Source organism: Pezoporus wallicus, unplaced genomic scaffold (genome assembly GCF_028554395.1).
Source record: "Pezoporus wallicus isolate ANWC-B61680 ecotype Strahan unplaced genomic scaffold, APGP_CSIRO_Pwel_v1 contig_6382, whole genome shotgun sequence".
Taxonomy (NCBI): domain Eukaryota; kingdom Metazoa; phylum Chordata; class Aves; order Psittaciformes; family Psittacidae; genus Pezoporus; species Pezoporus wallicus.
Genome location: NW_026638015.1, coordinates 1,509,371 through 1,651,048, shown reverse-complemented (window position 1 = coordinate 1,651,048; position 141,678 = coordinate 1,509,371). Strand labels below are relative to the sequence as shown.

General features: G+C 42.1%; 2 protein-coding genes and 1 long non-coding RNA gene across 4 annotated transcripts; 2 read left to right on the top strand and 1 right to left on the bottom strand.

Annotated features, from left to right (window-relative positions):
- Window positions 1-13,133: 13,133 nt before the first annotated feature.
- SYT13 (synaptotagmin 13) lies at window positions 13,134-27,868 on the bottom strand. 2 transcript variants are annotated; one of them, XM_057408709.1, is made up of 6 exons: window positions 27,310-27,868; window positions 22,261-22,483; window positions 20,252-20,392; window positions 18,308-18,621; window positions 13,931-14,060; window positions 13,134-13,660 (listed from the first exon to the last, which is right to left on the bottom strand). In XM_057408709.1, exons 1-6 carry the CDS (start codon window positions 27,490-27,492, stop codon window positions 13,356-13,358), a joined length of 1,296 nt encoding a protein of 431 aa, XP_057264692.1. In that variant the 5' UTR covers window positions 27,493-27,868; the 3' UTR covers window positions 13,134-13,355. The 2 variants fall into 2 exon arrangements, with proteins under 2 accessions (XP_057264692.1, XP_057264693.1); XM_057408710.1 differs by having other exon boundaries at window positions 20,252-20,386; window positions 27,310-27,866.
- Window positions 27,869-50,427: 22,559 nt separating this feature from the next.
- LOC130598886 (astacin-like metalloendopeptidase) lies at window positions 50,428-57,013 on the top strand. Its single transcript, XM_057408779.1, has 9 exons — window positions 50,428-50,524; window positions 51,525-51,659; window positions 52,284-52,401; window positions 53,113-53,291; window positions 53,417-53,501; window positions 53,903-54,030; window positions 55,031-55,146; window positions 55,577-55,802; window positions 56,795-57,013. The coding sequence occupies exons 1-9, from the start codon at window positions 50,428-50,430 to the stop codon at window positions 56,827-56,829; spliced, it is 1,119 nt and encodes a 372-aa protein (XP_057264762.1). The 3' UTR covers window positions 56,830-57,013.
- Window positions 57,014-71,889: 14,876 nt separating this feature from the next.
- On the top strand, window positions 71,890-114,883 carry LOC130598855 (uncharacterized). Its single transcript, XR_008972101.1, has 3 exons — window positions 71,890-71,940; window positions 97,784-97,862; window positions 114,671-114,883. It is a non-coding gene; the product is annotated as an uncharacterized LOC130598855 (long non-coding RNA).
- The last annotated feature ends 26,795 nt before the right edge of the window (window positions 114,884-141,678 follow it).

Here is a 141,678-nt window from a genome sequence, read left to right as displayed (position 1 = left end):
AAGTGCCTGGCCTGCATGGAGGGAAGGGACACTTGAGTTTCCAGACACCTTGCAGACAGGAGTGCTCCCCAGGGCTTGTGCTGAGCCACCTGAGAGGCCCGTTTACAACTGCTCTGAGCCTTTCTGCTGTTGCCACTGGGGAGTAAATGGTGCCTTGCCTTGTTGGCAAGTAAGAGCTGCCACAGGCTTGTTCAAGAATGATTCCTCTAATTTGTCACTCCTTTGCTTCATTTGCGAATCCTATCCTCAGTGACAGCTCTCACCGGCTGCTCTCATTCCTCATGGCAGAGCGGAACGTGCACCAGTGCTGGTTTTTCCTCCAGGCAGTCAGCTGGCAAAGGGAAAGTGCTTGTTTCTTTTGCAAATGACTTTGTGTGCATCAGTGAGTGGCATGGGTAGGAAGCGTGATTCCCTGCCATGGGATGTTATGGATACCTACAGTGGGAAAGGTCAGGGATGGGGGAAAAAGCCAGCCCAGCTCCCCCAACACAAACAATTCCCAGCTTTTGTCCTAGACAAATGCAGGTGCTTTGCCTATCTCCCATCTGTAGCTGTTACTCCCATGGATAGGCTGTGGATGGAAACGTGACTGCAGGCACGAGCAAGACGGGGAGGAATACCAATGCAAAGTGCCTCTGGCTTCCCTGCCTGGCCTTTCCTAGGAGCAGATTCAATTCTGTGCCCTGTTTACAATCCCCAGGGCCCGGCTGGGCAGCAGCAGGCATGGGGAAGGCTCTTTGGATCCGAGATCACCATGGTTTTGGTTAAATCAATGCCTTTCCTGCTGTGCTGAGTGAGTGAGAGGAGGTTGTTTTGAACGTGTTGCTTACAGCATCTTGAACTGCTTTGGCTGCACAGAGAGAAGGGTTTAATTTGTCTCAGATGAGCTCTTTATGTTCTCCCCCCCCCTCCCTGTATCTTTGCTATGGCATTGGACTGTGAATGATGCACACTTCTCCAGACCCTCGGGTTTCTGTTGCCAATCTCCCCTCCCCTCTCTTTGCTCAGGCTCTTGCCTCTTTCACCCTGCTGTGAAGCAGGAATCCGTGAAGCACATCCAGACATGTCCTTCTGCAGGGCTCGCCTGTGGCCGCAGGGGTCCCTCTGGCCACGAGGCCGAACTCAGCAGGGATAATCCTCACAAGAGACCAAAGCTCTTCCCATACCAGCAAAAGCACGTGGGAGCCACAGGGGGTTGAGAGGGGACGTGATGGGCAAGGTCCTGATGTGTTGCCTGCCTTGAGTCTCGTCTGACCGCGGCGATGTCCCCCCTGTGCTGTTGTGCTTTTGCTGATACAGCTCCTCAGACGTGATTCAGGCTCAGTCCCATCTCTTTCTCACAGCACAAACTCAACCAGGTCACCCTCGGGGTCCTTTGGGGTCCCTTTTCTTTCTTATCTCATGAGGATTGCTGTTTGTTTGACCAGTGGGTAAGACAACCTAGACAGCCGGCTTGCAAATAAGCATCAACAGCCTCTGCTTTTGCAGATTGCCCTCTGAGCCCTGTCGAAAGAGGTCTTAAAAGCAGAGAAAATGGTACGTTGCTCCCCCAGCCATGGTATTCAATGCAGTAATGCCTATGCAATTCCTGTCTCCCTTGGAGACACGTATGATGTGTGTGCATGTAAGCTAGTGTATGTATACAGTACATATGCATATGGTCTATATATTGTATATACGCACATCCCAGTACATATACACACAGTACAAAAAAAAGATTAAAATCACATGCTTATATATCTATAAATAAAATCCTATATATTTATATATTTCTATGTTTTCAATAGATATAAAGATATAATATAGAGATAGTCTCAACCACCCTTGTGTAAGGCTGGCCCTGTGTTCTGGCACAAGGCACGTAACACTGAAGACTTTGGACTTTGGGATAGTTTTAGCCATACACTGAGGCCTGCTTTTAGGTGTATAGCACTCTATGGAGAGGGGCTTTGCTGTGGTTAGGGCAAGGGGTGTCCTTGCTGGCATGTTAACCAAGTGCTAAATAAGGTTTGTGTCATAGGGGAATGTCTTGGTGGGGGGAAATTGCTTGAGTGTCCCTGTCTTCTCCCAAGTGAGCCTGTGTGTTCGCACTTGCACAGATGCATATCCCGCCTTCATATGCACTTTGCTCTCTCTGCACGGATGCAGCTGGCAACTGGTGCCATGAGAATGGGGCTTTCTGCTGTTGTTCCCAGTGCTCCTTGGTGCTGGCAGGCCCAGCGAGAGCATGGCTTTGCTCATGGGCATCAGTCAGTGACACAGCCACGCGCTGGGATAAAGGCAGCAGGAAAGCCAAGGCATTCCTAAGTAGAGGGAGGGTTGCTGCTGCGCGGTCGGAGGTTGACAGGGATGGTGTTTGGAGCTGGACTAGCATGGATGAGAAAGGACCGCGAGCTCAGAGCAGTAAGGATGGGAGTGTGTAAGCCCAATGGTGCAGCTCTGTTGGGCCAGGCTGGCTGCTGCTGTGCTGCAGGAGCCACTCCGCTCCCTCAGGCTTCATGGATGCTCCTCATTGGTGAGCATCCTGCCTGGGTGGGGGACCTGGTGGCTTTTCTGGAGGAAAGGGAATGATGTTATTGAGCAGAAGATGTGGTCAGTGGCACATGTGGCCTTTGGGCCCCAGCACACTGTGTGCTGACCTTACCAGGCTGAAGCACCAGAGGGTGCACCCGTCTTGCCCAAGCTGGTTTTGCATGACAGGCGTTTCTGTGCCGAGACTGGGGATGGATCCAGGCATTGGATCAGCCTCCCCTGTGTGGCCATGTCTGCGGGATGGACAGCAACCTCATCCCTCCATCCCTCCCTTCACACAGCCACTGTTAGGACACTGACCCTGCTGCGGGGTGCAGTCCCTGGCTGGTGCTTGAGGCAACCCAAGAGGTTCCTCTGGCCGGGCTGGCATCACCATGCTGCTTCCCCCTAAGCATTGAAGGGGAGGCATGGAGGTTTGGCTTTGCAGGTCCACCCCACCATGCGCTCCTCTCCATTGGTTCTAACTGCTGGGAAGAGGATGGGTTGTAATTCCGCCTTGCCGAACGGAACGACTCATTACACTGGTATCGCATTGAGCTCTGCAAGCTCCCCCCAAGCCCTACCACACACCTCAGTGCCCTCTCCCTGGCCTCTCTCCTCCACACAACTGGTAATCCACCTCACCACAACCCGCCTGCCGGCAGCTCCCCATCCCGGCCATGCAGCGCCGATGGGGAGCCCTCCCCGGCTCCTCATGAACCTCAGCGATGGTTTTCCTCGCTCCCAGCCCTCTCCTTCGGATGCCACTGACACTCACGGAGGCTCAGCCCGGCGAGGGGCTCCCCCTGCACTGCACCTCATGTCGAATAAGCTCGCTGGGCCTCGTGAGGGAACCATGTCTCATATGCTGTAATGTCCCGAATGCTATGGGAGGGCCACGGAGTTTTTCTGCCAGTCAATGGCATCCTCATAAACTCACCCGACTGTTGGCAAAAAAGGCATTTTCTACTTGCAGAAAACAGGAGGTTTCGCCTCGAACCTCTCCATATCCACAAGCACAGCCCTGCTGAACTGTTTCAAACGATCTCTCACCCACCCACCGCACACACACAAACACATGAAATGAGAGGAAAATATCTAGACGTCTATTATTACATATGTATTAATATGTTAATATCACTCTTTTGGAGAACATTAAAAATGTTATTACTTTACAGACTATGCTTTATAGTACCTGTGTGAAAGGACCTAGGACACTGGATACGAATAGAGCTATGTTGATATATCATAGTATGTACACGAGAACCTTCCTTTTGTCATATTATCCTTGTAATGTAAAATGTTTGTTAATAAAAAAACATTTAAATTTATCACATTGGGTTGCTCATTCTTTACATTGTGTGTGGGGGTTAATGTTGTTTTCCCAGAGCAAGGGTTATGGATGAGGATGAGGATAAGGGTTACGGTTAAGGATATGGATGCCCTTGCAGTTCCCTTTCTAGCTGGGTGCAGTGGTGGTATTGTTTGTTGTAGTGGGCTGTGCTTGTAACACACATTGACAGTTGAAGGATGGAGACTCTTCTGCTGAGCTCTACGTGCTCCAAAGCCTGGGGAAGTTGGACTTTTTCTAGCCTTAAAATAAAGGGCAAGTTTAACTTGGTATTCTTGTTCTTTGACATTCGGGTTATGGTTGAGGCTGAGTCCACGAGGGGTGAACTAAAGGTGGGATATTTAACACAGTTCAATGAAATAAGAGCCATTTTGGACATGGAGGTTCTTGTACCTCCTAAATCTGCATGGGTGTGAGAGGCAGCATCTTCAGTTGGAGTATCCATGGGTTAGCGCTGGGCTGTGAGTTGTGTTTCCTGACCAAACACTGTCAAAGCTGAGAACGTTGGCTCCTTTTGGGTTCACTTTGGGTTTGCAGGGCAGTGCAGGCAGGGAGGACATTGCAGAGGTTTAGGCCAACCCCTCTATAGGGTGTCAGCCACAGCTAGAGAGGAACATAGGCAGGAAAAACACCTTCCAGCTCATTCAGTTGCTCACTCAGCTGTAAATGTGTCTGTGGGGGAAATCAGGACGTACAGGAGCAAAGCAGTGCAGCCGACTGCACGGATCCTATATATGCACTGTAAGTATTGATGCTGATGGTACTGATGAGCTTCAGTACATACAGGTGAAAGCTCTCATAAACAGGACTGGCTCTTTAGTTTAACTGGTTCAGGAGGGATCCCAGTTTTCCAATTGATCTTGGGCATGGATGCCTGGGAATAGATGGGTGCCAGCGGGTAAGTCAGTGTTACATGAAGTGGGCAAGCAGCTTAGCCCTGTAGCAAATGTTTAATGCCAAAAAAGGGTTTTGCTCCCCCTTTGAGGTTCTGCTGCCATATGGATGCTCACAGTGTTGGACTTGAGCATCCATAGATTAGGTGCCCAGCTGTATCCCACTGTTGCAAGGTGAAATGCTTTGCACCTTGCTGGTGCTCCCAAACGAAAGGAAATTTGGGTGGAAATTCTGGCTTTCATGGAGATTTGGATTTAGAGGTTTCTGGTCCAAGGGAAAGCATGTGTATGGATGCATCAGACCCCATGGGTGATGGACTGTGCAGAAGCTTTGATTTCAGACTGAATGCCCCCCAGTTTTAACTAAGGGACTTGAAGCGAGAGGTTATTTCCAGACTCAGAAGTGGAAATAACCTGAAATCAGTGATCCAATAGAAAAACTTGCTTTTAGTGACTTCCTCGAAGTCATTGAGCAGGCCAAGTATTACAAACAACTTGCCATTACCTGGCAGCTTTCACTGTAGTGGTTTAAAATCACTTCTTTCTGAGCAGTAAGCAAAGTCCTGGTGCTTGTCAGGGCTCCAGCTTAGGCTCCAGGCTGGTGGAAACCTCATCTCTGGGGTTTTGCTTTGCTAGTCAATTGGCAGCACACAAAGCAGGGCAATGCTTCACTTTCAGCAGCTCAACCATGTGTAAGTCAGGGCAGTGTGTGAAGTGCATTGATAAAGTGGTTTTGTGCTGTGGACACTTGACCAACTGGGTTGGCAGTGATCAGCTTCCTGATGATAACTTCAAACCAAGGTCTTAAAGCAAGATGCCTTCAAGCAAAGTGCATGAGCCGGTGTCAGGAAGGGAAGCTTGCACAAGTAAATCTGATGTAGGGCTAAAGGTGCCCTTGGTGTTTAGGGCCACTGATTGTCACGTTAACAGGAGTGAAAAGGAAATTGAAACACTCCTTTGTGATGGTTGTCATAGCACTAAAGCCTGGTGTGCTCCTCCTCAGCCCCGCTGGTGTCCTGGACATGGTCCATGGAGATGGCTGTTGATCAGCAGCTGGCATTTACAACTTGATTTAGCAAAATAACCCCAACGTGTTGTTTCTTCCTGGAAACGGGAGTTGTGATGCGATGCTTGCAGGCACTACAGAGAGGTTTGCGGTGCTTCCTGGGTCTGTCTTCCCTATCTACATCTCCTGAGGAAGGAGGGGAGCATGGGCAGCCAAGCACATCAGTGACACGAGTGGGTTTAAGTGGATACCCCCAAGGTGTTTGAATCAGAGGGATGGGGCTGGCTCTGTGGTGACACAGAGCAGTGGGCACAGGGGACCAGAGGCTGCTTCTTGCAGAGCTGTTCCAACGGATGGAGCCACAGCTCATTTACAAGGGGCTCTAAAAATATCTGCAGGATAATCAAAGCCTCCTGCAGAACAGCATATGTGCCAGCTAGGCTTCTGAGCTCTCTGAAGTGCCCTGTTTGATGTTGTTTTGATCCAAGGGGGAAAACAAGTGTGCTGTCTGTGCTGCTGCAGCTGCCCCACTTATGGGGACACTGATGGTCCCTCCAGAGGCACAGAGGGGTGGGAAAGCAGCATGGAGGTGCTGGGGATGGGATGGAGATAGGGAGCCTTGTATGGCACTGGGATGGGATTTGCAGAGCTGCCTCACATTGTGATGCTCGGGAGAGCTGTCCTGGAGAACTGGGTAGGCTTCAGGTCTGAGCTGTCTTCTCAGGGGCATCTTGGAGCCCCTTCCTCACTGGGTTTATTCTCAGTACATCTGAAGGGGGCCTACAGGGATGCTGGAGAGGGACTCATCATCAGGCACTGTAATGATAGGACAAGGGGTGATGGGTTCAGAATTGAACAGGGGAAGTTCAGGTTGGATATAAGGAAGAAGTTCTTTACTGTGAGGGTGCTGAGGCGCTGGCACAGGGTGCCCAGAGAAGCTGTGGCTGCCCCATCCCTGGCAGTGTTCAAGGCCAGGTTGGACACAGGGGCTTGGAGCAAGCTGCTCTAGTGGAAGGTGTCCCTGCCGTGGCAGGGGATTGGAGCTGGATGAGCTTTAAGGTCCCTTCCAGCCCAACCCAACCTGTGATTCTATGATCCCACATTCAGCAGGCACTAAGTTCAGGGAAGCAGAGGAACAGGCTGCAAACCTCTATGGCCATCACTGTCAATGGCTGCACAGTGGTGGATTAAGTGCCACTCTCCTGGCACACAGAGGATTAGGGGCCAGTCCCATTTTAACGTTTAAATACCGTGGGAGGAGGAAAAGCTTCTGATAACTCCAAAGTGACAACGAGCAGCAGCGTTAAGAGAAGAATGGTTCTGCAGCAGCTATTGCTGCTTCTCAGTGCGGTGGGCTGGAAATTACTGAGTAACCCCGTGCTAATCCCGTGGGAAGGATTGTCCCTGGCAAATGCACTCCCTGTGCAGCAAAAACACAGCTCCTTTGCCCCCACTTCTATGGGTAATGCTTCAGTAGCATCAGCCTCACTGTGCAGCAGACAGGCTGGTGACATCCATTTGAGAGGGCTCTGGCAGGTTTGCTTTGTTATTCCTCCTTGCGCTTTAATGCAGACTGTGATGGGTAAGAGGGTGCCCCCAAACTGTCAGTGAGGTAAATGCTTCCCACTCCTGCCCCCAAAATCTGCTTTCTCTTTTATGTACTGTTTTTGATCTCTATGTCTTGTTAGGAATCAGCTCGTTGCAGTGATGGTATTAGGTCAGCTAAGTAGGTGTTCCTCCTTACTGCAGCAGTTACTTGGAAGTATTGAGTGGCAAAAAGACTGAATCCAAATTCACTTCTTAGTTTTGTTTCAGAGATGGAGCCAGTATCTGGGAGGAACCTGATTCCCAGATTCTATTCCCTAACCTCCTTACAGTGGCAGGAAAGCCTTTCCAACACTGTTTAATTGCCACCTTGCTGGAAAAGCCAATAGATTCCCTGTGCTTGGCCATGGTAGGACTCCATAACTGACTGCTCCCCTTCCCTTCATACACCCATCCTTGGTGACACCATTCTGAGGACTTTCTGTTGGCTCATCCCTGTCCTTTGTACCCCTGACGTGAGCTGCAAGCAAGGGGGGAAACAACACATACACACTGTTGGAACGGTTTGGAATCATTTACTTGCAGTGATTTACATGTTGTGCTCTAACACTGAACGCAAAGGCTGAGCCTCATGCTCTGGTTTGTGCTTTGGACTGTGTGAACAATATAGAGTATTGACAAACGATATGTGGCTCTGTACAATAAACACTGGGACACCAAAGGACCAAGTAAGCAGAAAAGCCTTCTCATGCTGGAAGGCTACAAAACACTATTTCACTTTGCTACTGTTCTTGTGCAGTTTGATTATTACCGATAGAACAAACAATATAAGGTGTCAAGTACTGGTACTTACGCATCATGCTTCTCTTTCAACAAAAGAATCAAATACACTTGAGACTTAGTGAAAACCAGAAACACATAAAAAATGCTGTGAAAGCTCTGCCCTTCAATTCAATCCAACTTCAAACTGACCTTCAAAAGAGTGCAGGGAGCATGGTCCAAGCCACATTAGCTCCCAACTCTTCCTAAACATCACCATGCCCAATGCATCTTAGACATGAGGAAAATCTGGGAAAACCTCGGGCTGTATTTCTAGAACCCAAATTGCAACCTCCTGCATTCTGGAAGAAAACCAATCTGGGTGTCTTTGGGCACCACTGCCAGATAATACCGACAGCAGATGCTAGCAAAATGCAAAGTACTTTTGCTCAAGGTGTTGAAAGCACAGTGGTGCCTGGGAGAACAGTTAAGCCTGAATCTTTTTCCAGCCCAGTTGAAGGGAATTTTCCATTGATTTTGATGTATTCCCTCTTTGCAAAGCAAACATGGTTCCTATCACTATGTGAGGATATTTGGGATGCGAAGTGAGGGGAAAACTGCATTGAAATAGTGTTATCCTTACAGGAGACCAGCTGCAACTGCTCCCCCTTACAACTGGGGAAGGGGTGAGGGTAGTAGTGAGTCTAAATCATCCCAGAGATGTCTAAAGCATCCCAGAGATGTTTTAATAACTATCAATGATTGTGCTTTTAGATCTCTTCTACTGCAGCACAAATTGCCTAAAATCAGACTAAATCACTTCTCTAGGAAGATCTAGCTCTGAGGGCAAGTCAAGGCAAAGCAACATATGGTTATAATCTATATTTTAACCAAGTAACTAGCCTCAAGTTATCTCCTCTGGCCTCTCAGTCCTGTCCAGAGGCCTCAGCATGAGACCACCTCTCCCAGGGCATGCTGGATGCAATATGGGAGCTGCATTTCTCATTCTGTTTTACAGTAGTTGTGTTGTTTGGGTTTTGTCTCTGGACAAGGGACTGTGAATCCCTGTCTTTAAATTTGTTTCTCTCTGTCCCTTGGTGACAGGACTGTTCATTCTGACCAGGTAGATTTCCCCCCACCCTCTGTTTTCATTTCCTTCCTCCCTGCAGTCTCTTGGCTTACAGCTTCTTCATGTTAATGGGTTTTTGCTATAACCCATTAACATGAAGAAGAATAATGAGACGAACAACATGAAGAAGAATAATCAGTGCAACCACCAAATAGCCACTGCGGACTCTAATGCCTATTTTTGGTCACACACACAGCTAAAGAACATTAATTGCCTGTGGGGGTTTTTTTTGCTGCTTCTCTTATGATGCAGTTTATAAGCAGCACCCTTTGATTGAAGACATTCGTGACGTTCCTGGATTTAGGAGCTGAAAACCAAAGGGTTGCCTGGCTCGGTTCCCTGTCCCTCCTGCACTTGGGTGATGCTTCACCAGCTTGTGTTGCTGAAGCTGCTGGATATGATGGCAGGATGCATTTCCAAACACGTTGCATTTGTATTCAGGACGTTGTCATCCACCACAACAGCTCCCTGCAGTTTGTCTGCTTGGACCAGTTTAGCATCTCCAGCCCTTGGGGTGCTGAGGCTTAGGGGCATACAGCATTGCTAAACAGGGATGAGGGCAGGGCCATGGCAGGCAATGGAATGCGGCGACAAACGGCTCCTATTAACAGAGTTCAAAAGGGCCTGAGCTGAGGGTCCCTGCCCCTCCAGTACCACACGTACGCAGCATTCCTCCTGCCCAGGAAAACCAGCGCCCTTCCCTGCTCCCGCTTCCAGCCCCAGCACATCAAATGCTGCCTCATTAAACAAGCACCCGTCAGGCTTTGTTCAGGTTGAGCTGAATGGGAGAAACATTCCTACCAGGATAAAATGCCCGACAACAGAAATGATCCAGCTGGGAAAGATGCATGAGCTTTCCCTCTTCCTTTTTTCCTATTTAAATCCCGTTGCAGCAAAGTGAGGCAACACCACCATTTGTTAACAGTGATGGCACCACTTTGCTCCTAAAACAGATTTGTAGTTAAGCAGTGTGTAGACACGTAAAAGGGACATTATGAGATTATGTGAGGGGCTGTGCCTTTAGAATGCCATAGGATTGCTGTCTAATTACAGGGTGTGCCAAAATCTCTAGGGGCAGATAATGCTGTTTACCATCAGTCACCAAGATGTTATAAAGGGTTCATTAAAATAAGCAGGAGACAGAACTAAAGAAATCTCTTGGCAGCAAGGCAAATATTTCGCCCTTTAGGCTTTCCGGTGCCAGCCAAATAGGTTCATACCGGGGGATTATCCTTATCGTTATCCTAAATAGAAGGGAGAATCACAGTGCTGCCAGGAGCCTCTTTGTGGAGTAGGCCAACATTACAATGACTTTTGCACTTCAAGGAAATAACGATTCCAAATCTGTATCTGCAGGCACCTATGAACAGAGCAGCTATTAAGAATGCACTATCAACCTGAAACCCTGTGTCTACTTTGCTTGCAGCATCCTACAGCTTTCAGTTAATAAACAAAGCCCCACAGAGCAAAACAAGAAGTCAATTATTTCTTGTTTAATTCCCCTCTAGCCAGTGGAGCAATACCAGAGATTGAAACATTAGCTCTAAGGTCCATTGGCGTACTTAGCTTGTCTGTTTGGTTGGCTGATCGGAGCTGTTTCTATCACTCTCTAAAATGATCCTGTAACTCCTGGCTCCACCAGCTTTAAAGGGAAGAGCAGTTTTACCTACAGAGGGTAACAGACTTTTCAGTGTGCATCAACCTTGTCAGTCTCTTCACAGAACCACAGCATCGCCGAGGATGGAAAACACCTCTGGAGATCATCTTGTCCAAACCCAGAGGGGTAAACTAGATCTGGTGGTTCAGTGTTGTATCCCATCAAGTTTTGTTTCCAAGGATGGAAACTCACAACATCCTCTCTTGACAACTTGTTCCAGTGTTTGGCCATCCTCAGAATAATTTTTCTTTGTTTTTATCAAGTGTTCAAATGGAATTTCCTTTATTGCAATTTGTGCCCTTGCCTCTTGTCCTGTTACTGGACAGCACTGAAGAGTCTTCTCCTAGATCAGGTATTTATATATATTGCTAAGCTCCCCCCAGTGTTTCTTTTGACCAGGCTGAACAGACCCAGCTCTCTCAAGCTCTCCTCATGCAGAAGGTGCTCCAGTCCCTTCATCATCTTCATGGCCGTTTGCTGCACTCTCTCCAGTAAGTCCATATCTTTCTTGCACCGGGGAGCTCTGAAGTAGATGCAGCACTCCAGATGTGCCCTCACCAGAGCTGAGTAGGGAGGATCACCCCTTTGACCTGCTCACAATGCTTTTCCTGTTGCAGACCAAGACACTATTGACCTTCTTTGCTGCAAGAGCGCATTGCTGGGTCATGTTCAACAGAATGCTCAGGTCCTTTCCTAGGAAGCTGCTTTCCAGATGGTCAGCTCCAGCCCTGCACTGGTGCATGCAGTTGTTCTTCTGCAGGTGCAGGACTTAGCTCTTCTTGTTGAACTTCAGGAAGGTCCTGTCAGACCATTTCTCCAGCCTCTCCACATGCCTCTGAATGGCAGCACAACTGCCTGGTGTATGAACCACTACTCTCAGTGTTGCACCATCTGCAAACTTGTTGAGGGCATACTCAGCCCTGTTGTCCAGGTCATTTAAGAAGATGCTAAACAGTGCCATCCCCACTACTAGCTCCAGTCACCACTTAGTGACTGGCTTCCAGTTGAGCTTCCTTGCCCTGTTTGTAACTGTGCTGTCACTTCAGTCAGTTTTCAGGCACTGGTTTTGGTGTTTTCCCTTTGCCAACAGGATAGCAGCATGTGCTAGACTTGTTTGACTAAGCCATCAAAATGGGATGGGTACTAGATAAAGCTTAGCTTATATTCTGAATTGAACAGAGGATCAAGTTGACCCTGCAAATATGAAGTTCTCTGAGTTTTTCAGTGCTACAAACTACATGGTTCTGTTTTCAGACTGTTGAGTGCCTTGTCCCAGTTGAAGTCCTTTAAAGCTGTTGTCTACTCCTTTAAATGAAGTGGTAGGACAAGCAGTGTGCTTATGGGGTCATAACATCATCACTGCCAACGCCAGACTTTCAGGCCATCGAGACACAAAAGGACAGTAAACAGTAACATTTAAGCTACATCAAGTCTTGAATGTGCACACACAAAAAAACAAGCCTTGGGGAGTCTGTCTGGTCAGTGAATTCCTTCTGTCTGGAAGTGATGAAATACATGGCAGTTCTTAAGGGTTGGTTTTGAGTAAGGCTGGTATGAGGATTTGGGTGCAATAGTTAACTGTCAAACCAAAACCGTCAATCCACTGCTAAGGTATGAAATGATCTCATTTCTCTTCCCTCGTCTTAAATGTTGCCTGGAATAAAAGTATTTGAAATTTCCTAGCTCAGAAAAAAAAACAAACAGAAAACATGGCAGTAAGCAGAAAGATTTGGTCCAGGTTTTTGGAGGTGACTTCTTGTCTGTGTTTAGGGTCTTCCTGCGTGACAGTGTGGAAAGATAGAAGATATAGGTATTGTGCTGAAGGATCCTGAAACATTCACATTTTCAGTGGTTTTCATGAATCCTAAATATCAAACACTCCAGGAAACAAAAGTACATGAAGGTATTTGACTTCTTGTTTGGCAGTGTTTGCTTCAAAGGCTACATAGGATGATAGTGTTGACTGTCTCACTCTCTTCTTCCTCTGTTTTCTCTCTTAGTTCTAGATACCCATTTATTGCACATCTTCTTCACTCTCTTTCATATTGATACTTCATGTCTGCAGTGAAAGTCACTTCTGTGATCTGCATTTCTCACAGTCTTATAAAGTATTACGGAAAATAATGACTGGTAAAACATCCGCCACATGTTTGTGATTATGGAGCCAGCACTCATCAAGGACTTGAGTGACAGAGCCAGATGCCAAGGATGATCTCACATTTCCATGATACCTTTACTCCTCTACAGAAACAAGGACCTCACACAGATGACAGTGGGAATTAATTCAAATCATCCAGGCAGCCAACCCCCTTGTTTGAGAGAACCACTTGATCAGATGAGACATTGTCCTTTAAATACATTTTCCAGGCAGTCTCCCTGGCTAGGATGAGGCAGGAAAATCAGACAAGGGGGTATAAGAAGGATGCTGTGCTGGTAAGCTTTGTGGAGGGGAAGGTGAAATGCAGCTTATTCGCCCAGGCTCAGAGGCAGGAATCACCAGGAGCCTACATGTGGAGCTGGTGCCACATGGCGATCTGTCTCCTGGGGTTCCTCAGCATTTCTTCCCAATGGCTCCTCTCCGTGCCCGTGGCATGTAAGCCCAGGCTGCACTTGCCAAGCACGTGGCTCTGCCCAGCACCAACCTGGCTCAGCATTTCCAGCTCCACACTGGAGGCACGCAGGAGCTCTTGAGGCACCTCGAACATGATCATCTCGTTCCACACAGGGTTGATCTTGTGCTTTGCACGTTTGGTCTGCTTCTTCTTCAGCTTCAAGGACTGATGCCTCAGTGTCACCTTGACAGAAACATCTGTATAGGGAGTGGAAAGAGGCACCATGTTAATGAGCATGAGACAAAATGAATGCAAGAGAATTCTAACTAACTGGTGACTGAGAGAGAGAACAGGAGAAACATTGATCTTGGTTTTGGTTTTCACTTTTTAGCGATTATTCAAATCTCTTTGGCTTTCTAAGACAAACATTTACTTTTTTTCTGCCAAACAACCACACTTCCCACTTTCCTTCTAGATTTACATAACAGCAGAAACAACAGTCTCTGTTTTCTTGCTGTTCTACTCACCATTGCCAAGTAGATCTTTCAGCTGCTTGGAATGGAGGTTTTTAGCCTTGATGATCACCACCAGCAGGCGGTTCGCTGCTGGCAGGTAGCTGATGGAGAGCAGGACCTCCCCATGGCCCGTAGATGGCTCCTGGAAACAGAGATGAAGGAAGGGTTCCTTTTATATACAATCATGGCCATAACGTGGAATACTAGGGTACTATTTAGGAGAGCTAAATAGTATGAGGTGATGAACCGACCAAGTTGTCTCCGTGTCTTTGTACAGGGGATATCTTTCCAGTTACATTGGATGAGAATAAACTTGACAAAGATGTCTGTCCTCCACATTTAAGTTACTGCTTTCTTTTGTGAGTTATGCTTTCTTTTGTCATTGGAAAGTAACTGCTTCCTTACATCTACTTTTAGTGGAATATTTAATCAGAAGAAGAGGATTTGGGGCTGAACTACATGCAAGTAGTCAGATACTAATTTTTTGAGATTATCTAGCTGCTCTTTATTTACATCCCCTACTTCCATTATTCACTCTTCATTTCAGCTGCTACTGTGGATTTATATTAGATTCTAGGAAAATACCTTTACTATGGGGGTGGTGAGACATGAGAAGCTTGCTGTCCAGAGGAGCTGTGGCTGCCCCATCCCTGGCAGTGTTCAAGGCCAGGTTGGACACAGGGGCTTGGAGCAAGCTGCTCTAGTGGAAGGGGTCCCTGCCCATGGCAGGGATTTGGAACTGGATGAATTTTAAGGTCCCTTCCAACCCAAACCATTCTATGATTCTATGATTCATTTTCTCAGAAGGCCCTGACCTCACATGGACCGTGGTCCACACTGCCTAGCAGGAGTGTAGGTCTCCCTAGGAAAGAGTAGGAGATACCTACTGCCACAGCCAGACCCTGGAGCTGGAGCTGGAGCTGAATCTTCTCTGACACCCTCACTTGATATAGTAAAAAGCCCACCCATCCTGAAATCCTCCATGAGCTCCACAGTGCTTTATCTCCTCTTCCTTTCCAGCAGTCTTCCCTCCAGCTTGTGGGCATCTCTCCCTGCTGCCCTGCGGGATTTCCTCCAGGACAAAGGCTTGGAACCATCGGTCCTCATTCAGCAGGGCACACTTTTGTTTTTCTTTCCTTTTCTTCTCTTTTATTCTTTTCTTCCCATTAGTGATTGGCCTCTTAGCCTCCTGACCTATCCTTCCCCCTTGCCTTGGGCAAGCACCCCCGGAGGGGGAAGCAGAGGGACCGCATCACCCATCACTCTTCCCTGGGAGAACAGTGCCATTTCCTCCTCGGGAGCTGGCTGGGAAGCAAGGGAAGCCAGGAAAGCCCATGCTGGTACATGCAGAGCTGCCAGCCTGTGGCAAGGAGCAAAAAGGGAGCAGTAATTCTCTCAGTGAGTAGGAGCTTGTGACAGAAATCTGCTTTAGTGTGAGGTTAATGACCCAGAAGAGCCCCAGAAAGCCAATGTCAATTCAATAGACTCCCTTTGGACTCCTTAGCATGATCTACACGCTTCAGGACAAGCAGCCCTTCTCCAGGCCATTTCTGTACTCTGCGCTATGCTTCTAAGTGAGCCATAAATATTTCAGATTGAGTTCTCACCCGGTTACTCACAACAGGCAGGGGCAGGCCCCTGTGTGCTCCCCAGGAGCCGACTGACTCTGCAGCAAACACGGTTGTCATCGCTGTCTGGTTTGTCATGCACAAATCAGGGGGGAGGCCATTAGCAAGGAAGCCTGAAATCCAATCCCAATTCAGCCCCAGTAAATCTCCTTCTCAAGAGCTCAGGTAGAAACAAAGGGCTCGTGTGCATTTCACTCGCATAAATCCTGCCCTACGTCTAAGTAGATGCTAAAAAGCCCCACAACACAGAACCAAACAGAGGCAGATTCAAATAGATGCATATTCACTATGAAAGAATGGGTGTTTGTACAGGAATGGACAAATACAAATACCACCTCAGTACACAACCACAGTTAAGCCAGGTCATAAGCTGCTTTTGTTTATTTACTCCCTCTACATCTCACCAGGTCTCACACTATAGCTCTTGGCTAGAATTTGGTTCCTGTAGCTCCAGGCACACACAGATAACGTGGAGATTGGAGATAGGGGTCGGCAGGGCTCTGTAAACGTGCACACACACTCATGCACGTACACAGACACACACACCACATCTGGTGCTTATGGCTCGCAAGCTCCTACTATTCTCACCAAGTTTTTGACCAGTCTGTATCCACATGAACACAAAACCTACAGTGGTTTGGTGCCTGCTGGAGTTTTGTGTGAGGAGACCAAGACAAAGGTAGTTTTCCTTCCCACTCCTTCTGGGATCTGTTTTCTGTATTTTCCTTTTTCCTATTAAATCCATAACCTGCCTTTTGTGCTACAATTCACACAACCACCAGAGCCTTTCAGTCTTCCCTTCTGTACAACAGGACAGAAAGCATCAGGGAGTTATCAATGAATTACGTGTGCATCACAAAGGGGAAGGTGCTATTCGAGGAGCCACTATCATCACTGTCATTAGCAAGGCAGTGGGAGGGAAGGAAGACAAGATAAGGATATCAGCCCGCAGGATCTGTGTTTGCATTGCTCACAGAACTCACTGAATTCCTGAATACGAATTGCGCTACCTGCTTAGCTCTGAGCTCCTTCCCTTGTGTGTGGGAGAATCACTGGGAAGGCAGGGATGAGATTTCTGCCTCTCATGGCATCTCAAGGAAATGTCAGACTTTGTTTAAAGCCCAGAAACTTTGTTCCTGGATGGATGCTGTCAAAAATAGCTCCTCTTTTTTATCAGCTCCTCCTCACTCCCTCCCGCTCTGGTTCTCAATGACTGATTCAGGATCTGTATATAAGCTCTCTGTGCAATGGTTGGCTCTCTCAGGTCCCAGATGACGCAAATTCAGCTTTCACTGCACATCCTCAGCTCAAACTGGGGCACTGCTCAGCAATGCTGTGAGTGTTAACCTTGTGCTGTCAGCCTGGAGAAGAAATGAATGCTGCCCTGTTCCTTTGCAGAGTTGTGGAGCTGGACCAAGGCAGAATTCCCAGCGTGTCAGGACTCCATCGGGTGCCCTTGAGTGACAACTGACCATTGCTGTGCACAGGCTGTTCCTTGGGTATTGCTTACAAAGCAGAGATTGCAGTAGATGAGGGGGAGGCTCCATCTATCTCAGTTTAGGAATTTAAATCATTGGAATAATTACTTTCGGACACCTCTTTTTGCAGCAGTGGATTGGGAACTGAGTTCAATTTACAGCTGTTAGGCTGCTCATTATTAATATGCAGCTATTTAGCCTGGTTCTTGAAGCTTATTAAACCTCTCATTTGTTTCTGCTGCCTCTCTCTCTGCCAGAGGATTTTTAAAGGCCAGCACTGTTAACATTCAAGTGGTGATCAGGTAAATGAGCATTGTAGGAAATCAGACATTCTAACTCTGTACTCGGTGCCTGTGGCCATCCCAGTGGAGAGCCCTCACCCCTGATGGTGATAGGCAATCATTTATTTCAGCATGAGTAGCGACAGCGATGCTGTTGTTTTGCATTGCTCACCCCATATACCAGAGTACAATAGGTACCCACTTGTAGCAATGTACTAGTAGCAACAATAGCAGCATGTTGTTAAGTGTATTGCTGCTGCTAAAAGAAGAATCTAGATCATGGCAAGGAAAAGGCTCCTGAGGAGATGTGCAAGAAGTTAGTGCATGTGAAGCATCCCCTGTACCTACTTCAAGTACTGGTGTAATCTTCTCTCCATTTTCCCTGCCTGTGCAGCTGGATAAGGAAGGAAAAGGAGGGTTTAATGTTTTAGACCAACACAATGCAATGAGTGATGTTTTGACATCTACCAGAACATACAGCACTGGATTGATCCCAGAAGGATAAGTTGTCTTCAGGCCAGCATTTCGGTCCCAACAATGTACTTCATTCCTAGCTTAAGGCTCCCTGAGGTGTCCCTATATGCCTCACCCACATCCAGCTCTGCAGAGTCCCTCCATCCTGCTCTGTAAGCACTCATTCTGGTGTTCCAGATCTTGCTACTATGGTCCTGCATCACTAAATCACAGAAGCCCATATAACTTCTAGACATAGGCTTTAAATTAGAGATACCGATGTCAAGGGTCGTGTAATTGAAGGAGGAGGCGAGGGAGTTCTGACACATCTTAACTGCCAGAAGCTGTAGATGGAAGGGCTGGTTGATGGGCCTTTGGTTGTTTTCTGGAATGGTTTTAGCTAGAGACCAGCACAGAGCAGTGCAGAGTGATATCTGCAGTCACACATCACCCCTCTAAACCTTGCTCCAAACAAATACAGCCACCCACTGACATGGAAGAGGCCTTCTCTTGCCCAAACCAAAATCATTAGAGTCCCCGGGTCCTTACCTTCTCTGGGATCTTTAGCCTTTCCCATTGGGCTGTCCCAAAGGACTCCTCCATGTTAGCAAGGCTCAGTTTGAGTTCCCCCACAATGCTGTGTCTGGAGAACTTGTCGCAGTTTCTCAGGGTGAGAGTCAATGTCCCCTCCGGCATCTCCTCCTCTGTTAATGGGAATCGCAGGACCTCCTCCCAGAGGGTGTGAAGCACCTTCTTCTTCAGCTCTGTTTGGGCTTCAGCAGTGCCAGATTTGCTCACCAGCGTACCCAGTACGTAGCAATGGCAGCCAGCATCTTGGTCCCCACTCATTCTGCCATGCATAGCTGGAAGAGAATGATTGATTTTAAGGACCTCTCACAAAAGGCAGCCCTAAAATATCTGTGACTAAACTGCTCATTTATGAGAGCCATAAAATAGAGCAGCTTCACAGACATTGACCCCTGTTCCTGCTTGTACGGGGCAGACTAAGCTGTGAGCCCATGCTGTGGTGTTTTGCTCACGCTGCACAATGTCCTTGTCCTTCTGCTGCTGCAAAAGGATGCTGTTAGTGCTTGGGAGAGTAACAGCTAAGTTCAAGGAAACATGCTCTGTTGAAAGATGCAGAGCAGCAATGAGCTGAGCCTCAGCATGGCACAGGGACTGGCAGCTCCCATTTGCTTTTACACAAAGAAAGCCTATTACAAAGGCTTCAAAAAGCATTATGGTCAGTCACAGACATCAGAGATGGGAGACACCTCGCTCTTGGCACACATCCACCCCTGCAGGCCAGTGGGGGATATATCTAAGGGTTATTACAGTTTGCTTGTACAACCTCTGGTAAATGAGTCCTTCAGAAACCATCCCACAGCCCCAGAGATCTTTGTCAAGAGACGTTTATCCCTAGTTTTATATCCCTTTTATGTTGAAAAGCCTGGAGTGAGAACAGACAGCTCCTCATGAGCTCCCGTGTCCCATAGTCTGTGGGGTCTACTGGTTTCTTGGGGAGCAGAGCTGGATCCTGCTGGGTGACAAAGGGGCTCTAAGGGATGAGGAGGAAGAGAAGGTGCAGGTTCTCCTGCACCGCACATGCAGGAGATCCGTGGTGGCAGCCAATAGTCATGGTGTCCTCCCTGGAAGGGAGCTGAGGGCTTGCTGCTGGCAGGCAACTCACAGCAGTGGCTGCCGTTTAGCACCCTTCCGATTCTCGGCTCAGAGGGTGTGATTTGATGAGGTTTCCACAGAGATCTGCACAGTGCATGAATTATTCACTCAGCTTATTTTGCTTTCCCAGAGGAACTGATGATGCTCCAGCCCTGAGCAGAGAAGCTGTTACAGTTGTCAGTTCCCACTTCAGAGAGTGACACAGAGCCTGGCTGCGTGGCCAGGCGCAGCAGAGGAGCCTTCCTCAGTGGACTACAAGATAAGTTTGGTGTCTCCAGCTCAGACCTTGACTGAAGGAAGAGGCAGTAAGGAGTGGGTCAATCGAAGAATGCAAGTTATAGAGAGGAAGGAGACAGCAACCCTGTTCCCATTGCCCCAAAAGAAAAAATAGAAAGAAGAGGTTGCTTTGTACCCCGAGGAAGGAGAGGCCCATCTTGGTGCCTGACTTCTGCTTTTGAGCTCTGCAAACAATTGTTCTCCATCCCTGGGGACATTCCAGACCAGGCTGGATGTGGTTCTGGGCAACCTGATCTAGTTGAAGATGTCCCTGCTCATTGTGACAGGGTTGGACCAGATGAGCTTTGAAGGTCTCCTCTGACCCAAACTATTCCATGTTTCCATGCTCACTTCAATCACTGCCATCCCCAGGTATTCCTATTCTGCAAGAACAGAACCAGTGAAATAGCCAGTGGTCCTGGGGGCATTTATTGGTTTTAAGGTAGGAGGGGAACTCTCTATAAAATCAATGGTACAAGGTGTCTTGTACTCTCCAGATGGAGAATGACTGACCGGTGGAAGACCTCTGCCCCTTACCTTCCAGAAGGGCCACACGCAGCTCAGCTCTTTCTTGATCATACAGCAGGGAGTAGCGCAGCTCAGGGGCCTGGTTACAGCTGGCTGCCCTCTCGGGGTTCAAGTGCTCCGTGACACACACATCCTTTACTACACCTGCAACTGAAATAACGCCTTTAGCAAGCAGGTCTTTACCTTCCAAGGAGCACAAAACCACCCTGTCTTGACTTGGCTTTTCTAAGCGTCTTACTATTCTTGCTCCTTGTGTGCAGGAATGTCATTTCTATTCCTTCTTCCTCCATCATATCTGCTTTTTGCACCATTTTCTCACCCTTTCAGCTCTTTCTATAGCACTTGGACAAGCCTTCTGCTCTCCACCACTTTGTGCTCTAAGATGGTTCACACACTTGCTCTTTTACCTTGTGCCTAAGCCAAGGTGTCAAAACTACACTCATTACTTGTTATATTGGTTTATATTGGTTTTAACTTGCATTGAGGAATTGAATATTGTGTTCCCTGGAATGAGAACATGAACCTGCTTTTGAGCTGCTGTGCTTTAGTTCAGATCTCTCTAAATCTTTTTATTTTTCATTTTAACAATATAGTCTTTGCCATGTAGAAGGCATCTATTCCCATAACTCTTGACCAGGTGGAAGTTAATGAGCTTGGGAAGCTGAGGCCATTGCTCCATGTATGATTTTGAATTCGAGTACGTATTTTATATTGAAACGAATCAAACTGCAAGACTAAAAGGGAAGCCACAGCTTTTTTTGTCATCAAAAGCTGTTATCTGCAAGGTCAGTTCTGATTCACACAGAAAATAATAGTGGGACTAGCACATTTCCTCCTAAAAATCTCAGCCAGCCACAGTCCAGATCAGTTCAATGTGACACCAAAATAAGAACGCAACAATTCTTGCTTTATTTCAGCAACACTTGAGCTATGAAATCAGGCGCAGCAGGAAGCAAACTTGCTTATGTCATTAGCAGTGCAGGGAGGCTCTTACACCAACACACTTACATAAAGCTTTAGCCCACATGCAGCCATCCTCCTTCAGCCTCTCCACCCTATAATCTTCTCCCTGACACCCAAGGATGTGGCTCAGACAGCTTCTTCCTCCAATGCAGCTGCTTCCAATGGTTCGTACTTTTCCATACTCACAAGTGTCAGGGTGGAGGGGATAATGTAGGAATCATCCTCCCAGAAGGACAGAAATATGACCTCAAACAATTCCAAAAACCTAAACTCTTTTATAAAGCCATGGCAGATGGCACCGTGTCCCTGGCAAATCATCAGGAAGATTGTATTAATTCAGTAACCATAAGAGTCAATTATTCTGTTAAAAGACAGTTGTGGATGTAAAGATCAGTATGGAAGCAATCCAGACATGCTGCCAGAAGTACATAATTAACACTGCATTTTCTCTAAGACCCCAGGAATCTTATGTTCCAGGCTTTGGCATGTTACCCTTTGGGCTGGCTGGAAACAAGAATTCTGTTTGGCAAAAGAACCTGAGGTGTCAGCCTTTGGTTTCAGTGATCATTAAAGCCAAGGGTATCTCACCAAACCAGTGGGGAAAATAAGAGCAGAGAAAATAAAGTAGAAGCTTAAACCTCTGCTGCCAATATCCTTGGTAGGGACAGTTGGCATTTGTCCTGGAGGAGCTACTCTGCCTAGTTTTGGTCAGATACCTCACCTATATTCTAGCAAATGGTCTCAGTAAAACTACACCAAAACGTGCTTTTGTGCAAAATGTCTGCTTCCAGTGAACAAAAGATGTTTAAGTGAAACCAATTCAGAACCAGACACAACTACAGCTTAGTCAACAGGCTGTCATGATCTACATGACTACTAACTACTAAACACATGCATTGGAGACAGAACTCAGTATGTTCATTACAAGAAAGCAAAAAGCACCCATGTCTTTGTTTTCCCATTTACTTCCCTAACTACAATCACATTATGCTCAGAAGCGTTACAGATCTACACTAAGAAAAGCAATTGTTAGCATGAAGACCAAATGCTCCTACCGTTTTGTGGGAGAACAAACAGCTCTTCATTGACTTGGATCTTCATCCTGTTCTCATCCAAACCAGCCTGTTTTCCAGTAGCTGGTTCTTCTGTTGTCTTCAGGGAGTACTGCGTGTAGTTAACAATTTCAGGTGAAGTTACTATGGGTTTGGGGCCATAAATGTTGGGAAACTTCAGGAGTGCTCGAGGCTGGACTGGCTCTGCCGTTTTCTTAACGTTGAACTGCAAATTAAAACCTTGTTTATTACTTTTGTGCTGATTACACTAATTCTTCTGATTCCCTCAGTGCTAACCAAGCTAAGAACAAGGAAGAAAAGATGATGCCTCTAGTCATTCTTACCATCATTGTTTCTTGGGGTGTAAGAACCATTGTCTGTATGCCCAGGGATATTCTTGCCAAAGCCAATACCCTTGTACCTGGTGTATGTCTTTCCAGATTTACCCCTCTGTAGATGTTTGGTTGCAACAAGAAAAAGGTATGTTCTTAATGTTTGATTATTCCTCTGTTCCTGTACCAGTAAATCCTTCTCTCATAAGTCTGTGTTTTCTCTTAGAAGCAAAACCAGCCATGAAGTTAATTTTGCTGTAGAGATGTATGGTATTTGTTTCCAATTCAGCCTCTCGGACTATTTCTTGGCTCTGTGGACCAGAGCTCTGCCTGACCCAGAGGCACACATTTCCCCTTTATTACACCAGGATTGAAATTTGGATTCCAGTTTGTTCCTAACGTTTCAATTCCCTGCTGAATTGTGGACATGGAATGAGAGGAAGGATCTGACAGGCAGTGTCATGCCCAGGCAGCCCAAGCAAAGTCTGTCACAAAGGCATGGCTGTTCCCCCAAAACAATGAAAAATACGTTAGTGGAATATAGCAGTTCCTCTTTCCTTATGTCCCAAGAAAGGATCCTGTCTGCTGACTACTGAAATCATTCCTTATTCATTTATATTTGGATTCATCTACATGAAGGAACAAAAGCAAATGACCCTTGCACCAGATTTTATTAATGTTTCCAAAACACAAAAGACAAAAAGCAGAAGTAAACCTGCCATTTTGCTGGATTATTGTGCAGTGGGATCGCCTCCAACCCTGCCGCCTGCCAACCCATTCTGTGTTAAATATAGATTGAGGGTGAGCCAGAAAATGTTTGCAATTGTAATTAAAGTTTTTCATTAATGTCACTGTTTCCTATTAATAATGAATATAAATGATGCCCTCAAGCACTTGCCTGTGTTGGGATGGTGTGCTCCCAGTTCACATGTCCTGAGGGAGCATACCTATCCCTCAAGAAACAGAGCTGAAGAAAGGGAGCTGTCTTGGATTTTAGCTCTTTAGTCATACTCTGCTTATGGAGCTCATAGCACCATGGTTACATGCACTTGGCAGTGGTAAAGAGCTATTTAGGTCACTGACTCCATGTTCTCAAGGTGCATCAGTGTTTAAGAAGTCCGCTGTGTAGCACAGCGTTTTGTCTTGTTTAATTTGAAGGGCTCTGACAGAGAAGTGGGCTGAGAAAGAAAGACGTCACTGTGTGCAGTCCCCACCTAGCATTCAGCTGAGTTTAGATGTTGTGTAAATCACATGGTGCGGGTCTGTGAGTGAGATCCCTCTTTTAGACATGTGAGCCACATCAGTCATAAAATATTTAGGCAACTTGAAGTTACTCATCCAAACCTTAAATGCAGTTCTCCATTCTTCTGCAATTAAAGCAGACCAACCAAGCAAAATAGGTTAGGAACCACTAGACAACAGCATGAAAAAACAGGCACTTTTGTTCTGCAAAGGCATTACTTCTAACACACACATAGTGCCTGCCATGGTGCTCAGCATCCGCTGTTCTTTCTCTCCTGAAGCTGCTGTATAGGGCTGCTGTCCTGCCAATCACTGACGAATCACTGACCATCACACCTGAGCATTATGCCTGGCACTTTGGGATCCTTTGGGATGAAGAAACACCGTACAAATGTGAGGTATTTTCAGTACAATCTTTTCTTCCACTTGCTAAAAGGCAGACATTTAGTCAGGAAATCCATCAGCATACATCCATACAGCAAGTAAGAGCTCCACTGGGTCTCAGTATTCCTCTTGTCTGTCTGCTCTGCAGAATTAGAGATGAGAGACATATGCAAGCACAGTGGGACTAACCCACCCCCTCTTCCAATTGCATCTGCCTCTGTTTATTATTTTTGCTGCCAGCTCTGTTCCCAAGTGCTGTCTGCTAATCCAGTTACGTAGCAATGCCCTATGAAAGCTCCAAATCAGCAGCAGTATCTTAAAAGAAAGAGATGAACAGAAGAGTTCAGATAGTTCTGCATAAAATGCATGAAAGCAAAGGAACCAAAAGTAGCAAGAAGGCTGCAAATGACCCTTCAGGGTCCCTGCCCAATGTCCCTCAAGCAATGCACCAAATTATTGCCATTGCTGGATGTGTTTAGGAATCCTCATCTGCACATTTTGCTGAGACTTTGCATATTTCCAGCAGTTTTAATGGTTCTGTAGATATATCTTTGCGTTTGAGCTTTTCCTCCTCACATATGCAGGGCATGTCCCTGGGGAGCCTCTGTCTATAGCAAATACAAGCATTGCTGTCATGGGAGACATGACAAGTGAATAAAATGCAGTCTTGCTTCGTCTCTCTTTTGTCAACCCTGTTTATCAGAATCAGTGGCCCTGACAGGCTTCAATAATTATGTCAAGCACTGGCTAGGACATACAGGATATTAATGCAGAAGGGAAATAGTCCCAACAGAACAATTTATAAACGTAGACACAGATGATAAAACTTCACAAGCTCGGAACTCAATCTGAGATTAACGCCATCAAGGTATAGACTGATTCTGAATCACTGACAACACAGGGGAATGCATGTTCCTGGCAAGAAAACTATTTTAACTGGCACAAAAAAAAAACATGTTTAAACATACTGAATATTCAAACTAAGAACATTTTGCACTTTCTGTGACAGAATGTTCATTCGGCTGCTAGAGTTTGTCCAGATTTCTTTAAAAGGAAAAAGGCTAAAATCAAACCCAGTAACATCATTAGAAATAATACTTGTAATTAGAAAGTCTACAGTGCTAAAGGAGTACAATCACTCAGGTAACAGTCATACATGGAGGCCAGGTTGAATAATTCAACCCCTGTTGGTCAAGTACTGGATTAAGTTATGGAGAAACATGATGAGTGCAGAAACGTTGCGAGGACCATAAGCTGATAGCTGCTGGGTATGAAAGCTTGGTTGGACTTCACAGTGACTTAGTGCTTATTTCAGTCGTGCAAGCAGGATGACACCCTGCAGGACAAACTCCAGGATGGATTAATGTTTTCACAAGATACAGTCCAAAAGGTTGTATAAAAGGAAAATGACCAGTCCAAGGGTCGTGGAGTTAAGGTAATGATTTGAGTGGTTTCTGAGCCAGAAGATTACAACGACAAAAGTTCTCTTGTAGAAAGAGACTGATGGTAAAGTTATCTGTGGTTAGCGTTGTTCCAGACAACAGCTAGATAAAATGCTATGCTAAGTGATATGGCTGTCCAAGTTACACAGTTCTCATTCATTTTAACAGTAAACTAGGAAAATCTCAACATTACTATACATCCGTATATACGAGACTTGGCAAATCCCCTGTATGGGTCAGAAAAGACAAGAAAAGGACATGACAAAACTATCAGACACGATAGCAGGTGAAATTCATCCTAGGAAAATAGAAACAGATCCTTGGACATATTCACTGTGCTCATAGGTGAATGCTCTGAATTAGCAGCAACCCCTTGAGAAGTCCTAAACTCAGTGCAGATGTTCATCCATGGTCACTGGAGCAATCCTCCCTCCCCTAAGCAACCAAAAGCTCTGGGAACATGATTCTGTGTATCTGCACCAGATCTTGCAGTACAATTAGTAGATCTGGTCATCTTTTCTCTGAGCAAACTGCAACAGAAACAGGAGGATGCCAGGGCTCTTTTCTAGTAAGAGCCTGAGAGCAGTAGCCAAAGAGAGCTGAATATGTAATTACAAACATCACAGAGTTCAATTAGGACTCCTGCTACCCTCTTTAAGAATACGAAAATAACAGGCAGCTTAGTTAATTAGAAGGCAAACAAAGACTGTTATACAACGGGTCACTGGTCTTTGGAAGTGGCTAACATTTGCTTGAATGGCTAGATGAAAGCGAAAAGGATGTAGGCACATACAAACATCGAGCAACAGGTAGTACTTTCAGAGACTGATCAGCGCGATAGCTCGTGCTAAAGACCATAATTAATGAAGGAAATCAGTCAAATATTTCCTTTTGAAGGAGAGCTTCCCATTAATAAATGTATTAGCAGGGTCATATAATTCCCCTTGCTCTCTGTTGTACTGAGGTCAGGGGTAAATCAGGGGTTTTGGATTCTAACAAGCAACAAAGACCACACAGGCATGCTGGATGTCATCCATACTCCACATTGCTGTTAGAGTAAATGAAAAAGCAATTCACACTGTGATGAGGTTGTCCAGTCACCGCACTACAGATTGTCACATTTTATTATCATTACAGTGCCTCATTTTAACTTCACACATAATTAATCCCCTCAGTCAGAGGGGCAGAGGGAGGAGGAGGGATGGTTTTCACAAGAAACCAGCTATTGACAGGGAGCTATCCTGCAGGACCCATAAGATACTGTGGATAGAGTTAGAGAAATAGCTGCTATAGGAGATCCCAGCAGGAGTCATCTCCTCTTTACAACGCTGCATGCACATGGTAAAGTCCAGTCTTTCCTTAGAAAATCATTTCCTTTGTGATCTAAGCAGCATTTCCAGTCCTCCTCCCCTATTTTTCCCGTTAGCAGCTCTCTCTTTGGCAATGTGGCAGCTGTCTCCTGCTCCAGTAATTCCATGGGTCACTGAGCCCATCTCGGCTATCCCCTCACTCCTCCTCCCATTAACATGCTGCCACATCCTGAACACAGTAAGCAGATAAATAGGCAGCAGAAATCACATGCTGAGAAGCCGAACAGAAAAGTTGCATCCCCACCCTCTGCATTTAAAGGTAAATCAGAGACTGTGTCTTACTTGCTGGACTGGCTGAAGCACACTGGGCTTAGTATTTTCCGTGTCCTCCTCTTGGTCCTTTTCTGAGAGTCCTTTCCCAGGTTGCTTGCATTTGCAGAGGCAGGTGAGACCGCAGAGGGCAAGGATGCTAGTTGCAGTCCCTAAGGTAGCCCCCAGGGCTATCACTGGGGCAGATAAAACCATTGTCCTGGGCTGCACAGGAACAGAAAGCACAGAAACCCTGTGACTCCTTCTCCTCCCTGGGATAGCAGCTCTCTCACATCCACTTTGATTTCTATCCTGGCTTCATTCTCCTTGAAAGTCTGAAAACAATTCTCTTGTGCAGCAGTGAAAAAGGGACCAATCTAGAGACAGAGATAAATCATCCCACCTTTGCTAGGCAACAAGGCTACCTTTCTATCCTAATGATGGAGTTTCTGCTCCAGGTCAGGTAGAGGAAATAGTGATTGTGGTGCCTGCAATCTCCATATAGCTGCAAACAGGCAGTTTTCATTGAAGCCTGTTCTCCAGCTCCACTGGGAAAAGTCTGATGTGTGATAGAGAGGAAAGACGTCAGCAGAAGGGGCTGGGCCTTGCTAGCTAACTCACAGAAAGTGCATCCAGCTCCCTAGCAATATTTCTGAGGGCTAGCTTGCTAATTTGCTCAAAGAGGTTGAATTTTCCTGTCCCATAGCAAAGACAGTGATTGCCAAAAAGTGCTGGCTGGAGAAACCCTGTTAGGGTGACACTGCATGGTAGCACTACAGTCAGAGTAAAGCCTGTGTGTAACCCAGGCAGAACTTTCTCATTCTTCAGAAGCTGGGCAATAAACACATGCAATAATGAAGCACTGTCCCGATTCCACCACCTTCCCCTTGAAGCTCAGGGTCTGAATCTTTTGCAGCTGCTTTCTGTTGCATCAATGCAAAGCAGAGCTTCCATTTAAAAAGACAGCAGAAAAGCCAATCGAACAAGACACACTGGTGCATATGCTGCTTCCTCTGGAGAGGATGAGAGAGCAAACAACATATGCTCAGTATTACTCACACTGCTTACTACACTGTATGAGGCTGACACCGGAAGAACCTACATGAATAGACCTGAAAGGCTAAAAGTCCATCTCAGCTTTCTGTTGAGGTGGTGGAGTGATTAACTTTCTCTGACTCATCTATTTTTGCCTTGTTTCTCAACTGCCCACCTTGGGGAAGTGGGGAATAAATGCCATCTTTTGCTGTGTTTCCTGTGACACATACAGCCATTTTCCAGGTACTTCACAAGTGGTACCTAGTGGCCAGAAGATGATTATAATTCTGGGTCATTATATATCTGGGCCAGAGTGGAACTAGTATGGCAAAAGCAAAATATTCCTTATAAGACTCTGGAAAAAATACTCAGTTCTACTGGGAGTTTCTTTGTCTTTCTATTTTGGAGTACAATTTGTGCCTGTAGATCAGGGGAAATGAAAGGACTATGTACAGAGAAATTCAGGGGTTTTATCTTTATGCAGCTCAGGTTGTGCCATAAACTTTTCTTGCCATTTTTTTGATGCTTCACGTCTCACTGATGATGACTCTCTCAACCTTTGTTCCATTGTAGATGACACGTTCACCTCTCTGGCACAAAGCTTCCCTCACGCATCCAATTCTCACTTTAATTGCTAAAGATTCCTCTTCAACACTGTAGCATCCTTATGGATGCAGTGCACATCCTGTCATCTTGCCTTCTCCTCACTCTACCAGGCTTGTCAAACATGCAACTTGCCCCATGCTGACCTCCATCAGGAAGAGAATCACAATAGACTCCTTAAGCAGAGACAATCCCTCAACATGCTCCTGAGCACATGTGAACTGGCATTTCAGCCAGACATTGAGCTTTGTCTTCTCTCTATACAAGAACATCAAAGTGGCCACAGCAGGCTGGACCACTGGCACATCTCTCGCTGTGCTCTGTACTGGGAAGAACATCACAGAGAGGGGATTGAGAAATCTGACTAAACGCTCCTTTGCTTCTTGCTCTGTGTGGCTCAAGAGCTTCCCAAGCCTTGAGCAGTATCCTTGTGCTTACCTCTGCTGATCTGAACTTTCTCTGCCACAGGACTGTTGAAACCATTTGCTGACTTAGCTAACAACTACTTCAGTCAGGCCATCGTTGAACAGTTACTATTGTAATCGTAGGGCCTTGAGGTGCTATCTTGAATTCGAAGGATGTGCCATATTGTTATGGACTTCTACCACCACTTGAGAAGTAGAAGAGAGGAGAGTCTGACGGATGACAAAAGGAATGGACACACTTTTTGGATGCCTCTGGTTTCCTCCACAGGATGGGTTCTTCCTCAAGATGCTAATGAAGTCAAACACAGATAGATCAGAGGTCCCTTAGATTTGGAAATCATATGAAAAGGAAGAAGTTGCTGTAATCACACTGACAGAGATTTGGAGTGGAGAAGGCATTCAGCCCATCCATGAGAACCAATCTTCATGTGTTTTCTACAAGCTGTGCTGTGAATTTTGCAATGGACTGCTTACAACAGGCTGTGGAAGGAATCTCTTTGCAAGACAATAATTTAATAGTACACCTCCAAGATGTTTTCTAGCTGCTTTTATATGAAGATGAAGTTTTCCTTGCCAGAAATTGTATTGCAGAGAAATGTAAGGTGTACAAAATCATCATCAGATGGCATATTTTAATAGTAATAACCAGGCAGCAGTCTTTTGCTTGGAAAATGAAACAGCTCTTGCTAAGCATGGAATATTAGCACTATGTGAGCTTCTGCAAGTGACAGGCCAAAGATTGTGGAATTTTGTGTGTGCACTGATGCATGCAACTGGTACAGATACATAATTTAACTGTAGCTTTGGCACATACCATCACGCCATGATGGGTGCTTGTTTTTAACACATGCAGTTCTAAAATAACCTGGACCATGAATATATTTGAACCATAAATATATTTCAAAGTCAGCTTTACACTTGCTTATTTTAACACCCCGTGATAAAATCGCTTCTTTAAAGCAGTAGTAGGCTAAAATGGGACCAGGCTGATGACCTTTCTCACTGGCCATTCACACTGATATTGTCCAGAATCACATAGCTTTTTTTATCTGTCACATCTCCCATTGAAAAGAGCCTTGCCAAGGCAGAAAGATGAAAGGCTGTTTTTGCAAGCTAAATTTTATGGGCAGGTTCAGGCCTGACAACGTATTTTACAGCGTCTCTTTTCACATATTTCCTCCAAATTCTCATACAAGTCATGTATAAGAATGACAAAAGCATATAAATAGTTTTCAGCTCCTAATACTTTAGACATCAGTATTCTGTGATGACAAAATACAAGGCACTGGGTAATCTTTGGTGCTTACAGATATCATGTTCCTCCTGTGAGCTTTTCCACTGGCCACTGGATGAAAGAGACTCTCTGAATGAAGAACTAGGAGTACGGATCACACAGAGAATTACAAGAGATTTTGTATTGCCTGGCTGTCATTCATGCCTTACCAGAAAAAAAGCCCTTTAATGCAATTGCCAACCACTTGAATAAGCAGGTCAGGGATTTGCAACCTCTTTTTTCTAGCATTAGAAGACACAAATTAAAGATCTGGAATCCCTCGGTACCACAAGGAAAAGCTGACATACATGTGAAGGAATGATGGTTGGAGACTACTTTCCCTGGCTCAGCCCACTTCATCAGAGCTGCTCTGGTTCTTACTGAGGCATTTCACCAGGCACTAGTGCGAGTTAACAGGCGGAAATGGGAAAGAGGGATTTTGCAGGGAAATCCTTCTAACAGTCAGATTTAGCCTGAAGGTGTAAGCTCATGTTTTCACTTGCATTGACTTGCTATGAGACTCTGAGATTCTTTACTACGGAAACGGGACGGTTTGAACAGGATGATAGTCTAAAATAGCTTGCTAAATCATAGAAAGGTGTTTACACCACCCAACTTTGTGCACTGCAATAGCCAGTTAATGACAGAAGACCACATATGGCTGTCATGCATTTCTAACAAATACATAAAGGTAAAGGGCTTGTGCTTACAATGACTACATCTACCATGTTTTTGTATGCTGTTGCCTCAGGTTGTAAACACTTGAAGAAGGGGATTTTGTCTTCCTCCATGTGAAGTATTCTTCCATCAGATGATGAAGTATTACAGGCCACTGAAATAATCTTTTGCAGTGCTATTAAGACAAAGTAGTTGTCTCTATATACCAAAATAGAAGAAAAAAAAGAAGGAAGATTTATGAGAGAATGTGGGCTTGCCCCCTCCATCACTGTCACTGAAACAGGCCTGTAGATATAGATCAAGTAAATGAAGTAATTAAGAGAATAACAAAATAATTTTCTAAAAGGTATTTATACAATGACTTACAATACAGTGATCAACCTCAAGAAAATGAGCTTCAAAGTGTGATGCTTCAGCTGGTGTTAATGGATGTAGAGCTCCTGAAACCTCTGGACATACAGGAATATCTTCCAGCTACATGTGTAGTCTTTTGCCATCCTCCTCAGGATGATGATGATAAGGATTTAGCATGCAAAAGGGTACGGCTTGTTGCATGCTTAGTAAATTATTCTTTACTAGGACATTACACTGTCCTGAGACCAAGATCTGTGGGATTAAGGAGATCTATGGATAAAAACTGGCTGTGTACCAATCTCAGGAGGCTGCCATGTACCCCCTATCACCAGCAACCACCAACAATCTGGCTGTGGTACAGCTCTTGCATCCCTTGAGGCAACATCAAATGAATACTCTGCAGTACTGAGTGGGAAGCTCAACACTAGGAAGCAGGGAGAAGGAGCCAAAACCCAAAAGTGCTTAGGAAAGGTAAGAAGAAAAACACTGGGCAGGAACAGGGAGGATCTGTGACATTTGAATTGGGCACTGGTGTGGCTGCTATAGAACAAATCTGCACCCCGCTCTGCTGGGCAGAGGACCAGCTCGCTGGGCACATTAGAAGCTCACGAAAGAGCCACGTGAATGAATAAAGAGCTGGAAGGCATGAACTGGAGTGTGACTCAAGGAGATCACTGTTCATTGATGAAAAGGTTAAGGGATGACTGGGTCAAAATCCTGAAGTACCCAGCTGGGAAATAAATCTCTGATAATAGAGGTTCTTTTCTGTTGAGCAAACAGCACATTACCAGGAGCTAATGGACAGAAGCTGATGCCAGGCAAACTCAGAGGAGAAACATGTTGCAGGTTTCCAGCACTGGGCATAGTTTCAGTGGGAACAATTTCCAAGGGACTGCAGAGGGTTCTCCATCATGGGTAGTTTTGAAATCAAGACTACTGTTGTGCAGCTTGTTTTTACAGAGCTATTTTCATTCAGCTACAAGTTAAACTGCTCATAGAATCATAGAATAGACTTGGGTTGGAAGGGACCTTCAAAGGTCATCTATTTCCACCCCCCCTTCTACTAGATCAGCTTGCCCAGAACCACATCCAGCCTGGCCTTGAATGTCTCCGGGGATGGTGCATCCACCACCTCTCTGGGCAACCTGTGCTAATACTAACTCCCAATGTACCCACCAATGTGGTGTTTTATGTTTGCATAGGACCCCCTTGGGATGTTAAAAGAGAGTATTACTGTGTGAGGGAGCTTTTCAGAAAGTCACAGTTCATCTAAAAGCACCAAAGGGCCACCTGCAATGGGAAAGGCATTCTGTGCTTTAGCAAATCACATCATACCACAGAGCCCAGCAGAAAAACAATGTCCGTGTCAGGTGAATTGCTTCAGTGTGAGCTCTGAGCACCTCAGTAATGGAGATTCAGAAGGCAAATGTCTTCTCAGGACAGACCTGGGTTTGTTTTCACCCGGGACAAAGCTGGCTGGGAGAAAGAAAGAAAAATAAATCACTGCAAATGCAACTGAAAGGGAAGTGTTGTGCAGGGAAGTGGCAGGCGCAAGGTTAAGTAAGTTCCCAATTAGCAGGTGGACCTAAGCAAATGAGCAAATGTTTTCCTAAATGGGGGAGGGCGCTTTACTCAGAGCAGATCAACAACCCAGATATTTTGCTTTTCCATCGAACTCATGCGAAGCTGCTAATGCAACGCCAGGAAAACAGGGCTTGTTTTGTGCCTGCCTATCTCCATTTCATCTGAGGATTGCCTCTTGCTGGCTGGAGAAGCAGAGCTTGGTTTTGCACAGGTGGATCCACTGCGAGTGTGCTTTTATTTCTTTTCTAACATATATTTCTTTTATATAATCGTAAGAGATTTGAGAAGCCTCAAAAACTTCTGAAGTGTCAGACGCCGAATTATACATTGTGTATTTGCAATAAAATGCTGCCTCCTAGAGGCAACGGTGGTTTTCTTATAGTTTCAAGAGTTGGTTAATATGCTTGAGTTTCATTTTTTTACACCACCAATGCTGAAAAGAATCAGAGCAAAGCATTAGGATCCTATACTTCAAGCTAAAATGATATCTCTAGCTATGTTAAGGCTGCAAAGCCAGGAAATTCAAGAATTCTAGTTGCCTATAAAGCCTTAGTTCTATGGGCTTCCATGCCAGCCTGGTCTTTAAATCTTTAAGGACAGGATGATGCAGTATTTCACTTCCAAATGAACTCTGAATAGTTTGCGGATAAATTGTACTCATTTTGGGAATTAAATAGGGCTATATATTGAGGGCAGATGGTTTTGATTTGTGTCCCCCTCTATGAAGGTGTAGATAAAGAAAAATAAGATTCCAGATTGCTGGCTGACCTTATAGTTTTAGAAGCTGGAAGTGTGCACAATTATATCTTTCTCTCTCAGTTTCTGTATACCAAACCTTGTACCTCATGGTCTGATTTACACAAGAGCTGAGTGAGTGAATGTGTCTGCAGCAAAATTCCATGAGAGCCATGCTGGAGCATGCACAACAGGTCTTTAGGAGGGAGAAAGCCTAAGGGAGCAAGCAGTCCTTCTGGACATGCAGCAGGGCTTGGGGTTATATATTCTACCCTGCTGTGTTCCTCATCCCACTGCCTCTCAGGCCACGTACACCACTGCCACTGCAGAAGAAACTTCCAGAGAAAGAAAGGGAAGACTCATAAAATGCCTGTCATGTTTTTCACCTCAGTGCAAGAAGCAAACTGGTAACATAATGGCCAAAAAGCAGCATCTGCTTCTGTGTGAATTACTTCTGTTTTGGGAGCAGATTGCCTTTCCCTTAAATCTTGTGTGCAGTTCTTGCCTCTCCGATCTAAAATAAGATGTCACCAAACTGACAAATGTTCATAGATGGATCAGGAGGAATGATCGAAGATGTGGAACAGCTTCTCTATAAGGAATGAATGAGCAAGATGTAACTCCTTGGCCCAGAAAGGAGATGCTGCAAAGGGAGAAGAACGGGGTCTCCGAAATCCTGAGCATACTGGAAACACTAGGGGTCAACTTCCCAATCCCAGTATAAGAACTACAAGGAAGGTTCAAGCAGAATCCAAACAAACAAGAGTGGAGATATCATATACGCTTGCCTTGTTCTCATGTGCTTTCTAGGCAGCCACTTTTGGCCCCTGTCAGAGAGAGGACACAGAGAGGCCAGAACCTGAGGGGTTCTCCTAGCAGACATCATGTGCTGCAGACATCAATGTGCAGGAAACACATTTTGTTTCCTACACCTCTTAGGTAAAAGTCTCAGAATCAGTTTGGGGTTTGGCAATGCTATTCTGAGTCACTGATTCATGTAAAGCAGCAGTTTGGCAGCAGCTCTTGGCTTCTTATTCTTTCCTTCCATGTTTCCTTTGAGTCTTGGTGACAATTTTCACATATTCCCTCCCTCTGTCAAAGAGGTACAGGTAGGAAATCATAGCGAACAGATTAGGAGCCAATCTGCTCCATCTAGTCACTTGCTGTTTGTTGGGGCCTTTTGCTAGGTACCTCCATCAGCAGAAGCTGCAAGTACCTCAGCAGTGTTCGTTCTTACTGCCAAACGGTGAAGGACTTTTTGCAGTGATTTTTGTACTGTTATTACTATAAAGAACACCACAAGAACAGTTTTCCCTAAGATTGATCCTTGACATAGAAAGGAGCATTTCTTGTTCCTTGATGCCAAGAGAGAAAAGAGCAGAGGAAATCATTACAGATAAGAGAGACTCATAGTTCCTAGTTCTGGAGTTGAGAAATTACATTTCAGTTGTGTTCACTTCTAGCAATTGCTTGTGACCCACAGGATTTCATCTGGGTTTGGAACATTTTCTTTGACACTGGTATCATATGAATTTCGGCCAACGTTCTGTTCAAAAAGAGTTGACACCTGTGATCGTGTACCCAGACATTCCAGGCAAGAGACAAAGAGACCTTACAAACACCGTCTACAGAAACATCCTTCTCAGAAAACAGCCTCCAGCCATCAGGGTAGATGTCTTCCATCAAGTTTATTGGCAATGAGTTAAGTGCAAAGAGTGGCATGGGTCCATGCTTACGAGATCCTTACTGCTCCACTGCTGTGGTCAGCCTGACCTCCTTGCCTTCCTGTGAAATAGTTGAGACTGGGAATAGGTTTTGCTGTTTACAGAAACACATGATATTTCTACCTTTTCAGATTCAGATCATAGTGAGACCTGACCTCATCCGGGCCAAGTCTGACACAACAATTGCTACTCAGAATCAATTGGCGGGTGTGAAATAGAACAATATCACACTTCACACTTAAGCCAGCACCGTTATTGACAGTTTTGCAGTCAGACTTAATCTAAATGATCTTGAGATAGCCACCACCTCCAGGATTTAGACACATGGCATTGCCTGTGATTGATTGCCCCAGAGGGCTGTACTTGCTCTGTACACAACTTTCAGCCTGCAAAGTAGTCATGGCAGAACCCTCCTCTATCAAGAGACTGAAAAAGTTACATCCAAACGTGAAAGGAGGCTCCTTTAAGTAGCTCTAGGAAATTGTTCCCTTCATTTTCACAATTGCCCAAATTATACACGGGAGAGGACTGTGCTGTCCCCACTGGGCTCCCTGACTTAAAGCTCTGCATCCTCAATTTTTTCCTAGCTCCTCTCACAAAACTCATGAGGAAGTTGTCTTCCAGCTGCAAAGCTGCAAAGTGGGTCAGGCAAACCTGACACAGTTATGGTGAAGAGTAAAATCCTTGCTGCAAATCCCCTTATTGACTCAGTTGTTTCCTCTCTGCTTTCCATAGTCTCAACTCCACTGCTGTGCTTACACTGGCCAGCTCACTCTGTCCTTTTTTTCCTGGACATATTTGTGACTTTTGAAACTCAGTTATATCAACCATCTCTCTACTTTCATAAACCTTTTCCTTCTCTTTCTCCTCTTCTATTCTTTTTGTAGGTCTTCTAGTCTTGCCTTAACTGTATGAGAATCTGTTATCTATTGAGAGAAGGGAGACTTTTTCCTCTATACCTTATCTCCACCCAATCTTTTCCTGATCTATTCCCACTATCATATTTCCCTATAGCTTACAGAGCCCATGCCAACATCTAACTGATCAGCCTTCTTACAGTGTGAAATCTCAGGCTGACACTGATGTCTTCTCCTGAGAGACTTCATGTGAGCTTAAGTCTAACATAGTCATATTAGAACTCATGATTTTCCTATCCAAGTTGCCTTTGCGATGCAACATCTTCTGTCACACCACTAGTTACACTTTAAACACCCTCATGACTGAGGCCCGTACATCTTGGATGTCCCCAACATGACATACACATATCGTATCAGCAGCAGTTTGCATCTTCTTGGTCAGAGCCACTCTCTGATTACTTCAGTCTTACTTCAGTCTGTGCAGCTGAAGTGCCAATTGCACTGAAGGTGTTTCATGGCATTATCTGACAAAGATATGTGATTAAGATTAAATCACCCCAAAGCTACAGTTTAGGAGAGAAAGACTTCTGTTCCAACAAAGTTCAGATTTTGCATTTCGCCTAAATGGTGACAAAATACATGAATCTTGTGTCAGAATTTCTGTTCAAAGTTGAGACACACTTGGTACCAGACAGTAGGAGGGAAAGGTCGGCTCCTGTCTCTAGAACAAGAACAGTTGTGTAATCCTCTGTGGTTGCATGGCAAGATGAGTAGAAAAGAACCTGCCTACAACTTCTTTTCCCCAGTTTGGCTAACTGCACAGATCAGGACACAGAAACAATTGGGTACAGAACCCACACCATGATTAAATTCAGAGGCTACTTCTTCATTTAAAACAACAATGTTGGTGGTCTAAACACCTTGAAAATCTCAGTAGGGTTGTTCCGGACAGAGTGGAATATACAGTGCCTGCTGGGCCTAATGGACTCTGGGAAGAAGTTCACACTTTCCTTATTCTTATGTCACAGACAGACAAAAGACAAGGCAAAGAGACACCAGTCACTGCCAAGTGTGCCATACACACACACCATATACCACTGGACTCTGCAGCAATACCCAAGTGGTCTACTGGATGGGAAGGAGCTCGGAAGGACTCTCTTCCCCCAAAGCTGTACGATCTGTAGCTTGATCATCTAAACCAGATCTCTGTTGCTACAGAATAGGATCACTTCCACACACAGCAGTGATCTTTGTTTCTGACAAAATCAGACATTCAGCTACGAGTGTGATCACGAGGTTAATGAGGCTACAGCTACCAGGCAGCAAATATTGCCAGGCCTTTCTTGTGCTTCATTGCCAGCACTTGACAGCCTGTCACTACTGCCTCTGCCCAGTGGCACTGCTGATGTGTAGGACAGGATGCACAGCCCACTCCTCAGTTAAGAGCAGGACTCCTTCCGCATGCCCTGCAACATAAAGGGAAAGGTAAGGGGCAAGGAAGGCAGATGCGAAGCAGCTGCTCCCAAGCTGAAGGTAAAGAGGTGGTGGTTTCCCATTTTCTTCCAGCTTTTACTGTGGTTCCCCTCCAGACCTGGGCAGGTGAGCACACATTGACATGAGTGGAGGGCTGCAAATGCAGACACTTATTGGGTATAAGGATCAGCCTGGTGTTTCCCCCTCCTCCCCAGTTTTACTTAACAGAAGGACACACAAACAACATAAGGGCTCTGAACATACACAGACCTTCATTCCCAGCTGTGGTTGATGCCACCAGGAAGAAGAGCTGCATGTCCTTGGCAGCTTCAACAGCATAGGGCAGGAAGATAGAGAGATGTGAGGGAGTCCCTTGACCACCAGCAGGAACCTGGCCAGGGATAGGAGAGTTGCCCGGGGGAATGACCCGTTCTGATGTCTTCCAAGGGGAAATGCACTCAAAGTGTGACAGTGCCTGTCTATCACTCTGGAGAAACACCACTGCTTCCCATTTCATAGGGTTGGTTTATGGCTGACAGCAAAGATGTATCTGTAAGCAGCAGAGTTGTGAGGAATGTAAGTGAAAATACTGTTTAATGAAAGAGTGCTCTAAACCACCCTAGGATAGCAGTCAAACCATCTGCTAAGTAACCATACAACAGAGTATGGAAATGATATCATTGTCTCATAACAGCTCATAATCTGGGCCAACTGCTTTCACTGACATCAAAGAACTTGCCCATTAGTTTGAGTCTGTGAGTGCTTTAATCAAATGTACCCATCAGCAGAGATGCACGCATTCCTGCTCCTGTGAGCACTGGTAGGTCATCAAGTCTGCTCCACAGTTAGTTTCATGCTTAGGAAAAAAATGACTAAGTTTTCCTGGTTAATTGGGTAAAAAGGTTGACTTGATTGTGTGCTACATATATTTCTATTTTTTTTAGCTATGTCATCACGTAAACCAGCACCTTAGTGCTTGTTTCTTCATCAGACCTCAAGATACCAGAACTGCAATGGTCCAGGGGTAGAGCCGTAATTCATCTAATGGCAGACCTCAGAGACTGTTTCTATGGCCCTCATAAATTCTTGAAGAGACGAACTCTCCATTCTCTCCTCCTTTTTATGGTGGTCCAAAATGAGTAACACATGGGCCTTTCTCTCTTCTAGATCAGAAAAGATTACCAGAATGAAGAAAGCAATAAATACTCCTTCTCTCCTTTGCAGTAACCAACCACTTTGAATATTCCACATCACCCACTTCTTCAATTTCCTACAAAAAGAATTTGCTTATTTAAAGGAGGAATACAAATATCCTTACAGATCCTTTTTATGACATTCCTTATCAGAGATAGAAGGCAGATACATATGTAAAGTATGGGATCAGACCTCTAAGTAGAATCTTTCTCGGAGTGCCTTGACCTTGATTTGTTGCTGAACTCACACTGTATCATTTGCAGATCCACAACAGAACCATCCCTGTAAGAAACCAGAGCTGCAGTTCAGATCTTCCAGGATAAATAAATAGTTTTCCTCCATACAAGCCTGTGAACTGAGAGCCAAAGCTGAGCCCACTGAGAATTGAAACTGCAGCAAAGATGAACCTGAAGCCAGAAGACTAAACTTGAAAGCCTTTAGATTAAAGTTGGGCCATGCACGCTTCTATCAGCTAATTACATAAATCCAAAATAAATTAAATATGAACACACAGTGAGGCTTTTCTCTCCAGCAGATCTCAAGGCAGCCATTCCAATTTATTTCAACTGCAATTTCTCTAAGGAGAGAGATATGTCCACTGGGCAACAGAGAGAACACTGGTAAGTGCTTGAGAAATGGTAATCGTAGGTAATGTGGCAATGCTCATTTAATGTGTTCAGTAACTAATGGCAGAGTCATTGCAGATGAGTGGAAAAGAGAGGTCCCCTTGAAAGCTTTTTCTTTAATGCAATCACAGCTGTAAGCCAAGGTTAATGTAGCCACAGCTCCCCTGGGAAGCATCACAGATAGACTGGTCACGGTTTGGGTAGCAGCCATCCTTTTTTCCTATTAGGTCTCCTCTTCCCCAGGGGAATATTGAAGGCATATTGAAGGGATTCTTCCAGGCCCTATGGGAGAAAATCCATCAATTCCTGGGTGACCTGAAGCAAATCAATAGTGAGAGAGAGCAACGCACACATGTATGTACACATTCAGCTCCTCTGCTCGAAACAGGGAAAAAACCATTTCCTTCCCAGATGGGAAAGATGGAATGGTTAATCCCTAATGATTTATACGTACGGATAGCAGGAGCCCTAACATGGCACAAAGAGGCAATCTTCTGCTCCTTGAGGAACAGGCAGCCCTTAGAAACTGAAAGAGGATGAAGGGGGGTTTTCTGTGACGGATGAAGTAATCACAATTTGACTTGTAGATGTAGATTTTAAATGTGAATTATTTCCTTGTAAAAGTTAAACCTCAACACAGAGAGTCAACAGGAAATAGTTTCCTCCCAGAAGAGGAAGCAAAGCCGTACACTAACCTGATAAAAGGGTATAACTCATGGTGAGGTTTTCAATGCAGGGAACTGACAGTCAGAAAAACCCAGTGAGACTGAAACCATCTTCTGGAGCCTCCCATTGGAATAATTCAATAATTCAGAACTCCTGCAGAGAGGACAATTGGTGAGCCAGTCAGTGAATGACAAGCAAGGGTATTGGGATAGGCAGTACAGCCAGCCTTTCTGATGGGGTACAGAGGGAAAGAAATCAAGTGTGATGATAACGAGTTCATATGGGAGCCCAGAACAAGAGATAGTTTGATGACCTTCAAAGGTCTTTTCCAATCTAGTTCATTCTATGATACCATGACTAGGATTACCACTAGACTCTTTACCAGGCATATCTGTGTACCATAAAGGCAGAGATGTTTTCTGCTTACAGCACAAACAGTCAGCTCCCATGCACTCATGTGAGAAGCAGCCTTGAGACCATGTTTCAATACCCTTAGTTAAATCATCCAACAAACGTCCATAAAGTTAACTTCCATGGCACAGTTAATGTGACCAAAAGCTCCCCGTTGGTAACAGGAGACCCTTTCTCACAGGAGGGGAGCTGGCTGGCATTGCACAATCTGTCACAAGGAGCCACAGACAGACATCCTCAGTGCTATACGTGTGCAGCTGGGGCAGCACCGTGTGATGGCATGTCTCCCTTCAGAGGGCAAGGGAGACCAAAGATAACCCCAGGCACCGCTCCAACAGCTCGCACCTTACCCCATCACACAGATTCCTTTGCAATCAGGGCAACATTGTTCTGCAGGCTGGAAGCATCATGTAAAACCTTTGATCCATCCATTCTTCACCTAAGGGCAGCAGACAAATCAGATGGCTTCCCCTGATAAAAGAAAGGAATTTGTTATTCTTTTCTAAGACAATCAGAAGTTCATTACTAGAGCTGTCCAAATTAAAGTTCCAATTTCATCATCTCCAGTCCCCTCCCTCAGCCCAAATAATCATCAGATCGTACATCATTACAGGTACTAGTTTAATTGCTAAATCATCCTTTTGCCAAATTTGGTGTTGAAAGCCGACTTTGGAATTAAAACCAACTTGGTTTCAACATTTATTTTAGAAGGTACAGTATTACTATGACTTCTCTGATTTGCTTCTTTATTGGTTTAGTTTGGTTTTTTTCCTTAAATCCATTTTTTGTAAAATACAATCCAGCAGAAAACAAAATCTTTTTCTTCATTGTCCCTCTTTTTCTGATGACAGACTGAAGACCAAAGTTTCTAGGTTTGGCTCTGAGTAGAAAACTGACTAATGAATAGCAAGCCAATGTTCACCATTTAGGTTTGAGTTCTCTCACAGAAACACTGCCAGGGCTAGGACTGCAGCTGGAGCTAGTCAGTAGTGTCATGTAGGATGTGTAAGTGCTCTGGTAGGGAATTTGTAGACCATGCAGATTCGTTTCTACAGATGGTTTAGAAAGGACATGGGAATCATTTGGGAGCCCCTCAGAAACTGGAAGCGCAACAGAAAGTGGAATAGGAATCATGCTGAACAACTGCAGGTCTTCTCTGAGAGGTAGGATCCAAAGAAAAAATGTAGAGAGAAACATGAAGAACAAGTAAATCTATTAATTCAACAAGTATGCTCCGGGGTGTGGGAAAGCAGCTTCTAACTGCACTTTACCTTATCTAGAGTTGTGTTTTATGACACACGTCAGTCCTCTATATACAGACTTGCAGTCTATGCTGGTTACCCAGCACCTTCAGAAGCTACCAGCACTTCAATAATAGTTTCAACCAGCAAAGTGCAGTACTGGTTGACATGAATTCATGACATGAAATTACCCACTCCTAATCCACTGCATTGCCAAAAATGTATGGGCAATTCGGAAGGAACTAAAATGTTACTGTAGAACCAGCAAGAGCTGAATTTTAAGAAGGACTGAAGGGCTGAAAGGCCTCTAAACCAAGACTGGAAAAGCTTGTGTGAGAACTGATCTATATCTGAAAAGAATCTGATTTATATCTGAAAAGGATCTGATAATGAAGACACCACAGAAAAGGAAGTAAACTCTGTGACAGTGTTATGACACCTGGAATTAGTGAGAGGCAGACTAAAATACACTGAGCTGGAAGCAGTGCACAGGACCAGAGTTCCTGGCCAAAGGATGGGTTCAGAATGAATGAGCTTAGAGCTGAGCTGAAAGCAGAATTTGTCCTCCAAATAAAAATGGGCCAAAATCCCCAGATGTCCCACAAAGCAGACATTCCTGACACATGATATTGAGCAGTTCTGTAATCCTGGGTCAGACTGCCATTAGCCCCAGCCTGTAAATGTAGTTGTATGATGCTTATTTATGTGATGCCAATCCGCAGCAATTTCAGTTATGCATTGTGGACCATACCACTGCTTCAGTGTTGGTTTTGGTAAAGCCAGATTTTAAACCCTGAAGATTTGTTAGTGTCTTATGGTATGGTAGCTTCCACATAACTGCCATAAGATGTTCAACATAAATATGTCTATTTTCTTGTTTCCATTTTTTTTTCCCCTGCATTTTACTGTGCAGCAATTAGTAGCTAGTAGTTACAGAGGTTGGTAGTTGGCTATAATAGACACTTAATTTCTCTTTTGTGACTAGCTCTTGATGGTTTACATTCTATTTTGGGAGCTGCTTACATTGAAACACTCCAAAGAGAATAAGGATTGTGTAGCACATATGACTAATGACACACAACTAAGTAAAATCTGAAAGATGCCTACAGGAGTGTTGTAACTCTTACACATCTGCTGCTTCGATTTTGGCTATGTATGCTTTACAGTGAGCTCCCATATGCAACAGAAAGTACATTTTATCATGTCTGATGTATATCTATAGCATCTTTTCTTGCTTATGCATACAGGTCTCTGCAAATCAGCATCTGTTCTCCAGCACAGCTCTAAGTTTTGCAGTGATCTTTCAGGAGCAATGCTCTTTCTGCCAACAGACTCCTTGTAGACTATGGCACTGTCCAAGTAATTCCTGATATTTTGTTGATTTGGACACTTGCCGATCACTGTTCACATCGGCAAAGTCTGTGTGGTCCCTGCTGTCCACTAGAAACTGGGCTATACAGACAGGAGAACTCAAGTACAATAGAATTTCCCACATGCTTTTCTTCTGTACATGCACAGTTGCTCTTTGCTCAGCCCTGGTTTGGCTCCTAAAGGTTCAAGACAATTTCTGTGGCACTTTTTCTTGCAGCTTTACTGTATCTGGGAAAACCATATAATGTTTTTTTGCAATACCTCAAAAAATTAGGCAATATTTTGATTAATGAGAACGGGACTGCTGACATTTCCTCTCCCATAACACCACGCTTAGGAAAACAGCCACATATTGAATCTAAGTATCAGGCACAAGCCAAAGCTGATGGGATCTTGAGAAGCACAGCAGGCGTGAGTGTCACCACTCCCCGTTACTCTACTGTGTGCACTTTGCCAGATGTAGTATTTACAGCCACATTCTTGATCCTAACAGCAATCTCCCGATCTTGTTAGCATAAGGAAAAGGTGGCATGCAGCAATCTGTCTGATGAACTGCTTAATATGGCAGCATATTACTATGTCCAGCATAAAGCATGCAGCATCCTTTTGCCAGCCCAGTTCCCTCATTCATTCCTAGACATTAGCTAATCTGTCACTCAGGAGGCAGTAGCATTTTCCCAACAACATGCTACCAAGATTCTAAGGTTACCAACCTTCCTAACTTGCTTTTAAGCTTTGTTTTATTCCCTCACTACCTCTGACCTCTGCTTTTCATCCTGGACTGTTTTTTCCTGGGAGTTGTGTGACCTTTCCTTTTCCCCCCACTTAATTCTAAAGAAAGCAGATTAAATGCAAGCCCCATTCTGCAGCGTCTATTTGGCATGGTTTTGGCATGGTTTTGACATTTTGCCCTTGTATTGAGCAAGAAACCTGGAAAACCCTTCTAGGACTGCAGACCAGAGCTACATAGCTTTGCTGCAGCACAAGGAGGATTTTGAACTCTGTAATACACAAATATGAAGAAAGGCACTTAGCAGTGCTTAGTGCAAATGTTTATGCGCACAGAGGACACACAGACTGCCTGTGTCAGCAGGATTAGCATGCTGACAATGCCTGCTTGATCTTTGTTCTTTCATGGTCAACATCTTACCCTGCTTTTTACTTTCTGGTGCCTAATAAGCACCTAGTAAGGTGCTGCATACCTTACTTCAGGGAGAGTGCAGGGACAGAAAGGGAAAAGTGGTACCCTTGTATGCTGCCTCCCTGTGGGTATAATGAAAGTTTATCCCGGGATATTGTCAGTCCAGACTTTCTTTAGTCAGCAGTGTGAGACTGTCAGCTTTCTTCCACTGAATTAATTGTAGAGTAAAAACCACCAGTGCAATTCAGATTACATTTCCATGTAATTCCTAGCTTTGACTGAGTATGATGCTGGATGTGAGGGTGCTGAGGCACTCACACAGGTTGCCCAAAGAAGTGGTAAATGCTCCATCCCTGGCAGTGTTCAAGGCCAGGCTGGACAGAGCCTTGGGTGACATGGTTTAGTGTGAGGTGTCCCTGCTCATGGCAGGGGGTTGGAACTGGATGATCTTAAGGTCCTTTCCAACCCAAACCATTCTGTGATTCTATGATTTTATGTTTTGCAGACAAATGGGTGCAAAGCCCTCAGCTGCTTCTTGATTCATTCACCAAAATGGATAATTTATAGAACATCTTATTCAATATGGAAATAGAAACAGTGTGAGTGGGTTTAAAACTTACCCGGAGGGTACCTGAGCAGTGGCATGGTCTAGAGAGAGAATCTGTATATTCTATAATTCAGTTTCCTTCTCCATGCATGGAAAACGAACTTTGACATGGAATAAGTGTGTATCAGAGACCAGACAATTCCCCAACTACACCACCTTCAGCAAATGGTTCACCAAGCAGAGCTTTGCTGGAAGAAGCGCTTGCAACAAGAGCTTTTTGTGACAAGAGTCCCGGTGCCTGCTGGTTTACCTTTTACAAGCATTTCTTCTGCTCATTTCTTCCTACATCCACTTCTGGACAAGAGCATTTCAACAAGCAACAGGTCTGTTAATCATTCTCAGAATGAGTGAAGTGCTGCTTATGTTGTTGCCAGCTTTTTTCCCTTCTCTGACTGCTGTTCACCTACAACTGTCAGACTGCCAGGAATTATGGAACACAGGAAATATTCCTGATATTATGAATTATCAGGAAACAGAGAGGAAACAAAGGTTCTACTTATAGAACCATAAGCTGAGAGGATGAAGGATGACTTCTCAAGGAAATCAGGAATGACTTCACAGAGTAATGATGTATTGCATGTTCTAAAGCAACACAACACTCTAATGGCCATCTGTGCTTTCTGTGACATGCAGAAAAAAGCCACCTACCATCTGAAATCCCAGCAATGCAGTACTCTGGAAAGTTATCTAGGAACAAGGGCTTCCTAGGTGGTATCAGTCAAACTGAGCACTTACAGAAAGATCCTCCAAGAAACAGAGGAAGTGCATGGCGGCACAAGCATGAGGCTGATCCAGCTCTAGAGAGTATGAATGACAGCATGAAGACAAGGGATGCTATAGATCACAGTGACAGCGATAGCACAACACCAGAGATGCCCAGAGGCTAAACCGGCTATTGAGGCTGCAAAAGAAGTTTGCTTCCTGCTAGGATTCCCATTGGCTGGAGCAGGTTTTTCCCCCCTGGCAGAGCAGGTATATCTAGCGGCAGCGCTGCTGAACGGGCGCTGGTGGTCTGTCAGGACTGGAGAATGGATCTGAAGATGTTCCTAGTCTTCACTGCCTTTCTGCTTCACGCTAGCTTGGGCTTCCCTATTCAGGTGAGAGCAGCTCCATGCAGCTGTGCTCCGTCTTCTGACCTGTTCTTCCTTGGAGTGGTGCTATGGAGACCCATTTTGATAAATTTCCTTCAAGAAAAATATAAGTAATATAATGATATATAAAGCAAACGTAATAATTTAGTTCCTTCCTTTGGCCTGATTTTGATGCTGTTGTTGCTGCATTTATGAGCTGTGGGAGAATAATGCCTTTTACCTATTGGTTTTGCAGGAGAACTATGAAAACAGCACAACAAGTAAGTAGGACTTTTACTGTGTTTTAAAGACAACTGTTAATTCTTGACTGTGTATCATACACTTTGTATGTGAGTGGCTTGGCTTTGGAGCATGTGAAAGCATTGACTCAGGCATTTTGAATAAGGCCATGTTTCTTAATCTGTTCTGGGGCTGATTACAGATGTGTTTTCATATGGAAGTGCTTTACACATACTTTGGGGTATGGCTTGTTCAGTTAATTCAGATGGGCTTTCACAGGCTTGAAAATAGCATTTTAGTAAGATATTTGGATATTTTTCCCTTAAGTTGAGTGTTACAAAACGACTGCTACTCATTTGCCTCCTTGCCTACCTGGTGCAGCATTAAGAGAAAGAGAAGTCAGGTGTCAGAGAAATCTTTGCATTGTGCTGGGATAGAAAACAAATAGTACGGGCTTAGCTGGGAAGCTTTTGTCAATTCACAAAATAGAATGGGGTAATTGCAGATCTCCATAGAAGGTCAATGGAAATAAATCTGTAGGTGGATTTTAACTACAGCAGGGAAGGGGGTGATGAGCTGTGAGAGGCAGAGGCCTTGGGAAAATAGAGCACTGACCAGTTTTTCTTTTGAGCTGTCATTTATGGCATGGAAGCAAAGGGGTGTTGTAAAATTACTGCTCAGCATATTTGGAGCTGGCTGAGGGACATGCTTGAGTTCAAAGTAGTCAGTTGCTGGGACTCAGAGTTGCAGTGTGACTGGGACAAATGCATACCATGAGTTTTAACTTATCATTGTTACAGCTTTTTGTGCCTTTTTGAAGCATCTCTCAGTATTTACAGTGCAGGGAAAATGCAAATATATCATTCTGAAGGCTGTACCACACCAGATGTTTATTTGATGAAGGATGCGGCAGACGCCTTCTGTGATACCTCATCTGAGTTTTAAAAAGGGGTTGCAGGCTTTATGTGCCTAGGAACCTGGAGCCTAATTTCTCTTGACTTTGACTAGTCTATTAATCTACTGCATCTTGAGTGCATGGATTCTGAATCTGGTCAACCAACTCAAAAACATACTTCCCTACTGAAAGTTTTATATGCCGTGGATCTTCCTGGTGGGAACTGAGTGAACTTCTCTATAAAAAACCCCCATCATTACAGTGGACTCCCACAGTCATGTAACAGACGTGACAATGTAGAAAGACTGAAGCTTTTTTGGCTGAATAAAAGCAATTCTGTTGCAGGTTCTACATAGATTCTGAGTAGGAGGAAGTCCACTCAGCACTTTTGGTCAATAACAACTATGAAAAGGGAAAGATGCTTCAAGGTGTGACAGAGCTTGGTACCTCTGTTGAAACTATGTGCTCAGAAAGATAAGGAACATGGGTAGGCTTAGAAATAAGAACCATTTGCCTAAGTGTTCTTTTGTCAGTGTTGGATGGGGGAAAAAACAACAAAAAAGGCTTTATATTTTGACAAAGAAAACTGCAATTATTGGCAAACTGGAGGAGATTGCCAGACAGGTTTGGGGCACATTCATCATACTTAAGAACAGGTCAAACAAACTGTGGACAGGAATAACAGTTTCTGCCTTAGGGAAAGCAGACAAAGAATGACTCCTGGAGGTCCTTGCAATTTTTAAACTTTTACGACATTCTAACAATGAAGATTCTCCTCATAAACCAGATCAGATTTTCACTTCCATGCCTGTATCTAAAAACTGACTTCTGATATAAATCAAAAGATGTTACACTAGAAAGAAATTTCAGGACTCAGAATGATTCCAAGCTGCTGCCAGGTACATACTGAAGCTGAGATTATTTGCCTCATTGCTAAATTATAGCCTTCATCCCATGTTATAACTTTCCTCTTTGACACTGTGGAACCAGACAGGATTGTTGAGCTGGTTAGCCTGCTCCTCTTGCAGTGCAGTCTAGGGGCAGAGCATATTTTGGTCCCTGGTTTCTTTTGTCACTTTTCACACTGATAAAATGCTTTGCTGATTCCTCAATGGAACATGACCAGGTTTCTGTCCCTTAGCAAGATATACTAGGAATTTTCATGGCTCTTTGTCTAAACATCAGTTTCTGTGTCCATGTACCAGTTAATGCGCCCCATTCACCTCCATGCAAGGGGAATTGCCAAAGGCATTCCCATGGCTGAGGAGGCCTGAGCTATTGAGCACTGTGAAGTTGCATTCAGAATCTAATTCACTTCTTTTGTTTGTCTCTTTTCTTCCTTGCTTTTTGCAGCAACAGAACCTACTGAGGTAAGGACAGCTAAATGAGCTCTTTTAATTACTTTGGGGTTCAGCATTGTGGAAAGTGAGCTCAAGACTCATGTACTCCACTCATATCTTCATCCGTGCAGGAAATACTTTTCCAGTCAACACTGCAACAGAGTAAGCGGTTTCCATCCCTATTCCATTTGTTGCTCCACAATGCCCAGATACTTTCCACATTCCAGGATGCTTTTGCCTTCTAGAGAAGGGTCATAGAGAAAAGCCAAACTCCCTTTTTATTTATACAAGGCAAGAGAAGTATGGCAATCTGCTTTGCTACAGACATGACCCCCACAGCTGGGTACCAGCCCCACAGTTCCCTAGAAGCAGTGTGTACCACGGCCTTTCACCACTGTATGGTGAGGTGCTACTGGGAGGATCTGAAACTTACTGCACAAGCCAACTTGTGTTTCCCAAGTCTCCTTGGGAACATCATCTAGTGGGAGATGACCCTGCCTGTGGCAGGGGGTCAGAATTAGATGATCTTCAAGGTCCCTTCCAAACCAAACCATTCTGTGATTTTATGAGTCTATGATTCCCTTTATAATATCCATATTTGCCAAGATATCAAAGAGGAATATCTACCACAACATGGTACTTCTTTACAAATGATGCAGTATATAAAAGCTCAGTACCGCACTGGTGGAAGATAGTTTCAGTGGTTGCCTACACCCTTGTGATCTTTGCATGTTCTCTTATTTAATATTTTTGTTATAATGTAAAGTGAGAAATAACACTAATGCATCATTGTTGCAGGTTACTACACAAGAGGATATATATGGTATGTATTACTCTACCTAAATATAAGTATTTGATAGGAGATACTGATTGTTATTTACCCAAATCCTGCAGACAATAACATGTGCTTAACACAAATTAATCTTAAGGAAGAAATTGTAAATGAATGCACTCACCATATTTCATGCAAAGCAGGGTCTTTTGGTTTTGGCCAATCTCTTGGCCTTACTAAAAACCTCAGCTGTAATTTCTACTGAAAATAGCTCTGCTTAGATAATGCCTTGGCTTAAGTCATTTCCAAAGGTTAGAGAAAGCACAGAGGCCATGTGCTTGTGCTTTTATTGATGTCAAGACTTACTGCATAATGCTCAGTGTTGGCTTGGCTTATACTTGTCCCTGATGCTTAGCCGTGGACATCAATCAACCCCATGGAACAACAATACATTTTAATTTCATTGGTTTCAAGGGTTTTTCAAGAGGTCAGCATGACCAGCAGCAAGCAGCAGGACTCCTTCCATCCTTTTTGCCCTTGGTGTTTTATGTTGGGGGGTTGAGTGTGAACTGTGCATGCAGAAGGAAAACTGTGCTGTTGGGGAGAGAGGGGAAGATTGAAAGAGAATGGGGTTGGGGGCTGGATTAATGCCAAAATAGCCACAGGTGAAGGTTCACAAGACTGTACCATTGGGCAAATAGCTACACGACTGAATCCCATGCCAGTCCCTTAATAGGTTTTGCATCCATCACTGTAATCAAGACCCAGTCTAAGAAAGCTCCTGGAAAATCACCATGCTAAAAATCAGGATTTGCATTTTCCATAGAAATGAGAAAATGATCCTCTTGTATTTCTGTGCAGAATCTCCATCACCTACAGAGTCTGACACTGAGGAAGAAGTAATTTTTAACAGAATTCTGAAAATTAACAAAGGTAATACCACCAAATCCCTGCTTATAATGGGTGTCTCTACTGCTTTTTTCTTGGGTGACGTGGGAGGTACAAGTCTTACCACAATCTGTGCAAGTATTTTTCCCATCTTGCACACCATCATGTAAGAGATGCCCAGAGTCAGGCCACTGTGTGGTCTGCTGAAGCCCCATGGCATCCTGAATCTATAGTGTCAATATGAAGATGATATCAGGTATGGAGCCAACAGAACTATGCAGACAGCTTCTTCAGCTTTAGCTCTCCACATCTTTGTCATTCTTTGGCCATAAAAAGAGAACTTGGATATTTGGATGATTTATTATTTAACTGCTTTTTTCTTGAATGCATGCATCACTTTCATTCAGTCATCGTATGGCTTTATAGTACAGACTCCTAGATAAGCTATAGTCAGTTCCATGCTCCCTGCTCCAGACTTCCTCTCCCTTGATTCTTCCAAACATTCCCCTTTCTATTAGCTTGTCTTTCTCACATTTTCTCCTTCAGCAGTTATTTAAGAAGCTTTACTACTGTCTAGAAACGGACACCAAACCGTCCTACAGTTTTCTCTGGACAACACTCGATTCTCTTTTCGGTTTGCTTGCTTTCTTGGGTTTCCTTATTGACATCTCTCGTTTTTCCCCAGCATCCTTCCTGGGGAGATTTTTGATGCCATTCATTCAGTGTCACATGATAGATGATGATATAGTACCAAAGTACAACATCCCTCTCACTATTGCAACTGTGTTTGGTCATTTCCTGTCTTGCCTTAACCCCATCCAAGAGAGCTGGAGCTTCCCACCTCTTCTCTTAGATGAGGACACAGCAGCAAAAGTAGGGATGCATTTGAAGGCCATCAATAGTCCATTTCTCATGCTAGCCAGGAGAAGATGCTTAGGGAAAAATACAAAAGGAGGATGAGTAGAGTAACCCTTTTCCAAGGATACTTAGTAGATGTCCAGCAATCTGTGGCTCAGGAATTTCCACCCATCCTCTCTCACAACAGACAGCTCTCAGTACTTGCAAGAAGGTGACATAGCTCCACGAAGGAGTCGCAGTGCCATCAACTGTCGCCATTGCAATTGGCCGCAGTCCAGCGATGGGATTGTTCGTGTGCCCTACGTCTTGGATCCTACTTACGGTGGGTGTAAATTTCTATTATTATTTTTACTGGATTTTATTCAATAAGCTTCAGGTAGAAACCTACTTCCAGTGGCCTCACAAATAGTTGATTAAATCAGTTCTAAGGATTCACTTGTATTGTGCAAGCACAGAAAAATTGTAAATTACAAAGACCTCAACAGGAAAAAGAAAAAGAGATCAAATATCCTCAAGAAGTTTGCCTCCATAATGTTTTGGGACTGGTCTCTTGGAGACAAGAAAGATCATTCCTTCTAATAGTACTTGCCAGAATACCTGCCTTTATAAGTCCTATGACTATTGCAGTATGGCTTCAATAGTCTATTTTTCATCAGCAAAAGAGCTTTCTATAACTGTCTCCAAGTGTCTAATCAGAAGATCATAGAATAGAATAGAATCATAGAATAGTTAGGGTTGGAAAGGACCTTAAGATACATCACAATTACTACTAAAACTTATAAAGAGTAGTTGAGAAAAAAAGGGCCCCACCTGAATCCATTTCAACATTTCTGGATAAAGAAGATAATGCAGGGCTATTAATAGCTTAAATGAAATTAATTACTGAATAAATTAATTATTGGTCCTTGTGTGTTCCCCACCCCCCAATTAACCCTTTCTTCTCCAGAGGAGAGCCACATAAACGGGATTCATGATGCCATGGCAGAATTTGAAGCACTGACTTGTATTAAATTTGTGAAGCGTAAGACAGAGCGTGACTACCTCAGCATTAAATCTGCTGATGGGTAAGTTGAATTAACAAATTATGCTACATTGTTTTTCAGTTCTTCACCACATTTATTCCATGTGACCTTAGAGAGGAAAGAGGAATGGATCTCCTCGCATACCTTGCTAGTGCAAGGACTTGGCGGTTGTATCAGGAACTCAACAAAGACACTGAAGTGATGCAGATCATGGGAAAGCACCATTAAGGTGGAAAGAATAACAAGCTCATGTTTTCTGTGTGGCACTCTTAGCACCACATGTAACACGTTACCGGAGGTCTTATTTGGACAGGCAAAAACCAATTTCAACTTATGAAATAAACAGTTCTCTGAATCACACAGTTGGCTGTCAAGGTGAGAATTAAAGCTTATGAGAGAATTGTTTAACAAACATCCATTAGCTTTAAAGCGCTATTCATCTTCTGTCCAGTTTTCATACAGTGTTCAGTGTTTTGGAAAAACAGCTGTTACTTCTAGGGTCTTAAAGACTCTGTGCACAGAAAGTCAGAATGTAGGAGCCTCCATACTAATGAATGTCTTCCAGGATGCTTCAGTAATGATCACACTGTTGTTTCCTACATCATGGTCAGGTTTGCCCCTCTGTAGACTATCACAGTGGACAGGAAGGAATCCTTCCACTCCCACAAGACATGTCTGAAGCAAGGTTCTCTGTTCTGTTCCATTTTCTGCCTGACAATAAAGTCTTCTGTTGGTGTTTCATGCTTCTCTCAGCTGCTGGTCCAACTATGGGAGAGTAGGAGGTGGACAGACCGTCTCTGTGATGAAAGGAGGCTGCATGTGGAAAGGAATAATTCAGCATGAACTGGACCATGCTCTGGGCTTTTTGCATGAACATTCTCGAAGTGACAGGGATAAACATGTAAAGATCATGTGGGAGTACATCAGTCCAGGCAAGTACTTTTGAACTCTTCGATGTAGAAAGTGGTGTAATACATCCTACCATTCCCAGCTCTTCCTTCCTCCTTGAAGGAAGTAGATAGGGAGCATAGACTAAGTATAATATTATATATTCCAGCTGACAGACCAGACTTCAAGAAGTTTGAAAACTCGAATAACCTGGGTCTTCCATATGATTATTCCTCAGTAATGCACTATGGCCCGTAAGTAGCAGCATGGCATTGCTTTTGTTGGAACTTAAATCTTACATTAGGATTAGTTTCTACAATAACTCTTTCCTAACTACCAGTTTCCCCATTTCTCCTTCTGAGACAAACACTGTGAAGCAGTTCAGACAAGCCCCTCTTTAAGATTATCTTATTCACTCCACTCTTTAGCTTTCCATTAATCAGCCATTCACAGCTGAGCTTGGGAACAAAGGAGGACATCTTGAGATTGACTCTACTTACTGCTGGTCATGTTAATCAAACCTATTTGAACGGCACTGCTAGTCACATCAACATGAGCACCATTCTTGTTCTGCCTCCCAAACATTCCATTAAATCCTGAAAGGAGTAATTGTACCTAAAGAACATTTGTTTTTATGGTTTTGTTTTTTTTTCAGATATACATTCACTAATACCACTGGGAAAGCAACTATTGTACCAATTCCTGATGAATCAGTCCATATTGGACAAAGGCAGGGACTAAGCAACTTGGACGTGGCCAAAATCAACAAACTTTACAATTGCAGTAAGTGTCTCGGAGCCATCCTTTCATTGTTTACTCAGACCTATTTGGGCACACTGCAGAGACAGCAGTTTCTCATTAAAGAATGTGAGACTACTCACCTAAATTCATAGTACCCATCAAGGTTGTGCCGGGAGAGAATGCCAAGGTGAAGCTAGAGGCACATCGTGATTAGTGGGAAGATGCTTTCTGCTTCTAAATTAAATCAGACACATTCACTATATCGGCATAAGGGGCCTAATTGCATACCACATTGTAGCTTCACTGGAGTAATTTGCTTTCTTACAGCTCAAGAGACAACTATAAATCCCATAAAGAACCAGACATCTCTGTTCCTCATTGCAGTTTGCATTTAAGACCTGAACCAAACCAGAACAGTTATAGGCTTCTCTGAAATGGAAGCTTCATGAACCCTTATCCAGTTTTCAAATGTTTAAGCTGTCATTCTATATTTGCATGTATTTTTAACTCTTTATTTTTAACCTCTGTTAGAAGATATTCTCCCATACAGAGAAATTTATTTAGTCAAAGGGAAAAAACATGATTACTAAAATATTACCCCTTGCACAGAGGAAAGCTCAAGACCTCCTCCTAAGCATAGAGTTTAAGCATTGCAAAGACATCATATTTGCACTTGACTCTTCTAACATCACTTGACTTTCCCATCTCAGTGGGAAATAACATCACCAACTGCAGTGAGTTGAAACCTCTCACATTTTTTATAGAGGTGCAGAGAGATCCCGTGCTAAATTATAGAGTAATCAATAAAAGCTGATGCTTTTTCTAAGCACTACTTTATTTTCCATTTTGATGTAGATGCTTATGTATCATGTGAAAATTAGGACAATATGATTCTTCATTTTAATCAGGACCTACCAGTACTCTGAAATAAATACTGGGAGATCAGAAAATCGAGACCAATCCATTCTGAAGAGATTTTAATTGCAAATGAATGGAAGTTTCTGCAAGCCTGGTGCTGAAGCAAATGCTGTTTCTTTCTCAGGTCGCTGCAGCACTATTCTTGATGCAGCATCTGGGTCACTGAGATCTGCCAACCACCCAAGAAATTACTCAGATAACACCAACTGTGTCTGGCTCATCCGAACCCGATCCAGAAAGGTAATCACAGGTTAACAGTGATCTTGGAATATGCATGAACTTACTTCTTTATGATAAGCATTTTGCACTTTGTCTGCATGCCAGTTGCCAGATTAAGATCTTTTCCATGAGAGAGTTTTCAGCCTAGTCTCTACTTCTTGTCCTTAAGCCAGGTATGGGCAAAGACAACTGCAGAGTTGTGATTTTGAAAAACTTCCATATGCTGGGCTTCAGGTTTGAAAAATCAAGAGAAAGCAGTCTGAGCATGGGAGCATTCAGTCACAGGCCTGTTAGATCTGAACCCTGCAACTTCAGGGAATGAGTGTTAAGGCTGGGTAAGCAATTCCCATTTGGGCTTGGCTACAGCTTAGATTCTGTCTGTTTTATAGGATATTCCATGAAAGAAGTTACAAACTTGTATAATAAAGGCTGGTTTTCTCTTCCCTTCCAGATTTCATTGCACTTTCAAGCCTTTGAGCTGCAGACAACCAGAGGATGTCAGGGTGATTATGTTAAAGTTTATGATGGATCCAGCAAATCTTCTGCACTTCTAATGGACAAGACCTGTGGATCAAAGTTACCCAATGATGTAACTGCTTCTGGTAATCTCATGCTCGTAGAGTTCGTCACCGATGGTGCTGGTACAGCTTCTGGTTTTGAAGCCACCTTTACTTCTGGTAGGTCTGAGAACAAGGAGAGTGAAAAAAGAAAAACAGTCTGTGTCAATGAGCCTTCCTCTTCACAGAGGAAAAGCATTGTGTGAGGAACTGGTCTTTACAAAAGCCATTACTTTCTACCTTGCCCTTGATATAATGGATCGGTCTTACATTGGTACCATTTAATTCATTCAGGCAGACGGGGTCCATGCTCAGGACCAGTGGGGTTAGCTAGGTGATGTACGGTTCACTTTGCTTCTCAGATACATTGCCATTCCAAAGCATGCGCCATTAAAGATAACATCAATTTAATGTTAATGCTAGTGTTACTAGCACAGTAGAAAGAGAATAAATCATGATGAATTATTTAAATATATTGTTCCTTTGAGAAAAAGATGCAGTTTTTAATCTCACAGTTCAGAGGGCAAGACAGATCTATGAAGAACCAGGTCACCCAGCCCCATGGCAAGAAAAGGGGCAGTATTTCCATGGTCAGGACCCCCCAAATATATCTGCCTGAAACACTTTTTCTTCAGTTCCATTTAATTAAGAACTAAGGCCATGACTATACAATTAAGTTACCACAGGCTTCAAGTTAGCATGTATCAGCTGGAATAAAGAAAAACCTGCGTGCATGTCTATAGCCTACAGCAACTGCACAGTAGTGCAGCTTGCATTAGTATGGAAGAAAGCTCAGCTCCATTGTATGACCTTGTATTTTGCCATGGGATAAGAAGACAGAGTTTGCATAAATCCACTGAAATGTTTAAAAAAACTTACCCACATACCCAAATCAAACAGCAATTTTGCATTGTCTCTATGTAGTATCTATTCCTGTCCATTGTAGCTATGGAAGGAAATAAGAAAACTCCCCATGCCACTTTGATGTGTCAACACCTATAAACCAATCCTAGCTGTCAAATAAAATGTGATTTAATATTCATATATTTCAGAGATACTATGGTTTGTTCAGAGAGCTCTGAAAGCTAAATATTCTTTCATTTCACTTACAGTGAGGATCCAAGGAAAACGCAGCATCCACGACTGACTTCGTGAAGAACTTATTCTGTGAATATTGAAATTATGTATTTCCTCCTTTGCTCTTATCCTGGCTTGGATCAGTATGAAATTTAATTCTATTAAGAATCGAAGTTTTCATCTTCCTGAGAAAGTTTATTCCCCAAGCCATATAGATGTATGAATTCTATACATCCGGCGTGCTCCTCCTTTTGTCTGCACTGTTAAGTTATTACCTCTTTCTATTTAACAATTAAATAAAAAGCTTCATAATAAAAAAAGTTTCCATTTCTATTTTTCAAGAGTCCCTTCCAGCCGTACACACGATCAGTGTGCTCTTACTTCTTAGCCCCCTTCATTCAGCCACAGGGATGACAACGTCACCATAGGTTTAGTTAGTGGGCTGAAGAGATAAGCTGCATGCTTTACAAATTCAGTTTATGATCTTCACAGTCTTGAGCATGAAAAGGTCTTAGATAAAGAGCCTTTCCGCAGCCTAACATGCAAGCTTCCAATAATGACATTTAACAACCAGGTTATACCCTTAAATCACAGGAAAGATGGACAAGACAAAATCATTGCCGGTAAAGGACAGGTCCTTCCCATTGCAGTTTTCCTTGTACAGTTGGGTAGGCAGGGGACAGTTGAGGGTACCTTTTATCCACAAGCACTTTTAGCCAGCAGATACATTAAGCCTACGACACGACAAGAGGTACTAGATAATGCTGCCGGAGTTCATGCACATCTTCAGTTCTTCAGGCAAGGAGCTAAAGAAGATTTGTCAGGCAAAAAAAAGCTGAACTCTCCTCTTCTGATCTCATAAGGAGAACAGAGATCTGCAAGAATGGCTGAGCTCCTGGAGAGTTCATCTCACAGCCTTTACCTGCAATCACACTTTTAAAATGACTTCCTCTGGACCAAGACAAGCCTGTAAGGGAGCTGAGAACAAAATAGGCTGCTATTTTCCTCTTGTAACATAGACAGAGAGTTAAACACGGCTAACCTGGGTATTTAAGACGTGTATGTTTAGGTCTGAAAAAAACAAATACTTTTCCTGTTCTTGCTCTGTAACACTAGGAACCTTGGAATTCCTCTCATGGAGATACATTTCTAGAAAAGAGCAGTGGGAAGTGAATTTGAATCTCAGAGTAAAAATTATACAACAAAGACAAATTATTAATTTATTTTCTTTCATTAAAGGAGGCACCAAAAAGATGTAATTTGCAAGAATTCACTCAAAGCCGTGTCTGTATTCATACTGTTTGATGAAGAATCAGTCACTTCTTGGTGGTGGAGAAACTTTAATACCACTGAAGATTGCTTCATTATCCACAGTGGCTATGCAAATACCTCTGAACACAGTGATTTTGAGTCTGTTTTAGAAGTTCTTCAGACACTGCAAGAAGGGTTCAGTGTCTGCTACGCTCCTCTAGTTACTCTCAGCAGTCAAGTGTCGCTCATCAACACATCTTAAAAGGATTAGTCTTTTTGAAATGTTGTTAAAAATGCAGTTCTAGATAAATACATTTGACAGTTGTGATTCCTGAGCCCCGCAAAGCATTGTGGAATAAGTAATAGTGCAAAGCCAGAATCTGCTGGTGGATCAGTGAGGACCTAGCCTTTTTGATGTGGTGAGGAATTTGAAGTGGAATTAAGGTGTTCCATAGGGTGATAAAAAGGCTGTTTCATGTGATTTAGGTTCTTATGCTTGAAGGAGGGTTGGTGATTTCAGTAGATGAGCTTTGTGGAAAAGAGCTCTGAAATACCGTTGGCAAAGACTGAGAATTTGATAAAGCTGTGATCATCTGCGTGTTGCTAAAAGAATTAAGAGGTTTTCTTTTTAAGGGAAATTAAATTTTTTCTTTTTAAGGGAAATTAAAGTTTTTCTTTTTAAGGGAAATTAAATTTTTTCTTTTTAAGGGAAATTAAAGTTATGTCTGTTAGGCAAAACTAAACCCAGTGGATGATAAGACCCTGCAGTTTCCCCTTCTCATCTCAATATAATAAGATCCATTTCACTGCCAAGAGGCTGCCAGCAGAGTCCATGTCTGCATGGGGGTGGTCTGATCCCTGTTGCATAGGGCAGAGGAGAAGCTGGTCAAAGACTGAGCAGAGGTTCAATCTGAGCATGTGACCATTCACTTGCCCCAGGCAACTCTCCACAGATACCATAATGCTGTGAGCAGCCCAGGGCAGTCACTGATTCCACCTAGCCTGTGTTCCTAACCATCCAGGCAGCCTGTCCATGTCTAGAAATGCTTTCTAGCTTAAGGAGTTTAGCATCTTCTTGCTCTGATAATAAACATCCCCTACCACAATTTCAACCTGAGTGTAGAAGCCAGCCTGCTCAGCAGGATCATGTCTTCACCTATTGCCCTATAGCACAAGTATAACCTCTCCCTTGTGTATGTGGGGATTTCTCTCAAGCTCTAGGGACATGCATTAGGCTACAGACAGGGCAGCAGAACTACCAGTGAGTGTCTTGGCCTAGGAACAGCTTCATTAAATACTACTGAGTGGTCAAGTTGTGGTTCCAAGCACTCACTGTCAGACACACACACAGAACCATGTCTGCATCCTCTCCCTCATCCTTGGTTATCTCCAGAAGAAGCATCAGATAATGCAGCAAAATCATCTCCAGATACTCCATCTTGGTGGAAAAAATGTTTGCTGGGCAGCGGAGTACTTCAATAGTGTTGTAAATCACATCTGGGATTGTCCCAAACCCATATCCATGTGTTTGCACAATCTCCTCTGGGACAGGAGTGGGCATCTCTCAAGAAGCCTTAGTCTGGAAGCTACTACAGCAGGACAGAACACCAAGCATATTATGAGACTACCCTGCAGGTTTTATGGGGTGCTGTCCTAGAGGGGTGAAGCTGGGACTTCTTCTGGTCCTGGAGCAAATCCACTTTGGCATATAGAAACCTTCATATATACAAAGCCTCTTTGGCATATGGAAAGCTTCACATACACAACGCCTCCCACACATGTGGCAGAACATCACTTTTAGGACACTAGCGCTTCCCCTAAACTGCATCCATAGCGATCCAGCCAGGCCAGTCCTTGTGGAGAGATTCTTAACAGAAATACGAAGATTGGCAGGAATGCTGTAGGGATGGAAACGTGCGCGTGTGAGAAAGCACTGGAAGAAGCAGCCAAACAAGGGTTACAAGAACAGCCAGTATTGATAACAAGGGACATCATTCCCACGACACTGCTCCCATGACACTGCACCCAGGAGAATCATGGAGGAATGCATTGTTTATGGCATGACCACGGGGTCTATATTCCATGCAGGCAACAGCACAGATGACTTGTCAGTGGAAAATCCTGCACTCACACACCAGCAAGTTTGCAGCTACATTTTTGGTGTCATTCCTTTTTTTTCTGCTACTGTAGCAGGAAAAGAGAACTATTCTTCCTGCAGTAACAGGCTGTTTGAACACAAGAGGCTCTTCTATGAGGAGGCACAAATAATTGCCATGCTTATTTCAGTGGTGGTTCCCCCTCATGGTCTGAACTCTTCTTCACTAGGCACTATGCAGACATGGGACAGCTATACTATCACCTTGAACCGCAGGTCCCCCATGAGGGTGTTTGTATTCAGTCATGAGGAACATGCATGGGGCACATGAGGCTCTGCCCCATCCTGCTTCACTGCCCATGCTGGCAGGGCCCCTTCAACTGTGTTCAGATCAAGCCTTGAGAACATGCAGAACTCCCCAAAGCAGAGGCATCCATCTCAACCAGAGCCCCCCTGCCCTGTCCCTAGCAAGAGGTGGGCCAAGCCATCTCTGCAACAGCATCAGGGGAACATAAGCAGAACCATTTGCAATTTTGCTTTCCATTCAGTTGCTTAAGTTAGTTAATGTCTTCACTAAATGATAAAGCTTTTTCCTTCAGGCAACTAGTTTCTGTGGAAAGTGTTACCTTATTGAAAGCCACTATTTCTTAACCAGCTGCCACTTGGGTTAAGACGTTGCTTGAAGGGAGAGACTGAAATACTGATCTGTGGAAAGGCAGTGCAGTGCTCTGTGCCTTAGCTTTGACATGCAGATTATTTCTATGAAAAAGAAGTTCTATATTGTAGATCAAATGCTAACCTGTCAATAAACTGAACTAGGGGAAAAAAGCCCCACTACTCTAAATCTATGTAACCGACCAAGGGATTAAGATGTTGTGTATGCTGCTCTGGTATGGAGCACTAAATAAAGAGAGAGCTAGAACAATCCGGATTTTATAGCAAAAATTAAAATCAGTTCAACATATATAGATTGTATTTTCATTTAAGACTGTACTCCACTTTCTCTGTAATCTTTCCCTTGAATTTTTCCCATTGATGCATATTGATGCATGCGTTGATACATCTGAAAGAATTTTAGCTTGGTGCTCAAGGGCTCTGTTCCCTGCTGACTCACAGGCTTCCTGTGTTAAGAAGGAATATTGCTTTACAAACATCTTTCACATCATTATTTTATATGAAAGATATTTGTCTTTCTTTATAGAAAAGTGATAACTTTTAGTCAGCCTTTTCCACTGCTTTGAATGCTTAAAAGGAAAACAAAGTGAAAACAAGTACAATCTCAGAATCATAGAATGGTTTGGGTTGGAAAGGACCTTAAGATCGCCCAGTTCCAACTGTCCTGCCATGGGCAGGGACACCTCACACTAAACCATCTCACCCAAGGCTCTGTCCAACCTGGACTTGAACACTGCCAGGGATGGAGCATTCACAACTTCCCTGGGCAAACCATTTCAGTGCCTCACCACCCTAATAGGAAAGAACTTCTTCCTTATATCTGTCCTGGGTTCAGCAGTAGCAATCATGTTTTTTCCTTTGTGTTAACTGGTGCAGTGCTGTGTTTTGACTTCTAGTTTTGAGAACAGCGTTGGTGAAGCCGATGTTGTCGGTTGTTGCTAAGTGATGTTTACCCTGACCAAGGACTCTGTGAGGCTCATGCTCTGCCAGGGAAGAGGGGAGGCTGTGAGGAAGCAGAGGCGGGGCGCCTGACCCGGTAGCCGGGGAGGTATTCCATACCACAGCACGTCATGCCCGGGGTGGGGGGTAACTGGGAGTTACCCGGAAGGACAGGAGCTTCCGGGTGGAACTCGTTTTCTTGGCCGGTGGTATCGTATTCTCTTCCCTTGTTATTTTCCCTTATCATTGTTTTAGCTGATAGTAGCGGTGGTGATTTGTTGCTGGACTGTTCTTGTCTCAACCCGTAGGAGTTGCACTCTCTTGATCCTCCTCCCCGTTCCTCCGGGAGCGGGGAAGGGGAGAGCCCCGGTGCAGGGAGGGGGGGGAGACGAACACGGACCTTGATTGTTGTCAGCTCGGCACCACTCACTGGGAGTGAGTGAACAAGTTACCTGACTGGGTTTAAACCACGACAGTTCTTTTTTGGCGCCCAACGTGGGGCACGAGGGGTTGAGATAAGAACAGATCTGACTGGATTGATAGTCACTCGTCACAATGCTGATTTATTGGCTCTCAAGGTTTTTCCTCTTGATCTCACAGTTTCAGTATACCATATCTTACGTCCATCCGGTATTGGCTGTATTAGTGTTTTTCAAGTGTGGGGCTTGGGCTAAGGTTTTTATCCCATTGTACTTTATGGTAATGACTTGTAATACAATAGAATCATTGATCATGAAACTGATCTGGTTTATGTTCCCAGTGTGGTCACCACCTTTATACTTTGGGAGGTATATGATGGAGGTGCTTAGCAATTACACATCTTTTTTCTCCTTCTCAGGTGCTCAACCTGTGAAGGAGACATCCTTTTACCCTCCTAGTCGTCCCCCCAGACCATTTACATTTGAGAGTTTTGAATTTTTTAAATGGCCTTTTAATGCTCTTGAGACTTGTTTGCTGATGGTGATGGGAATCACCATGCTAACACGCATACAGAGTGTGTTTTGCCCACTACTGATTTCAAGAGTTAAGCAGATTCAGGTTTGGGTCTTGTCTGGGGTCAAACGACGATGTAGGAGGACCGAGAGATTTTCCCAGAGGCTGGACAGCCATGAGTGGCAGGGTGTGTGGGATAGTATGGGCAAGTATCTAGGTCAGTGGGCCCCTCCAGTATTTTGGAATTTCACTACCGAACAACTGCAAAATCCAGAAGAATTAGTAAAACACTTAAATGAGGTGTGTGGTCATTCTGGCCATACCAGAGATGGACAAATCACGGCAACGTGCTGGGGCTTGGCCTATGCTTACAGGGCCTTGTTCAACACTATCCAGCACCTTCAAAAGGAAAAGAATGTCGGCGGATTTGAGGGCAAAGTGACAGTCGCTACTCAAACTTTGGCTGCAATGAACTGCGCAGCTACCCCAGTGGCAAGTACAGCAGCTGCTCAAACTTCAACTGCAACAGACAGCGCGGTTACCCCAGCTCCAAGCACGGTAGCTACACCACCCCCAGCAACAAGTACAGTCGCCACTCAAACCACAGTGATAATCACTGCAGCCAAACCAGAGGACCAATTCGTACCAATATCAGTTGCCCCTGTACGCAAGAGAACAAGCAAAAAGGAGGCAAAAAGGGTGAAGCGAGATGAAGAACCAATGAATTCACCACCCGGTCCAGAATCTGATCAGGAGTCATCCTCACATGACGAAGAAGAAGAAGAAGAGGTAACTTCTCGACCTCGGACCTCAACCGAGCTGCGGAATATGCGAAAAGATTTTACCCGTCAACCAGGGGAGCACATCATCACCTGGTTACTCCGATGCTGGGACAATGGGGCCGATGGTCACGAACTAGAAGGTACAGAAGCCAAGCAGCTGGGATCACTTGCTAGAGAAGGGGGAATTGACAAAGCAATTGCAAGAGAGAAAAAGTCCCTCAGCCTTTGGAGGAGGCTCTTGGCAGCTGTGAAAGAAAGGTTTCCGTACAAGGACGATGTTACGAGTCGTTCGGCCAAGTGGACTACTATAGACAAAGGCATCCAGTCTCTGAGGGAATCGGCCATCGTAGAGATGATCTATCACATCAAGCCGAATAACGGGGATACACCTATAGATCCAGATGAAGTTGAATGTACACAACCCATGTGGCGAAAACTTACACGGAATGCACCGTCATCATATGCCCATTCATTGGCAACAGTGACCTGGAATGACATAGTACCACTAACAGTGGATGAAATGGTTCATAAACTCCGAGAGTTCGAAGACAATCTCACTCCTTCCATCATCTCAGCTGTGAAAAAACTGTCCCAGGACCTCGACAAATTGAGGGACGATGTATCTGATTTATCCAGCTCCTCACGTGTACCAACACGCGTCTCAGCTATTAACAAAAGACGTCCTATTGTTCAAGAGAGGAGATACAGAAGGTATACGCCACGGGGTACCCTATGGTTTTACCTGCTGGATCACGGAGAAGACATGACAAAGTGGGATGGAAAACCTACTTCAGCTTTGGAGGAACGGGTGAGTGAACTGAAGAGGGGAGCAAGGGCCAAGACTGATCGTCCCATGAGAGCTACGGCTTCAGTCTCTGGTGAGCAGTTTCCCAGATGGAGTGGAAGAGCTGATTTTACTCCAGCTCCTGTGATAACGAAGAATAATCCCTTTCAACACGACTTAAGTGTCCAATGCTGTGACGACCATTAGAGGGGCCCTGCCTCCAGCCAGGTGGAGGTAGGGGACAATCGGATTTACTGGACTGTGTGGATCAGATGGCCTGGCACATCAGTCCCACAGAAGTATAAGGCTCTAGTAGATACCGGTGCACAGTGTACCCTGATGCCATCAAGCTGTCAAGGGGTGGAACCCATCTATATTTCTGGAGTAACAGGAGGATCCCAAGAGTTGACTGTGCTGGAGGCTGAAATCAGCCTGACTGGGAGGGAGTGGCAAAAGCACCCTATTGTGACTGGTCCAGAGGCTCCATGCATCCTCGGCATAGACTACCTCAAGAGAGGGTACTTCAAAGACCCAAAAGGGTACCGGTGGGCTTTTGGTATTGCTGCTTTGGAGACTGAGGAAATTGAGCAGCTGTCCACCTTGCCTGGTCTCTCAGAAGATCCCTCTGCTGTGGGGTTGCTGAAAGTTGAAGAACAACAAGTGCCAATTGCGACCACAACAGTGCACCGGCGGCAATATCGCACCAACCGAGACTCCCTGATTCCCATCCATCAGCTGATCCGTAGACTGGAGAGTCAGGGGGTGATCAGCAGGACCCGCTCACCCTTCAATAGCCCCATATGGCCAGTGCGAAAGTCTAATGGAGAATGGAGACTAACAGTAGACTATCGTGGCCTGAATGAAGTCACACCACCATTGAGTGCTGCCGTACCGGACATGCTAGAACTTCAGTATGAACTAGAGTCAAAAGCAGCCAAGTGGTATGCCACGATTGATATTGCCAATGCATTTTTCTCCATTCCTTTGGCAGCAGAGTGCAGGCCACAGTTTGCTTTTACTTGGAGGGGTGTCCAGTTCACTTGGAACCGACTGCCCCAGGGGTGGAAACACAGCCCTACCATTTGCCATGGACTGATCCAGACTGCACTGGAACAGGGGCAAGCTCCAGAACACCTGCAATACATTGATGACATTATTGTGTGGGGCGATACAGCGGAAGAAGTCTTTGAGAAAGGGAGGAAAATAATCCAAATCCTGCTGAAAGCCGGTTTTGCCATAAAACGGAGTAAGGTCAAGGGACCTGCACAGGAGATTCAATTTTTGGGAATAAAATGGCAAGATGGACGTAGACAGATCCCCACAGATGTGATCAACAAGATAACAGCAATGTCTCCACCAACTAATAAGAAAGAAACGCAAGCTTTCTTGGGTGCAGTGGGGTTCTGGAGAATGCACATCCCAAATTACAGTTCGATTGTAAGCCCTCTCTATCATGTGACCCGGAAGAAGAATGATTTTAAATGGGGCCCTGAGCAGCAACAAGCCTTTGAGCAAATTAAACGCGAGATAGTTCATGCAGTAGCCCTTGGACCTGTCCGGACCGGGCCAGATGTAAAAAATGTGCTGTACACTGCAGCTGGGGAGAACGGTCCTACCTGGAGCCTCTGGCAGAAAGCTCCAGGGGAGACTCGAGGTCGACCCCTCGGCTTTTGGAGTCGGGGATACAAAGGATCTGAGGCCAGCTATACCCCAACTGAGAAAGAGATACTGGCAGCCTATGAAGGGGTTCGAGCTGCTTCGGAAGTGATTGGCACTGAAGCACAGCTCCTCCTGGCACCCCGGCTGCCCGTGCTGGGCTGGATGTTCAAAGGCAGGGTCTCCTCTACACATCATGCAACTGATGCTACATGGAGTAAATGGGCTGCACTAATTACACAACGAACTCGAATAGGAAATCCCAGTCGTCCAGGCATTCTAGAAGTCATCATGGACTGGCCAGAGGGCAAAGATTTCGGAATGTCACCAGAGGAGGAGGTGGTGCGTGCTGAAGAGGCCCCACCATATAATAAACTGTCAGAAAGTGAAAAGCAGTATGCCTTGTTTACTGATGGCTCTTGCCGTATTGTGGGAAAGCATCGGAGATGGAAGGCAGCTGTATGGAGTCCTGGACGACAAGTTGCAGAAACTGCTGAAGGAGAGGGTGAATCGAGTCAATTTGCCGAGGTGAAAGCCATCCAGCTGGCCCTGGACATTGCTGAACGAGAAAAGTGGCCAGTACTTTATCTCTATACTGACTCATGGATGGTGGCAAATGCCCTGTGGGGGTGGTTGAAGCAATGGAAGCAGAGCAACTGGCAACGCAGAGGTAAACCCATCTGGGCTGCTGCACTGTGGAAAGATATTGCTGCCCGGGTGCAGAACCTGGTGGTGAAGGTACGTCATGTAGATGCCCATGTACCCAAGAGTCGGGCCACTGAGGAACACCAGAACAACCAACAAGTGGATAAAGCGGCTAAGATTGAAGTGGCTCAGATGGACTTAGATTGGCAACATAAAGGTGAATTATTTTTGGCCCGGTGGGCCCATGACACTTCAGGCCATCAGGGCAGAGATGCAACATATAGATGGGCCCGTGACCGAGGGGTGGACTTAACAATGGACACTATTGCCCAGGTTATTCATGAGTGTGAAACATGTGCTGCAATTAAACAAGCCAAGCGGTTAAAGCCTCTTTGGTATGGAGGACGATGGTTGAAGTATAAATATGGGGAGGCCTGGCAGATTGACTATATCACACTGCCACCAACCCGCCAAGGCAAGCGCCATGTGCTTACCATGGTGGAAGCAACCACCGGGTGGCTGGAAACATACGCTGTGCCCCATGCCACTGCCCGGAACACCATCCTGGGCCTTGAGAAACAGATTTTGTGGCGACACGGCACCCCAGAGAGAATTGAGTCAGACAATGGGACTCATTTCCGGAATAACCTTATAGATATTTGGGCCAAAGAGCATGGCATTGAGTGGGTATATCACATCCCCTACCATGCACCAGCCTCTGGGAAAATCGAACGGTACAATGGGCTGTTAAAAACTACACTGAGAGCGATGGGTGGGGGAACTTTCAAGCATTGGGATACACATTTACCAAAGGCCACCTGGTTGGTCAACACCAGAGGATCTGCCAACAGGGCTGGCCCAGCCCAGTCAGAACTTTTACATATTGTAGAGGGGGACAAAGTTCCCGTGGTGCATATGAAGAATTTGCTGGGGAAGACAGTCTGGGTTATTCCTGCTTCAGGTAAAGGCAAACCCACTCGTGGGATTGCTTTTGCTCAGGGACCTGGATATACTTGGTGGGTAATGCGGGAAGATGGGGAAGTCCGATGTATACCTCAAGGGGATTTGATTTTAGGGGAAAACAGCCAGTGAACTCAATTGTATGCTGTTGCCTGCTGTGTAATGCTTTTATAGCCCATCAACTAGATGTCTCCAGGTCACCAGCGACTGGCCCTGACTTCCCTCCAGCCATCATCCCAACAGAGAATGAACTTGGAACATCATGGACCGGATGGACTCGGCAGCATTATAGGGATTGGTCCATGCACTAAGAAAATGATTTTTTTTTCCTCTTGGTCTGTATGTATATGGATGTATATATGTGGGAGAGCGATGGTGTATTGAAAATGTGGGATCTGAGCACGACGTGAATGGTATGGAATAAGGGGTGGATAATGTCCTGGGTTCAGCAGTAGCAATCATGTTTTTTCCTTTGTGTTAACTGGTGCAGTGCTGTGTTTTGACTTCTAGTTTTGAGAACAGCGTTGGTGAAGCCGATGTTGTCGGTTGTTGCTAAGTGATGTTTACCCTGACCAAGGACTCTGTGAGGCTCATGCTCTGCCAGGGAAGAGGGGAGGCTGTGAGGAAGCAGAGGCGGGGCGCCTGACCCGGGCTAGCCGGGGAGGTATTCCATACCACAGCACGTCATGCCCGGGGTGGGGGGTAACTGGGAGTTACCCGGAAGGACAGGAGCTTCCGGGTGGAACTCGTTTTCTTGGCCGGTGGTATCGTATTCTCTTCCCTTGTTATTTTCCCTTATCATTGTTTTAGCTGATAGTAGCGGTGGTGATTTGTTGCTGGACTGTTCTTGTCTCAACCCGTAGGAGTTGCACTCTCTCGATCCTCCTCCCCGTTCCTCCGGGAGCGGGGAAGGGGAGAGCCCCGGTGCAGGGAGCGGGGGGAGACGAACACGGACCTTGATTGTTGTCAGCTCGGCACCACTCACTGGGAGTGAGTGAACAAGTTACCTGACTGGGTTTAAACCACGACAATATCCAACCTAAACTTCCCCTGTTTAAGTTTGAACCCGTTACTCCTTGTCCTATCACTGCAGTCCCTAATGAAGAGTCCCTCCCCAGCATCTCTATAGCCCCCCTTCAGATACTGGAAGGCTGCTAAGAGGTCTCCATGCAGCCTTCTCTTCTCCAGGCTGAACAACTTGCTCAGCCTATCTTCATATCTTCTTCTTTCCCCTCCAATTCCAACACATACAGTCATTCATAGAAACTATTCTGTATCGCATTCTAGTTTCAGAGGAATTGGTATCATCCTTTACCAGGAAAATAGTTACAGCTCAAAACACATTCAGAAGTTCATTGAACAATGTCACTCTATATATGTAATCAGTACCTGACCTTTTAAATGAAGTGATGGGCATTAGAGTGAGAAACCTGACAATGGCTATGAAAAGAAAACATTTTTATTTGGCATTAATTCGCAGAATAGATGTTGCCTGAATTTACCTGGTTTACATCTCTTTCAGGAAAATGGTAAAGACAGTATCAGAAAGAATACTCTTTCTCTTTTTTTTTAATTATTATGTTTTCTTTGATTATACTGAAAGAAATCCTAAACATTCTATTTCTCTTACTCTTAGTTCATTTCAGCTTTGGTAATATTAGATAAAACCATTTAATTTGACATAATATATTGCTTATTAGATAGTAGTTGCAATTTTTTACTATTGTTTCTGAATTCTTATATAAAGGAAGCTTTGCTTGTATGCTTAGGATCTGGAAACACTGACAACTATAGCTATGTGACCAGCAAGTGCTCTAATCCACAAGGAGACCATGAATTACAGATGGAAAGTATTATATTAGACTTCATATTTATTTATAAATTCCTGGAGAAAGCATGTGGAAAATCATACATTTTAAAGGTACTGACATAATTCCATTATATTTGTCATATATTACATTTATTATTTAGTCAAACTACTGTAATTATAGAGCATCTAGACTAAACTGTGGCTCAATCCCCAACAGGCATTTCCAGTAAAACAAACAATGACAATAATAAGAATAATTTTCCTTCAAATGAGTTCTTGAAAAGCTGTAAATATGAAACAGCCATTCTGCATAGAAAAAAAATTGCTTTGGAGAAGTGTTTTTTCCTTTTTAATAACCTGAAAATGTGCCTTCCTGGGTATTAACAAGACATTAGTGGGTAAAACATAAAATCATTTCTTATGTTTGTAGGGGGGGATGCGGTGATGATGATAATAGGAGGAATATGGACTAATGCATATATTCAAGATGTCACTTTAAACAATAGAATTGTATAAAGCATTACTTATAGGGAGTAACACTATATATAAATGCCTTATATATAAATAAATAGCTATTTGCCTAAAAAGATATTACTAAAAATTAACCAACTATTTGACATGCCAATCAATAAGCGAAGAAGACTTCCACTTATGCAAAAAGCCAAATCCCATTTTTTAGGATAGATCTAAGAATAATCATCATCTTCTTCACCTCTTAACATGTACACACCAACCTGATGATCTACTGGATGCCACTTGTCCCCGCACGGGTTTCTGTTCTTTACAAACAATACTTTTCTGTGTAGTAATTTGCTTTCCTATCTGACCCTCCTGTGTCTGAGTAGCTGAGAGCTTCGCTTTCCCACCATGTGTTGCAGTAGCAAGGCAAAACCTATCTCGAGATAAATATCATCTTACCTCTGGCACTTGTTTCTGGTTCATAATTGCTGTAATGTTAGCCATAGGACATCCAATTTTAACCCAGTATCATCAAAAATTATGTAATGTTATGAAAATATGAATGCTGTATTATTTAGGCAGATTTAAATGCTTTTCCAAGTAGTATCTCTGTCTCTCATGGCTCCCCACAGCAGCTATGTGACTGTCTCTCACAGCTCCTGCCCTGACACTGCGGGTCCTGCTGGTGTTATTGACCATACCTTCACTTGTTGCCTTCACACTGCTCTTCCCCTATCAGTCCTAACCCAGAATCTTCCCATTCTAACCCAAAATCTTCCAGTCCATTTCATGCTCTACTTTTACCTCATTTTAATTCATGTCTCCCGTACCCATCGCTCCTGACTTGATTCCCACATATATTTCCCAGCAAGATCCAAAGGACCAAAAAAGCTCCCTAAAAGCCCCCCTTCAGACACTGGAAGCTGCTCTGAGGTCTCTCTTTCTCAGCCTATTATCATATAGGAGGTGATTCAGGCTTTGAAACACAAATGTGCATCACTGTGATGGTTGTTACCACAACCAGCATCCTTAGTCTTTTCTTCTCTCCATGTATTTCAGTCACACACAGGTCAGAGTTTTCATGCTTGAAGAGGCAGAAAAAGCAATACCAGGTAAGAGTTTTTAAAACTGCTTTTGAATTCCTAGCTGACAAATATGTATCCTGGTTAGTGCCATAGGAACAGTGCTCCTCCTGCCTGTCAGGAAATGTCCAACTCCTCTACTGGAAAACCCACTTGTGGTTTTCCAACTGTCTTGTCCAAAATCATACGAATAAGGACATGGAACTGTTGGAACAAGTCCAGAGGAGGCCACGAGGATGATCAGGGGACTGGAGCACCTCCTGTGTGAAGACAGGCTGAGGAAGGTGGGGCTGTTCAGCCTGGAGAAGAGAAGGCTGCGTGAAGACCCATAGCAGCCTTCCAGTATCTGAAGGGGGCCTATAGGGATGCTGGGGAGGGACTCTTCATTAGGGACTGTAGTGACAGGACAAGGGGTAACGGGTTCAAACTTAAACAGGGGAAGTTTAGATTGGATATAAGGAGGAAGTTCTTTACTGTGAGGGTGCTGAGGCACTGGAATGGATTGCCCAGGGAAGCTGTGAATGCTCCATCCCTGGCAGTGTTCAAGGCCAGGTTGGTCAGAGCCTTGGGTGCCATGGTTTAGTGTGAGGTGTCCCTGCCCATGGCAGGGGGGTTGGAACTGGATGATCTTAAGGTCCTTTCCAACCCTAACTATTCCGTGATTCTATATGCCAGTAATTTTTAACTCCATTCTGTCACATTTATCTTTTAAATGTGTTTACTTGAGGTTATAGTATCTGAGATGATGCTCAAGGCTCATTCTTTTCTAGCTTTTTATTAAATGAGACTTGTCAGTCCACAGGTCAGGATAGTGTCCATGGCTAAGCAGAAGCACAGTTGCGACATGACTGTAGACAGATATACCCACCAGTCAGTTTAACCAGAGACTAATGGTGTTGATCTCAGCTTAAATGAGGCGTTTGAGCCCATAAGCAGGTTTGTAGGGAAGCCCCAGGTTAAACTGATCAGGGCAATTAAAGCCTATTAGTGCACTCAGCCACCTGAGAGCAGGAGATAAATGGTGTTGGGAAGGTTGCTGTTCTTTAGTATTAGTGTGGTTTGGAACAGGCTTGGCTTGGTTCTGCAGCAAGGTCCTGGTATAACCAGTGGGTAAGTGCCACAGCGTTTCATGAATTGGTAAATGATCTGCTTAGGTAGCTGATTAACTATAATGTTTTGTCCTGCTAGTATTTTATACACCTATCAATCTTACTTATTTTGACTTTTATATGTCAAGCTACTTGATGGAAGAAGCTTCTGCTTTTCTTTAAAGTCCTTTGTTTTGATGTATGTGTATGATGGCTGCTTCTATTATCCAGTTGTCTTTAAGAGCATCTTTTCTGCTACTTTAACTTAGAGTTATTTCCTTTCATATCATTGTTCTGTGGGATTGTAATGATTAAATCTAGTTATGTTTGTGCATAATACATTTAAATTGGAAGAAATATAATTTGAGAGACTGTGTACACAGGGATGTTCATTTTTATTATTATTTTCTCTTGACTTTCAATCTTCCATTTCTGATATACTTAATTGTTCTTTCATATGGCAGTCTTGGAGAAAATTTTCTCTATTGGGCTTAGTCAAAAGGAGTTACAAATCTTACACTTTTTAGGAAGATGCACTGTCATCTTATTTTAGAGATTCAGAAATGATTTTATAGCAGAAAACAGTGCAAATCTGGCTCAAAGCCCTTCAGCTTCTAAATCTCAATGGTTTTTCACTGTCTTATATTTTGCTAGTTTGTATGGATCCAATTGACAAATTTACATTTGGATGTTGCTAATTAGATTTCTGAACACATTCGGATTTATCTCAGTTGTAAGTTGCTATTTAATGTGGGATGAGAATGTAGCCCTGTGGATTAGAAGTTTTAAGACATAGAAACCCACATTCAGCACTGAGTTTTGCCTGCAAATTCAGGGTTCTGTTATGTGGGAGGCATAAAAGAAGCTGTTTACATGAAAATGCAGAGCTGCATGAGACACCAAGACTTGAATTATGCAAGATGTTGCAGGTTAGGCTTGAGATATATTACTAGAATCTGAAATGAGACTCATTCATGGGAAGTGCAACGTAGAATGCCCCAAAGTGAGAAAGCTCCTGGAGTTAAAATAACTGTTGGTAGGAATGCAGATGTGCAAGAGAGATTAAAATACTCCTTTCTGAATGAAATGTAGTTTTAGTTTTCACCAGTAGTAAAATCATCAATTATATTTTAAAAACGACATAAGTAACCCAGTAAGTTTGATCTGATTTTAATCCTGCCTCTTTTCACAAGATATTTTGACAGATGCAGCCCTAAGTGTGTTTGATACAGTAAGACTCGGGCTCCTTTTTGACTTGATTCTAGAAAACATTGTTATTATTTTTAACCAGAGTATGGGTGATATTTAACACAAATTTGGAATTGGATTTTTTTGTACCTAAGCAGTGCACAGGTCTCAGCTGATGGGCAGCAACACTTCAGTTCAAAGAGTTCCAAAGACTGTAATTGCCAGTAATGTTTCTTTCTAGCATCTGTGTTTGTTGGCTAAGTGCATGCTAAACTAGATATCCTTAGTAAATAGATACACAGCATTGGTTTGAAGGGAGATGTTTAGAAAATATCATGTAAATGGAAGAGGAGAGCCATTCTATTTAAACTCACTGCTATTACCCCCAAATTTTTTGTTACGCTCTCTATAAATTAAAACATCACTACCAATAAATACCTTTGCAAAACAAAGCATTTTCTTAGTTTGCTTAGGTATGAAGTATGTATCAGATTCTGTTTCTACCAATTTCTCTTAGGGTGGCCTACACCTAGATTTCACACAATAGAATTGTAGAATAATTAGGGGTGGAAAAGACCTTACTATCATCCAGTTCCAGCCCCCTGCCATGGGTAGGGATGCCTCATCCTAGACCATGTCACACCAACCTGGCCTTGAACATAATAATGAGTCTTACCCCAACTATCCTGTAAGAAAATCTATTTCAAGAGTGATAATAGTGTTCAAGTGGTTTTCAAAACTGAAGAAACCAGTCCCTTCCTTGCAGGGCATACAGTTCTTTTCTCCCTAGAATACTATTAGGACAGGGCTATCCCAATGTGTTAGTAGAGGGTCAAAGTCAACTGTGTCAAATGAGATAGACTTATAAGTTACAGCAATTTCATAATCCACACGTGTTTCCATTGAAATTAGTTGTATAATGAAATGTTGGTACTTTCTGTTACTGTGGCCAATCCAGTCTGTAATCACAAAATAAGAGGCTATTTCAGATAGATAATTTATTCAGAACATTATTCTCCTTCTGTTCACAAAATGCTTGGAAAATTATCACATAATTTTATTGCCTGAGTTTGTAAATTTATTTGGAAAATATTTTCCCTGTGTGAATATTTTATGAACGATTTGTTGGGGATATTCATGATTCAAATTACAGTATTAATTCAGTGCTTAAGTAGTACAGTGCCTAAGGAATACAGTTCCTGCATTGTAATTGTGATTTGTGCTACTTAACCAGCCATTTCCCATTTAGAATATAAAGTGTGAATAATCACATTCAAATATATAGTTTGGGACTGTTTAAGCTTTCATATTTAGATTTATTTTTGCAAGTTAAAGTAAGGTTTGGTTTTTTTGAAAGTCCAATGAATATTAGTGGACTTTTTTCCTCCAGTGCTTACTCAGCTCTAGGAACTGCATTTTGCTGACCTAGAACTTCCCTGCAGTTTCAGTTGAGTGCAGCCTTCTCCCTTCACTTCATCTAGACTATTTTCTAAAGTTCCTGTGGGCTGGGAAGGATTTGTCACTGTGCACTGCAGATATCCTCATTCCAGTGCAATCTGTTAATCCAGCGCAGCCCTTTGGGATACACTGGTGAAAGATACCCCAGATGTAAGGTGTTTTTTTTTTTCCCTATGTTGTTTCCAAAGTATATGGAGACTCTTCTCTAACCCAGCAATGTATTGCTTAAAATTAGGCATCTAAGTATGTATTTATATGGTTGAATATGAGTATTTTTTTTACAGCTCTAGATTGTCTTCTGGCCCTTTTAAAGTCGGTGACAGTTACATACATGTGTAACATAAACTAAAATAAATGCAATATCAAGCTGTGATATCTATACATTTAGATCTAGCATGACTCTGTCTTTTTCCCCTAGCTGTTGATTCAACATTTCCTTCATTTCAAGGTGCTGTGAAGCTTAACTAATTGTTTCTGAACCACATTGAGATAATCAAGACAAAAGTAGCTACACAAGTGCAAAGCAGTTTCTATAAATACTGAGCAGGGGCAGAAGCAGTGTTATCTACAAGTGTTCACAGATTTCTAAGCTTCTTTTAAACCTGTAGGTTGTTAGTGTCTGAAAACACATTTGTTCTTGGTGGTTATAGGTGGGACATACAGAATATCAGGGAAGGTTTTTCACTGAAGATGTGGCTTCCTGGGTGATAAAATGCCTCATTGCAGGGCAGCATTGCTGATTTAATGTTTCTGTGAAGTTCAGAGACCCACTTCTTTCATGTGGGGAATCTGATATTAGCAATGTGTTGAAGTTCTCATGGCAGTGTCATGGCAAGAGTGATGAGAATCAATAGGGAAGGCAAAGGAAGGCATGTGGGATTACTTGGTCAACCATGACTCAATTTTCTGTGGGGGTGACTGAGCATTGGCACAGGTTGCCCAAACAGGTTGTGGAGTAACTGTCTTTGGAGATCTTAAACTGACTGAATGTAGTTCTGGGCAAGCAGCTGGTCCAAGGGTCTTGGACCAGATAATCCTGAGAGGTCTCTTCCAATGTCAAACCATTCTGCAGGTGTAGGGGAGGGAGCAGTGTGCTGAGATAAAGAATCTGGTGGTTGTACTTTAAACGGAAGATGTAGTGAAAAGTGTATAATTGGGAGGGAGAAAGAGTTTCGGAGTTGAAGAACACCTGAAATATCTTAGGACACAGAATAATGCCCAGGAACTGAAAATGTACTCTATCTCTGAATAACATGATTTGGAGTTATTGATTACTTCACACTGGAAATCTTGGCAGCAAGAGCATCAGAGTATTATCAGCACTGCTGTAGAGTAACAGATGAAATAATGGTTTGTTTTTTTTTAATCCTTAATCAAAATCTCTTCTTTCTCTGGCAGTCTCAATTGACACATTATCTGTCTCTTCTTGTCATTTGGAAGGATCATGTCATGTTGATGAAAGGGCTGTTTATGAATCTCACATATTTACAGGGGAGCGGGGCATGATGCCAAGAGTATTTTTCTCTCCACGCGAATGCTTGATTTGACTTCTTCCAATTGTTTTATTATTGATTTGATGACTGCGGGAGCAATTTCTCTCTGTAATGTGTTCTGCAAGTAGAGAAGTTTGAGTACTTTGCTCCTGGACATGTAGGAATATGCCAGCTTTTTACTGGCAAGATCCATCTCTTCCTTTTCCAGAGACAAGCCTAGTCTTAGTGCGAGGATTCTACAAAGTCTGAAAAGGATCAGTTCTGTGAGGAAGAGCAGCTATCTCAAACTCAATTTGGGCACAGCTGAAGTGGCACTATCCAACATACCCAGTATCTCAAATCACTTTACACACAGCTTCTCCTCAAATGTTTGCTGAAATCCCTTACTAAGTCTCACGCCCTTTATAAGAGTATTATAAGGAAGTTAAAGCAATAGACTAAGAAGAACTGACATCCAATAACTGATTATTATGGTAATAGAGATTAATCCATAAAGTTCACTGCATCTCTAACTCACCTGTTCAGCACTGAATATCTCTTTACCACAGTTCATACAACATTGGTCTCACGCTGGAGTTCTCCAGTATGGCCTTAAATCTGTTTTGGCATTCCATGGTTCTAGACACTTTACTTCTTTTAGGGATTAATTCCACAATATACTAGCTTTCACTATTTCATTGTAGTTGTTGTTGCTGCACACTTGTGATTTTTCTTCTTGTAAGTGCATTTTTATGCAGATCAGACTTCTCTGGCAGTGTTTTACTGCCAATAACCATTTTAGATGACAGATTACACAGTTGTTTAGCATGATCTTTGGAGAATTCATGGAAATTTTTCATATTTATAGAAGAAATGTACAGAACACCAACAGTTGACAATGAAATGAATCCAAAAAGTTAGTTTTAAGTTATAGACTTTACAGATTGCACCCATTCACTTGCTATATCTTAATGGTAACCCCAGGCTTATAGAAGCAGATATCCAGCGAAGGATAAAACCACCCTCATTTCATCCTCTGAAAGTTGTATAGTTCAGTGCTCTGGAGGGAAAAGCAAAGGCCATGTATAAGTGTGCAAAGATGCTGCATGCAATGTTAACTGTCCCAATAAAGCTGCTGTATCAATGAATAGGTGAGTCAGCAAAGCATTTTCTCTCTGGAAAAACAGGCATGACTCCTGTTAAAATACCATGGCTGTAACACAAGGAGTGATACTAATTGAATTTCTTATTGGTAACTTATTGCAGCGTATGTAATCATGGCATGTAGGAAAAATAATGGCCATCCTACTTGTACAGCAAGTTAAGCCACGGGATGAAGTGAAGCAGGGCTGGTGATGGCAGCTCTGAGGCTGATCCTGCTGGAAAAATCAGATTAATGAAGAGCTGCCGTGTGCTCATTCTGGGTTTGTTGTCAGTGTGGCTGATGGAATTGGCTAGAGTTTTGCTGGAAAACTACGCATTGTGTCGGGTGCGAGTATCTGAATGTTAGTATCATCTACTGGAAGCTGTCCTAAACTCATTAACCCAGGCCTAGGACTTGCATGGACAATTGATTTACTGAAAATCGTGCTTGTTATAGTTGACTGGAAAGTGGTAAATGATTTCAGACCTGAAACCACTTTTCAGCTGGAGACATTTGCATTTGAAATATAATGTTGCAAATAACGCTGCACTACATGAGCCAATATGCGATACTATTTCAGTAATTGAAAAATTGGGAAATCTGCCTAGCATCCACAAGCAAGCTATTCCTGTTTAATGCAGATGAGGTTTTATTTTTCAGCTCCGGAGATTGAAGAGTGATTTATTCCCTTCCTTGGATGCCTAATCGAAACTGTATGGATAGTAAAAATATTCCTTGCTTTCTTAGAAGAAAAAGATTACTAGTCTTAGGTCTTGAAAAGCGGGGCTAAAATTGTCCAGGTGCTTGTATTCTCTGAGATGACTTGCATTGTGTTCAGACTGATTCTGGTATAAAGCTTTAATGAAAAGTGTGGAACAAGTGGTTTTATTTAAAGAAACCATTTAACTTTCTGAAGTTCTCCTGACTGTTGACTTTCAAAACGGGCAGTGTTTTAAAGAATATAATGGAAGCCTGAAGTAAGTTCTCTAGAACAAGAAAGAGATGCCTAACCCTGAGCCTTAAACTCTGTCGTGTCAAAGAGAAGGTGTGTAAAAGGTTGAACAAGTAGTTCTTGGTTGCCAATTTACATGTGGAAGTAGAAAATACAGAGTCAAAGCAGGGGTGAGTGGGGTGGTGCAGCAAAGAAAGCGAAGAAAAGTGAAGCTTCAGGGGTATGGGAAGTGTTCTTGGACTAGAAGTGCAGTTAATTATGTGTGGATGATTTATCTGTGTTGCAGATTAACCATACTGTGGATTCAGAGACACAATTTGCAGGTTCCATGAGAAGCCAGTTCAGGTCTATGGAGCTTTCTAGCTCTGTTGCAGTGTGGTGCAAACAGAGCTGTGTGGTGGCAGGCACTTTTGGGCTGAGCTAGGAAGCCCAGAGAGAGCTTAGGTAGCAATGGTCTGAGCTCACACAGTGTAAATCCTCTTGGGATTATGCCACACTCCTTAGTGTGTCCTGTCATACCGAGAATACTCAGCTTGTTCTAAGTATCTGCTACTATGAAGATAGGATTGGATACTCATTCAGTTAATCTTTTAGCTGTAAATTGCTATCTTGAAGGAAAAACATCTCCCAGGCTTAGAGAACTTGGTCATCCTTATTTTAAATAACTGCTAAGTACTGCTCAGTCACTTTACGGCAAAGGCTGGGATTGAATCTGTTTCTCCATAGTGCACTTTTACTGCACAAATCATGACTACTGTCTTCTTCAGACTCCTATTTCCAACACTATCTGCCTGTCATTTTCTGTAATGCGTGTCCCACATATAGTCATCTCTCCACTGTATTACCTTGCTATACCCTGAGAGACAAGGCCCTGAGTATAAAGCACATGTGAGCAGAAGTTAGTTTCATATCCTTTATAATGTCACTTTATATTGAGTGTAGGTGGCAAGGTTTTGGTAGTGGGGCAGAGGGAGGTGGCCTCTGTGGGAAGATATAAAGGGCAGCCCTGTGCTGGACACAATGAGTTGCAGTCAGTTCCGTAACAGACCAACCCCAGGACACAGTCAAGTTGGTGGTATCTCTAAAAGCATATTTAAGAAAGAGTATAAAATGCTGAATGTAGTGAGAAGAAGGGAACAAAGAGTGAGGAACACGAGAATGGCACCAAGGTCTGTGGAGGAAGAGGAGTTCCATGGCAGAGAAGTATACTCACTGCAGTCCATGAAGAATCTGTACCAGAGAAGATGGAGCTCATGCATTCTTAGGGATGAAGGCTTCAGAGCCTAAAAATGACACTTTCAGGCTTATTTCAGTCACTTAGGAGCTCTACAGCCTGTATTACCAGTAAACTGGAAAGATTCTATTGTTTGCTATAACTTCAGGTTTTTGACAGCAGGTTCAAGGCTGCAGGGTCTAATCATCATATCACAAAAACAAAGCTGGAAAGTAAGTTTCAACATTCCTTTTAAAGTTGTGCTTTAACCTCAAATACTTTCAAAACTAAAGTTTGTCAGTAACAAGCTGCTCTTGCTGCTGTCCATGACATTAGGCTTTTTGAGAAGCAAAGCATTTACCAAATAAAAGGCATTGGAAGGTGAGGATTGTTTTTTCACCTTATCTGGGGTTCACACAAAGAGAAATGTTTTCTGTCTATCCTAAATATTTAATTATCTCTGCTGTGCAAGTGATCTTGTGCTGAATGTAGGATGGAGAACCCTGAGGAAGAAAAATCAAGAAGAGTCAGAAATTGACCCGACCTGAACTCTCCAAGTGAGAAACAAATCAATGTGTTAGATGCCAGAGATAAGTCAGAACTTTGATGGAATCGGAAGTGAATCTGTTTGTCTTCAGTGCTGTTGAGGCCAGGAAAAATGGCTCGGCAGCCAGTACTTTCATATGAAAAGAAGTCTAGATGTTTTCTTAGTCTCCGCAAAAGCAGGAGCGTGTTTGCTCTACCTCATTTACTTTGTGCTTAGAATTGAGATTTAGAGGGATAATGTCTGAAACTCACACTCGTCCTTATATTTGAATTCATTATGTTTCTTTTCAGTAATAAGTGCCTTGAACACATGGGCAGAGCTGTGATTTGTATGTGCAGGGAGAAGACACAAAAGGCCAAAGCTCAATTAGAGTTGAATTAGGCCAGTGTTGTGTTAGATAACAAGGTATTTTTAAGTACAGTAATAACAAGAGAAGGTCTAAAGAAAACATTGGACAGATCTATGCTTTAGCTTTTGGTCAGTCCTGAAGTGGTCAGGAGGTTGGACTAGGTGATCACTGTAGGTTCTTTCCAATTAATATAGTCCATTCCACTCTATTCCAGTCTATTCTAACATCTCTGACATACCGTACAGACCCCTGTAATCCCAGGGCATGAAGGGCATCATGATTCTTCATTCAGTGTCTTTAGCTCACAGTACTATATTTTGTTCCCTGAGTATATTACCTAATCAAGTCTAGTAGCCTCCATGCATGTCAGCACAACAATTCTTCATCTCATTCTAGTATACTAAGGGTTTACATGTAACTTCATCATTGATTTACACCTAACACCAGCACTAAATAATCCCATTTTCTCCCATTTACTGCCCTACTACTCGGTCCCATATGTCGTTCTAGCTGTATCCATCTGCATCCACAGATGGATACAGCTTCTGTCTTTACATGATCGCATCCCTAACTCTTTCTAGCCGTCATTCCTCATGTCTTTTGTGCAGACAATCTAAACTGCAGATGGTCCCATATACCACCAGTAACACTTGGACTGACTGGTTCCTTTATCCTCTGTCTGTACCAAACACTAAGCTGTCTATTCCAGGAAATGTTTTTCCTTCCCTAACCTGGATTCTTCTTTTATACATTCTGTAACGTGCTGCCTTTATATTATACAAGTAAGATATAAGTACCTGAGCACATACAAGACTAGCATTGAGCTGAGGGCAGGATTGTTCCATGTTGAGCAATTATGCCTCTATATAGAGCAGTAGTTCGAATAAATTTAATTTTTATCAGTTTTGCAACATTTCATAATAGACTAGGTGTATGTTTTGCAGTACTAGAAATAAGCTCACAGGAAGGGCACAGCCTGAAAAAGGGGAGTGAAATAAAACTGCTAACTATAGACCCAATTTACCTTTGACTAGTTTGAAGTTTGACCTTGGATGTATTTGGTCTTTCTGGGTCCAAGTGAGGGTGGTATAAACAAAAGAGCAATCGTGATGGAGTCTGACATACTGACCACAGTGTGGTGCTGGATGGGCCGGTTTCCAGAGGCCATTTAGATTCCCCCAAGTTTACGAAGTTTGGAGTGTCATCAAGGATGAACCCCTGCAGATGGCAGCAGTGCTCTAAACTTCAGCGCCACCGTGCTTTGTTCCATGTTGAGACAGAGCCTGCTACTGAGGACACTGATTTCCACAGACAATCGCTTGTTTTGCTACTAGTCAGCATGTTACAGATGCCTTTTCTTCTCCTTCAGTTTAAAGAAAAAGCTTCAATACTTGTCAAGTAACAGAAGGATGTTTTTGACTCTTGTCAAACACCTCCAAGTTCCCAAGTAGGACTCATGTTCTACTTCTCTGTTTAAATATTGCAACCACAGGGTTTCCTTCCCCCCTCCAACCCCACCCCAAAAAGCCATTTTGCATCCTTTAGGCTTGCAGCAAGTATTTTACCTAGCTGGCAGCATGCTCATACCTCTATAACAGCCAGCTCCGCTGTAGCAACGTTTTAAGAGACTATTAAAAGTCCTTCAGGTGGCACATCCCTAGTTCTAAACACAGTGTCACAATCAGAATAAACAGATGCGTCCAAATACCTGAAAAGAGATCCCTGCTAATCTACTTAGATAGGAAATATTTCCCTTCCTTTTACTAGCTCTGTTGACCTAAGCTGATTTCTTGAGGCTGTCATCTTGCATAGGCTGCTTATTCCTTGCTCTAATGCCTTTATCTCCTTTTTCTCATTTTCTCACTAATGCTAATCCATCTTGTTACTTGTATTACCCATCTTTATATCTTCATAATCTCTTTGCAGTCACTAACATTCAGTTACTAAAATAGAAACAATTCAGAAGAATAATGATCAAACAGAACCTTATGCAGGTAAACCTGCCTTTATAATGTCTTTATATTGTGATAGTCCTTCTGCACTCAAGGAAGAGTTTAGTTCCTGTTATCTGTGTGCTGCGCTTAAATATTCTGGCTGTTCCTCCTCTGTCTTAAGGAAGAAGCTGCTTGTTTTTGCCAGCATTGCTTTATTTCTGTGCTTATAATTTATTCAGGACAGTGACAGTGCATTATGTACAAAGCCTGCATATCATGCTTGATTGAATGACTGTCGGCAAATGGCTGTCGATTTTGACACAGTTTCCTGGCTGGGTTCCTCAAAAAGGCACAGTATAAAATAGTTTAGTGGCAGCCTAAGAAAGCATAGTCTGTGAAGCTTGAACATGGTTTGATTCCAAGGTGTTGATGTCTCAAGCCGTTTTGAAGCACATGGATAGGGGAGCTCTGTTGGGTTGTTCCAGAGGATTTACTTGTCCAAGACATTAAACCTTTGCCTTCTGCTAAAATCTGCTCACTATATAGCAAAATACCTTCAAACTTAGTCTGGGCATGGGATTTTTGTTAGTGTTCTATTTCCTGTCCTGTAATTTTGTATAGCGTTACTGGGTGCTAAAGATTATTGTGTTTTAACAGTAGGGAAAATGATCCCTGTAAAGCCTTTGGGATGCTTCAAGATGAAAGTTATGTAAATCGTTACCGGTTTGGCTGTTTCATATACTGTGAACTGATGAAAGACAGCAAGGGAATGGCAGTTACCTCTCAATATAATATAAGACTTGCCTTAGGTAGGACCATTCTGTTTACTGAGCACTTCATTTAATCCCAGTGGAAAACCAAGGGTGGAATTTGCTGTTTTCATAACAACCTAAAGAGGATGTCGTGTCTCTGACTGGCTGGCTACCCCCATGGCAAGATAGCAGAGAGGTAATGTGAGAAACAACTCTGCAGAAAATAACTTCAGCTACCATCACTGGAATGTGTGGTTTCATTCCCACTATAGGTCTGTATCCCCCACAGCAAACCCCGTCTCACGTAGTGGTAGACTGCTACCATGATTCTTTTGGGTATTCCCATTTTCTGTGTTTTACTGCATAAACAGCATAAAAGGAATAGAATAAAGGGAAAGGGAGAAGCTGTTGAAAGAAGTCTGCCATTATGTGACTATACTGTTGAGTAAATAGGATATTGATGATAAAAAATAAACAAAGCTAAAATACTGGAATCCTGGGATTCAGACACATAATTGTTTCCAGTTTTTCTGTTCATGTCGATGAGAGGGAATATAACACTGCACTTTATCATAGCCACTTTGTTGGAAAGACAGCAGCCAGAATGGCCAAGAAGAAATAAAAGCAAGAGTAATAGTAGCTGTGCTTAGAAGTCTACACAGGCCTAGCAGCATGACCCAATAGAAAATATCACCAAGAGTTCTGAGCAACAGCTAATGTGTGGGCAAACCTGAATACTCTCCCACTAATCAGTCTATTAATACAAAATTAGATGAACCACAGAATTTGAGACCTCTGCAAAACAAAGAACATGCTGTGGGCAAGGAGTTCTTTACTGCGAGGGTGCTGAGGCACTGGAACAGGTTGCCCAACAAAGTGGTAAATGCTCCATCCCCGGCAGTGTTCAAGACCAGGTTGGATGGGGCTTGGGACAACCTGGTCTAGTGTGAGCCATCCCTGCCCATGGCACGGGAGTTGGAACTGGATGATCTTAAGGTCCTTTCCAACCCTAACTATTCTATGAATCCTAACTAATCTATGATCCTATAATTCTATTAAATCAACCAAAAGCTGCCAGAGCTGAAAACTGCTCACAGTTTATGGTAAAGGTAAAAAAAAAAGAAACATTTTCAACTGACATGGATGGAAATAGTAAGCAAGGAGTCAAGTTAGATGTGGTAGCTCTGCGCTATGGAGTTGGGTGGACCAATACAAAGAGCAATAAGAAATTCACAGTGCATCAAGGCAACAACAGCAGTCATTCAAGGGAAAACACAATTAGCTTCCAGTGTCTCTGAACAGTTTCACTTAATTCTGAGGAAATGAAAAACCTCAGAAGTGTACCCAGTAGCGATGCAAGATCTGAAGATATTAATTTGAAGCTACCTGTCAGTGTGGGCAGGAATGATTAAACACAGAAAGATCTGAAATGGCCTTTGAGATGTCCTAACAGTGAAACTTTGCAGCCAGGTGTTTGTATATAGATGTGTGGGCTTGTATACACATACTTGTGTGCATACAACTGCACATAAATACACATAGAGAGATTTTATCCTCACTGAGTATTTAGCAGAATAGCTCGGAGCAGCTGCAAAAGGCATCACACTAAAAGCTGAGATGAAAACAAAGAAGCAGAAAAAAAGTAATATCAGGGTGTAGGTTTTTTACCTGGACTTTTCAGAAATGTGGAAAGAGTCTCCTAGGTTGCAGTGGTGATGCTCAGACACCAGGTATTCAGACAGCAACAGTATTTTGAAAATTATTTGTGGGCAAAGAAGCAACATTTTTAGTAACTTGGTAGTTTGGGGCTTCGTTTAAATGACCGAATATTTAGAATTATTATCATAGAATGGTTCGGGTTGGAAAGGACCTTAAGATCATCCAGTTCCAACACCCTGCCATGGGCAGGGACACCTCACACTAAACCATGGCACCCAAGACTCTATCCAACCTGGCCTTGAACACCACCAGGGATGGAGCATTCACAACTTCCCTGGGCAACCCATTCCAGTGCCTCAGCACCCTCACAGTAAAGAACTTTTTCCTTATATCCAATCTAAACTTCCCCTGTTTAAGTTTGAACCCGTTACCCCTTGTCCTGTCACTACAGTCCCTAATGAAGAGTCCCTCCCCAGCATCCCTATAGGCCCCCTTCAGATACTGGAAGGCTGCTATGAGGTCTCCATCAGCTTCTCTTCTCCAGGCTGAACAGCCCCAACTTCCTCAGCCTGTCTTCATACGAGAGGTGCTCCAGCCCCTGATCATCCTCGTGGCCTCCTCTGGACTTGTTCCAGCAGCTTCATGTTGGGGAGCAGCTTCTGTTGAGGACACCAGAACTGCACACAGTACTTCAAGTGGGTTATTCTTGGGGATCTGTATGGAAAACCATTTTCTCACTTGGTGAAGTAGTCCATGAACTGATTTCACAGCCAGTCTTAAAGGTGACAGTTTCTCTGTCTTAATAATGAGAAAGAAAATCCATTGAGAAACTTTGTTTTCAGTGTACATTTCCAAGCCAAGAGACACAGGTGACTCTTACAGGGGCCATACGAAATGCTACAAAAGCTGTAATGTAAAATCGTTAAACAGAATAGTGTCCAGGGGAACAGTTAAACTTTGTGAAAGGGCATATGGCTACTCCCTGAATACAGAATTATGGAGGAATTACAGGACTGTTGGCCTGAGGTGCACTTTTATCTTCTCAGACTCTATGTTTCCAGAGTTTTGATGAAGTCACTACTGAGACAGAAGAAGCTGGATCCAAAGAAAAACCTGTATCCAAATGCTGTCCAATGTGGTAATGCTCGCACTTAGAAATCCGGCATAGACCCAAACTTGTGTTTTGGAAGTCAAAGAGAGCAAGGTTTGTCTGAACCACGTAGCTGAAATGCTGCTCTGGTGCATCACTGAGCACCTATGTCACCTACATCTTCCTTGAATTGCGTTAGCATTGCTGGGATGCTTGAATACTTAACGGAAAACACATACTGTGCCATGCTTTCTGGAGGGAAAAAAATCCTGGTATATAAGAAAAAGTGGACAGACTGAGGAACAATTTAAATAAAAAGAATGACTGTGAGCAGAAATAAAATTGGGGGAAAAAAATAAGGTATTCAGCATGCCAAGGTGACTGTTAATGCCAGGTTAAACTGAAAGTTATTTAAAAGAAATCTGGTGGAAGGAAAACTGCTGCAGGGCTTGGAATGCCAAATGAGCTGCTACTAGGGACCCTGAGGAAGAAGCTGCTTTCTAACTGGGGGATGGATGCATGTCTGCCTTGTGCCATGTTTACAGCTGCAGGCATGTACAGGAGGTTTCCAAATAGTAAAAGATTGTGTATTGCATCAGCACCACTGAGAGGGAAGTGGACAACAAGGTCCTATAAGCAACCAAATGTAACATGTATTTTTTTTTTCTTCCTAAAATGGCATCCCTAGCAGAATCCACTATATTGGGCTATGCCTGATCATTCACAGGCTGTCTACTTCCTTCCTTCTCCACTGATCAATCATAGAATAGTTTGGCTTGGAAAAGACCTTAAAAGCTCATCCAGTTCCAGTCGCCTGCCAGAAGCAGGGACACCTTCCACTAGAGCAGGCTGCTCCAAGCCCCATCCAACCGGGCCTTGAACATTGACAAAGTTAAGCAGGGAAAGAGGGCAGGTCTTACTCAAACACTTCTGGAGACTGAGAGTATATATTGTAGCTTCCTCAACTGAGTTAATATTGATTTTTTTTCTAGTGGATGAGATTTTAGTGAAGAGCTTCATATAAAGCTTTTCTTCCACAGGGCAAAACCTGAGATTTAGGTCTGGTGGAAGCATGGGTATTTTTGTGTAGAACTGAGAAATGTTGGCAGCTTGTCACTTATCTGAAGTGAGTTTGACTGTCCTGGAGGCAGATAATGATTTAATTAAAAAGTTACATTGTGTTAGGTGCTATGTTGAACCCTCAAACAAAGCTCTTTCCCTGCTGACCTATCATGTTCTTACTGACATACTCTTTTGCTGCAGGAGGTGATGTGTTTTTATTATGATCCCCATAAGAAAGGCTCTCAGACTCCATAAAATATCTCTTAAAACACCACTTTTTTGCGTTAAAACTATAAAGAAAGGGAGGAGAATATAGATAATCTTACATCCTTTCAGCTGGTGGAAACACTTGATTTACATGGCATCAACATGTCTCCGGTCAAGGAACTGCACACCGTGCAGATCCCATCCATGAAATGGTTATCCAGTATTTTGGTCTTTTGAGCTCTTACAGGTTTTTCTTAAAACAGCTTTATTCATCATTTCTGCTGTCAAACAGAAAGCTCACATGAGAACTTGTTGCTTCACTTGTAGATAAAGGCAAGGACACGGAGGTAGTGCAGCTGCTGTTACCAAGCGGGAGCTGCCTATAGGCCCCTCTATTACCATTTGTTGACTGAGTTTCTTGTGTGGCCCAGGGTTATGCACAGTATGAACTGTTCTGAAGGCCAAGCTGTAAGTGCAACAGCACAACACACATCTGTGCCTTCTTGGGATAACTGAGATGCTGTAAAATGGTCTGTTTCTGATCAATAGGCTTAGGATAATGCAGAGAACAGCAAATTCCAGCCTTCCCTCCACCTCTATCAGATCTCATTATTTTCTTTCATTATCAGGGATTTAGCTATCATTGGGAATGTTCACATTTCTTTCTCCTTTGTTAAATAAGGCTTTAGAACAATTGCAGTAGGCAGGCTCTTAAAGAATTAATTCCAGGTTTTACAATATATGTGGTACAAGTCGGGACAAAATGTTCAGAGTTTTAGTCAGTCCAGGAAAGCTTCCAGTACAGCTGAATTCTAAAGACTTTGCAGATTTAGCTGAATACTGAACCTTAGTAATTAATCTTGGTCAAGGTTGGGATGTGGCACTCAGGAAAACTGGCCCCTAATAGTGTTTCACGTGGGTGCTATAGATATCTATTTTTTTCTTAACCTTTCTAGGGTTTGCTTCAGTTTGTTTCTATCATATTAGGCCTTTCAGTTTCTGCTAGGCTCAGTTTTATCTAATGGATTTAAGAAGTGCTAAGTGAAATATGAATACAGATCACTTAAAGTTCAGTTCAGATTTGGGGGCATACTAGTAACTGTGTTAGAAACCAAGCAGCCCAGAAAAAGCAATTAGTTCATTCTTGCTCGTGCCCAAACACTGCCAGAGGTTAATCACAATGTCTAGACCTAAGAGGAGTTTGGCTGCTCTCAGTGTGCAATATTGATTACAGTAGCTCCTCTTCTTCCCACCAAAAATTAACCTGTGTACAATGAAATTGTCCGTATGTAATAAAATAATGTGAAATGTCCAGAAATCCCAGTCTCTTTCCTCTTTATTTCCTGCTCTTTTACCTGTTGTTTTTCTTTAAATCTGACTTCTTTGGCCTTGAAAAGATAAGTAAATCTTTTATTCTTAGACGGTATCCACCGATTCCTGTTTCTTAACCTCCAAGCTTTGCATCTTTGATATTTGTTTTTATCTGCCTGACCACCTGTCTCGATGAAAACTGTTTCTTCTTTCCACAGTCCTTTCGTGTCTTCTTCCTTACCAGATGGCAAAGATTTCACTGTGCTTTTTCACTGTCCAGATGAGCCCTTCATGTCGTTTTCCTAGTTCTGTCTTCTTGCCTTTTTACTTTCTGCAGTAAATTTCATTTCCTTTGGGCCTTCAAATCTTTCCAGGAAGCAGACAGACTTTAAGGAATTGTTGCCCAAGTTTATACAACTCTCCGTTTCCCATCAGCATCTCATTTACTGAAATATTTGATGTATTTTACTGCAGCTATCAGATGGTGAGTTGTTGGTGCCAAGGAATTGAATCTGATTTCATGTGAAAATTGACAGAATAAGACAAAGTAGCTATGCAATTTAAAGGGGACATTTCTAAAATTGAGCTTTACTGAGGAGCTGGGTTTTGTTACATCTTTACAGGCTTTAAAAGAAAAGGTAAAAATAGAACAAAAGCACAAAACCAACCATATAACATTCAATTTCTTATAGTTCAACCTCTCAACACTAGGTTTGGAGCTATGCTGCCACTGAGACCTCTTTCTCCCCTCTCATTACCAGTTTCTGAGGGATCTTATTTGTTAAGCTGCTGAGATCCTGCATATTTAATCTCCAGCCATAGCTTATTATTTCATTTAATTCTTCTTCCACAGTAGTGCAGGAATGAGTTGTTTGCTAAATACTAGGCTCACCTTTGGAGCATTTTGCACTTCTGTGTGATATATTACGCACTGTCAATACACAGGTAATGGTTCTTAGTTGGTTTAGGTTATTTGCTCTGTTCAGAGGTAAATTGGCAGTGTTCATCTTGTTTAACATTGTTTTTCTCAGTAAGAAGATTCCAAGAAATGGAAGCACTGAGGAGACTGTCTCCATCAAGAATTGTTTGATAACATTTCCTAACCATGCTAGAAACTTGCCTACAAACTTCATTTTGACACACGCACAAGTTCTGGAATAATTCCTGGTTGTTTGGCTTGTAATAGCTCTTGGCTCATCCTGGAACAATTAATCACTGATGCCCATGTTAATAATTTTAAGCCTCAGCAAGGCAGTGTAGTAGCTCAGCAGAGGTAAAGGTGGTAGAATAAACGGAGTGCTGACAGTTGCTGATGTTTTACATAGGGGGTCGCTTAGCCCTGCTTTAACTGCTTTGCTTTGCATGTTAGTTACTGCCTGCAGCACTGCTTACAGTAATGCTTTCTTCTTTGAGGTTAACTGCTGATAGCAACAGTGGAAAATCTGAGTTGCAAAAAAAAAAAATATCATTAGAGACAGAAAGTAAAACAGTTTAAAGGAATTATGGTAATACTTCCTACTTCCATGGAAATGCTTTAATTTGGCAGTCAGGTTTCTACACAGTAGCCAGGTATTTAAGTTCACGGTTCCTGTGTAACCTGAGCTTCTGGTTAAAGGGCAAGAGAACAGTCCCATCTGTATAAGAGATGTTTTCAATATGAATATTTGTTGCAAACTAGATCCCCCTAAAAGCCTTCCGGTCACTCTGACCTGTGAGAAAATCATCTTCATAGATGTCAGTTTGAGAAGCTTAACCTCAAGTCTGTGAGCTACACATCAAACATCTGAGAAACTACTACTACTAGTAGGAACACCAGTTTAGAATTGTCAGTGCTTCAGGAAAAGAGAAATTTATATTGCTTTAAGGAGCTGAATTATCCACCCAGCCAGAAAATGGCCATCCTGGGGCTACCCATCAAAGGCCACAGGAATGATCAAGGGACTGGAGCAGCTGTTGTATGAGGAAGGGGTTGAGATTGTTCAGCCTGGAGAAGAGAAGGCTCAAGGAACACCTTATTAAAATGGATGCATATCTGATGGGATAGTGTAAAAAAAGTTGGACCCAAACTCTTAGTGGTGACCAGTGTCAAGAAGCACAAAGGAGCACAAACTTTCAGACAAGAAAAGAGAGCACTTTTTAACCATAGTTGAACATTGGAACAGGTTTTCCAGAGGGGTTGATTTCAGTCTCCATCCTTGAAGATATTCAAAAGTCAGCTGGATGCAGTATTGGTAAACCTGCTCCAGCACACCCTGCTTGAGCAGGGGGATTGGACCAGACAGTCCCCAGAGGTATCTTCCAACCTCAGCTGGAATGTTTAACCTAAGTAGGGTGTTGTTGGTATCACAAAAGATGAGAAAAGAAAATGAATGCATTGGAGGTGGCTTGCCTGGATTGTATATGTATGGTTTTGAAGAAAAATGGCTCTTTAATCTACCAGACAAAGCTATACCAAAGACAGAAATTAGACTCAAATTATTACTAAAGAGGTTCATTAACTGCTAGAACAACTTCTTTATGAATATGCTAAATTCATCTCCTTGAAGTCTTTCAGTAAAGGTTTAATAATGATCTGTTCATAGAAGATACAACCAGCTCTGCTGGAGGATATAGACTTTGTAAAGGAATCAGCTGATGAAATTCAATGGTTCATAGTAGGCAAATTCTGGTAAGATAATTGCAAAAGTCTTCTAGCCTGAAAAGATACAGCACTTCTTAGGGGTGTTTAACTACAGAGCCACAGAAAACGCATGTTTGTGTGACGAATTCTGAATGACACAGCTGTATGGATTTTGTTTTCTGCAATACATATACATAAGCCATAGTGACACTTGTCTCTGAAACAGGACTAAATGTGCTGCTTGACTTGATGTTTACACAACGTTGCTTTACCTTTCAATCAAGAGAAGACCTGCCTTCACTGAAGTCTGGCTCTAATACAGCTTACACAGGAAAGCTATGCAAGGGAGTACAGAAGGTATTTTAGCACTGGAGGGTTATCTGAAAATAAGTGATTATTTGCTTTCCTCTTTTACCTATTTCAGCAATATTTTGGGTGTATCTATTGCCTTACACCAGTAAAGGGAACTTGCTAAGGAAACTAATTCTTAATGTAGTTTCATTAATTCAGTTTCGTCAAAAAATTCAGATCCTTTCTCTTTTAAAGAGCGGATGCTTTTTAATAGAACAGAAAACAACTTCTGTCTCAAAAGTGAAGAAACGGGCATAAACTTTTGATAAAGTAAAATTGAAATGATCCGAAATCTTGTTGCTGTTTAACTTCGTGCAGTGAACGTGCATACAGCAACAGAGAGGCTGTTGAACTAGAATTCAAATAGCATCTGACACAATACTGTGCCAAACAGATTTCTATTCAGTGTTGTAAATGAATTCTTAGGAGTGAAAATTTTATGTCAGTTTTCAAGCTCCATATCAGAAAACCAACAAAGCTGTTCCTGAAATTTAGTTTTGTGTATTCATTTCAATGAATATATGATGTTTTCTACTCTTGAATTACCCAACCATTGTTAGAAAAAGGCAAAAGGCTTCCTGTATCAGGGGAGGAATAAGAAATAAAATGCAAGCTACTTAGCAAAGCTAGATTCCAGTGAATAGGTTTCAGAAAAGGAAATTGGTTTCTTTGGTATTCAGATGAGCAAATATGATCATAATCCCAAAGCAACTGAATGGGTCAGAGAAACTAAAACTGTTTTAGGGGTTTTTAAGTCCAGGTTAATGACTTCAGCCTGTACCTGGTAAATGATAAGATAAACCTTTACATACTGATTTTTTGATAGTTTACAACAAAAACCTTTTGTAACATAAGAGTAATTACATTAAGTGTAAAATTGCAAAAGTATTGACATGCACTTTGTTTTCTGTGTATTGATAAATAAAAACATACGTGGCTTCCAGACACCATTAAATGTTCCTTGCTCCCACATGAAATAATCCTTGCCTTCTACAGGCACAGATATAAGACAGCTGCTTTTCCCAGTTCATTTGGAATTGAAAATGCTGCTAAGTGTGTCATTGTGTTCTACCCCATGTAACTTCCCTTCCCCCTCTGCTCTTGAGAATCACTGAGCCTTAAATGCCCATTTTTACTCTTTGTGCAATGTTAAATTCATGCATTTACAGGCAGATATTAGCATGAAATGGGCATTTTTTCAGCAAAGAGACCAAGCACCAAAAGGGAAAAAGCCAACTTTTCTTTCTACTACAGCTGCAGCGTATACCCATTATGGTGTGAGGCTCTTGTCAGGCTGCAGCAGGAACAGGCAAGTCAGAAGCCCAGGATGACAGCAAGGGAGGCAAACCACATTCCCACCAAAGGAAGAAGAACAGAGGACAGATGGTTAGCTAGTAGTCCAGTGGTCTCCAGCATGTAGTGTCAAGGCAGGAAGCTACAAGGCACAGCATACCTGCAACACTGCTCAGACATGGGCCAAGTAAAGGCCAGGGCTTAAATTCAGTTCCCAGGCCAGTGGGGAGAGTTTGCATGGACAAGAGGCTCAGATGGGGCTGATCAGAGCCATTAGAGTCTTGGGTGTTGTAAGGACCCCGAGAGCTGTGCATCAGTCCTGGCTGCATCATGGGTGGAGGACTGAAAGGAGCATACTCCTAATCCAGAAAGTCAAGGAGCCATAAGCCTGAGGTCTCATAATTCATGCCTTTTCAGCAAATTAACATCTTAACACTATTTTAAAGCTGTCTGTGCAAAACCCCTGACTTTCTGTTGGATGGCTTTGTTGTGCCAGATTTAACAAATGGAGTAGTCTAAGAAAGGAATGCAGTATTTGAAGGATGGAAAGATTCTTTGTTTTCTACTATTGACTGTGGTTTTCATGTACAGCTCACTCTGGCCTAGGTTATAGCCTGCCACTGAAACAACAGCACAGAGCAAAACACTGTTCCTTGTAGGCATGCACCCCAGTTGTGAGATATGTGGTAGTGGCTTGTTTGCCTGTATCAGAACTGGATTTTTCAAATGCCACTCTGAAAAGAGCATGTGTGTGCATATACAGCATCCACTGTACAACAACTATTTGTTGATGAAGTATTTGGTATGGAACATAAAAATCAGACTTGGCTGTGACCCTTTTTATCTGTTTAGTTTCATGATTCAAAGAAAACCGGTAGTTGGGAAAGAAATGAGAATACTGTACAATGTACTGCATTGATTTTTCTTGTTAAGGTTTTAATAACCAAGGTTTCTTCCTTCCTAAAATATTTCAGCTCTTTGAAAACTTCACTTGAAGCATGCTGTGTGTCCCTTGGTTATCACAGTGGAATTTGCTGCCATTTGTAGCCAGAACTGTCTTTGCTCACTGTTTGGAATAGTGGTGTGAACACCAGCTGCTTTAGAGGTAGCTGCTCTTAGTAGTGTTAAATAGGATACGCTGTGGCACAGGAATTAGCTTAGAAAATTTGATTCCTTTTAAAATTGATTAATTCCCTGTTGGCTACACTTCAGGGAAAGAGGATTTACCCACTTTTGTCTTCAACTAATACTGTTTACACTACTGAGTTCGCATCCTATCATGTTCTGCCAGTCTTACTAATCCTTCTATATGAACTGTATGCTGAGCAGGCAATGGGGGTGCTAGGTATCTGTTGGGTGCTAGGTTTTATAGATTCTACCTCCTGCTACAACTTTAGTCCTTGCAACTATAATTGCTGTGTTACCAAGTATCTGAATACAAATGTTGTACTGCACCATTTTGGCTATTCTCCCTTGGGCAACTACAGCCTTACATCATTTGAAACCAACCAGAAAATCTCGACTGAAATATTGCACTTCTAACTAATTTATTTTTGTGGTTCATTTTGCCAAGTAAAATTGAGGTAGTTTTTCTCTTGTTCTGCCTTTGTAAAGCATTGGATCTTATTGTATCTTTTACTCTAGTTAAAGATCTAACACTAACTTTGAGCTAATAAGGAAATGCTATAATGGACCTTAAAAGACTTTGTGTAGGGATTACGATGGCATCACTGTTATCAATAACCTTTTGCAATGAAACTGGATACTCAGGACTATGCGCTTTAGAGTAAACTGTATGGAGTGTAACTGTCTTAATGCCTGAAACTGTCTCCTCTAGCATTTTACTTGCAAAGGAGGTAACAAGGTTGTAAGATGCTGTTGGACTAAGCGTTAAAACTGTCAAGAGACTGACTGGCAGGGAAGGCACACTTTAACTTCTTGGATGCAACAAGAAATATCCTGTGCTTCTAAGTCAGTGACCTTATATTTCAGGTATTGACTTTTAGAAGGGGAATTGGCTTTTGACAGCTTGCTTTCATCTAAGCAGGATGATTTGGGCTGTAGCAAAGCAAGGCTTCTTTCAAAGTGACTATTCAGAATGCTGTCTAAGAAGCCTGAAATGCCTTTGTGTAGCAATGAAAGCATTGTCCAGAGCAGCAATGCCTTGGCTCTGCCTTTGAGGAGAGTTATAGAGAAGGGATAGCATCTGAAATGCTATTTTTTCAGATTTAGTAGGCAGGTGAGTATTCCTGGCAAGAATTTTCCTAAAGAACTAAGCACAATGCAAGGAAGGATGCAGGACAGATTGCTCAGGCAGTAGGTTCCTGTTCGGTTTTAAATATTTATGGAGCAATAGCTCAAAGAAACCTCAGTTAAGAGCAGAATTGCACAATCGTAGATATTCATGCATGCTCTGAATTAAAAATATCAAATGCTTGGGTTCATAGCCTGGATATTGTGGTTTTGAAGCGTTTAATTATCCCACATGACATGTTGAGAATGTGTCTGTTCACTCAAAGGGAGCTTTTTACCTCTGGCATCCTTGAATGGATAAGATTTTGGGTGTAAAAGCATTGCGAAGTGGCACAATGCTCTCTTTCCAAACCTACAAACTGGCTCCAATAGTGACTGAAAACTGTGAATCTCTTGTTCTTTATTTTGAGGAATGGGTTATATTTCTCTATTTTAATATAATCACTTTCTGACTATTAATTTTTAAAAAATAATGTGAAAATCTTACAGTTTCAAAGTGAAATATTTCAAATGTTAGGAAACGAGAGCTCATGTTCTACATGAAAGCTTGATTTAGCATGAGTGGTTATACATTAAGACATAGATGTCGTTATGCATGTTGTCAAACAGGTTTTAGTGACAAACACAGATTTTAGTCTAATTTGTCTTATTTAGGTGATGGAAAATAAGGGAACTAAAAAGCAGAGGAACAGAAAGGAATATGCAGATGGAAAAGAAATGGAAAAATAGAGGTGATCGTAAAGGGTATTTGTTTTTCTACGGAATAATACTGAATAGAAATATGTTAAAAGTTAGTGGGAAGTTTCATTAGTATAGGAAAGTTTAATTCTTGTTTCTCCTAGATTCTCAGTAAGATAGGAGAACACAGACACTTTCTGCTGCAAATTGCAACTTGCAACTTCCCTAATTAGTATCAGGTAGAACAAACATTGCCCTCTGGATTGCATCCCTACTCTGAGGAAGAGAGCATTTCAGCAGAGATCATTATCAAAACCAAGTTAATTCTTGGTTAACTAACAATGTACCTCTCCTCAGCTTTGATAACAAGCCCCTAAGAGCTGAGGAGTTTGCTGTGTGTGCAAAGTGGCAAGTCTACAAGGAGAATGAAGAGAAACCCTCTGCCCACCATTAACCTTATTTTAAATGAGATTACAAATACACTGAGCAGCTGCTCCAGCTTTACTTGTGCATGTTATAGTATATGATGTTTGTTTGCCAAATCATAACTCCTGTTGATGACAACAGTAATAGTACTTGTTAAAGCACAAACCCCACCTTCTGTATCACTGTGGCAAGGGGACTATATAGAACATGCTTTTTATTAAAGTCATAATAGATCTTCACATAGGTTAAGCCAAGCAAGCATCCTTGGCACAAGGAATAGTACAAAAGCATCGTGGGTTAGAAGCTTGGGGGAAGCAGACCATCTGTAAGTATTCCAATCAAAGATGGGACACTAAAAGTAAAACCTAAATATTGTTTTATAAAAGTGGGTTAGAGAGTCTCGATACACAACAACAGCACATACCTAATGGTTTATTTCGTTCAAATTTTGTGTTGTGCAAGCCTGTTGCACATTAGTTAAAGACTGGCTTGGTGGGATTGTACCCAATATATTTTTATTACCACTCAGAGATAAGGAAATATATATATATTTTAAAATAACCTTTGAATGGCACATATAATCTAAAATACCTGAAGGGACCAACTGTGACCCTGTTAGCAGCACCGAGCGTGTTTAACTGCGCATGCACTCCTTTAAAGCTGCATTTCCTGTAGTGGCTATGTAAGTTTGGGGAGTATTAGCAGTTGCAGCTCAGGTGCCGGAGTGCTTATGGCAGCACTGTGTTCAGAGTGTTTTGAAGTGCTCAACTATTTTCCAAGCATCTTTTGTGGGTTTTGTAGTTCCCACTTCGATGTATGATATGAGAACTAGACTGTTACCAATGCTCCAGCTAACTTAAGGTTACTTAAGATCTTACTCTTCTGTTTATCCTTGTGTGCTTACATTCATACCCTGTAGTCAATATTATTATGTCATGGACCCTACTTCCACTACCCAAGAAATGGTCTGTTCTATTGGAAATAAGCTACTGACTAGATTAATCAGTCTGAACAAAGGAAAGAGATTTAAGCAGGCCTGTCAATTATAAAACAATAAAACATGACAAACTAGAATATTCTTTTTCCCAAGGAAAAGACATGACAAAAAAATCGGTTTTCTAACTGGTTTTGTCTCTCTTCATTTTATGTTTTCTTGGAGTATTACAGAAGTGGTCAGATAACACTGAAAAATCCACCTACTATTGCAACAAGTAAGGGTTTTGCCAGCAGATTTTGGGAGGTAAATTCAACGCCTCCTTCAGTGGATGAGAGTCTGCCACCTAGTGACCACCTTCAGCAGCTCCATCGCACTTGAGCATGCAGAAGCCTTGGAAAATCAGTCAAGAACTGAGATTTGCAGGGATTTGGTGTGGCTTCCGCTTGAGGAAATTTTGATGCATTGATATGTGATGCCTCCTCCTGCTACACTTTGGTTAATACACGAGCCGATTTTTTTAATTACTGTTTGAAAAACTTGGAGGTACATGAAAAGATCTGGGTGTGCTACAGCTCTACTTAGGTAAGACACATCTCTACTTTAAAAAACAACACCACGAAACTCATTTAACCTCAGAAGCATATTCTCCATTGCAAGTCCGATTGAGAATAATGCTATTGTTTATGCTGCTGTTCTTCAAGGTTTGTAGCATTTGATCTTGGCAGTCACAATTGTATGGTAACTCATAGATGATTAGCCTTGTACAGTAAGCATCAATGGCACACTGCTCACAGAGGCTGTGTGCAGCCTCTGAACAACATGGTAATAAAGATTTTTACTGATTCTTACTGGATTTTGTAGACTACAGAAAACTCTGTTACCAGGGAAATTATTCTTGGTAGAAATCCCAGGCAAAATATTGAGTAGTATTGTAACAGAGAAATAATTGGCTGTCTTTTTTTGTTATAGAATAGGGAAACTTGCAACAATGGAAATAAGCAAGGCAGGACTTGAGTTCAGCATCAACATGATGAGTCCAAGGCACCAGGTATAATATTGTCACACCTAATGAATAAATTGGTGGGTGTTCATAAAGTCTTTTATCTTAAAGTCAGATCTGAGTGATCTGAGTACCATCTTCTTTATGGCACCAGCAACAGCAAATAATGGTAATAGTGAAATGGTCTTAAAGTAAGCAACCTTGAGTCTCTAAACTTTCCAGAACAGAGCATAATCCTATAGCGAAAGTATGGGAGCTTGAACTGACATCACGTACTTGCTTATAGTGATCGCTATATCAGACGGTGTGTTCAGGATAAGTTCTTCTACCTGGAGTTTTGCAGGATGAAGTTACAGTATGCAAACTTACACAGTCGCCCGCATGCCCCTTAGGTCCGTGATGATAAAGGAGCCTTTATGTCTCAACCAAGTAGGAAGACTAGCCTCCTTGTAAAGAGCTGTCTCTCTCTTTTCACCTTCCACAAAGGGAAGATACATAGCAAAAACATCACATCATGTTGATTACTGATGTGCACTCTGAAGCTGTGGTGTCACTTCATACCTCCTTTCACTATTTCTAGATGGTTGAGATTAAAGTGTTCTGAATGAGCACTTTCTTTGGTTCCAGTGAAGCTATTCCGGTACGTTAATTTCCCATTTGCTGGACACTTCAAAGAGTTCAGCATGACTTCAGAGTACTGAAGACATACTTCAAGCTGCTGCAGAATTAACTTAGGAGTTATAAAAGCAGTAGATGCATGACTATGCTTTTAATCCATGAAAAAGGAGATGTGGAACTGGTACTTTAACAAGCTGACAGCCGCAAATTAAAATTTAATGTGGCTATGATGAGATGACAGTTACTGTTTGTAAGTAATTGGGATCACCTTTCTCCAGCCCTGTTCAGTACTATTTGTGCAATCTTACATCGCTGAGAACATAATCCTGCAATTGAGTGAAAACAGACAGCAAAGTACTTCCCTCATGGATTGATCCTAAAATGGGCTTCTGATTTCTTCCTTTTCTCACATGTGACAGAAATTAAAGTTCCAGCAGATCCTGTGTTCATTGCCTGTTGCAGACAGGCAAGGAACAGAGCAGTTGGATAGGCTACCTCAGGAACCTCTGTGTGATGTAAGTAGAAAGGTTGGAGTCCATTCCTGTTTATGATCTACCCAACCTCCCACGAGAGACCAGGGGACTCCTCATATATCATGAAGAACCCTGAAGGAGGCACAATTCCTTCCAGTAGCAGCCAGAAGGCATTGGCAACAGAAGTGCAATGAAAAGGATAAAACTGCTTCAAGCCACCTCCAGTGCTGCATTTGTGAAGTTGCCAGGGATCTTCATAAGTAGACTCATAGATTGCAGGCAGAACAGCTTCATCCTTTAACTGTGCTATAAACATATGTCAGCATGTGTGGGACTTAATAGGTGTGTTTCAGGTATGGAACAGAGGAGATTGCATATAGCAAAGAGGTTCAGATGAAGTGAGTAACACTGCTAACTCCAAACACTAAAATGTCCTAAGTAGATCTTCATTCATTAGTTCTTAGATACAGAACCAATTTTCAAGTTTCTAAAATAATGATTTACCTTTGGAAACTGGGGGTCTGTGTAAGGTATAAAAGATAAGATGTATGGAGTTGTTACAGGGGGTTGACACAAGCCAACAGCTAAGCAGCACATAGCTCTTGTTCTCCCCACAGAGCAGGGCAGGAGAGAGAATAAGAAGAGGAATAGGAAGAAAAACTCATGAAGGAAAAATGAAGTAAAACAAACCAACTGATGTCAAGGCAACCACTTAGCACCTTCCACAAGTAGACAGATGCCCAGTTGGTTTCTGAGCAGTGGCTACCTATACAGAATCCCCTTCCCTTGGTTTTTATTGCTGAGCATAATGTGACATGGTATGGAATATTTCTTTGATCACTTGGGGTCAACTGGCTGTGTCCCCTCCAAGCTTCTTGCCTATGCAAGCCTACTCACTGCAGGGGGCAGAGTGGGAGAAAGAGAAAGCCTTGACACAGCGCAAACACTGTTCAGCAGTAGCTAAAGCGTTGGTGTGTTATCAACACTGGGTTAGCCCCAAATCCAAAGCACAGCACCATATGGGCTGCTATGAAGAAAGTTAACTTCATCACAGCCAGATCCAGTAGGGGTGGCCATATTGAGAGGGCAAGTGGATATGAAAGGGGGGAATGCAGGCAATGTGAACAGAAAATGTGGCCTGAAAGCAAAGGAGAGACTAAAAATATTTTCTAGAATAAAAAATAATTAAGAGGATCTGACAAAAAGAATGTTGGAAAGACTGAAAGGATATTGTAAGAAAGGTTTATACTGTGTAAAAATACTTGGAAAACCAGCAAGTAAAGAAAGAAGGAAAGGTAAGGAATCACTATTGGGGGGGGGGGGGGGGGGACACGACACAAGTTACAGAAACACCAGTCTTATATGGTGTTCTTTACGTTAATGCATTTCTTACATATGTACAAAAAAACATAGTGAAGAGTTCCTGACAAGTAGTGAATCCAGTACTACAAGGAGTATTGGAATTACAATGCAAAATCCTTTTCGTACTCAGGAGGATGCAGAGAAAAGAGAAAATACAGCTGAAGTGACTACACTGCTGTCTCCACCATAGGTAATGATATAGTTTCCTAAGCTGCCCCTCAGCATTGGTCTTAGATGGTTTCATGAGCATCTCTGCTTTAGAGGAATAAGGAAGCATAGTACACAATGCAGCTCCTACATGATCACAGAGTCTATGGTGCACTGGTTGGTACTAGCTAGGAGTCTGGCATCCATAGGTGTTCTAATCAATCTGCACCTGGATGAGAGAGGAAGCCAGGCTTTGGGAACTTAGTGGAGGTCAGTATCAGCTTAGGAATGTGAAAGTCATGAAAGAAAGTTTATTTTCAGTATTAGCTGTGATCACTTAAATATTAAACTAGGCACCAGGGGCAACAAGTGTAGACTGCCAGTAGATCTGAAGGACAGCAGGAGGCTCTGTCAGATCAGGTACTGATGAATAGTTGATGCTTCTCTCTTCTAAACATAGTTTAACTTCACTTGGAAAAGTATGTCTGACTGCAGTTTGATTCCCAGTAAGTTCTTGTCAAGCACTGCTATTCCAATTTGCTTTGGAAAGCCTCTTCCTATGTGTGATCCCTGCCCCATCCACTAAGCCTTCAGGCTTTCTATCCCTGACAAACAGCCTAGATACAGCTGCCACCAAAACATAGCTTGACTAATAACTTGTTTATACAGAGTTGTCTGATGCACCTGTAAAGCTGGTCTAAAAGTCTTGAGTAAACCCCTTCTTTGTAGCACATCTTGTTTCTGTCGGAGTTTCACTTGGAAAATAGAAAGAAATTCTGTGTTCAACAGAAGCTGGTATGTAAAATCTTCTGATTTTTGCAGAACAAGTGGTGACAGCCGGAACATAACGCAGCTCTCAGTGTTCAAAGGATCTGCACCACAATTAATTACTTACTGAGCTGTTCACTTTGCATGAAAATCTTGTCTCAGTAATTGAACACATCACTGGGGCTGCTGCTGAATGTATCTGGTAATGCCTGCTCTGTAAAACAGAGTCTGTCACTCTTTTGGATACGATTTAGTGCAGGGTTTTTTCTGCCATTTTCTGCTTTTCTCAGCATGGGAGCCCCATGTTTTGCACCCTGTGGTTTTAATTCAAAAGCTTTATTTTCTTAAGCAGCTTCGTTGCCTTTCTGAATAATTCTCTTCCAGGGGTCCAGAGAGAGATTTTGCATGGTTACCAATCTGGGGCCTAATCTGCTCTTTACTTTCAGAGTGGAAAACATACTACATAAATAATAAAAGGGTACTTGCATTTGCGTAGTGCTTTTCATCCCAAAGGATCCTTTTTCATGTTACTGGATGCCAGACTGTGGCTTGATCCAGGGAAAGACGTGTTATCAAAGACATCTGTCTTGCGAAAAACCCATCTGGATCATTAGGATAAATCATAATGCTCAACCTTGAACTCCTCTTTTTGACAAACTCTCACAATGCCTGGAAGAGTACTTTAACTAACATAAAGAATATATAGTTATAGACACATATATATGCACACACATGTATATATACATATATATAGAATATATAATATAGAGAGTTCTAGTATGTTGGCATGCTCTGGAACTGCTACCACAGGAAAACACTCAGGGATGGGGGAATGATGTAGGCTTGACCAATTGCTCTGGTGGGAGCACTTCAGGACACATCTGGAAGCAGAATTCTACTGTTTAGGGAACTTTAAGGCTAAGCAAGGAGGTAGCTGGATAGTTCAGATGCCTCTGATCTTGGGCAGCGGCTCCCTGTGGGTATTTTGGATTGTAGCTTTGAATTTAGGAGCCTTACTTCTGTTCAAGTCTTGCCCGAGGCATTGAAGTCCTTAGTTGGAGCTAGCCCCAGAACCCCAGCTGGTACACATCAGGAGAGATCAGTTATACTCAGAAGTGTCATAACACATGATCCTAGTTGCTGCAGGCAGAAATGATTTCTGTTGAATAATTGCTGTTGAAATGAGCTGCTCTAGAACAAGCAGATGAAGAAGATGCCTAACAACATAAAACAGTATTGTGGGCAGCATTTGGATCTGGGATTCGTTTCTAAGAGTACTCAAAAAAGCTTAAATCTGACAAAACATGGTGGCTAGTTTATTTCCTTGATTTTTTTTTTTAAGTTTATATCATCACAGTTTCTAAGAACTTGTACAGGTTCCAGTGTTAACAAATAATTTTTACCCATAATATCTCTCTTGCTCATGCCCCTTACCTTGTCATTTTATTCTTACCTTTATATTCATAGAATCATAGAATGGTTTGAGTTGGAAAGGACCTTGAGATCAAGTTCCAACCACTGCTTCTTCGGGCAACCTGTGCCAGTGCCTCACCACCCTCACAGTAAAGAACTTCTTCCTTATATCCAACCTAAACTTCCCCTGTTTCAGTTTAAACCCATCACCCTTTGTCCTATTCCTAGAGTCCCTAACAAAAAGTACCTCTCTGGCATCCCTGTATCACTGTAGCAAAGTATCAGAATAGATCAAATGGAACAGAGCAGTAGCATCAAGAGAGATTCTCTGGGCCTCTTGCACTTCCTAGCCCTACTAAAAAAAAAGCCAATGTAAGGCAGACGTAGGTACTTCTGATGCACTTGCTCTGAGAATTCACTTATCCTGGGCTGATCACCAAGCACTTCCACCAGCAGGAAAGTTTATAGAGAAATTAAAGTGATTTGAATTCAGTTTTATTCCTCTTTCTAGAATAATCAAGTGACTTCATATCTTACAGAGTTAATCCAAACTTGTTAGTCCTTTAAGAAGCCCTTCTTGGATGGCAGCCCAGGATAGTACTGTTTCCCAGGGCCAAGAAATAAAGCTTGAATAATTCACGGTGTGAAAAATAGAAAAAAATGAGAATGTTCACATACTGCACTATAAATGCAAAAAAATATCATCAGGCTTTCAGCCAAATGCCATGGTAGGCTGAAATTGCTTATGCCACACATGCGTAATAATTCCTGTTAATGCTAAATGGAACTGTTGTTACTGATCATATTTAGTTTGGAAGAGATCAGCAGCGAGTAGCTGGCCTCTAAAGAACCACCTAGAGCTTGGTCTTAGGATCCCTTTCTTTGTCAGGGGTTCAAATGGCAGTTAAAGCTTATCAGGTGGGATTTTTCATGTGTGTGATTTTTCTTTCCTCACTGGAAAATGCGCTTCATTTAAAAAGTTAATTTCCTTTTATCAAGTTCTTCTCTTAGAACTCATGTGGTTTATATCCACGGTTAAATATTTGTTAGCTCAGGGTAATTTAATAGCCTGTTACTAGAAATCAGTGGCTGGGTTAATTACATGGAAGATGAGGGCCACAGGTTCAAATCTTTGGTAGTAATTGATGCAACTTTTATTCCATGCAGCTGCTGTAACTGCCCCATTCTCTGTAACCTTGTTTTTCTGCCAGCTTTAGCTGAGAAAATTTGTTTTTTTAGCTCATTCTGCTGGTGGTGATTCCTTCTATCAATAGGAAATTCTTCTGAACCTTTATCCTTTATTATTGCAGCACTGGATCCTAACCTTGGATTGCAATGGGTAGGTGTTCTGTGCCCAGTAGAAGTGGAATAGAGCAGGCGTTCCATCTGCAACATTTGTGTGAAACTGGAATAACAGAAATGGAACAAATGTGCTTGAACGAAGTACAATGGCATGTGTTTAGGGACCAGTGACTGGATTTACTGTTAACTGTGGCTTGGAGGATGACAGATGAGGAGGAAAGCTTTAGTTCAGCCTTTTCATGCTTTCTACATGCTCTGTGAGAATTTCTACAGCCCAGGTCTCCATATCCCAAACTCCTTGCACCCTAAGCTGTAGAAAACAGAACAATGAACTCACCTGGCTGAATCTTACCCCAAATCCTTGCCCCCAGGTGGAGCTTCTTGTGAACCTGACTTGTGCCACCCCAACACCATGGCATTCCTTGCACTCCCAGGCTCTTTTCTCACTATCAGGTCCTGCACCTCACTGTCTCAACAGCATAACCCCAGTGGAGTTGCCTCTTTGCCTGCAGTCTGGCCCCATGGCAGCTTTTACATCATCATCAAGTGTGTCTTCCTTCCTACGAAGATGGTTCTAGTCTTGTTATAGTGCTGATAAGCCACATTATCCATTTACACCTTGTCATGTCATCCCACAAGGTGAGAAGAAATGGGAATGGGAACAAATCACACACCTAACCAGTCAGACAATTGCTGCTGCTGTACGCACAGCTGGAATGCCATTTTTAATACCACTTGTCTTTTGTTCTTTTATGTCCATGACTCAGTCTGAAGGCTGTGCTATTCATGTGACTGCTGGAAGCTTCAGTAAGAAATGGTAGGGGAAGGAAAGAGAAAGAGGAAGGAATTGCGATGGCTTTTCTCTTCTTTCTTCCATATTGACAGCCTCAGTTTGTTGGAAAATGGCTACAAGGCTGCTGGGGAGGAGGAAGATTTGATTTTTCTTATGTATTTGGTGTAGTATTTCCAGCAGAGGTAGGAAAGAAGTGCAACAAAGGACTAGTTGGACAGTCAGGGGAAGATAACATGCTCTACAAGAGGCTGTTAATGGTATGTATACATTGTGCAATGCAGCACTGTGCAGAGCCCTGAGTAGCTATGGTAAAACTAGTTCTAAATTGAAAGTAATACAATGGTGTCAGCATTTTCTTGCAGCTAACTTAGCTGTGCTGAGTGGCAGCATTAATTAGCACAAAACCACTGCTGTGCTAATGGAAATATGCAGGCCTAAGCAAGTATGGGTGAGCTGATCTAGGTGAATGCAGTGCTATGCTTCAGGCTAGCCCTATTGCATAGATCAGATCCTGAAAAGAGCTTGGGTTGCTTAGCCTACCTGATACTGTAAGGAGAATTGTTTACTGTTCACAAATAGATGGGGATGCATTAGAAAAGGAGAGCGATTAAGTGAGCTGAAGGCCAGGTTTGGCTTTTAGTGCACTTAACACAATAACAAATTGGGAAGGAATTGTTTTGTTTGGTGACATTGGTGTTTCTTTTAGTATAAATATAAGAATTCTAAGGGGGGGGACGACACACACCTCATAGTGAAATGACAGAACACCTCAATAATGTCAGTGACTGTGTTCACTTGAAAGGTGCCTAATGAAGCCTAAACCACCTATGTCAGTTGCTCTAATAGGGGTCTGGATCTTGCTTTATCAAAGGTTTTGTTTCAGTTCTCCTCTCTTCCCCACCTTTAAGGATTTTTTTTTTTTTTTTTTAGTTCATCTAGTTCAAAACATATCTTTCCTAAAAGGAACTGAAGGCAGATTTTTGATATGATGGCGGCTGTATGCAAAAAGCATCCAATCTGAAACAGCAGTTCTGAAATATGAAAGCACTGGTTCTCTATTTGTCTCTTTTGAAAGTAATGCTAATTAAAATTAAAACATGAACATTTAATGGCTAATTATCAAAGAGATTAATGGGAAAAAATATTGTGTGTGAAACCCAGACAGAAGATTGCTGCAGGGAGGAAAATGAAAAGGGTAAAAAGTCAGGGAGAAGGGAAAGGGGGGAAGGAGAAAGCATAGGACTGTTACTGGTCCTAAAGGCTAACTCTGATTTTCACTATGATCCTGAATTCTGTAGTAAGGCACTTAAAACATTAGAAATAAAGTGGACTTTCACTGTTAAACATTAGAACAAATGAAATTACACAGTTCTGCATGAAGCAGCTACCTTTAGGTAGCCTGTTGAAGTCTGTTGGCCTATTTTTGTACCAGACCATCAGGAAATAAACCTTTGAAATTCAGGCTTCTCTACTGGCTGAGTTTGACACTGAGGGTGGGCATCCTCAGCTCTGCTTGAAAACCTGAATTTTGTTGCTCCTTTCCATATAGGTTTCCAGTGATGGCAAATAGCAAAGGTCTGGCATTTCACTTGATCTGAAGTCTTTAATTACAGTCAGACATGAGGCTGCAAGGTGCCTTCAACCACCCAAGGTCATAAATGCCCACAAGAAGTACAGCCTATAGAAGTGCTGTGCACTGTGGGTACGTGAGCAGATCTCATTTGTTGGTACTGACTATCAAAAATAAAACAGTTCACTTGGTTACAACCCATACCAAAAAGCTTTTATGCATTGTAGCATTTAATGTGTGGCTGTAAATTAAGTTGAAGATGGGACAGTGATAATCCATGAGAGATTAAATTTTCCACAGGCTACCATGACCCCATTTCAATGCAGATCTAATTCAGTTTTCAGCATTTTGTGTAATGATAAGACTGTGTAAACGCAGATTTGGTTGTTATCTGCGCATTATTTGAGAGAGGCCAGAGACCAGAAAAGAGATATCCCAGTGTGAGAGTTTTTTTTCTTGTTAATAACATAATTCTTACATTCCTGGGTATTGAATCCCTGTTTTGAAAAGAAAAGCAGCCACATAACTAAACAGTTGTCTTTTCGTAACAAAATGTAGCTGTAAAGGAGCTAAGTTATGCACTTGATCTCTCTTACGCAAAAGTAGCAGCTGGAATTATGCTTTCTTCAAAACAGGGACAGTGATATTTCAGAAACAGTGTTATTTTCACCTTTTTGTCTCTTTCCCCCTTTGTCAAGAAAACAGGCAAAGCAAGATTAGACCTAAAGAAATGTGCAAGGATGGTTTTGATGGCAGCATGCTTGAAAAAGAAACAGAACCAGAGAGAAAGATTGAGACTTCATGTCTCATTTGCATACTTCTCTGCCACAGGCAAGTTTGGTTTTTTTCTCACAAACAGTGGTAGGTCTTTACCAATACTTTGGTGACAATAACTACGAAAATCAAAGTGAAAGTGATGTTGTGGCACTAAAGACAGTTCTTTTCTGAAGGGTTATGGGTTGCATTGGTAGGATCCTGGTCAATAAGCAGGCAACAGTGACTTGAAAGTTGCACATTTCACCTATGAGAGAAACAGATGGCATATGAGCGCTGCGTTTCCCTGTTGAATATGGACCATGGGTGGTCTTGTTAAAACTCCGTCCCTGTGAGTCTGTGTCCTGGGTTCAGCAGCAGCAGTCATTTTTTTTCTCTTTCTTAGTAGCTGGTGCAGCGTTGTGTTTTTGACTTTCGGCTTGGGAACAGTGCTGATAACACCGATGTTTTTAGTTACTGCTCAAATGTTTAGTCTGAACAAGGACTTTATGTGTTTTATGCTCTGCCAGGGAGGAGGGGAAGCCAGGAGGAAGCAGAGACAGGACACCTGACCCAAACTAGCCAAAGAGGTATTCCATAACACAGCACGTCACGCCCAGGAGGTAGAAGTGGGGGCAGTTACCCGGAAGGGCTAGTTCACTGCTTGGTTGGGCTGGGTATCGATTGGCGGGTGGTATTGTATTCTCTTCCCCTGTTATTTCCCTTACCATTATTATTGGTGGTAGCAGCAGTGATTTGTGTTATACCTTAGTTACTAAACTGTTCTTATCTCAACTCGTGGGAGTTACATTCTTTTGATTCTCCTCCCCATCCCTCCAGGAGCGCAGGGGAGGAAAGAGGGGGGAGTGAGTGAATGAGCTGCACAGCTGGACTTAAACCACGACAGCCTGGCATCCCTCCTTTGTAGGTGGGAAAATTATTAGGTTTGTTTAAATTCAGTCATTGGAAAATTAACATGCAGAATCTAGGAGGTTTTTTTTTGTATTACAGTCCCAGGAGAGTATAAAATAAATATGATAAATTATTTCCAAGTGAATGAAAGAAAATATAAAGTCTGATCTCAAACTTTCTGGATTACAGAATGGACAGCGATAGACAGACAGAATGGTTCTCCATTCAAATGCCTTCTGCTTTCATTCAAACCCCAGGAAAATTAGGAACACCTCCTGCTTCAACTAATGCTGGAGTAATTCAACTAAATGGTTTACTGCACTGAAAACGTAAGTGTAGCAGAACTTCAAGAATTACATTGAATTAATTGTATGAATTTTGTTCTTCCAGCAGCTGAGTTCAGAGCTCAGCCTGCTTGGTTTGTGTATATGAGCAGTGTTCCTGTCTGAAGTACTGTATTTACACATGAATAAGAAATCCAGATGATATAGCAGAATCCATGATCTGTGTTTTCCTCTGGCTATGCATGCTCTATTTTTCAAAGTGTGAAGGTGAAAGAGACCTGTTCATTACCAACTACTGTCAGGACAAGTAAAAGCCTATACCCAGATTATGTTGTCTAGACAGTGAGAGCAGGAAAGAAGCTAACACTTCCCTGGCAGACTGTGTTCATGGATTATCATCATCTAAAAACAGGCACAGTAGTTCACTACCTCAAATATCTAAATCCATATCTCCTGACACTGAACGCAGTTCTCCTTCCCCGGTGAAAGGGATCTTAAAGTACTGTGTCCTCAGTATTACATGTTAATAATTCCCTGCAGTTTGAGTGAATCTGTCTTTGATAGGAAAATGCTTAAAAACTGATCGTGAAAAGTTCTTATGAATAATGTTTGAGATTACTTGTAACTTTCTTATCTTATTTTCTGTATATGAATATTTTCTTGGCAAGTCTGAATTTCAAATTCATTTCATATTGATTAGTGATAGACATTGTATGATAAAGCTTTTATTCTTTCTCCATAAAAAGGGCAAATAGAAGGTGGTAAGGACTTTAATGTCACTGATTTAATTCGGAGAGCCCATCATTATGAGACAATTTAGTTGTTTTGTACCAAAAGCTCATTCAGTCCATTAATTCCTCCACAAGAGTAGGCTGTGGGTTTCTTGAAGTGCCTGAGTGCCATTTATAGTTATAGAGAAGTAAAAATCAATCAACTAGTTCCTTGGAAAAGACGGTTTGGCTCCCAGTGAGGCTAAAAAATGGCATGGCACTTACACGAGACTACTACATGCCTGATCCATGAGTCCCTGGGCCATTGTCTTGCAATGCAGTTTGGAATAGCACCAATATATTGAAGCATGGAATCAACTCTTGTAAACAACACTTTTCTGCTCAGGAGCATCCTGAAGCTTTAGGTACAAATGCTGTGTGAAATGAGAAAGTGCTTCTCAAGGCAGAAATAATTTTATATCAAGAACAGATTCATTACTTGTACCATCAACTAGAAACTTGTATTCAGAGTAAGAAGCATCTCCAGATTATTTTAGCTAATATGAATACAGCAGAGTGCAAGATTGTGAAATGAGGATTGAATTAAAACACACTTGTACTGGTTTGCTGATGATTATAGGAGTCAGAAAGCCCTAGTCCCCAGGAGATTTGTCATTAAATCACCACAGCTTTACAGTATGCAACCGCCTCCAGCCTTCATTGTTCCAAAGCAGCCGTGTCATCATTTTCCGACTTAAACCCTTGAAAAGGTGTTGAGGTTAACACAAGATAAGAAAAGCAAGAATGAGCAAAAGCTGACATACAAGGGCTTGAGGGCTTCACAGTGTCCATGTTTTCTCACTTTCCTGTCTTCTCCCTGTGTTTTTTCTGCTCCTATGGCATCTTTATTCTCCTTTTCTGTGATTCCTCTCTTGTTTGAAATCTTGGCTCTGTGCGTGGCTCGAGGACTGTGTTTGTCTGGGACTCAGTACTGTGCCATAAAGCTCTTGTATGTTCACTGCATTTCTTCAGGCTGGCTATTATCTGTACCTATATGCATGCAAAAAACAGCAAAGAGGTTTTAAATGTGAGTCAGAACAGAGTTCATTGTAGTCTCTACTTGTGCAATGTGTGTATATAGCTTCTGTTTGTAGTTTTTCACTGCCTGTACTTCAAATTAACTACTTCAAAGTAGATACAAATTGCTACAGAATCAGCTTGGTCATAAGTGACTCCAGAACCTTCAGTGGAGTGCAAGATGTAATCTTTTGTCTTCCACCAAAATCAGCACAAATAACTTGATTTTACCAACAGAGAGGAAAATATTGTTCCCCTGCCCGACATGATAAATCTCTTCCAGGCACTGGTTTTCCTGAGTGTTTCTACTGACCTTCTCTCCCAGATGGAATCAGGCATTCCATCAACTTTAATTCTTCATGATCTTTCTGTAAATGTTTGATGCTGTCAATTACAGGGTTTTCCTCCTGCACAGCTTAAAGCATGTGATGGCCTGTTAGGCCACTCTTTCTGCCACATTTTCACTCCTCCCAGTCTCGATAATGTCAGCTTGTCACAACAAATAAAGCTTTTGTAACACCTCACTAAAGAGGTGTTCTCTGCTTTTCTTCCTCCCCTCTTTTTTTTGATCATTTGAGGAAGGTTAAATCAGGTAACAGCTACAATGGGAGAACTGCTTAACAAACCATTAACAGTTTTCTAGTGTGGTTGCAGGCTGTCAGTTAGCTCCAGTTGTCCTTTTAACTGATCTCAATAGGCACAACCACCCACTGAGCAGCTGAGAAAGACATTTTGCTATACTTATCATTTGGTTCTGTGATTTTTGCCCAATAATTAATGCCATTAGGTCTGCAAAGCAACTAAGATCTTCTCTGAGGCATTTATATCCTTTTTTCTTGAAGGACCATTTAGCTGAGACTGAGTTTGAGGTCTCATTAGATAAAGTCCTGGCTCTTCAAATCATTCCATCATACCTGGCTTATGCCAATTGATATGGTTTAGTGTGAACGGTGTCCCTGCCCATGGTAGGGGGGTTGGAACTAGATGATCTTAAGGTCCTTTCCAACCCTAACTATTCTATGATTCTATGAATTGCACAGCATATCCAGTAAAAATCAGGCGTAGGCTTTCCTTGCATTTGCACTTCATTTTACAATATCCTAGATCTAATGTGTGGATTTCCTGATCTTTTTTTTTGTCAAACTGTCTTATTAAACTACTTCCAGTAATGTAGTCCAGGGAAAGGAGCTTTCACCTCACTCTGAACAGTTAGATACCAACCTCTCCCTCTAAACTGCTTAACCTGCTCCTGTGTCTCAGTAACCTCTAAGGATGAGTGAAGTGGCATGGAAGTGAGATCCGAGGCTGGATCCCCATATGATTCTCACTATACTTATGCCTGTTCCAAGTTGTCCTCTGAGCAGAGGACTCCTTTGCCTGCTGCAGCATGGAACCTGCTTTCATGGGCCTAGTAAGGAAGACGCAAAGGCAGTTGTCAAGATAGAAGGATATTGCTTATGAATGTGATATCACGGCTGTGGCTCTACTCTCTTCTCACTCCAGTTGCTCACCTACATGGTGAGGTAGCAATTTATAAGCAGCTGAGCTAATGTGCTATAAAAGATAGAATTATTTCAAAATGACAAAATAGGATTCATGTAGTACAGTGAGCTATCAAGTGGACTATACCATTTCAGCATGTACATGAGCATCTTTGATATTTAATGACGCTACTCAGGCTAAAATTCAAACATAGATTCTGTAGTTGGGTAGATAAAAATTCAAGTTGTCACAGTCAAAGCTAGAACCATCTCACTGATAATAAACACACACAAAATGGACTTGTGGAATCACCCACTTTCCAAAATAAGCTTCCAAATGGTTGTTTAAGTGTGTTAGCCCTTGAAAATTTCTCCTCAGGACCAATGGGCTCTTCAGATGCATTCTCCTACAGCCCATCGATTCTCAGGATTGTATTTAAAGACCTTCCTAAACCTCTGTTTTGGGTTTGTTCCAGAGGCAATTCTCAGATGTTTGCAGCTTCTCAAATACTCAAACTAATCTGAGCTCATACTCTGTTCTTCGGTGATGATTATTTCCATGCCATTTTGCAAGTCTAACCTACATTTTGGCTTCAGGCTCCTTTTTGTAGGCACAGAACTTATATTTTTAATGGGAAAAAATAATGTGGGTTTCTTTACTGTTTTTTTTTTCACTCAAATACCTGCAACTTTTACTTAAAAAAATACTTCTGAATTACCTATGAAATCAGTGTTTTAGACAGAGTTATTCAGAGAGTTTTATCAGTTGAACCTGGCAGGAGAGAAGTCATTGACTGTTTTGGGAATCCATGATTTTCCAGCACTGTGATTAGAGTGTAAGAGGCAGGATCTCCTAGGAGAGTCCCACAGTCAACAACTGGGACTTAATAAATGTCTGGAACACAAGACTGATACTAGGAAATCCAAAAGACTTTTCATGCCAAGAGTTGGCTCTGATTAGCTTTGAAGTATTCATTTAGATAGCATTTTCAGTTCACACTGGGCTGGTTTTAAGATTACCTTATCTTTGCTCACCCTTTACATGAGCAAACTTAGCCTCTCAATGATACTCTTTTTTAGTGTGACCTGAGGTTGAAAAATCAGTTGTAATGGGAAATATGATTGGTAGAACAAATGTAAATATAAAAATACTAAATTATGTTTTCCTGCACCAGTCCCAAAGATTCCCATTCTGTATTTCATGTTATTTATGAAATTTGCTTCTCGACATGATGGAAAAGCACATTCATTTCCATTGTTAGGGATGTGTAAAATTTGCTGCTGTCACTTACATTACCAGACAATTTTACTGTAGAAAATGGAAGGTAATTGGTACTTCAGGAAGGCCACAAATCTTTCCTGGCAGCAGTGTACCACTCACAGTACATTGATTGCCAAAATTAGTAAATTCAAGAGGAATATTATATTCCTTGAGTCCTGGCATAAATCTCTCCACATTCTGCATGAATTACTGCCATCAAGTTAGAAGATAGATTTCTGTCAGCCTGCTTCATTGTGTATAATGCTCCTGATTTAGATGCTGCTCATTCGAACACATCTTCTAAAACTGATATATATTGCCTACTAAGTCCCACCAGAAAAGACTTTAAATGGCCCAAATATTGGGCTAATTTGCTGCTTTTATTTACTGATCTTCTTAGGGTTGTAAATCCTCAACTGTCTGTTGTTTCCTACTTCATTACCTTTGTGAATGAAAACTAATGAGAGCGCAGTGTTTGTACAAGGATGAGAATCTGTCTTTCTGTACATTTGGGATGCTTTTCATTGTTAGTGTTCAGGAAATGAGGTTTGAAATTTCTCTAACACACCTAAGAAATTTTCTCGATGTTAACCTAATGAGAGTACATCTGGGTCTGAAATGATTGCCTATGGCAACCTCTTGTATTTGTAAGCATTTACCAATTTCTGAACTTCAAGAGTCATGGCAAATTTTTGTCATTTTTCTGGCATACCTGAGGTTCAAGAAGATAATACAAGATGCATTTGCAGACCAATTATAATTTCTTTACCATGGACCGCTGCCTGTGCAAGGCCTAGGATGAGGAGGTTTCAGTAAAAAATGAATTGTTATTCAAGTCCAGAAGAGAGCCATGAGGATGAGCAGGTGCTGGAGCACCTCCTGTATGAAGACAGGCTGAGGAAATAGGGGCTGTTTAGCCTGGAGAAGAGAAGCTGCGTGGAGACCTCAGAGACTTGAAGGGGGCCTACAGGGATGCTGGAGAGGGACTTTTCATCAGGAACTGTAGTAATACGACAAGGGGTGATGGGTTTAAACTTAAAAAAAGGGAAGATCAGGTTAGAAATAAGGAAGAAGTTCTTTACTGTGAGGGTGGTGAGGCACTGGAACAGGTTGAGCAAAGAGGTGGCAAATGCTCCATCCCTGGCAGTGTTCAAGACCAGGTTGGACAGAGCTTTGGGCAACATGGTCTAGTGTGAGGCACCCCTGACCATGGGAGGTGACATTGGGACTAGATGACCTTAAGATCCTTTCCAACCCAAACCATTCTCTGATATCTGCATGTGGGTCTTTGGCTCTGCCTAAGTCACTTGGACCCCTGCAACTTCTTTGGGACCAGGTTTAACCTGAAGGTGATACCTGCAGATTAAACACATGGGCTCATGTGTGCATTTTTGGTCCACAGCTCATCACAAACAAACAGGTACAATGTTTTGTAGGGTCAAGCTGAGTTGAATTAACAGTGCTAACAGAACAACCGTATAAGAAAGGAAGGTTTTCTGGTGCTCCAAGCAAACTCAGCTTATTTTGTGAAAGAAGACTGATCTGGTTTAGTACTAGCTAAAAGGGGAACAAATCTGTGAGCCAATGGTGTCAATGTTGTGGTGGGAGCGGTCATCAATGACGTTTTCCAAGTTCTTTTTGTTTAAAGAAATTAATGTGCCAGAGATGATGATAGCAGAGTGCAGTAATGGTTGATCTCCTGATTTGTTTTCAGTGGTAAAACAGTACTTTAATAGCCTTGCTGTCTTTTTATATAGAAAGAAAACTGTTTTAATGGTTAAAGTTAAGGATTTATGGCTTTGCTGTGAATTTTTTGTCAGAAAGTTGAGGAACTGCATTTTCAAGAGAAGTAACTGTTTTCAACAGCAAAACCAGTCATTGTTACAATAAACCATCACAGATGGCAAAATTCACAATTTACCCTCTTCACAGAGTCAGAAAATGCTGCTTATTTGGGGCTATACTTTCTTTCACTGAATCGGAACTGATAACCAGAGAACTGAGAGCAAGCTGAAGATGGAAGATGCCTGTCATATACTGTTGCAAAATGAGGAATGACCAAGACCTCGGATGTTGGGCTGAAAGTGATTCTCATCAAGAACTGTTTCCTGCTAGCACAGGGAATATAATCAACACTCATCCCCATAAAAAGTTCCACTTGGGAAGATGCAATTATGAATGTGAAAGATACAGGTAAGAACTTTAGTTTCCATTGATCCAAATCCCATTAAAAGTAAAGGTGCAGGGAGATTCATGGCATAATTCTTTGCTGCTATTTTTTTTTAGTAGAAAACAGAGCAGGAGCCATGGAATTGTAACTAATGAAAAGGGGCTCTTGCATGAGTGATTTGAATGGATTGTGTAGACACTCAAGCAATGCAAGCACATGGATACAACAGACAATGAACAAAGTGGATGTTATCAAACTTCAGGTCTTTGGTGATCATTGATTAAGAAAAGTCTCTGCACAAAATATGCAGAATAAGAATAACCATAATCACCATCCTACCTAGAACTTCTTAACCCCTGGAGAATAAGTTGGAATAAATGTTGTTATTGCAAAAAATGAAAAAGGACAGTCTGAAAATAGTTTTGATAATGGCTGTCTTGGAAGTGCCTGATTTTTCCATTAGTTTTCCCTTAATTCTCAGAAAATATGCCTTTGTCTTATCGAACTGCACAGAGTACTGCATGCCTTCTGAAGATGTATGAGGAATGTCTATGGAAAAATAGAAAAAGAAGTCAAAAGCATACATGAATACACAAATTAGTAAATCTGGTGAGACATTTTAGGGAGGCAACTGAGGCACAGATCACATAAGGAATTGCAAAACCCTAAGCTAAAACAGGCCAAAAAAAGCTGAAGACAGAAATCAGCAGATTTCTTGTGACAAATACCACAAACAGAAGAGCTGCCTCATACTTGAAAAGTGAGGCAGCAAATGCAGCAGCAGCTCATAGCAAGTTGTCATAATTAATTCCCACAACATGAGCAAAGAATGACAACAATATTGCTGCAGATAAGGAAATTCAGAGGAGTAATGGTCAGTTTTGGACAAAGCTGGAGATCAGTGCTCATGTCAGTGTGATCCCAGAAAATATTAGCACTAGAGGAGAAACACTGGTAGTATCAGATAAGTGGACAAAATGAAGATCTTGATTACATTCAGGTTTACTACAGTTAGTCCCCCTGAGGAAGCATATGAAATCAATGCATGGGTAAATAATAGATGTTTGAAGCTGCAGCTCCTAAGATTACATAGAATAAAATGTATAATTCATTAAAACATGTAACTTCTCAGAAAACAGAAAACTCAAGCAACAGAAGTAAATACCAGAAATGTATTGCAGGATTTAGGGAAGCTTCTTAAAGAGAACAAATAGAACTGGAAACACCTATTTACAAGCCCCTTGGAAAAATGTAGTCTCACAAAAACAAGGGTAAAGGCAATAAAAGAGCAAAGGCACTTGCCTCAGAGTCACAGAGCAAGCAAGAGAACCAAGAGGAATGACATTACGTATCAGTCACTGCAAACAAAAGAATTAGTACTTTCTATCTATTCACTCCAAATATCAAACTAAAGATAGATAGATAGATGTGAATGGTTTTGACTAGTTAAACAAGGACATTCTTAAGTGTCTTTTATGGTGGATGCATTAACTATGGAAAAATATTTGGTATCAGTACATTTTGGCCAGTAACCTTAAGAAACAGAACACACTTTCATATCAGGGAATGCTATTTCTGAAGACTGGCTTCTGGGCTTTGTCTGGACACCTGACTTCTTTCACTTGAAAATAAACCACATCTTTGATAGAATAAATGGTAAGTCTTCACAGATGATGTTTTGATCTGTGGAAATGGTGTAGAAGAGCACAACTGCAGGCTTCATGTAGTTTTGAAAAGCTGGCAAAACAAATAAAAATGTAAATTATCTGTATTAGAAATAAAACTCCTAGAAGCAAGGTTCTCAAGCAGATCAGATACAAATAAGGCTTCTACCAGCATTCTTGTCCTTGTAGATAACATACGATCCCTATGATTTTCTTTTAATGATTCCTAGACATGGTCATGAACAATGGTAGGGAAACTAGCTAGGGTTGTTCAAAGATTGTAGATGTTCAAAGAGAGACCTCTGAGTAGTGGAAGCATGTTCACAGGATGCAAATTTGAATAGAGCCAAATGAAATTAAGGTATTCAAGAAACACTAGATTTGATATCCTTAGGAAGTTTAATACTAAGCTAGTTTCAACACAGATGGCAGGATGGCAAGAACTGGAGATTCATATTTTATTTTATATTATTGTTATATATTATTTTATTTATAATTTATATTATGTAAATTGAGTATCTTATATATAATCCATGAGTATGAGAAGTTTTGTGCCTCTTCACGGAGGTCCCTGGAAGCTGTCCATAAACCACTTCTTGCCATTGAAAGAGAAAGGCCTGACAAAAACAGATTGGTTCTAAATGCACGTATATGTTCTCTAAATACAATATAAATGTGGGACGTACTTTGTAGCTGAAATACAGAAGATGAGAAGAGCAAAGTTCCAAACTAGGTTGTAGGAGTTTTGATTTTGCTGTCAAAGAACACTGTTCTGTCTGGGACAAGATGTGAAATAAGATTGTCAATGCTAATGCTGAGAATGGAGAGCTTGCTTGATTTGACTGATGCTTTTAGCAACGTGAGATTCGGAAAACATTCTGGACCTTCTTTACTTGCTTAGCAGGGAATTTTCAGGACTAGGATGGGATCATTAAAACATTACACAGAAACATTGGAAAAGTTACACAAAGATCATCTGAGGGCTAAAAAGTGAACGGAAGAAGAGCAACACTTAGGAAGCTCTGAAGAATTGTCACCTGCAACACCAGAAGTAGAATCCAGAAAAATTTACATACTGTGACAGCACAAGAAAACTATGGTCCTTGAAGCAGAACAGCTTCTAAAAGATAGTTTAATTTCTGTGAGGCAGCCTTTGCAGAACATGTTACAGATAAACAGGTGCTTATGCATATCCAGTTTCTCTAGAGATGATACACCTCAAACAATGTTTTACAGTTGGGTGATAATTTAGCTGGCATTGAAGTTAAGCATTCTGCAATTAGATATATGTATAAAATACTACTGCTGATCTGTATTATCTCCAGTCCAATGATTTGATGGAAGACAGCGTCAAGATACTAAGTATATGCAAAGGATGCAAGATGGCTGAACTGCAGGACATGCCTCTGCTAAAATGAATTGCTTTGCTGTATCTGTATCAACCATTTAAAAATCTGCAGGTTTATATGGGATACAATATTAAAAGTACCACCTGAACTTTGCTGCTTATGAGGCTTTTTTTTTATAGATTGAGAATTCAATGTTAATTATGTTAATATCATGAGCAACCATAAGTAAGATTTGGACAGATGACCAAGAGAGACACTCATGAAAGAGCCAAGGTTAATGAGTGGCAAGCATGTTGTGCAGAAGTTCACAATGAGCATTTAAACCCAAGCAATCCCAAACACTACGCAGATCCTAGTAGCAGTAACAAATACAACATGAAACAAAAGTGTTGGGTTTTTCTTCACTTTGTATGTTTGTATAACAAAAGTGTCCTTACATGTTGATAAATAGCAAGGCTGTTAATCATAGAAAGTATAGACTGAGAAGCATCTTGATTAATACAATCTGTGTATGCAGGGACAAGTGAGTTCTTGTCTGACAGGATTGTTGTGTGCCAGGTTCAATCTTGACTCATTTACATGAGCTAATCTTTGAGGGGAAGTTCTGTCCTAGTAATTCCACCGCTCCAAAGGACTTGCTGACCTCCAGCCTAAACTCCAGGTGTTTAATCCCTGTTTCATCATAGTGCACAGCCCCAGTGCTCAGGTTCTTGAAATCTGCAGGGGTACTTCCAGCTTCTTACTGTAACTTGCTTAGATTCCCTTAGCACAGAATACAAATCCTGCGAGAAATAGCATTCTCTCTGCTACTTTAGACAGACTGTGTTTTAGTTTCCTCAGGGCAGCAGAGGAATGCTTGATTGCAATTGCATTGGCAGATGCCTTTCCTCTCTGCTTTGAGGCTTTCCTTGTTTTGTGACTGTGGCTCAGTGAAGCAAGAGGAATGCCTCCTCCAACAGGCACAGTTTTCCAGTGGCTCAGATGAAGCCAATGAGCAAACATGCACTTCAGGGTAAATAGTGTCTTCACAAGTATATGTCAGCTTTTGCTCTCTTTCATGTGCAGAAACCGAAGATGAAGTGACAGGTTGGCTAGACTTTCAAAATGTGCTGATTTTCCCTGCATCCTGAAACAGCAGAGCAGAGGAAGACTGCAATGAGTTGTAACAGGAACACTATAGAGCTAATGCACAGCATGTTTATTCATAAACCCTTCTTTAATGTAGTACATCATAAAATATATTGAAATTTGCAAGTAGTTTTCTTCCCTAAGGGTCAAAAAGTATTTTGCATTCATTAACTACTTAGAGAAACTAAAAGGAGATCTTCTCTGGAAGTGGGAAATGAGACCTGTTTAGGGCTGGTAGCAAGGAAAACTGATGTACCCAGATGAAGCTGAAGAGTTCTTCAGGACTTACAAACTTCTCCAGTGCATTCATGTACAGTAGAAAGATACCTTAGCAGAAGGCAAATTTTAGTGCTAAAAAAACCCCATTGATCAAGGGTAAAAAGAAATTATTAGGGGATTCCAAAAGCATTACCAAATTGTGCTGAGGAGATCTTGGTGCGTAGATGTCGGGTTAGATCCCTACCCCCTGTTACAATCAAAGTTAGGAGAGGTACACTTCAGTAACCTGAGCAAACTAATAAGCAGCAAAAAGGAAAAAGCCTGTTTATCCTTCAATTACTTCAAAAGGCTGTTTATCCTTCAATTACTATGGCTTTCCTCCTAAGAGTAAAATTAGAAAGATGAAAATGCAATTAACGTTCTACCCACACCAGAAAGTTGAACTATTTACTTTGTATTTTTCCATTAACTTTATTATTCAGTCAATATAGTTTGTATCAACTTAAATTAACCCTGCAGATACTACTTATTCCTCTTCTGAAGACTAGCAAATCTTGCATTATCCTGAATTCCAGTTTCTTGCCCTTTTCTATTATATTTATTACCTTTTGTACTCAGTAGTAGAGGACACAACATTCTGAGATGGGACTGAGAAAGGCTTAGGAAATACAGTGGCAGTAACAGAGGAACTTATGCTGACAGACAGGAGCAGTCAGGTAGTAATGCCCCTCAAGTTCAGCCTTTCTGTGAAAGCATTTCAGTAGCTGCTATCAAGTGTGGTGAAACAGTTTTTGGTTTGGGGAGAACTGGGTCATGTTTGAACTTTATGTTTACATCGATTGATCCTCTGCACGCTCTAATGAGAAGATCTGGCTCCCCTTGATATTCTGAAGCATGTTACTGAGTTTTCACTGGCTGTTTGTCCCTTATAAGTAGATAATAAGATGGCCATGGCAGAAGTTCATGCCTGAGGGTGAGGGGAGAACTGGATAGGAAGCTGGAGTGCCGTAATTTCTGTCCTGAAAAATTTCACTACTATAAGTAGGCTGAAACTGTGCTCTCTGATGTTTAAGCAACAACAAATGTGGATTAGACCATGTGTGGTATAACATCATTGGTACATACATTCTGCTTAATGTCTTTGTAGATGTGGTAGTATTCACAACCGATGTACCGTTCAACCACCTCACCCTTTTTAATGCTGGACACCATGAAATCAAACGTTTAAAGATAAAATTTGTCTGTAGATCTATATATATATCTAAAGTCAGTTATTTTCATATTAGCAGCAAATATTTTGCTCAAGGAAGCCTTGACCAAAGGCCTAACGCCTTTCTTTTCCCCTGAAAAAAAGGTCTCAACATTTTAAAACCCTTTCTTTCAGACTTTACTTGAAATATCCTGATGCAGAAAACAGTGCCAGTGTTTTTCACTGCCTGGACTCACAAAATAAGGAGCATGTTATGATTACTGACTCTGACCTTGCAGAGCCTGTTTAGTATAAGCTATCAAGGCTGAACCTTGAAAAGCTGATGACACTTTGTCAATGTAGAGAGCTACACAGATTTATCACAGTGTGACAGGTTGGCATTGCACTACAGTATTGGCCTCATGATGCTTCATAACCAAATCATACTGTGCTAACCTTGTTCATCCACATACTCTGCAACCAGACTTCAGGATGTGACTTTTAGATACACACCTTTTTGTTTCCATTTTTTCCCTTCTCTATTAGCCTGTATGTGCTCTTTCTAAGCTTGCTTCTCTGCACATACCGAAGGAGTTGCACAAATACCTCTCAGCTGAAAGTACTAGGCTCACCTAACACCCAAGCTATTGCAACAGCTTTTTGACAGGGCAAGTGCATGTTGCTATCCTATACACTTGGATAGCAGACATAAATTTAAATGTACTCATGGCTAAAGTTGATTAGAAGCTATGATTTGTCATAGCTTGTTCTTCCTCTTTTGATGCAATCTTCAGATCATATACTTCTGCTACTTAGCTATATGAGTGAGGATTCTCTAACCTATCATGGAATGTGGTTTCTGATTGATTGATTAATTTATACTCCTGATGGTAGACTTGATTATTAACAATGTCTTTTTAGATTGAAATCTCTCAGATTGTATCTTGGCAATGTGAATGTATTCACATATATATTTTGTATTCAGACAAAATATATAGTATCTATTAGAAAATACTTTCTTTGGAGTATAAAATTGGAACATGATGACCTAGCCAATTAATATTGTGTTTTATCTGAAGGCCCAAAATATATGTGGATACAAATAACAGCAGGGGGATTTTGAATTATTAATAAGGAAATATTTATTAGACAAGCAATGATTGGAAGCAAGTAGTAAGGGATTTGCTGTTAACTGATTCTAGAGAACCTCTTAGTATACATTAAATGTTCTTAAGAATTTTATTCATTCAAAATCCAGTGCTATGACCTGAGAAGACCTATATGAGATTAGAGTAGCACTGTGATTTGAGACCCTTTGCTCTGGTTCTGAAACTGCTCCTAAGGGCAAATGGATTTGGTCACCTATTTGCCCCAGTATTGAATATGAGATGCAGAAATATGAAATGCAAAAAAAAAAAATATTTGAGAACTTCAGTTAAATAATCACACAACTGGGAATGACAATGATTCTGAAAATCATTAACCCCAGGTTCTCCCAAGTACTAAACCCATAAACTCAGTAAACCACCAGGTGAAAAAAAATCACAGAAAACATCAGTAGCATTATAAAAACAAAACCCTTTTCCATATTGTTTTCTTATGGCTATTCCATTACATTAATCTTGCATATGCTGTCTAGTAACCAGAATAGCACAGGAATTAAAATGGGAAAATCGTTAAAAAAAATTACTCATATTGTTCAATGCATCATCTTGTACTTCCTTACGTAATCTCAGTGGTTGGCTGATGTCTTTTCCCTACGACATTACTTCACATTCAGAAACTTTTACTGTCGGGAAGTATCCTTTGGATATTCAGTCATAGTTTTTCTCTAACTAAGAAGTTTTTGCAAACACTTTTAATATGGAGAAGAAGAACTCAAACTAGTAGCTTGATTCTACCTCATTTGCTAATTGGACTAAGCTTTAAGGAGACTAAACAAACAAGTTGTTTGTTTTCAGTTGTCATGTACCACTTGTGTCTTTTGCATCTGTAATTCAGTACTCAATAATTTGTGGAAAGTGCATAAATTAACTGAGAATGAATCAATGGTTTATCATATTTCCCCTTTAGCTTGTACAACTGAGTCATTGTGGTGCTGCAAATCTTATTTGCCTTCCAAAGTTCTGTTTGAAGTACAGAAGCAGCACATGGATGAAATAGCTTAATTAGTCAAAGATATTCAACGTAAAGCTTACAATGGATCTAACTGTGCTCTGCTGGAAGAAAAAGGAGAAATTGGAAGCTGTTAGCTTCACTGCTGTTAGTTGGCATACTTCATTTTGTCTTCGCAGCTCTATCGCACTCCTCCAAGGTGCTGAGGTTCCGTTTCATTGTTAAGATGAATGAACCAACATTTTTCAGCATTTGGTATAAAGAACATAATTCAGGCATAAATGTTTGCACAGATCTCAAAATGCCTGATGTGCCAACTCAGAATCTGGCATAAAAAAAACGTAGTTTTAATTTGCAGCAGATGAAGTTAACCCTGTGTGCCATGTCTGCAGAGCTGCTGCAGATAGCCTGGTATAAGTAAATGTGTGATCCCGTTGTGGACAGTTGAAAACACTGCTGTGATATCTTACTGTTTATTTCCCCAAAGAGAAGGTAACATGTCATGTGCTGCACAACCTATTTTGGTGATGTGTTTTAAACCAAAACTGAAAGTGGTGTTTACTACTTCCTAATGCTTTACTTACAAGAAAAGTTCTGGTCAACACTCAACTTTACTGCAGCCACATCCTCCAGTTCTGGTTATAGATCTAGTGTGTGATAATCTTAGAACTAAATAGATGAATTGTGAAGTCAAAAATGCTTGCCTACTGTGATTTGGAGATTGCAGGGTAACGCTGAATCAGTACTCAGGAACTCTGGTCTCCTTTATGGTCTCCCTTACCTGTCTTTATGGTGCTGCCAATATCGTGTAAGCCTGAGCTGTACTGTAGTATAGGATTAAAAGCACATGAATTTAAGTTTGAGTTATTGGCCTTAGTAAGTCCTAAATCATGAAGTACTGCAGGACTTGCACCTGTGATTTGTGTGAAAGTGTTCCCCCCTTACCATGTGAAAGCATTTTTTGAGAATCTCTGGGGACAAAATATCTGGGGCCATTTGGAGTTCCCAAATGCCCTCTCCTGGGTGATGCATTCCTTCTGAGTGTCATTTGGCATCAATAGGCTTCCCCTTTCTTATTGGAAATAAGAATAACCTGTAAGAATAAATATATGTAATTAGCAAGGAGAAGTGTTTTAGCACACATGTACATAATGTGCCTCAGTGATCAGAAGAGATTATGTCAAGAAGGACATAATAGGAATAGGATCTATCTTTCGGTAAGAGGACTAATTTTGTCTCTCTAATTGGAGACAGTGGTGACCCATACAGAGAAGAATGGTATCTGATTGCGTCCATAAATGTCAGATATAACATGGTAAATTGTGAATTTTCTGACACATATTCCTCACTCAGGAGGGTGATTGATATTGCAAGAGTATTTAGGTGAGAAATTCTTACGCCCATCTGACAGTTAGGCATTCCTTACAAGCTTTAAAGAAGCTGATTTAGTGTGAACTAGAAGGTGGCATTCTGCTGTGGCTCAAAAAACCTGTGCAATATTTAGAACTGTCATTCATTTTTCCATACCAATGCTTCTTTCTTTTGTCTTGATAAATTTCTCCAGAGTTTACACAGCACTCTCATTAATGTCTGGAATTGTCTTTTGTACATTGACTATTTCCAAAGCCTTTGGTTGCTATCTTGCATACCAATGATTTATGTTATAAACAAATAAAGGCTTAAAGAATAAATAGTGAATATTGTTATGAAACTCAGGTGCTTGCTAGAACTCTCATTCTTCATATGTAATACTTTTTCTGTTTGCTTCCAATTTATACTTGGAAACGGACATCAAATGTGCACGTTGTTAGTGCTATTCTTAAGAAACCTAAGGATTTGGGATTCTGCATTGAGTGGATAAGCACAGAGTGCCTGTGGACAACCTACAGCTACAGCAGCTTTCTATCCCTTCCTGTTGGGACTAAGTAACAGATATGATGTGCTAAACTCATTGAGCTGATCTATAAAAAACATCACAGCTTTTGCAATTCAATACAACGGAAAAGAAAACGACTTTTAGTGCTATATACTAGTGATGGTTGCTGATTAATAGTGGCTTATGAGCTCTTGGTGCCAGCAATTAATAATGAATAACAATTAGCAATTAATTTCCGGTGGCAATTGATTCATCTGTGACTTATTGCTCTTCAGTGGTCCCTAATTGCTTGAAACTGATTCACGAATCAGTTGTGGGAGCATTCTAGGAGTGTGTTTCAGTGATAGATGGTTGTAACCACCCGTTGACTGCTTGCCAGTGAGTGTCAATATCCCCCTGACAGGGATTACCAGTGATTGTTGTTGACTTTTAGAGGTAGGCTGTGCAAAATACCTGTTAATAAGCTTAAGTAAACAGCTGGTAGAAGAGCACATTGTGAAATGGCAGAAAAGCAGACGTGGCTCAGCTGTCTACTTTGTGGAGGTTTCTGTCAAGCAGTGTCAGGCTTCCTGCTGATGGCATTAGGAATAGGAGTCAGGATGACATGAGGAGGCATCAACTGCTGAGGGAGTGGAAGGGAAGCATCTTTGTCAAAAACAAAGCCAAAAACCCTTCACTCCAAAACATCCTATTTTCTGTTGGCAATAAGAGCAGATGAGTCTTCACTTTTGGAGGACCAGTTTCTGCCACTTTCCTTTGCTTATTTTAATGTGGTCATTTCAGGATGCCAGACTGCAAATTTTCCTCTGCTGCTAAGAAGTCTTGAGCTGGATCTGCATGATATAATTTCATAGAATAATTTGGCTTGGAAAGAACCTGTAAAGGTCATCTAGTTTCAACCCCCTGTCCTGGGTTTAGAAGTAGTAGTCAATTTTTCTCCTTCTTAGTAGCTGATGCAGCGTTGTGTTTTGACTTTCAGCCTGGGAATAGAGGTGATAACACTGTTTTTAGTTGTTGCTAAGTAGTATTTACGCTGACCAAGGACTTTGTGAGTCTCATGCTCTGCCAGGGAGGAGGGGGTCCAGGAGGAAGCAGAGACAGGACACCTGACCCAAGCTAGCCAAAAGAGGTATTCCATATAACAGCATGTCATGCCAGGGGGGTAACTGGGAGTTACCCGGAAGGGCACGGGCTTGCTTTTGGGGTCAGGGTCGTTTAGGCAGGTGGTATCATATTCTCTTCCCTTATTATTTTCTCTTATCATTATTATCATTGGCGGTAGCAGCAGTGATTTGTGTTATACCTTAGTTACTGGACTGTTCTTATCTCAACCCATGAGAGTTACATTCTTTTGATTCTCCTCCCCATCCCTTCAGGAGCAGGGAGGTGTGGGGGGGGAAGCAAGGAAAGAAAAAGGGAGGAAGCAGGGGGAGTGAGTGAACGAGCTGCATGGCTGGGTTTAAACCACGACACCCCCTGCCATGGGCAGGAGCACCTTCCTTGCACTGGGGCTTGTTGAACCTCATGAACTTCACACAGGCCCACTTCTTGACTTGTCTGAGTCCTTCCCTCCAGAGTGTCATGCACATCACACAGCTTGGTTCCATCTACAAAGCTGCTGAGGGTGTACTTAATCCCACTATGTCATTGATGAATATATGGAACACTACTGGACACCTGAGAGACACCACCCATCACTGATCTCCAACCAGATGCTGAGCCATCAACCACTACTGTCTGGATGTAAACATTCAGACAATTCTTTATCCTCCAAACAGTCCACCCATGAAATCCATATCTCTCCAATACAGAGGGAATGTTGTGGAAGATGTCAAAGGCCTTACAGAAGTCCAGATAGAGGACATCTGTAGTCCTTCAATGCATGCTTTGCTCAGGGATAGGTGCTGCCTGCTGTCTAGCAGTTAAAACTTCATGCCTGAATATTATTGGATCCCCTAATATAAACCAAAATCTACAATCAAGAGGTAGGAAGGGGGTGAGCTTAGGAGAGATGAAGCTTCACACTAGTGAAACTTCAAATGCAAACTCAGCATGACAGCAATATGAGGGCTTGCAGGTGTGAGGCCATGAGAACAGCAGTATGAGAACACCAGAGGAAACACAGCCACAGCAACTGAGGTGAAAGACTCTAGAGCTGCAAGTGAAAGGTAAGCTACTCAACTGTAAATAGATGACCGTTACCATTATAAAATCTAAGACACCTAAGGCAATGTGAAAGTAAGGTTTAGGTTTTTGGTCTCTCTCGTCATTGTGACTGCTTATTATCTCTATCTGAGCAGCCAAAGTATGCTTGACTGACCAGCATTTGAGGACAAGCAACCATTTAAATTCTTCTTTTTGTCCTTGTTTGCCTGAGTGCATATCCCATAGTTCTGTGAGATTTTTGAGCACTCTTTTTTCATCCCAGATGTTGTGAACTTGCCTGTCAGCAGGGAAAATGCTTGGAAAAACATTGAAAGTATATCAGAATTTCAAGGGTATTTTTTATGCTCCTTTACTCCAGAGCAGGTAGATAACAGCTAAAGTTAAAAATAAACAACAAAGACCCACTCTCTAATCCTTGTGCATATCTGACAAGCCATCTAGAGATTAAAGTACTTTCAGGCTTGAATATTGAGATGGCTTGGGCTGAAATCCAGGAAGAGTTGAAAATAAGATCAGTAGAGAAGATATACCTTACGTCACTTCTTAAATGGAACACAATATATCAAAGTGCTGAACTCAAAATAGCATTTACATAGGATTTAGGTATCTAAGTCCAAAAGCCTGAATCTACAGACACTACCTAACAGCTTAAGTGCCTGAAAGCTTGATGATTTCTCATTTTTCACCAGTAAAGTTACTTTTTCAAAGAGTTTGATTTAACAAAATGGTGGCTCAGAGATCCTATTTTCAATTTGCAATTGAAAACACGTTGTCCTGTGAACTTCCTTTTGAGGGGAGGGAAGTCCTCACAGGGTTCTAAGTACGTTACTTTGATACTTCTTAGAAGAACATGTGATGCAACATACATGTGCATCAGCAGCATCAGAAGCTGAACATTGCATTTGTAAGGATTCAGTCACAAAAGCAAGACAAAGATTTGGCTATTCACAGCCCACAATTTGTTGCCCACAGACTTGGAAGAACAGAATGGGGCTACCTTCTATTTTGTTTCTCAGTGAATCCATTAGTGTTCAGAACACTAAAATGTAGACAAAACATTTTTGTCATTCTATTAGGGAAAAAAAATCACTTGTGACAGGCTGTAGTTTGCAATTTATGAATTTGGGACTTTTAAGATGCAGTTTAATGCATCTCACACTTCGCAACCAGCACATACAGAAGGATGTAACTGCATCCCAAAGTTGTGTTTGTGTGTAAACATTCACGGTCCTTGGTTCAAAGAAACAACAGACCCTCTTTGCAGGGTCCAAAGTAATCAAAACTGCCACATAATCAAATCCATCAAAATGATTGTGCTACTTGTAAAGGAAGATTGTCCTTTCAGGCATTCTAAATCAGCAAGTACATTTGTTTGGAGGTATTATCATTTAAATACCTTCCCTGGAAAACATCTCCAGACTTACAGGAGGAAATGAGATGTAGACAGTAATTGTGTTAAACTGTCTGTCTACAGTTGATGGATCAATGTCACTTCAGTTAACATTTTTCTTCCTTTGTGCTCTACCTCCAAATAATTGACTTATTTTTACAGCTTGACTTGTGTGTATTTTACATATTTCAGCATCTGACATTTATCATTTTCTTGATTCGAAAGGCTTTTACCTCTTCTCTTTTCCTAAAATTCTTGGGTTTAAGGATTGTTTTACTCATATCTGCTGCCCTTATTAGAGATATCTCCTGTGATTGAATCCTTTTCTGATCAAATTAATATCTGTTCGATTTCTTCAGCATGACTTTTAAGTATCTTAAAATATGCCAGCTGGATCCTCTAAGCAATGCTGCTACCTATTTATTTAGAATAGTAAACCCCTAGGAAAATATTTTTGGAGCATTTTGATTTAATCTAAACCAAGCAAGATAATTTACAAAACAATCTCTGGAGATGCATAAGCAAAACTTGATAACCATAACCACAGCAGCCTCCAAAACTCCAGTACAAATATTTGCACTTCTGTCACAGCCACTTATCTGATCTGTGCCAAATGCTGACAGATTTTAAAGACAATCACATTAAGTATTAATCAAGCTTGAAAGGTAGAGCTGAGTAACAGCATACTAAAGAGACATCCATCTCCAAAGACAACAGCACACTCCAAATACTCAGCCTCCTGTTGCCCTGAGAAGTGTTTAAATCTCTTTCTATCCCATGCTGTTTTCTTGAATCTTTTTCACATCTCTTTCTGATGTATTTTCCCAAAGCTTCAAATAACCCACCCTTGTGAAATGATTAAATACACAGAATAGTGCTGTTCTCTCAATGGTTTCACTTCACTTAATAGGAACAGGAGCAGAATAAATCAGCCGGATGTGTTTCATTTAAACATTTCTCTGCCCCTGTGTGCAATACTGATCACATTTCCACCTACCTATTCTCTTTCTCCCATAACAGCATACACCTTTTTTGCTTGAGCTTCTCTTTTCCCTTTTTAACTTGTTTTTTTTTCATAGCATCTATTAGACCGGGGACAACTGTATATAAGCTTTACTGCCACACAAACTCTTCTTCAAGTCCCTGTTTAATATTTTTTCCATGATGCCTTCCCACATTATTTCCAGTGATTTCACCCCAACTCACTTTGCACCTGTAATATTGCCTGACTTTCTTCTAGGACCAGTCCTGTTTGCAAAGCAATCAGCATGTGCTACCTTATTCCATCACCAGGTGTATTATCTCAATTACTGAGTCTGTTCTGCTCTCTCAGATTGTTACCAAAGACTGCACTAGTGGCAGCCCTCTGTGCTGCTCCTTCAAGGCTCTGTCTGGGCCTGTATCCCACAAAGATCAGTTGCCAATGCCCATTCTGACAGACTTTGGCCTGCTTGAATGCCTTCACAATATAGCATGGCTCTTCTGCTTTGCAAATGCTGAGGTCTGAGTGCATTGACATGCTTTTTGCTGTCATTTCCCCACAGCTGACTGAATGTCCAGATGCTATTTCTCTTGAGACATCATAGTCATTGAAAGATGTCACAAGCCACCAGTTAGGATTCTGTATGCGTGTAGGTGGAATAGAATTGAGTCAGGAGACAAAATGAATGATAAAGCTTGATTATGGAAAAAGCTCAAACTTGCTGCTGTTGTAAAAACACCTTTCTTCATTCTTAGTTTCACGTAGTCTTGGTTTCACATTGTCTGTAGGCAATGAACAGGTCCTGGCAGTTTTCAGAGAGCACTTCCTTGGCCACACAGGGCACAGGCAGGGGAATTCATTCTGTGTATTTGTCCATCATGATGCATTCTGACAAAACACATTTGGACAGGCCCCAGTCATTCACTATCAGGGCTTTATACAAAAGAAGAAGTATAAATCTACTAGAGTGGCCTCTCCAGTCACAGTTCTCTAGAGAAGCCCCTGGTTTAACTATGCAAGCATGCTAATAGCATTTGGTATAAAACTACACCCAACCTGATCAAAAAAGAGAAGTAACTTTATGTGCTTCTGGACTGTCCTGGAAATCAAGGTGTGAATGCTATCAGTACAAGCATCTCAGTCAGGGCAGGATGTGGACAGAGATGCCTTCCTGAGATACTCCAAGAGAACCTATTTCCATCTGATCCAGCTTTCTAGATGTACTTTGGGTCCTGGTCCAAAAAGCCCTCCTTTGCTGTGAAAGACTGGCACAGCTGATTAACTGAATCATGAGCAGAAGCTGGGTTTTGCTTCTGAAATATTACTGTGCCATCCTTGGGTGATTCAATCTGTTCTGATTTGTATTTATGCATGTACCAGATTTTGGTCTGAGTGTAAAATCTCCTCTATATGAGCCCATTTTCCATCTTGTCACTCAGCAAGGTGTCGACCTTGCAGATGTCATGGGTGAGAGCACAGAGGGAGGAGCAGATGGGCAGAGGATGGATGGGATTGAGCACTATGAAAGAGCAGCCATGTGTCAGAAGAAAATGATTCCTAGCCAAACACCAGCTCCTGTTTGTATTTTTTCTACCTATGCCCCTGTGTGTCTGTGCAGATCTTCTGATGTCTGTTCAGAAACAGGCAGCTGGCTGGTAACCTTCCCCAGCTGGTGGTAGAGGGGAGCCAAATCTGCAGACAGGGATTGCCTAAGGCAAAAAATGGCATCAGACGCAAGCCAGTGAGCTACAGGGAGAGCATGGGTGCTACAGCTCTGCTGGCATGCTCGTGTGGCTGACTTATTACTTGTGGCTTGTACAATGGCATGCGTGGGGAGTTGCTAGGCATGTTGTGCAGCTATATTGGCAAAAGTCTTGTGGAACAGATTAACTGAACAGGGACTGTGCTGTGTGGGGCACTTCTGAAGGGGGATAACTCAGGCTGCCCTGTAATCAGAGGCTTGGCCAAATCTGAGATTCTGGACTTCTGTCTCTGATACTCTTCATCTAATCCCAATAGTGGTATGTGATGTATTGTATGAAGTGAGTAAGGCTGCCTGTCTCACTGATTTCATTAGGATTATTAAGGAATTAAATTATGTCTAGGCATGCAAAGTAAGCCCTTTGTTATATATTTATTACACTTCTTACAAATCCTTAAAGTAATGTATAAACAGTATAATATACACAGTTCTTAATTCAATACTCTGCAGGGGACAGCTGGTTGGGAATTCTAGTACCTGGGAAAGAAAAGAGAGACTGGACTATTCTCTGCACCAGTAGCTTGGATGTTCAAGGCTGTAGCTTGGATGTTCAAGGCTAAAGCTAGCAATAGATGCACTGGGTTCTCATGCGAAGTATGTATGATGAGAACATAAAGAGGTTCTCATCATACTGTGGGTGGGCTACTACATGCATGTATTCAGCCATCCTGATGTTGCCCTCCTCTTACGTGTGCTCCTGTGCTGTATTTCAACGGTGCCATTTTGCTGTTGGGATGAATATATGTAAATCTCAGGGACAAAATGTCATTACCTGTTATCTGATGAGATGGTTGTACCTCTGTGGTCAGCACTGTTGAGCACTTTCCATCATAACACTTAATGATCAATTTGCATTAGACTTAAAGCTTTCATTTTAGTCTCTTCTGATTTCTAAGAATGAGACTTGTTGGGAAGAACCAGTTTTACTTGTGGAAATCTTTTTCAGAAAGACTTGCTCAAATCTGTCTGGTTTATTGTGCTTTCTCCAGGACTGCCTATTCATGTCCCCTTTTGCTGTCCATTTTTCATGGTTGGTTCATAGAGCATAACAGCCTATTAAATCTGACCCCAGTGGAATTGTTCAAAAAGCGGTCCCTTCAGACCTTCAAAGGCAGTAAGTCCTGTTCTGGTTCTAGTAAGAATCAATACTACTTTCTAGCAGAGTATGATTTTTCTACACTAGAAGCATACCTGATTGTAAAGCCAGCATAATTATATTTTTCCTGATACCAGAGTTGAGTTAATAATAGGCTTATTGTGGAATTATTATCCACAGGAAACATTTTCTACTGCTGCTTCATATGAAAAAGCATAAAGGCAGTATTCAAATTACTAAAAACCAAGAGAAGGTTCTTTAAAATAGGAACGTGAGTCACTGCTAGTTTGTTTTAATGAAATTAGACGGCTTTTAAATTTCACTTCAGTCTTTCCCAAGAGAGAAAATGAGAAAAGTTAGTCTAAGAATAAATAGATTTTTAAAGATATAATTACAGCAGATCTCGGCACACTCCCTCTCATACATAATTTGGGCGAGATCAGTATTTGCTTTAATTTCCACCACCAAAGTAATTGCTCCATTTGACAAGGTCAGTTAAAAATAATTTAATAACACTGTCCCCTATTAGACTGGGGAAATTGCACGTGTAACAGCACCTTGAAAGGATTCACTAGTGTTTCTCGGTCTGTTTCAGATGGTACATTCTAATTGCAGTCCAGCCTACAAATTTACCAGCTTTAATATAGTTGATAGGTAAGTCAATAGGGAGAGAAATAGTTAAAGATTGTATCTTAGATACTTGAAGCTCACTTCAATCATTTTTGGATCTGTTCCTAAATCTAATTTTCTTTTAAATCCAAGAATTCTTGTTTAGTTGCTACCTAACCCTGTGAAACCTACAGCTCTTTAGGAGCTTTCCCGTTAGAACTGAAAGCTCTCTAGGGACTGTTCATGCTGTCTATGGTCTGTCCATGCAAAGATTGTCTGGGATCTGAGTTGCAAGCTTTGCTGAGAACTGAAAAACCATAGAATCATAGAATAGTTTGGGTTGGAAAGGACCTTAAGATCATCACGTTCCAACCCCCCTGCCACAGGCAGGGACACTTCACACTAAACTATGCCACTCAAGGCTCTGTCCAACCTGGTCTTGAACACCAGCCAGAGATGGAGAATTCACAACTTCCTTGAGCTACCCATTCCAGTGCCTCACCACCCTCACAATAAAGAACTTCTTCCTTATATCCAATCTAAACTTCCCCTGGGTTTAAGTTTGAACCCATTACCCCTTGTCCTATCACTACAGTCCCTGATGAAGAGTCCCTCCCCAGCATCCCTATAGCCCCCTTTCAGATACTGGAAGGCTGCTACGAGGTCTCCACGCAGCCTTCTCTTCTCCAGGCTGAACAGCCCCAACTTTCTCAGCCTGTCTTCATACGAGAGGTGCTCCAGCCCCCTGATCATTCTCGTGGCCTCCTCTAGACTTGTTCCAACAGCTCCGTGTCTTTTTTGTGTCGAGGAGGAATGTATCTGCAGTGGACCCAAAGCACCAGGCCTGATCTACTCCCTCAGCCTCAGGGAGTCTAAACCCATGACTTCAGAAAGTGCACTACCTGATGTACTAAAGACTCTTGATGGGGCTGAAGGCAGGCTGTACCACCTGATCTAGTGGAAGGTGTCCCTGCCAGTGGCAGGGAGTTTTAACTGAGTGAGCTTTAAGGTCCCTTCCAACCCAAACCATTCTATGATGAATACTTGATAATCTTGAATTCTGCTTTGTGACATCTGCCCAAACCAGGGTGGCAGCACTACTACCGTGAGTAGCTATGAGTCTGCTGATCAACTGGTGCATCAGGAAATAGGACATGTGGATTTTAACCCCTTCAAAAGAAAACACTTTGTACCTGCCAACTCCTGCTGATTGTCAGGCTATGCATGAAGTGCAGCTGCCATCTCCTCCTTTATTTGATAGATCTTAGGAGATAGCAAGCCATGGTTACAAAATGTACTTGCCATGAGTTTTATCACAGTACAACAGCTGTAGTTGGAACATTTACTGTAATTAGGCAGAGAAAGACCTAGTTTCCTTTTCCTTAATTGGCCATAGTTGTGTGCTAGACAGCAGGTTGATCAGTTCTGTGTGCAAACTACCAGCAAGCCTAAAGCTGAGCCAGACAAAGAAGTTGCCATTAACTGTGCTCATCACTGCACGTTCCTCTTGCTCATGGCAATTCCTTACTCAATCTAGTTGCCAATGACCTATTTGCTTCTCAACCTAGTTCTGCAGAAGTAGCCCTCATTAATTACTATTAAAATATACACTTCTAATAGTAAACGATTATAAAATATATACTTCTAATAGTAAAGGATTATCATGGCCCCCTTTGCTCTGCCAAAACTAGGTTAAGGAGCCAACCACATATACATGTCTGTGAAGCCACAGGCACCAGGGAGTTTAGTGCCTTTAGTATTAAAGGACGGCTTTCACTGGTGGATTTATTTTCAACATAAGTCTTACATAAAATCATAAGTTAAGTCTTACAATTTAAGCGTATAATGGGTTTTACAGTCTTTTAAAAGATAAGCAATAATGTAGCTAATTACTTAACTCTGTTCCTACAGCACGGCAATGACTGGGCACTCCATTTGTAGCTTACAAATCGGCACAAGAAGAGTGTGCCTTTAATCTACTGATTCTAAGATGCTAAATACAAGGAAACAATGTGCACTCTTTAACGGATCAACACAACTGCAGGCTAAGTGGTTGTGAATCACAGTACCTGGACAGGCCAGTGATGGGACTTTGAGCAACCTGGTCTAGTGGAAGGTGTCCCTTCCTAAGGCAGGGGGCTGGAACTGGATGAGCTTTAAGGTGTTTCCAACCCAAACCATTCTGTGATTCTATGCTAGCATTGCAGGAACCTCTGACATCAGGGCTGTGCACTTACATGGAATTTCTACTGCCTGCATTCATCTGCATATAATTGATACCTGCTTGTCTTGCTCTGGTTTACTGCATTTTAATCTTGCTGTTGAGGAACTTTCATATTGAGATGGTACAACTTAGAATACGATGATGCTTAAACTTCCTTAAGCATCTCAGTGGTTTTGTTTGCAGAGAGATGCTCTCCCCCCCTCCTCCTCAGGTAAAAATTGCACATAGTGATCAATTGAAGGAAGGACGTTTTCCATTTAGTTTCATTAGGGTGATCTGGCTCAAGGGGAGACATCCAACAGAAAGTGATTATTTCAGTTATGTGCCTTGATGATCTGATGGAAGCTCCTGTGTTTCAGTTTGTGCCCATGGCCTCTTGTCCTGTCACTGGAGTCCGCTGAAAGGAACCTGGCTCCATCCTCTTTGCACCATCTTTTCAGATGTTTATACACATTGACAAGATTGCCCTGAAGCCTTCTCTCCTCTAGGCTGAACAGCCCCAGCTCCCTCAGGTTTGCCTCGTATGGAGATACTGTAGTGCCTTAACCTTCAAAATGAAAGAACATGTGTTTTAATGTGACTGGGTTTGCTCTGTCTCACCTTCTGTTCTCATACTTCATTTCAATGGCATTTTCTACAACTGTTTATTAGCAGCGTGATTGAGCTCCCTGTTACATCACAAAACATCAACACGAGGTGGGGCTGTTACACACGAGCTGAGGTTCCTCATGGAGCCTCTCCTGGACAGATGTATTATAATCAATTCCACAAATGGGCAGCAGATGTCAGCTCTCCAGCTCTGATTAAAAGAAGCTTCTTAAAATTCTATCATCTTGCTTCAGAGATTGCCTACACTTTTATTAGTGCTTTCCTGAACCAATCATTTAATTTTGTTTCCCTGAGTATCATCAGGAAGAAAATTCATAATGGTGCGATAGCAGCCATGGGTCTTGTTTCTTTACAAGCAAGGAACAGCTGCTCTAGGAGAAAGCTATCAGCAATGGAGAGATGAATGTTGTGCAATGGGAAAGATACAGAAACAAAGGCATAGTTGCAGGAGAGGCGTGAAAGAGGGCTTGCAACTGGGAGTAAAAAGTTTGGGTGCTGTTCCAGTAGGTCATTAGCTGATTGATAAGATCCAAATCATTCTTCTTTGCTTTAGCTTCTATAAGGAGAGAATAGTGGTATTTATTTTGTAGAGCTTTTCATAATCTGTGTGTAAATGCTTAAGACTTAATGTTTACTTCATTTTTTAAAAATTAAATAGGCCTTGTGATTCATCAGAAACACATGTTTAAGAACCAGGAAAATGTAGCCAAAGAGGAACACATTTTATTATGTGCAGATCAAAGCAGCTGTCTTCCCCTTCCCTTACCCCCTCCACACATCCTCCCATTCCTCAAAATGGAAAGGAATCACAAGACACATAATATGAGCTTGTCTCTATTTCAGTTAGTCATCAATAAGATCTGCAGCGACATGAACTTAACTTTTCCCAGGAAAAGCATCTGGAAATTATTCTTATCCCACTTGCCCTGACTATTGCAGGGAGAAAAAAAGAATAAAGGCTTTCCAATTGTCATATAATAAAACCACCTCTTAAGGAAAATAATGGGAATACAATTGTGGGAAGCACCTAAAGTTAGGCTGATCAGAGTAATCACATTAGAGTAAGAAAGAAAAATTGTGCTTTGATTGTTAGGCAGAGTTGGATCAAGAAGCCTTATGACTGTAATATATTGATGGTCCATAGTATTGACCTGGAACTGTGATGGCAAACATCTGTTGCACCTCAGAAGTACTATTCAAGAAAGCAATGAAGCTGACTGAACAATCACTTCCAGTCAATAGTTACCACATTGGCTTTAACATTCTCAGTAAAAACAAGTGTTTTCATCATCGGTCCTCTATGGATAACTTTTTAAATCACTCTATAAAAACACAGAAAGAGTGGCACAGGCAGGAAGAGACCTTTGAAATCTTAGTTTGGATTTCTCTTGATAGGACTGTTGCATCCTATACATGCATACTAGATATATAGAAATTTTTTGTTGAGCTGACAAAGTTAAAGGAACTGTATACAGTCTTGTTTACATAGGGAATTATGGTTTTTTTGTCTATGAATGTTGTGCAATGGAGAAATGTTACTTTGTATAATAAATCCCCTGAAGTTTGTGCTCTTTCTGTCTAAATCCAAACTGAATAGAGTATAAGAAATAATAATTATGTCCCCTTTCAGTCACTGCCTTAATCCTCCCTTTAAAAAGTGAGCAATTACATGTCACAGTGGAATCCTGTGGCAGCAATACACAGAGTTTATGTCAGCCAAAGAGTGTGGCTCCAAACACTGTCACCAGCTACCCTTAAAAGACATTGTGTGCATTAATTGGATGTTTGCTTGTGAAGCACATCAGAATGTTGTTTGTACAAAGCTATTTAATTGCTATAATCTCGTTATCAGCAGATAGGGACAGAGGGAAATAGTGTGGATTTAACTCTCCTACCCTCGCTCTCCTTATCTCTGACAAAAATCCCCTAACCAACCCACAGAACAGGAAATACCCTGTGGAATAGATTTGATTTAAGAACTGCAATGTGTCCTCATTTTAATCCAGGCAATCAAGTTAAAATCAAATTAACAAAAAGCAAAATTAGGTCCCAAATGTTCTTTGATTATTTTTTTAATTAACTCTGTTTTCATTATTTTTTGCAGCTGCTTCTTTACCTTCAGGTTCTGAGTAGAACTGGAGGCAAAGAACTGAAAGAACAGTAACTCTTATATAAAACACAGTGATCTTGCACATTTTTCTCTGTTAGGATTTACAGTTCCAAATAAATATGCTGATGGGGGGGCAAGGGGAGACAGGGTTGAGGTGGGTTGGATACCTCTTGACGTGCTTTTCAGAATTCATACATTCTAACCCAGTCATAAATCTGCATAGAAACTTCATGTAAAAGGCTATTTTCCCAGTATTTAATTTTTAAATGGGTTCTGACCTCAGTATAACTATTTAGTGTGAGAATTATAGGGCAAGTTTGAACTCTTAGTTGGCAAGTAACACTGGGAGGTCAGATGTTCTTATATTCTTTGGGACTTTTTTGGCCTTTGGGGCTGCCTAGAAAGAGTACACCATTAAGAATTTATTTTCAAAGCTTCCCATCATTCTGAAGACCTGCAGAGAATCCAGAATTTTAGTTTTATGCTTTGAGTGAATATTAGGGAGAACTACTTCTAGTTAAATCATAGAATCATGGAATGGTTTGGGTTGGAAGGAACCTTTAAAGCCCCTCCAGTTCCAACCCTCTGCCACAGGTTGCTCCAAGCCCTGTCCAACCTGGTTCTTGAACACTGCCAGGGATGGGGCAGCCACAGCTTCTCTGTGCACCCTGTGCCAGCGCCTCAGCACTCTGACAGGGAAGAGTTTTTTCCTTACCTCTAATCTAAATCTCCCCTCTTTCAATTTAAAGCCATTCTCCCTTTCCTGTCCCTACAGGCCCTTGTAAAAAGCCCCTCTACAGATTTCTTGTAGGCTACTTTTAGCTGTTTGAAGACCGCTATGAAGGTCTCTCTGAAGCTCTGTTTTCTCCAAGCTGAACAAGACCAGCTCTCTCAGTCTTCGGGTTTACTCATTTCTTATTTTAAGAATAAAGAGGAGAGGTTTATTCATTTCTTATTTTAACTACCCACTTGTATTTCTAGTATAAATTTCTATATATTTCCATCTTTGGAGATATTCAAGGCCCATCTGGATAAGGTCCCCAGCAGCCTCCTCTAGTACACCCTGCTTTGAGTGGTAGGCTGGAGTAAATGACCTCCAAAGTCATTTACTAATGTTGATTATTCTGTGGTTCTCACTGGTGCTCTTTTCAAACGCTATTCTTGACATTAGCCTGAAAGACTGCTTATGGGCAGAATATACAACAAGGGCTAATTGATGTTATTTATTCATTTATTCAAAATCCTTTCTACCATTTGCCCTAACTTGGACAGGTTCATCATAAGATAATGGCACAGATTTTCCATAAAAGCAAGACTGAGGTTTGAGGGATTTAGTTTGTAACCTTTTTTGTGTTCAAAGGGATGCAGGTCTGTAAATATTCCCTTACATCATACTGTGCTCTAACCCCACCTCTTCCTCCCTTGCCCCACTCACACACTGTTTGCAAAGGCTGTGTTTTCTAATCACCCTTACTGCCTTTGGCTCAGAAGACAGGAGAGCACTTGGAACTTAAGAGTCTTCCCAGTGGTGTGTAGGTGGCATCTCAGCATGCAAGATTTATTGGCTAAATTTCCAAGCTAAGAACGGTCCACGGTTCATGGATGTGGCCAGCACATGCCTCCATGCAGTGCTCTCAATGTGGTCACCCTTAAAAACAAACTAACAGAGCACTATATGTGGCACCTAGGATTATTACATTCTCCTGCTGTCAAGAGATAAAACAGTAGGTGTACATTCTGTTCCAGGAAAATTTGGTTCTGGATAGCAGTACTGTAGGAGATACACAATGCTTAGCTTGATATATTTTGTGTATACATTTACAGGCTAAGAAAGTTGGGGCTGTTCAGCCTGCACAAAGAGAAGCTGCATGGAGACCTCATAGCAGCTTCCAGTATCTGAAGGGGGCCTATAGGGATGCTGGGGAGGGACTCTTCATTAAGGACTGTAGTGATAGGACAAGGGGTAATGGGTTAAAACTGAAACAGGGGAAGTTTAGATTGGATATAAGGAAGAAGTTCTTTACTGTGAGGGTGGCGAGGCATTGGAATGGGTTGCCCAAAGAAGTTGTGAATGCTCCATCCCTGGTGGTGTTCAAGGCCAGGCTGGACAGAGCCTTGGGTGACATGGTTTAGTGTGAGGTGTGCCTGTCCATGGCAGGAGGTTGGAACTGGATGATCTTAAGGTCCTTTCCAACCCAAACCATTCTATGATTCTATATAGTCAGTACTGACTGCAGCAAGACTAGTAGGGGTAGGCAGATTTAAACTCAGGGGGAATTAATTACAAACTAAGGCATTAATTTGTTATGATTTCTTGATGACTAATCCTTTTACCCAACAGTCTTTGGAATACTAAGCTGGCCACTCTTCCAGTGATGACACTGCGCTACTGTGGTGTGCTGGCCTTTACAGTTTTTCTAGAAGGTTGCCCTCATTGTTCCATTTTTAAAGGCAAAAAAAATTAGGCATGAAAACTGGCTTGTTCAGGATGGGAAATTAAGCAGAAAATTTTTCTAATGTACTTCTAAAATTGTTGTAGGTCTCAGGTTAAGGTTAAAATCTTCCACCAAACCAACGCTCAATATTTATCAAGTAGAGGGATTAAATATGAGTGTAGCTTCTCCTCACTTCCTAGAGAGAATTTTAATTATTTCCAACTCACATTCTAAGCAGTGACATTTGAAACATTTTATATTTAATAAGAAATTTGAATAAGCCACTGAATGCTTTGGAATGATATAAAGTGTTATGATCAATAAGTGAAATTTACTTGGAAAACCTTTGTATAATTTAAGCTCTGGAGTTACTGTAGCATGTTTGTAACATGTGGCTTTGCTCACATCCATCAACAGAACAGGGAGGGGAAGCAAGGAGGGAGACATTAGTGCTGCTAAGAGATATATTGTTGACATAGCAAGCGTTAATATTCCTAAATTCAAATGCTGGAAGGAGATGTTAATCTCCTCATAGTATTGTCCAAAAAATCAGAAGAGAGCAGTGGAACCAACAGACACTCTCTGATGAGTGATAAAAGTCCTTTATATCTAGGTCACAGTAGAAATCCTTTAAAACTGTGTGTTCATATTTAATACAGACATACATAATATGCTTTATTCACTCAAACATTTCATTGTCTCTCAGACAAGGCACAGGCAATCCAGTGCTGCTGTTTCAATTGCAGGTGTGCTGAAAGGTCCAAGTGCCTCTTTTCTCCAGCATGTTTGTGTGAAGGAGCATATTTGAATCTGCTTAAGATTAGCTTGAAACACGGATGTATTTTAATGTTGTGGCTCCCACTCCTTCCCCTCTGCCATCCCATTGTTGAATGAAAAAAGCAGTTAGCATACTGGCAGTGTTCCACATCCTTGTATTCCAGGAATGAATGTGAATGGAGGGAGGGAGTGTTTGAATGCAGAAGCAAAATTCAAGGTAAAATTATCTTATAGTTTGTAGCTGATGGTCTGATAATCTGCTAGCATAAATAAGAGACTCTGTAGCATCCAAAATGAATCTGAATTTTCCCCTTGATTTTTTTGAAGTAATATTTTACTGGATAAACTTTTTAACAAGAGATTTGGGGTTTGTGGATTGCAACTGGAGATGCAGGTGTCTGGGGACACCTCTGCCTAATCCAGTCACCCTAGAATGCAGCATTAGTTCTCTACCCAAGGTTCAAGCCACAAATACGAGCTGATAGTCAAAAGATTGACAGCCTTGCAAGTTAAAGTGGTACTGCGCATGAGATGTGCTTTGTGTTCTACTCCTTTGCTGGCCTTTTAAATGGGAAATGGACTGTCTCTAGTTACTGTGGGAAATAAAACACAAGCTAATAAAAAAGATGAGTCAGATCATTTCCTTCTTGGCTTACATTTAAGCAGGTATTGCAGACTAATGGAAAGCTTTAGTTTAGAAATCAGTTGGTTTGTGCAGGCACTCACAGTTCAAGTGTTTGTTGAAAAACAGTCACCTTCCCCCCTCCCCATTGCATTATTTTCCATAGGGTAAAGATGTTGGGGGGAATTGGAACTTGTGAACAGGATGGTCAGTCATTATCTGAAGGTCAGTGGGAGTTTCCAGTGGAAGGGTAGCATCAGAGCTGCTCCAACAGATCTGCACATCCAGACAAAATGTTCATTATTTCATTATTAGGGTAACAAAATTCTTTTATCCTTCCTACTCGTTATTCCTTTTCATGTTGCTGGTAATGGGGGCCCCAACTACATATTAATGTGACTTTTGTCATTCATATTTTGTTTCTTGTGTCAGTTATGTTTTAAGGAAC

Coding starts and splice junctions, on each gene's coding strand:
- SYT13 (XM_057408709.1), bottom strand. CDS start 27,492: ATGGTTTTATCTGCCCCAGTGATAGCCCTGGGGGCTACCTTAGGGACT. Junction 20,393..22,260: donor GTTTGTTCTCCCACAAAACG/GTAGGAGCATTT, acceptor GCGTTATTTCAG/TTGCAGGTGTAGTAAAGGAT. Junction 14,061..18,307: donor GGCTAAAGATCCCAGAGAAG/GTAAGGACCCGG, acceptor CTCTGTTTCCAG/GAGCCATCTACGGGCCATGG.
- LOC130598886 (XM_057408779.1), top strand. CDS start 50,428: ATGATCCTCTTGTATTTCTGTGCAGAATCTCCATCACCTACAGAGTCT. Junction 50,525..51,524: donor AATTCTGAAAATTAACAAAG/GTAATACCACCA, acceptor CTCTCACAACAG/ACAGCTCTCAGTACTTGCAA. Junction 51,660..52,283: donor CGTCTTGGATCCTACTTACG/GTGGGTGTAAAT, acceptor TTTCTTCTCCAG/AGGAGAGCCACATAAACGGG.